Source organism: Peromyscus eremicus, unplaced genomic scaffold (genome assembly GCF_949786415.1).
Source record: "Peromyscus eremicus unplaced genomic scaffold, PerEre_H2_v1 PerEre#2#chr22_unloc_1, whole genome shotgun sequence".
NCBI classification, from domain to species: Eukaryota; Metazoa; Chordata; class Mammalia; order Rodentia; family Cricetidae; genus Peromyscus; species Peromyscus eremicus.
The window spans coordinates 3607081-3751259 of record NW_026734286.1 but is presented as its reverse complement, the minus strand read 5'-3'; the positions used below and the strand labels follow the sequence as shown (position 1 = coordinate 3751259).

The 144179-nt window shown below is 41.8% G+C and overlaps 3 protein-coding genes and 2 pseudogenes across 4 annotated transcripts; 1 reads left to right on the top strand and 4 right to left on the bottom strand.

Annotated features, from left to right (window-relative positions):
* Nucleotides 1–58949: 58949 nt before the first annotated feature.
* LOC131900542 (zinc finger protein 136-like) lies at nt 58950–74055 on the bottom strand. The gene is made up of 4 exons (XM_059251815.1): nt 73650–74055; nt 62317–62443; nt 61880–61940; nt 58950–60779 (listed from the first exon to the last, which is right to left on the bottom strand). Exons 1-4 carry the CDS (start codon nt 73650–73652, stop codon nt 59120–59122), a joined length of 1851 nt encoding a protein of 616 aa, XP_059107798.1. The 5' UTR covers nt 73653–74055; the 3' UTR covers nt 58950–59119.
* A 14948-nt stretch (nt 74056–89003) lies between these two features.
* LOC131900425 (zinc finger protein 878-like) lies at nt 89004–108753 on the bottom strand. Its single transcript, XM_059251644.1, has 4 exons — nt 108562–108753; nt 92487–92613; nt 91838–91898; nt 89004–90603 (listed from the first exon to the last, which is right to left on the bottom strand). The coding sequence occupies exons 1-4, from the start codon at nt 108751–108753 to the stop codon at nt 89133–89135; spliced, it is 1851 nt and encodes a 616-aa protein (XP_059107627.1). The 3' UTR covers nt 89004–89132.
* LOC131900856 (U1 spliceosomal RNA) lies at nt 92029–92180 on the bottom strand (annotated as a pseudogene).
* A 3205-nt stretch (nt 108754–111958) lies between the features above and the next one.
* Nucleotides 111959–128357, bottom strand: LOC131900575 (zinc finger protein 124-like). 2 transcript variants are annotated; one of them, XM_059251854.1, is made up of 4 exons: nt 128211–128357; nt 115959–116085; nt 115718–115778; nt 111959–114889 (listed from the first exon to the last, which is right to left on the bottom strand). In XM_059251854.1, the coding sequence occupies exons 1-4, from the start codon at nt 128211–128213 to the stop codon at nt 113131–113133; spliced, it is 1950 nt and encodes a 649-aa protein (XP_059107837.1). In that variant the 5' UTR covers nt 128214–128357; the 3' UTR covers nt 111959–113130. The 2 variants fall into 2 exon arrangements, with proteins under 2 accessions (XP_059107837.1, XP_059107838.1); XM_059251855.1 differs by lacking the exon at nt 111959–114889 and having other exon boundaries at nt 115714–115778.
* A 2604-nt stretch (nt 128358–130961) lies between these two features.
* LOC131900424 (calcium-independent phospholipase A2-gamma-like) lies at nt 130962–134786 on the top strand (annotated as a pseudogene).
* The last annotated feature ends 9393 nt before the right edge of the window (nt 134787–144179 follow it).

Sequence of the window (144179 nt, the reverse complement as noted above, 5' to 3'; positions counted from 1 at the left end):
AGATGGCCCCATGGATGTGAGCTGTGGCAAAGGCGTAGCAACTGTCAGTGTAAATATTGATCTTTTCCCATGTCCCAGCTCTAGGGCCTTAGTTAGGGCTATCAGCTTTGTTTTCTGAGCCGATGTCCCCACTGGCATTGATGATGCCCAGATTACCTTGTCTGTTGTGGTAACAGCCACCCCAGCATACCCCATTCCATTCCTCACATAGCTGCTCCTATCAGAGAACCATGTTTCCTCAGCATCTGGTAGTGGGGTATCTCTGAGGTCCGGTCAGATGCAGTGAGCCTGAGCCAGTATTCCTGTGCATTCGTGGAATGGTGCCTCCAGATCTGGGTTGGGTAGCAAGGTAGCCAGATTTAAAGCCATTGGGACCTGGAAGGTTATTCTGGTCAGATTAAGCAACAAAGTCTGGTAGTGGGTCATATGGGCATTGCTTAGCCAGCAGTTGGGAGGCAGCTTGAGTACTCCTTCTAGGGCATGTGGAGAGGCTATTGTGAGGTTTTGTCCCAAAGTTAGCTTATCAGTGTCCTTAACCAGGAGGGCTACTGCTGCTATAATGTGTAGACATGGAGACCACCCTGCTGCTACAGGGTCCAGTTTCTTTGACAGGTAGCCAGCCACTGGTTGTTTCCAGGGTCCTAATGTCTGAGTAAGCACTCTTTTTGCTATCCCTTTGTGTTTGTCCACAGACAGATAAAATGGTTTGGTGACGTCTGGTAGCCCGAGTGCTGGGGCCTCCTTTATCCACCCCTCCCTACTTCTTCTCCCTCTAGAGCAAAGAAAGCCATATTCTGCAGATCCTTGAAGTATGAGGGCTGTCCAGGTATATCTGAATAGACAAACTTTGTTTCTAGTTACTTGTTTCAAGCTCAACCCTGAAAACATATGCAAGGGACTGAGTAAACTTATCCCTGTAATATTACATCAGTACTTACCCTGACTACAATTTAAAAAAACTTGATTATTTATGACTATTTACTATTTATGTTCTCTAACAGTCTACAATAAATAGCCTTAAAAACAATGATTCTGAATAGAAGTTCTTCTAGTATCAAATATGGGTTCAGTAAAGAAACCAAAACAAAATATCAATATAAAACATACATATGTATCAGTTTATCCAAGTAGCTTAAGCTTAACAAACTTAGCAAATACAAGGAGGCTAGACAACATTCTTAAGCCTGAATGTACCTTGGGCAAGGAGAATCATTCTCCAAGTCATTGGTTCTCAACTATCTCAATGCTATTTCATAACTTCAGTTTTGCCATTGTTGAATCTCAATGCAAACATCTGACATACAAGTAATCCTAGGCCACTCCTGTAAAAAGATTTTTTTTCAACTCCAAAGGGTGAAGACTCATAGAGTCAGAAGCTATTTCAAGCCCTTTGTCAAACTGCTTAGGTCATTGTCTTGCTGCATCACAAGAAACGAACATCCCAGTTTCTGGTTACCATTTGGAGCTTGTGGCTGTGACCCTAATTTTTAGCCTTTTATTTTAAGTCCAAATATAACAATATGGAGCATTTTACAAGCTGAAAATGTCCCATAGCCTTATAAACTTAAATATTTTAAAAATTGCTCTTAATAAGATTAAGATCTCTCAAATGTCTTCTGTAATATCAACAATAAAGTACCTTCTTTTACTTTAAGGGGGAGAAAACATGGCATCACCACAATCTATATAAAGTAAAACCAAGCTCCAAAGTGCAAACAATCCCAAAGTTTAATATCTGGGATTTATTTATAATTCTTTTGGTTCTTTTACTCAGAGGCTTGGATGATTTCTTTGACCCTACCCTTGGCAGCACATACATAGCCTGCCTGCTCCATTTTATTATGGCTGGTGCTTCTGGTGATCATCACCTGGCACTGGCATTTTCAAAACTGCTACAGTCCACCATTGTAACTGGACTCTCTTTGGAACTCTAGCCCTGCTATACATTTGCAAACCTCAGCTGTTACCTATGATCCTTTCATGTCTTTAGAACCATTATCATTTTATTACATGGGTAAATCTTAAATTACAAAATTTAGCTGCCAGAGCAAGGTATATTCCTGTGTATAAAAGCATTGAGGTGCAGCTTTAATATTTATCAAATACCTTATTTATTAAACATATGTTGCCATCTATTTAAATTCTCTAGAAGCTTGCTGTTGAACCCTTGGTAAAGACATAAGTACTTAGGTGTTAACCCGAGTAGATCTTTATAACCTTAGTAAAAGATGGCTGCCAACCACATGGCTGCCCATGAGGTCACCAGCCAAGATGGAGGAAGCCACGTGGTTACTGTTTAAAGCATGTTTTTTTCTCTAAACAATAATGACTTAAACAATAATTACTTGCACACATACACACAGTTGGATCCAAGTCACACACACATATGTACAGTTAAAGCTTGTTTATATTTACACATATAGTTAAATCCAAGTCACATACCTGTCCACATACACACATACATAAGCAGTTTGCAGAATCATTAGCTATTTTTAAAATGAAAACCAACCAGAAAAGCTTTTAAATTCAGTATTTGCAGGTATAAGAAACCACAACAAACATAGTTCACATCACATCCTCTTTGACTTTCTACAACCTTTCATGTACCCTAAGTCCTTTCTTTTGACCCCTCAGACATTTATTCCAGACAAATTCTGCTTTTTTTTAACATAGAAACTCTTACCAAAGTCTTTCTTGTGATTTCCCTCAGTAGTCTAGAATATATTGTAAAACTACAATATTTTAAACAAGAACAGAAAATACATGCATATATCACAACAAGAATAACTCTAAATTTGCATCAGCACTGTACCACAGACAAGAAACTGTTGGTTAGCCTTATAACATAGTCGTGGTAGCTTAGCAACCATAGGCAGTGACATTCCATTCCACTCTCAGGTTTTAGCCCCAGGGCAGGTCTTGGGAGCCCCACCGAACAGCATGGGAGAGGAAGAGGACGGGGAAGGCGTGCACCATGGGGAAAGAAGATCACTGTTAACCTCAGATTTTCAAGTTCATGAGAATGGTAGACCAGAAGGGACTCCCTGTCCCTAGCTGGGCCCACAGACCTGTAGGCCACTCCTCAGCTGTGACTCTGGAGGGGCAGTTAGTTCTCCACCAGCCCCTGCCCGGTTCAGGCACACTTTGAGCTCCTGGTGTGTGTGTGTGGGGGGGCTACTGGCTCCCTCCAGCTCTGGTCTGGGCCCCATGGTGCTCACTGCCCACCTAGCCCACTCAGCAGCACCCAAGGGTCCCTGCAGTAGCCCCTGGGCTGTACAGCCGTTGCCCACTGGACTCCTTGCAGCATCTTTCCCTGCCCACTGCCCACGCTCTGGTCAAAAAGTAAGGCATTCATCTTTGCAGTACAGCTAGGACAGATGTTAATAATCTATTTTTTTCTAGCAACCTGCCTTCTCTGCTCCCTCAAGAAACAGATCCTGAGGTATCCAGGATGACAATTAACTGGATGCTCCTCCACTCACACCTCCTGATGAATGTGAGCCCACCAACTCCTGACCCTCACTTCCCCACATCACCCCATGCTCACAGGAAGTAGCCACACTTGTACTGGTACCTCATACCCAAAGAGTCTGGATTGTTCTGGTGAAGCTCCACCTCAGCCCCTGGCACCCTGGCATCCATATACCCAAAGAGTCTGGAATGTTCTGGTGGAAGACCCACCTCAACTCTCCTCTCCCATCTCTTTCCCCAAACCCACCCCTCAAAGCCTGCCAAACATAGCTCCTCCCCCAGAGAGGCTCAAGACCCACAGGGTATTTAAGCTGCATCCCACAAAACAGACACATGGTTTTCCAGTCTCTCATCCCTGTCTCTTCTCTGGGGGGCCAGAGAATCACCCAGGAATGCTTTACCCATTAAACGGGCTTTTTCTAATTCGGTCTGATTTGGTTTGATTTGGATTGCTGTGTCAGCAGAGAGGCTTATCAGGGTGCAAAAAAACCTTTCATCCACTACCCAGATTTTTTTAGATTTATTTATTTTTGTTTTATGTGTAAGGGTGTTTTGCCTACATATCTGTTTACCATGCATGAGCAGTCCTACAGTGGCCAGAAGAGGGCATCAAATCATTTGGACCTGGAGTTACAGATGGTTGTTAGCTGCACTGTGGGCGCTAGGAACTGAACCCAGGTCCTCTGCAAATATAACAAGTGCTCTTAACAGCTAAGACATCACTCCAGCCCAAGTGTGCCTTTTTTTAATAAAAAATTTTACTATTCTGGATATAACTCAGTGGTTCAACCTTTGTGATGGCCATTTATATTGTCTTTGGTTCTATCCTAGAAATACACACACACACACACACACACACACACACACACACACACACACTATTGAATACCCAGGGTCCTGGGGATTTTGCTACATCTGGCATGGGATATTTGAGGGAAAAAAAAATCTACATACACTATGCTCTTATGTCTGTTAACTTTATTCTTCTAGGACAACATTCTATCAATACAGCTATTGCTCTGTCAGGCATTCAGGGCAGGGATAACTCTAGATGCACCAAGCTCCTTATCCATGTACTTTATTTCTCTGGGATGAAATCCTGTCTACATAGCTTCAGTTCCATCTGATTCCCTCTCATAATCCTGCTAACGACTAAGCTCTTATGCTTCCAGCCTCATTTTTATCCTCCGTTTCTTCATTCTTTATCTCTACCACTCTCTACTCCTGGCTCAAGAGTTCTGCCTTACCATCTACATTACCTCTGTGTTCTTCTCTTCTCCCTGGTCATGCCATTCTGTCTGCTCTACAGAAAATGCTTATCTGTCCTTCCCCTGGCCATGTGTTTCTCTGCTTCCTTGAGAATGTTGCTCTACCTTCCACCTTGATATGTAAAAACCTCTTTTGTTCTCAGTCAGTTGCTTTGGAGAGCCACTAGGCCTCAAGGCAGGGGGATGGTCTGAGCTTCATTAGCACAAGAAACAAAGGACACATTGTCTCATGGGAGAATTGGGTACACTATCTTTTTTTTTTTTTTTTTTTTTTTTTTGGTTTTTCGAGACAGGGTTTCTCTGTGTAGCTTTGCGCCTTTCCTGGAACTCACTTGGTAGCCCAGGCTGGCCTCGAACTCACAGAGATCCGCCTGGCTCTGCCTCCCGAGTGCTGGGATTAAAGGTGTGCACCACCACCGCCCAGCTGGGTACACTATCTTTAATGTCAGAGTTGACACCCACAGGAACTACTGCTAAAGTTTATGTGCTCAGATCATGAGTACCTGAGAGCCCCAGACTCACAGTCCGTGGAATGGAGATAACAATAACACTTGCCTGTCAGCTTGAGTGATGGAATCAGAGAGCAGTACAGTATGAGGAGCATTGGATAAACGGTGGGCATCTGCAGCCATGCCTACCTTTACATGGGTCATGGGGATTCAAACTCAAGTCCTCATGCCTACAGAATAAGCTCTCTTACCCACTGAGCCGTTTGCCCAGCCCCCAGTAATGGTTTTATGGCACTTTCATACATGTGTCATGATGCTTTGTCCTCACTCACTCCCCTCCCCTGAGCTCTTCAGGTTGTTTCTCCCGCTTTAGCTCCCCAGTGCAGGGAGGACAGGTGTGTGCCATCTTGTGAAACTCTTGGGCCTATTTGCCCCACCTCTGGATACTCCTGAGACTTGACTTTCACAGTTTCCCCTCTCAGCAGATTGTGAGATAGCCAATCACATCAGATTGTGAAATGGAGCTCCTCCTAATGGAGTGAGACACACTTGACATCTGCTTTAGAGTAAAAAATGAAATGAACTTTTTATTCATTCAAGGTCCTGCACACCTTGGAGCCTGGGTCTAGCCAGGTGAATTCACACTGTCCTCCTCTCTACCACCCTCTTAAATCCCAGAACTGTTCCCAAATTCCAGACTGGGTTCAAGATGCACATCCTATACAACAGCCCAGCCAACTGTCTCTGTCTGACTTCATTCTACCTAGGCATATCAAATCGTCTGACACAACCTAAATCTCATGTCTTGTGTTTCATCCCAGCCTCTGTATCCACAAGACATGGAACTAACAAAAGAAGTCAACATGCCCAGTATTATCACCAGCACCAAATCCACAAGTCCATTGTAGCTAGAGTTTTCCTGCCTGGCCCACAGTCAGGACAAATCTCTGTCACCCGCCAGTCCCACAGCTGCTCAGACCCAACCAAGTAAACACAGAGACTTATATTGGTTACAAACTGTATGGCCATGGCAGGCATCTTGCTAACTGTTCTTATATCTTAAATTAACCCATTTCTATAAATCTATACCTTGCCATGTGGCTTGTGGCTTACCGGCATCTTCACATGCTGCTTGTCATGGTGGCAGCTAGCAGTGTATCTCACCGCCTTCCTGTTCTCTCAATTCTCCTCTCTGTTAGTCCCACCTATACTTCCTGCCTGGCCTCTGGCCAATCAGTGTTTTATTTACTGACCAATCAGAGCACACATTTGAGATACAGACCATCCCACAGCACTTCCCTTTTTCTTTCTTTCTTTTTTTTTTTTTTAAAGGAAGGTTTTAACTTTAACACATCTCCAAAGCCAGCTTGGTATATTTGGGAATTTGGGCAGAGCTTCTCTTACTACTTCCTGCTGGAGGGGGGCACTGTATCTTATGGGGACACAAAGAAAATTTTAGGATTATGGAATAGTCCGTGAGGGTGTATCGTCTGAGCCAGTTGCCTTGAAATGGTTCTGGATGTTGGATCATCTGGGCCATGGTGTCATCGGAGACCTTTCAGGTGGTCTTGGCTGGTCAAACCTAATGTTTTGACCTCCACATGGCCACCACCACCCTTGCCCATGCTTGCGCTCTGATCTAAATCAGGATGCATCTTTTTTACAAAAAGAAATCACTTTGCTGAGTTGCTTTGCTTGTGTGTTTTTTGTGTGGCACCGAGAATATTCTTTTCCAATATGTTTCTGACATACAGGTTCAAAACCCTCAGACACCACACTCCACAGCTCCGTCGGCACATAAACTCCAACCTAAGTCTGGAATCCCTGCCATGACCCTAGCAGTTACTGTCCAGGCTGTGGAGACACAGTGTGGCCAGCACCCAGCTGCCCTCGAAGAACCTGAGGTGCACTCAGCAAATGACAGGACAGTGGTTCTAATCCAGCTCCAAGCAACAAGACCATTGTCTCTGCTTCCAGCAGATCTCCTTCCAAAACACAGCCACATGCCCTGTTTCTAGTCACTGAATGTCCAGATGTCCTTTGGTGACTCTGCAGTCGGAGGAGTAGGGGTGAGGTATCAAGTGGGAAAAGACACGGATCCAAAGACACCATGTGCTATGTGCCCTCCTTTTCCCAAAGCCTGGATTCCTCACTGGACATTCCACCAAACCTTATCCCTTATTGGTCAATAATCCAAGGACCCTCCTCCTAAAGGCTGAGTGGCTAGAGATGCACCCCTACCAGACTTCCCTGCTAACCCAGCTTTGTTAGAGCTCTTCTAGAGTCACACTGACCCTACCTAGAGGAAAAGTTCACAAGCAAAAGTGGTCCTGGCTTTCCAGACCTGACACTTGCTCAGGGGGCAATTTCTGCTTCTTCTTCTGCCAGGAAGTGTCACAGGTGTGCTCAGGGAATTCCAGACTCCTGTCCATGGAGACAGCATGTGACATCAGAGAGGAAGGACCACCTAGGACAGGTGAGGCCACACTGGAACAGAAGGGAGGGCTGGTTGATGCTGGAGAATAGAGAACTTCCTGGGAGAGAGAGAAACCAGGTGCAGCAGCCAGGAAGCCCAAAGGTACAAAGAGAGCAGGCAACCAAAATGGTTGAATTATATAGGGAAGGGCAGCCCAACCCCCTGGGCTGGAATGTTCAGGGTAGGGGCAGGGTATGCCAGCTTGGAGGGCCCTGTAACAGGTAGGGACTGAGGGATGCAGGGAGAACCTGCTGGCCAGGTCCATTTGATAAATAAGCTCTTCAGCCACTTGTCCCAGGTTTGAAACCTAACAGTAGGAATTAGGGAGAGATGGATTCTATATAAATGACCCACAAAAGGTCGTATATCCAGGACTGGGGATGTGGCTCAGTGGTTAAGAGCACTGGCTGCTGTTTCAGAGGACCCTGGTTCAATTTCCAGCACCCACATGAAAATCATAGATTGTGGTATACATTAGGCTTAGGAAACAAACTTCTGTAAAGTACGGAGACAATAACAATGAATAATACTGCTCTTTAACAACAATGTGGCTTCTGTTTTGGTTTCACAATGTCTCCTTAAATAAGCAGTCTCTTTTCTTGTACAGCTCATTGAAAAGGGCCTTGAACATCTGGAAAGTCAATGGCTATCCTCTAGACTCAAGTCCATGCCTGTAACACTGATAGCTTCACTCTTCAGGAACTTGAAATGAGGCAGATGCCCAAGGCTTTCTTATACATAATTTTTCAATCTCTCCATTTTCAACCAATAAAATACAAACACACAAACAAACAAATACAGTTACTCCAAGCATGGAGATAGTGGAACTTGTAGACAAAAATTAAAACAAAAATGCTCACACTTTAATGATTAGATACTGACTACTTGGCTCAATGACATGTGGGGTCATATGTGTTATAGTTTAGCAGTGGCAGAAAGGAACACCATACAACAAACTCATGTAGGAGGTTTATTAGAGAGGAGGGGAGAGAAGCGGGCACAGAGTCCTGCCTCTGGGAGAAGTGGTGGAGAGAAAGGAAGGAGAAACGGGCAGAGCTTGCTTCTAAAGGGGGTGTATGTAGCAGCCATCACTGCTGACATATTCTGTCAGGACCCTAAGCAGGCCAGGGTAATGCCTGAATGCTAACATTCCTCTTTTTTGTTTATTATAAAAAGATAAGGAGTTAGAACGGGGTAGCAGGGGAGATGGGAATGAGGACACGGAGTTCTCGAGACTGCTTCCTGTTGAACTAGGGGTGTCGGTCATTTTGGGAGTTGGGGTCTGATATTTGACAGATTTTACAAGAGGCAGTAATAGTTCTTAAGAAATGCAAGTCCTCAGGGGTGGGCTGCAGGTGGGCCTTGACAAAGTGAGACAGAGCTTGGCTCTTGGGATGAAAGAGCTGGTGTAGATAGGACAGAATTTGTCAAGTGTCAGGGGGTGACAGTGGGGATGTAGGTTGTAGTGCAAGGATTCCCTGTGGTGGGTAAGGTGAGTCTGGACCTAGGAAGGCTGCAGCTCCAGCTGCCTCATCAGCTTGGTTATTTCCCTTAGAGATGATGGAGTTGTCAGTCTGGTGAGACCGGCAATGAATAATCCCTGTAGCTGTGGGGAAATGAGAGGCTTTTAGCATGGCCATAATTTGACCTGAGTTAGTTATGGATCCCCTTTCTGTTGTAAGTAGTCCACGCCCCTTCCAGATGCAGCATGGGACAGTAGGATATAAAAAGTATATTTAGAGTTTGTGTAAATGTTGAGGGATTGTCCTTTGCCAATTGGAAGGCACGGGTGAGAGCTGTTAGTTCAGCCTGTGGGTTAGTGGTGTGGGAAGGGAGGGCCTGTGCCTCAATCACCTCAGTGTTGTACCTAGAGTCTCCCAAAGGCCACCAAGAGACCAAATCAATGCAAAAGCAAGGAGTCTTTGTATTGTTGTGAGTTAACTCAGGACTCTCTGTCCATCTGACACAGTCAGAGAGACCCTGAGCAGCAAGGGAGCAGGGTATTTATAGGGAGTAAAGCATGGGGGTGAAGTAAGGGGGGCTTGGGGTCTACAGACTACATAGGAGCAGACTCAGGATTGATGCACCTCCCATCCGGAGGTGCTGTCCTTGGTTAGTTTGCAGCTGCAAGAAACTATTATCTCTTCAGCAGTTGTTGTGGCTACTACATTTTTTCTTTATCATGACCCTGATAGTTATAACTTTTAATTGGCTTCTTTTACTGTATGAGGACATCTGGTGGGGTTTTCCTGTAACTAGAGCTAAGCCCAAGGTTGGGGACCCAAGGGCACATTGTGCTGTGCCAGGGGCCTACATTCTGTTGGGTATTGTCCACAGTCTGTCATGGCTGCAGAATAGTCAAGGCAGGGGTCTGGGCAGGGGCCTGGGTTCCTCACTCAGTATCTGACACTATGGCATAGCCTGCTTTTTGGGTCTCCTCGTGTGCAAAGGAGGTGCCGTCTGTGTGGGTATAGATGGCCTGAGGCAATGTGCCATGCTGTATGTGTGAAAGGTGAGATGGTAATTCCTCTAGGGTTTCAGTGCAAGAATGAGATAGAGAGCAGTCAGTGCTTGGTCGAGGAAGAAGATTTGAGAGATTGAGGGATGGGCAAGATTGGAAAGTAAGTGTGGCATCTTCTACCAGTGCCACCTAGAAGGAGGTAGAGTTTGTAAGCCTTTATAAGTTAAGAGATGGGTCAGGTTGTAGAGGAGAAAATGATGGTGGGTGACCCAAAGGTTAGTTTTTTTGATTCACAAAAGAGGAGTTCAGCAGCTGCTAAACTACGTATGCAGGGTGCCCACCCAAGGGTGGTAAGGCCTAGTTTTTTTTGACAGGTATGCTGTGGGTACAAAGGAAGGTCCCATGTGGTGGCCTAGGACCCCAAGGGCACATTCCTCTTTTTCTGTTACATAGAGAGAAAGGAGAAGGGACAGGCTAGGTCTGGGAGATGAAGTGCTGGGGCCTGAAGGAGGGCCTTCTGGAGCTTCTGAAAGGTCTTAGTAATGGTGGTAAGGAGGGGTTCATGTGAGGGGCCAAGGGCCACCTCATATAATAGGGGCAGCAAGGAGGGAAAAGGAGGAGATCAAGGGACATAAGAAGCCAGCTATTCCTAGAAATGATAGACTCCCCTCTTTAGTAGAGGGGACTGTGAGAGATTGGATTAGGTGTTTTATATCCAAAGTAATGGCTTTGTGGCATGGGGTAATAGTTAGTCCCAAGTAGGTAACCTGAGGAGTGAACAGTTGGATCTTGGAAGATGAGACTCTATAGCCCTGGCTGGACAAAAAATTCCGAAGAATAGAGGTGTTAGTTTGACTAATTTGTAGGGGTGGACTGCAGAGAAGGTCATCAATATACTGTATGAGTTTAGATTTGAGGAGAGACTAGGAGAGTAGATCAGAAGCCAGGGCCTGGCCAAACAGGTGTGGACTGTCCTGGAACCCCTGGGGTAGGACAGTCCAAGTGAGCTGGATGGAGAGGTAGGTGTCAGGGTCAGTCCAGGTGAAAACAAAGATGTTTTGAGCTTGAGTGCTAAGAAGGATAGAAAAGAATGTAGCTGGAGTTTTCTCCAGTCCCGCTCAGGCCCGAGGTCAGGACAAATCTCTCTCACCTGCCAGTCCTGCAGCTGCTTGGATCCAAGTAAACACACAGAGACTTATATTACTTATAAACTGTATGGCTGTGGCAGGCTTCTTGTTATCTAGTTCTTATATCTTAAATTAACCCATTTCTATTAATCTATAAGTTGCCATGTGGCTTGTGGCTTACCAGTACTTTTACATCCCACTTCCTCTGTGCCTGACTGGTGACTCCTGACTCAGCCTTCCTGTTCCCAGAATCTCCTCTCTCTTTGTCCCGTCTATACTTCCTGCCTGGCTACTGGCCAATCAGCACTTTATTAACCAATCAGAGCAACACACTCAGAGCATACAGAAAGACATCCCCAGCAAAAGAAAGCATCCTTGAGATCCAGAACTGAGAAATGGGAGGTCTCTGAGGGGATAGTGGAAAGGAGTGTGCAAGGGTTAGACAACACGGAGTAGAGTGGGATCACTGCAGAGTTAATGAGCCAGAGGTCATGAACCAGGTGGTAGGTCCCATTGGGCTTCTTAACTGCTGTTAAAAGGAAAAGATGTGGGATGAAGTAGGTTTTTTTTTTTTTTGCATTGGAGGTCAGAGATGATAGGTTTAAGTCCCCTGAGGCTCTGGAGTGAGAGTGGGTACTGGGCTTGGGGTAATACACCATGTATGGTCCTGTAATTAGATGATGTAATGGATGATGACGGGGGAATGGTGTCTGGCACAGAGGGATTTTGGGTGTCCTAGACTTGGATGTCCACCTGGGAGGCTGGCAGAGGAAGTGATGTGTTGGCTAAGAGTAGGAGGAGAGGGGCTGCTGGTGAGTCTGAGGTCAGGTGAATGGGGGGGAGTAAAAGAAATAGAGGTTCCCACTTTGGCTAAAAGGTCCCTCCCAGTAAGGGCACAGGACATGTTGGCACCATTAGGAAGGAATAAGTGAGAGGAATACCCCTGAAAATGCAATTGAGTGGGAGGGGGTCTGGTGAGGTAGGTACGGCTGTCCCCTTACCCTGAATAGGGGAACAAGAAGGAGAGGTGGGTCCCCAAAACTCTGTCAGGACTGAGTAAGTGGCCCCAGAACCCAGGAGGAATGAGATGGACTGCTCTGATACTGTGATGACAGCCTGGGGCTCCCCATCAGAGATGGCAATGGTTGGGTCAAGGAACCCCAGGTCACTTCAGTCGTCCATGCTCAAAGCCTAAAACGCTGACTGGAGGGTGCTCTGCATCTGATGTCCCCATGCCACAAGGAGCATGGGGGCAGTCAAAGAGCTCAATGTCCCTCCTGGTGGCACCTTGGACATGGCCAGGTAGCCTGTAGGGATTAGGGCAGGCCTGGACCCAATAACCCTTCTGATCACATTTGAAGCAGGGATCCAGTGGTCCATGAGCAACAGGGGGCAAGTGTTGGAATTCCTGGCCACTCCCCCAGCTACATGACCACACATGCACAGTTCAGTAGCCAAGTAAGGAGCCTTATGTCTTATGTAATCCATGTGTTGCGTGATCATGTAATTTGCATGCAGCATGATCACACAATCTATGTGCACGCGTGGCATAGCTCCATAAGTTGATATGCGCATGTGCAGGGGAATTCATAAGAATCGGGTCACAGACTCCTCCCCTCCCTCTCTTCTCCTCCCCCTCTCCCTGCACATGTCTTCCACAGGCCTGGCCACACTCTCTTCTGTCCCTCCCTTCTCCTAATAAAGCTCTGATACTGGGTTGTCACGCCTTGTGGCCTTTCTCACATGGTAACAGCGCCACTTAACGAATAACACAGCGCTGCCACATTAAAACCAACAGCAAGGGGGCCCAGGCAATTGCTGAAGCTGGTCGGACGGCCTTGGCCAATATTTGGTATTTCTGTTTACAGGTTTTTTGTCTCTCCCATGGACACCTTAAAGGCTGGAGCTAAGACTTCTGCCTATGGAGTTAGAGGCCCTCTCTCCAGATGCTTAAGCTTGGCCCTAATGTTGGGGAAGCTCTGGCAAAAGAAAGGTCATAAGGAGTTGTCTGCCCTCTGGGTTTTTGAGGGTTTAGATTAGTATACTGTAAGAGGGCCTTTGTGAGGCATTCTAGGGACTGAAATGGGTTTTCCTGTTTGTCCTGGATGATTTTGTAGAGTTTTTCATAGTTAACCAGTTTAAGGGCAGCCTTACAGAGACCAGTCAGGAGGTAGGTTGTAAACTGATCCCTAGCTAGAATGCTTCCTGGGGTATTATAGTCCCATCAGGGGTCCTGGTTGGGGACCTCAGCCCCAGCCGGGTGTGCTGTGTTAGTCTGTGTATTTCATCTGCAAACTGCCCTGTGTACCCTCATACAGGAGCAGGGGCTGGGGGGTTCTGAACCCAGAGAAACAAGGAGTTACCTGATACCAGGGCTTGCTGGTGGGGCTGAGAGGTGAGAAACCACTGTTGAGAGAAATGGCCACTTGTCAGAAAGGGCCAGGGCTGATTGTTGGCAAAGGGGATCAACCATGACATTGAAGGCTGTGGTTGGGGGTTCCCCACCTCCAAGTACACCAGAGGGGTGCCAGATGCTCAATGGTCACTCTCACAGGCCCAGGGAAGCATTTAAGCTGACCAGGAGAAGGTGAGTTCACCAACTGTGCTAGTGTTCGATGGAGGGGCCCAGCAATCAGCTAACTGGAAAGGTGAGGCTGTCACAGGTGGACCAGGTTCCAGGGTCCTGGTGTGCCTCAGACTGCCAGTGGGCATGAAGAACCACCAGGAAAGCCTGCTGAATCACATGGCACCAATGTTGCAGTTTAGCAGCAGCAGGAAGCAATACCATACAACCAAAGTCACGGTGGAGGTTTACTGAAGGAGAGGAGAGAGAAGGGGCACAGAGAGGCCTGCCTCTGGGAGAGTAGTGTAGAGAAGGGAAAAAGAAATGGGCGGAGCTTGCTTTAAAAGGGGGTGTAGCACATGCACACAGGGACTACATAGCGACATAGCAGCCATTGCTGATGACATATTCTATCAGGACCCTGAGCTGGCCATGTAGATGCCTGAGTAGGAGCAAGCGCATGTGCACAGGGAGTGCTCTTAGTGGCTGCAGCTGAGGACCCTGGGGGCAGGCCAGCAAAATGCCTGAATGCTAACAATATGCAAACATTTACAACATACCTTCCAAATGGCACATGGCCCCTGATCTCCATGTTACTCTCAAGAGAGACGGTAAATGTTTTGAAATCTAGCTTCTGCCCTCAAATACAGAACCAACAGGAACGGTCCATGAGATAAAACTAAATAACTTCAACAGCTGAGAAAGACATTTACTAACTCTCAGCAATTCAATAGGGTCCCTTTGAAGGCCTCTAGTAGGCCTGAGCATGGCAAACATGGCTCTGGCAGGCCTTGCCCTTCTCTCCCATTCACTCTCCCTTGCTAAACTGTTAGATTAAATCCTAAAGCTGGCTGCCAAGGTCTACTAACTTATTTGGCCACTTCCTCCACCTGAGGCTGACCACCAAGGTCCAGCAACTAAAAGCCCCCTTTGGCTGCCCTAATTAACATGCCCAATTAAAATTAAACACCTCATCCTAACACTGGGTTTTCTTTGTTCCCTTTGTAAACTGACATTTGCCTATGGGCCACATCTGTCTCCTTTCTATCCAGAGGCAGTCCTTCGTTCCTTCAAGACAAATATCCCTCCCCCACTCCCTTGTCCCCTTCTCCTTCATCCTCTGTCTCCTGTCTTTGTCTCTTTATTCCCCTCCCTTTGTCCCTCTGGGGCAAATAAATCTCCTTTGTGCTGAGAACTTGGTCTTGGTGTATCCTGTGCCAATTCTGGTCCTTTGACCCTTCTCAGGGAGTCACTGTGACTGCACCACAGTGTATCTAATAAATTTAATACCTTTGTCTTTTCAGTAAAATTCATTTTCAGCCTGTGTGTCACCAGCTTGTCAGCATTGTTCCACCACTGGTGATCTCATAAATCACCAGCATTCCAAAAATGAATTGAGAGGAAAGAAACTCACTCAGATAAATAAGCTGCCAAAGTGCAAGGTGTCCTGGTTCACTTCTTTGTTGCTATGATAAAATGTTGATCAAAAGCAACTCGAGGAAAGGATTTATGTCAGCTTATAGGTTATAGTCTTTCATCTGGAGAAACTGAGGCAGGAGCTCATGACAGAGGCCTGGAGGCATAAACTGAAGCAGAGACCATGGAGGAATGCTGCTTACTCTATTTTTCTCCAGCTTCACATTCAGCTGCTTTTCTTCAGGTTTAGCTGTCTGCCTGGGGTTGGGGGGGGGGGCAGGGCAGGTACCACTCTCAGTGGGCTGGGCCCTCTCACATAAATCATTAATCAAGAAAGTGCCCCAACAGAATTGTCTGTAGTCAATCTGATGGTGGCATTTCATCAACTGAGGTTCCCTTGTCTCGGATAACTCTAGTTTGTGTTGAGTTGACAAAATAAATACAGAAACAAACAACACACCAAAACTAATCAGCATACAGGATCACAATGAAAATCCACACTCATGAGGTCACATACACTCCTGAGCTCAAGGGCCAAACTGAAATGGAGCTCCCATATGGACCACCATTGAATAGTCAAGGGTACATTGGCTAGAACTCAGGGAACCTGTAATTCCCTGCTGCCCCCAACCCCAGAGGTGAAAATTCCTTTCCAACCTTCATATTTACTAAAGGGACATTCTCATCTGAGTCTTTCTCTAAGCCTGACTTTCACCATGTAGATAAGTTACAGGTTTGAGAGAATGCCCCCCACCATAGGTTCAGATAGTTGAACATTTGATACCCAGTTGGTGGTGCTGTTTGGGGGAAGTTTAGGTGATGCAGCCTTGTTAGAAGCCACTGGAGGTAGCTTTGAGAGTTTAAAGACTCAAGCATCTTCTATTTTTCTCTCTGCCTTCAAGCTTTCATGTGAACATATTAGCTTCATACTCTGGCCTCCATGGCTGCCACTTGCTACCATATCTCCCCACCATGACAGACTCTTATCACTCTGGCACTGTAAGCCAAACTAAACTCCTTCCATAAATCACTTTTGATCATGGTGTTTTATCACAGCAACAGAAAACTAACTAATATACAGGTTAACCCCCAAACTCTGTGCATACCAGCACAGGCCAGAGCTGTATGTAGCTGGAGTCACTACCCCACCAGCTAAGGTTTTTCTTTCTTTTAGTCAAGCCTCTGTGTGAGTTTGGGATTTTTTTTTTCTGTTGCCGCCTCTCTGCAACAAACTCCACAGGTATGTGGGCTCAATACCTTCACCACCAGCCAGCTCTGCTTTTAGGTAGTTCCTGTCACACATGTTTCTTCCCCATAATGCTTTGTGTGCACTTTTCACACTGCAGGTTCCCTCTCCAAATGGGTTGTGGATTTTCCTGGACCCCCTCCTTGGGCTGCTGCCACACTAGGTAGCTGCCTTGACACCCACTCAAGTTTCTACTGTTCTACACAGGAGCAGTCAGCCTCACCGTCATCTGAATCTTTATGGTTGGCAGATTTGGTGAGATAATTGGGATTTCTTAAAGGGGGGATTAGTTTAAAAAAAAGACACAGAGAACATTTTCCCCCACATTAAAGAAATGGGAAATGGGGGCTGGAGAGATGGCTCAAAGGTTAAGAGCACTGACTGCTCTCCCAGAGGTCCTGAGTTCAATTCCCAGCAACCACATGGTGGCTCATAACCATCTGTAATGAGATCTGGTGCCCTTATCTGGCCTGCAGTCATACATGCTGTATACATAATAAATAAATAAATCTTTTTTAAAAATGGGAAATATTATTACAATGGAGGGAATTAGGTCTCTGTATAATAGATAATACATTGGATGGTTTGAAAATGGAACAATTAAATGAGAGGATAATTAATGTTGATGGGATAGATGTAATGCCAATTATAAATATTATTTATTTATCATTTTTATTTTATCATTAAAAAGGTTGGTTAATATGAGTGCCAAGATAAAAGTTTTAGAAAAACTTGTTAAAACAGATCATAGAGATAATCAGACCCAGACAGAAGAATTTAAAGGAGAACCAATCTCAGTACTTCATTATAAGGTTACAGAGAAACAGCCTAAGGCTTTCAAATAGCCAACCTTAATCTATCCAGTAACCTTACAAGAACTACCCAGTGATAGATATCCTCAAAGCTATATAAGAGCTGACTAGACTTCTGTGCAAATGTTAGATTTGAGGAGATTCAAAGAAACAATAGTCTCATATGGTATACACTCATCTTTCATGAGTCTTATCCCTCAAGACTGGTAAGATTTAGTTGCAGCAATCTTAGAGGCTGGTTCCCAATTACAATGGAGGACCTGGTGGAAGGATGAGGCTAGGACCATTGAGCAATGAAGTAGAGCTAGAGGTATAGAAATTTCCCACAATCAACTTCTTGGAGAAGGTGATTATGCTGATATAAAAAGACAATCTTTATATGATTATCATATCCTAGCTTTATGCTGCATGGCAGCCTTGAATGCTTGGGACAGAATGAAGAAGTAGGAAAGAAAATCAAGTCATTTATAAAAGTTATACAGGATCCAAAAGAAACCTTCACTGATTTTTTTTTTTACAAAGATTGACTTTAGCAGTAAATAAAAGGATACCAAATTCAGAAGCTAGACAAATAATAATTGAATCTCTGGTGTTAGAAAATGCTAATGCATGATGCAAAAGGGTAATTAGGCCACTAAAGGCAAGATCGACACCCTTAGAGGAATGGATCTCAGATACAATCAATATTGAATGTCATAACCATGATGGTGCTTAGATAGGAGAGGTGATTTACAGAGATTTGGAGAAAAATGGAAACGTCAGGTGTTTCAATTGCAGTAAACAAGGTCACCTAAAAAGAGATTATAAACAGGGAATTCCTAGAAACAATGTTTTTTCTAAGAATAATATAAACAGAATGCCCCTCCGGTCTGGAGTATGCAAAAGGACTAATGGGTGTAGATCAACAAGGGTCAGTCACAGTAATGTTTTGCCATCAGGAAACACCTTGAGGTGCCTCTCAAAGACTCCTATGTCAAATTCAGTTCAGTAGTTTCCTGTTATTGTGGAGGAAACTCCTTCCCAGAGCAATTAAAGAACTTAATGCCTATTATAAAAAAATACTATTCTGGATGATAAAACAATTTTAGAAGATAAAACACAAATTTGAGGAGAAACCATAAAGCAAATATTTTGGCAAACTTCTATAAATGATCCAAGACCAAAGTTAAAAATACCAAGAGGGGCTGGAGAGATGGCTCAGAGGTTAAGAGTACTGGCTGCTCTTCCAGAGGTCCTGAGTTCAATTCCCAGCACCCACATGGTGGCTCACAACCATCTGTAATGAGATCTGGCGCCCTTTTCTGTGTACATAATAAAAAATTTTAAAAAAATACGAAGAAATGACATTTGTAGATGTAACCAACTGTCTTACTAAATAAGAAACACAGAGCCGATTCAGAGAAGAAAGCCAAGAGGTAAGAACTAAGAGCCTTACCCTTCCTGCTTCAGCCAAGAGAGCTCTCCGAAAGGGACCTACTTCCTGTGTCTATGTCTTTATATAGTCTTTCAGTTCTGCCTTCTCATTGATTGTAAACCCAAACACATGACTGCCTCATCACTGCCTGTCTGTAGAGACTTCCAGGTCTTCTATGGTTGGTATTGAGATTAAAGGCGTGTGTCTCCAATGCTGGCTGTATCCTTGAACACACAGAGATCTACCTAGCTCTGTCTACCAAGTGCTGGGATTAAAGGCTTACACAGCCACAGCCCAGCTCTTGCTATGGCTCTAATAGCTCTGACCCCTGGGCAACTTTATTTATTAACATACAATTAAAATCACATTTCAGTACAAATAAAATACCACCATAGACATTGTTATTGAAGGTCTTGCAGACACAGGTGTGGATGTAACAATAATTGCACCAAAATCTTGGCATCCAAATCGGTCTCTTCAAGAGGGAAATGTTCAGCTTTTAGGGATTGGAATGTTATCTCAGGTAAAACAGAGCATGAGATGGGTCAAATGTATAGGGCCAAAAGGACAGAGAGGAAAATTAAAACCATATGTGGCTAATATAGCAATGAATTTATGGGGATGTGATTTGTTATAGCAATGGAATACTCAGATTAACATTTCTCCAATCTCAGAATCAAACCATAAATTAACATATGTTTCTGGGAAAAGTATTAGAATGTATTATAAAAAATAATCACTGATCATTCAGGTTATACAAAAACAAGGCACAACAGCTGCTGATCTTTCAAAGGCACCAGTGGCCCTACCTTTAAAATGGTTAATGGACAAACCTGTATGAGTTGAGCAATGGCCTTTAACAACAGAGAAATTGCAGGCCTTAGAACAGCCGGTACAAGAGCAACTAAATGCTCAGCATATTGAAGAATCAACCAGCCCTTGGAATTCTCTTGCGTTTATTATTAAAAAGAAATCTGGAAACTGGAGAATGGTAACTTGTTCAAATCTTAGATGATCTTTTAATAAAAAACTCAGAGCAAGATATTGGGGTGAAAGCTGAAAGATCAGAAAAGTAGAGCAAGCCAACCACAAGTTCTTACCACTAGGAAATCCTTAGTCTCCAGAGAGTGAGTTCCTGTTTCCTTATGCCTTATATACCTTTCTGTGTCCTGTCATTTTACTTCTGGGGATTAAAGGTATGTGTCACCATTGCCTGGTTCTGTTTCTCTCATGAAGCCCAGTATGGCCTTGAACTCACAGAGATCCAGACAGATCTCTGCCTCCTGAGTGATAGGATTAAAGGTGTCTGCCACCACTGCCTGACCTCTATGTCTAGTTTAGTGGCTGGCTCTGTCTTGTGATCCCCAGGTAAACTTTATATCACCACAGTAACTGATCTCAGAGCTGCTAATAAGGTGATCCAGCTAATAGGCTCTCTACATCCTGCAATTCCTTTGCCTTCTTAAACAATTTAAAAGATTGTTTCTTCACTATATCTTTACAAGAAAAAGTCAGAGAAAAATTTGCTTTCATGGTGCCTACTTATAATTCCCAGCCTGTTAAGAGATATCAGTGGCAGGTTTAATAGCCCCACCCTGTGCCAATATTTTGTACAACAGCCATTGGAAATGATATGTAAGCAATTTTCTGAATCTATAGTTTACCATTATATGGATGATATTTTACTAGCTGATTCAAATGTAGATACTTTAGAAAGAATGTTTGAAAAAGTAAGGAAAATTTTGCCTTGTTGGGGATTACAAATTGCTCCTGAAAAAATACAAAGAGGAGATTCTGTTAATTACTTAGGCTATAAAATAGGTTTAAAAAATATCCAACCCCAAAAAGGTACAAATTAGGAGAGATCAGTTGTGAACTCTTAATGACTTTCAAAGATTGCTGGAAGAAATTGCCCATCTGCGGCCCATGATTGGAATAAAAAATCAAGAACTGAGTAATTTGTTTCAAACCTGAAAGGTGACAAGGACTTCAATAGTCCAAGACAATTATCAGTTGAAGGTGAGAGAGAATTGGAAAAGAAATTACAGGATGCACATGTGGATCATTTGGATCCAGAGATTGATTGCTTTCTGATTATTTTACCCTGTACAAATTCTCCTACAGGGATTATAATGCAGGGGTAAGGTATTGTCTTAGAATGGATTATTTTTTCACATAAACAGAGTAAAAAATTTAAAACTTATGTGGAAAAAGTCTCTGAGTTGATTCTAAAAGGAAAATTGGGACTTTTGTCAATTAGTAGGAATAGACCCAGCAAAAATTATGGTACCTTTTTTACTAATGCTGGAATTGTCTCATTACAGGCAGAAAACAAATATTGGCAAAAAACTTGCAGTAATTTTTTGGGAGAGATTAACAGCAAATATCCCAAAAGCAAGAGAATTTAATTTATAAAAGGAACTGACTGGATTCTTCCTCATATTGTATGGGAAACACCAATTTCTAGAGCCCCTACATCTTATCCTGATGCAAACAAATCAGAAAAGGCAGGTTATGAATCAGGAAATTCAATAAAGTGGCAAAGCCCTTATGATTCTGTCAAAAAGTCAGAATTATATGCTATTCTCATGGTATTATCAGATTTTCCAGAAACTCTTAATATAGTTACTGATTCTCAATATGCAGAGTTATTTTACATATTGAAACTGCTGAATTTATACAAAATGATACAGAATTGACTTTATTATTTATTCAGTTACAAGAAATAATTAGGAATAGGAGTCATCTCATATATATAATATACATCAGATCCCATATGGGTCTGCCAGGCCCTCTAGCACAAGGTAATGATGAAATTGATCAACTATTGATAGGAAATGTGCTAGAGGCCTCAGAGTTTCATAAAAAACATCATGTCAATAGCAACGGTTTGAAAAAAGATTTTTCAATTACTTGGCAACAAGCCAAGGAAATTATAAGGAAATGTCCTACGTGTTCTTCATACAACCAAACTCCACTACCTGCAGGAAGTAACCCAAAAGGTACTCAAAGGAATGAAATTTGGCAGATGGATGTGTTTCATTTTTCAGAATTTGGAAAATTAAAACATGTACACCATAACATAGATACATATTCAGGATTTCAATGGGCAACTGCTTTAAGTTCTGAAAAGGCTGATTCTGTAATCACACATTTGATAGAAGTTTTGGCCATCATAGGTATACCTGTACAAATTAAGACTGATAATGCCCCATTTCTAGTAAAATGAAACAGTTTTTTTGCTTATTATAATAAAAAGTATATTGCAGGTATACCACACAGTCCTACAGGGCAAGCAGTTATAGAAAGATCAAACAGAACTCTAAAGGATACACTAAATAAACAGAAAGTAGTAATAAAGACCACAAAAATAGATTACATAATACTTTAATAGCTTTGAATTTTGTAAATGCTAATGAGAAAGAAATGACAGCTGTGGAGAGACATTGGATAATAGAAAAAACTATGGAATTAAATCAACATGTATACTTTAAAGATGTGTTGACCTTAGAGTGGAAACCAGGATATGTGTTACACTGGGGAAGAGGTTTTGCTTTTGTTTCCTCAGGAGAAGAAAAGCTATGGATATCATCAAAATTGATAAAGGTTCAATTTAAACAAGAGTGACCTCTTAATTAGAAGAGATGGCATTTTATCAACCAGCATGACCATTCAATTTAAACTAATTTATATGACTAACAAGTGCTTTTCATTTGATCACATATAACTTGCCATAAGGGAACCTCCCCAAAATTATGGTTGGGGAAGGGTTTTTTGTCTTTTCAGGAGAATAAAGGCATCCAGTTAAGAAATCTGAAGACCACTGGACAAATGAGACATCTGAAGGAAAAGGACAAATCATCCAGAAAAAATGTCCCAAGAAAAAGAATAAATTGGCCTATTGGTATATCACATTTCCAACAAGATAAAATTTCATAAATCTTCCCAAATGTTTGTTTCTGTTGTTCTCTACAGACACATAATGCAAATGGTCTTTTTGTAGTCCCAGTTCAATGGAAAATTAAAACTGGCTTTGGAGTGGGAATATGGCTCTCTCCTTCTCTAAACCCAAGCATGCTTGTTAAAGTAAAATCTAAAATCTCTGTCTCATGTCAGAGGAGCCACCTGATATGGGATAGAAGAAAAATTAAAATTAGGGACTATTCTATTGCTACTAATCTCATGATCCTTTGGTTTTATTTTGACTCTTTAAAACTTTTCTTAAAGTATGAATATTATTTCAAAACTTACCATATATATATATATACATATATATATATATATATATATATATATGGATATAGATGATAGGGTAAAAGGGTAAATTAATGAATCTACTTTTAAACCAAAAAGCAACTACTCATTTTAAATATTTTACATTGATATGGATCTTTGTATATTGATACAAATTTGAGATTATTTTTGTTAGAAAATACTGTACATACATTTCTACTCTTGTTCAAAATATTGTATCTATATAACTCATTTAACAATGTAGTGCAAATTTCTAGTCCTTGAAAGTTATTATCCACTAATTAGAATATAAAAATTGCATGTTAGTAGTTAGTCATTACAATCAAACCTGTAGTCATATTAGATATGTTTTCAAGGTCAAACAAATATATTTTAGGTAGACAGGTCATCTTCAAACACTTCAGAGATCTATAGAATATGGCATTTAAGATGTTTTAATAACACAGGTTCTTTTTTTTTTAATGTCAGTGAGACATTGGTCTTGGCAGCACCAATCTACTTCAGAGAAGATGATGGGCATTGGAGAAACTCCATGTGGAGTTTATTTTCTTTGTGGCAAAAGTTAGCCATTGGGCAATTGTCCAAATTGGACAAGCAGGACAAAAGAGAGTGACTGCTGAACTTTTCCAAGACAAAGTAGGACAGCCCTTCAGAATATTCTGCTTCACAGAAAAGTCTGTCAGATATGCTAGGCCTGTAGGCTGAAGATAGATGCCCAAACATTGGAAAGGAACCTTGGGTGACTGTCCAGGCAGCTAGCTGTTTCTGTCATTTCTTACATTTTTCGGAAGTTGCTTGCTTTCACTTCCTTCTTACTCAAGTTATTTCCTTCTCAGGTTTCTGATGGAGTTGAAGACTTTATAGTTATAGTTTTCCTTGTTACTAGATTCATAAAAGAAACTCACTAAAGAGGTATAAAGTGTACAGGGTTGAGAGACATTAAAAGATAGTTTTGGTAATGCAAGTTAGAATAGAAAGTGAATTAGGTACAACATTTTAGACTCACCAAGATAGGATAGACAATGGAATATTTTCTCTGAATTTGTCAAATGTTTATGGACTAGACATTGCTGATGTACTTATTGCCTGTATATATTATATATAGTTATTGTACTTATTGTTTATAATTTTTCTTATATTAATTATAACCTTTTTTAATTTTAGACAAAAAGGGGAAAATGTGGTGATATTTTGTGCTCTAACAATAAAGCTTGCCTGAAGATCAGAGGGTAGAGCTAGCCATTGGTTAACCATAGAGTTCTGGAGGTCTGTACAGACAGGAGACAGGAAGTGATACGGCTGGGTGGAGAGAGGAAGTAATAAAGCAGGGTAGAGACAGGAGCTTGGCCCTTTATTGATCTGAGGAGTCATAGAGGTAAGAGGTGACTGTGGCAGCTTCTTTACTTCTCTGATCCTTCAGAATTTACACCAATATCTGACTTCAGGTTTTTGTTATTAAGACCACTTAGAATTCACGCTACAGAACATTATCAAAATACATTTTATGACATTCTTAAAGCATTAAGTTAAAAATTAACAGCATAAAAATCAACATAAAATTGTAGGTGTTACAGCTCTGACGGGAAGGATATCCTGGCACGGGAAGCCAGGTGATACCTAAAGCTCTGTTCTGGTGGGGATGGTTTCCCCACAGGAATGTAGCAGTTCTGCTCCTCTCTGAGAGGGTCATTGCAGCTCTGCTCTGCTCTGCTAAGGGAGTTTCCCCACAGAAATGTAGCAGTTCTGCTCCTGCTCCTTCAAAAGTTGTTACTTCTCTGCCTCACCACTCCAGCGAAAGATCGTCACCCAAGAGATTTATTGGGAGAAAGGAATCCAGGAGAGTGGCTGCCTCAGATAGCGTGGGGAAATGCAGCGAACTGGGCAGGATACACGGCTTATATGGAGTTTCTTGAGAAGGGGATGGAACTTTTCAGGGTGGAGCTTTCCAGGGTAGAGATCGGTGGGATTTCAAGAAATTGGGCTTTTTACTCTGTAGGATAGGTGCAGGGTCCAGCAGTTAGAGCAGAAAGTATTCTGTGGGTGGAGCCTGGCAGTTAGGGATCCTTGGGGGAGAGGCCCGGGCACTCAAGAGGTTTGAGGGGCTCACACCAATGCCATAATGATGACGGAATTTGTGATGGAGAGGCAGGAAAGATGGCGCAGCCCAGTGATACAAGTATGGCAGAACTGGAGAATTGACAGCTGCAACTGGTATGAGAAGGAGAAGCCTGCAATTGATAGATGAGCAGAGATCAGCTGCCTTTGCCTCCCGAGTGCTGGGATTAAACGTGTGGCTTCTCACCGGTGTGAACTCTTTCATGTTTTTTTAGAATAGTGGGAAGAGTGAAAGTGTTCTCACATTGTTTACAAAATGGAATTTCTTCTGACTGTGACATTCCTGGTGCCCTTGAAAGAAATGAAATGAAAACTTTCTCACATTGCTTATATCCATGGCATTTTTTTTCTCTAACGAAAGTCCTTTCATGATGTTGACCATATCTGAAATACAAAAGTATCTCATCACAGTGATTATTTTAGAAGAATTCTCTCCAGTATGAGTCCCTTTATGCTTCAGGAAGGACATAGGGGAACTGGAAATATTCTTAAATTCTTTATGCTTATATGGTTTCTTTCCATATTCCTAATCTTCATATGGTCTGTATCCTGGGAGAGCTTTGAGAGCACACTTAGAGATATGTAGCCAATGCCTATTTTTCCATACACTCCATTTTCACTGATGGATACTTCTGGGTAGATTTACAACATGCTTTGAGATGCAGTTGGAAATTTTTGCACACTGATGACTTTCTTTACATCCACATGATTTCTCTTCCAATTGGCTGCTAGAAAAATGAAAAAAAAAAGCATTACTAAGATTTTGGTTATTAATGATTTGTTACATAATAAGTGATAACATGACCTGTAAATTTTTAACATATTCAAACTATATGTTCTGCAAAATGGTTTGAGCATAGCTAAACAAAAAGTATAGTATTCATATGCAGTTGCATTATATTATCTTCATGTCTGGCAAACATTGAATATCTATATCACATTCAAATATACAGCATTGTGCACATTCTGTCTTTTTTTTTCTTTCAAGACAGTGTTTCTCTGTGTAACAGTTCTGGCTGTCCTTCAACCCAATTTGTTGACCAGGCTGGCCTCTAACTCACAGAGATCCACCTGCCTCTGCCTCCTGAGTGCTGGGATTAAAGGCATGCACCACCACCACCCAGCCTATTGTGCACATTCTTGATGTACAATATTACTGACAAAAATTATGATGGATTTTGGGAATACTTGATATCCATTAGGTATGTTGGTAATTGGCCCAGTCTAAAAATATATATATTGCTTTTATTTTGTACATGTCTTATACCCAAAGTTTGCAGATAAATTAACATAGCATTTTCAATAATATCATGCATAGAATGAAGTTTGTGTGTATGGACCATAAGAAAGGATCACTATGGCATCATGACGTTCTAGTTGCTTCCAATATTAGAACACTTAGGATGTTTTGATTGCTGAGTCTTAATAAGCATACAGTTTTAGAGAAAATTACTCAGGATTAAATCACTTTGGAGCTATATATAGTTGTCTTTTACTTTTTCTGAAGTATCTTATCATACTAAGATTTTAGAGGACCAATAATGTCTCTTAGGGGTATGAATTACCTAGTTTTCACCAGGGATGTTGGTATTTATTTTCAGTGTTTTCATGTTCTCATTTGTTTTTTAAAAGACAGACCCAGAGAAATCATTAGGAATGACGATATTACAAAATATTATCATAGGAAAAATACTAGATTCTAGCTAAATTCACTGTACAAAGTGATTCACTCGACTTATTTACCCAAATGCTTCTTTACCGTATTTCAGTCCATGTAGCAGCACCGATGAACCAGAAGCACTTGTTCTTTAGTTAAGGCAACAATAATCTGTTTACTATGGAGACCGGGTTCCTCAAGGTTTCCCACAGAAGATCTTGATAAACCTCCTTTTGGTTTGGGTCCAACATAGTCCACTCCCCCAGGTGAAGTTCACAGCCATGTCCTTAAAGGCCACTGACTCCTGTATAAGCAAATATATGTTAACATAAGAGTGAGCCTCATAGTATAGGAGATCCAGACTTAATTCCTAAGATGTTGACATGGTATTATGTTCTACACATGTTCAAGCCATGTCTTGATCATCATGCTTGTGGTGGTTTGAACAGGAATGGCCCCTGTAGACTCATGCATTTGAATGCTGTGTCATTAGAGAGTGGTGCTACTCAAGAGGGAAAGGGAGCTGTGACCTTGTTGGAGTAGGAGTGGCCTTGTTGGAGGAAGTGTGTCACTGAGGGTAGGTTTTGGGGTTTCGGAAGCCCAAGCCAGGCCCAGTGGCTCTCTCTTGCTGTTTCCTGAGGATCTGGATGTAAAGCTCTCATCTACTTCTCCAGCACCATTTCTGACTACAAGCCACCATACTTCCTGCCATGGTGACAATGGACTAAACCTCTGAACTATAGGCAAGTCCCAATTAAATGCTTTCGTTTCTAAGAGTTGCCATGGTCATGATGTCTCTTCACAGCAATAGAACCCTGACTAAGACAATGATTGTATTGTTTATACATCTGAAGAGCCTCTCACACAGCAATTCCAACAGTTCATTGGAGTTCTAGGGCAAAGCAACAGCAGAATAGGCTCATCCTTTGTGCTGGTAGGTTACACTAGTTTCTCTTTGTATCCTGGGTCTGTTTACCAGCTTCCACGACAAAATTGTGGCTACCAAATGCCTATAAGAGAATAACAACAACAGTAGCAACAACAAAAACCCAGCTATTGTGAGACTGCACCGTCTTGGAAAGTCCAGAGAAAAACATTTCTACCTCATCTGGTGTGAACGTTAGCTTTTACTGTCAACATAACTTAAGATTTCCTGGGAAGAGAGCTTCAATGAGGAGATGTCCACATTGGGTTGATTTGTAAGCATGTCAGTGAGGGATCACCTTAAGTAAGTCAGTGTGAGAAGAGGCAGCCTACTGCGGGCAGCACCATTCTTTAGGTGAACAGCGATGTACTGAATTATACAGGAGTAGAGCAATCAGGCTGAGCACAAGCAAACAGGCAAGTGAACATTATGCACTCTTTTCCCTCTGCTCTTGAGTGTGAAAGTGGTGTGACTAGCTGTCTGCACTTCCTGCCTTCAATACCCCACCGAACCAAAGCTTCACCGTGTGTGTCTGTGGTCTGTCCTTTCTTATTTCCCTTTCCATCCCTAGTCAGGATTCTGAGACCCAAGGTGTGCAGGACATGGGGAATAGCAGATCTAAACAAAAGGGTTTTTGTTTGTTTGTTTGTTTGTTTGGTTAGTTGGTTGGTTTTTAGATTTTTGAGACATGGTTTCTCTGTGTAGCCCTGACTGTCCTGGAACTCACTCTGTAGACCAGGCTGACCTCCAACTCAGAGATCCACCTGCCTCTGCCTCCAGAATGCTGGGATTAAAGGCCACCATCTCCTGGCTAAATTTTGTTTTAAGTGATTAAAAATGTCTCTGTCAGGACTGGAAGGATGGCTCAGCAGTTAAGAGCACTGGCTGCTCTTCCAGAGGATGTGGGTTCAATTCTCAGCTCAGCTCACAACTGTCTGTAACTCCAGTCCAGAGGATCTGACACCTTCACACCAATGCACATAAAATAAATTTAAATAAATTATTTTAAAAAATCTCTATGTATGGCTATGTGTGTGCATGCATACTCTACATATGCTTATATTTTGTATTGTTTACATAGTACCAGATTGGCTTATAGGATGAGTGAGTGTTCACACGAATTAAAACTGTCAAATTGGTCCAAATTCCTTCTATTTCATAATATAAGTAGAGTTTAAAAATAAAAAGTACTGACTGGCTGCCTCAACAGCTTGGATATAATTGGATATCCTTGATAAGACCATTACCTGTTTAATCTTCTTTTACCTTTATCCTTGTCTCAATTCTGATTCTGTAAGACAGGCAAGAAAATTCCGTATTGTGCTGGGCGGCGGTGGCACACGCCTGTGATCCCAACACTGGGGAGGCAGAGGCAGATGGATCTTTATAGCGGACGGACCTTTAGGGTCAAACCAGGTTTATTAACAGGTGAAATCAATAAAGCACGCTCATGACACAGAACAAAACTGAGAGGCTGCTGCTGCTTCAGCTGCTGCTGTCCTGCCGGTCCGCCCAAGGGAGATGGATCCAAACTGCAAGCCACACCTCCACGGCTCGCTGCCTGCTCCAACCCGCCCAAGACAGAGAGGGACTCTCTTAAAGGTCTTAAGAGGTCACATATCTTCAGAGAAGACCATACCCATTGGGGCAAAACAAACAAACAAAAAAAAAAAAGAAACAAAACCAAAACAAAACAAAAACCAAAAAACGCTCCATTCAATTGGTCATTGGACCGGACCGGATGGCAGAATTCCCACAACAGATCTTTTTGTTAAAGCCAGCCTGGGTCTACAGAGTGAGTCCCAGGCTAGCTAGGACTACACAGTAAAATTCTGTCTCAGAATCTCAGAATTTCCTCAGGACGAGGAGGAGGGGGAGGGGGAGAAAGAGGAGGAGTGGAAGGAGAAGGAGGAGCAGGAGGAGGAGGAGGAGGAGGAGGAGGAGGAGGAGGAGGAGGAGGAAGAAGAAGAAGAAGAAGAAGAAGAAGAAGAAGAAGAAGAAGAAGAAGAAGAAGAAGAAGAAGAAGAAGAAGAAGAAAGTGAAAACAAAAAGTTGCTTAGCTCTCAGGCCCTCATGTGAGAGTGGTCCAGTGAGGCTCTGACTAAAATTGAAAATTCAAGACAGCTAATATTTGGAAGGATGGTTGTCTCTGTGTTTTCCCAGAGGACAAACTCCAGACAGAGATGCCAGAGTATTAATTCTGCCTTTTTGTTGCCTTACAGGTCAAAATAAAAAGTTGAACTTTTAAAACAAAACTGGTTTTGAAATGCTTGTTATGAAAGGACTTGAATCTTATGATAGTTTATGTCATGTGACATAAACTAGAGTCACCTGGGAAGAGGAACCTCAACTGAGAAAATGCCTCCATCAGACTGATCCATGGGCATGTTTGCAGGAGGATTCTTTTTCTTTTTTGATTAATGATTAATGTATGGAGGGCCCTAGTAACATCAGTTTCAGGGGGTTGGATTCCTTCTGGTCTCTGATGCATAGAAGTCATCTTACAATAAGGACAGCTTACGATACTGTCCCACTACAGATGTGGCTCTAGAACATTGTACTAGTTACTTTCATGATGCTATGATAAAGCAGCCTGATAAAAGCAAGCTAGGAAAGAACAGCACTTACTTTGGCTCACAGTTCCAGAAGACTAGAGTCCGTATTGGCAGGGAGGTCATAGTAGAAAGAACAGGAAACAGAAATGACATTCAGTCACACACAGGAGTTAATCCACTTGCCATTTTTCTGAATCGGACAATGTAACTTTTTCCCCTCTTCTACCTTTTTTTTTTTTTTTTGATACTGACTAAAGCCTGTGAATGCTTTTGCCTGATGCTCTGGGCCTTCTCATTCGTTCTCTGAAGCTTAATACTCCCCTAGCCATGCTGATGCTTACCAACCCCCATTGTAAAAGGCTTTTTCCTTTCTCGTATCCACCTTCCTGTTCCAGCAGCTGCCAAGATTTACATCTCGCCTGTTGTGTTAGTTTACTTTTCTTTTGCTGTGATAAAACACCACAACCGAGATTTCTGTGGGCTGATGGTTCTGCAGGTTCTTGGTGGGGAAGCATGGCAGCAAGTGGCAGAAGTGACAGCAGGAAAAGAAGCTCGGAACTCACATCTTGAACCACAGCACAAAACAGAGAGAGCAAACTGGACATGGCATGAGGCCTTAAACTGTCAAAGCCCACTGCCAGTGACATACTTTCTCCAACAAGATCCTGTCTCATAAATGTCCCCCAAACAACACTGCCAACTGGGATGTGAGCCTATAAGGGACATTCTCATTCCAACCACCACACCTGTTCTGTTAGTTTTCTCTTAAATTGGAATAGAGTTGTCTTTGCACCCTTTTCTAAATTCTTTATTAATGAAACTAAGGAGAGAGAGAGAGAGAGAGAGAGAGAGCCAGTCAGTGTCTCAGCTTCTCCAATAGCATAGCTCTAGGGAACCTTGTGGATCAAACATTTGGGCTTTCTCTTATGGCAACACACCTTTCACATACAGTCATGGCCCACCTCTACCAAGATTTTGCATTTTAATACAATGTCTAAATCCAGATGTTGTGGCCCACACCTTTAATCCTAGCATTCGGAGAAATAGAAGCAAATAGAGTTCCAGGCCAACCAGGGCTACATAGTGAGACTCTGTCTTGAAAAGAAGTGAAATGTCTAATCACAGTCTGAGGGCAATAACAATGATGATAGAGGCCGATCCCACTCACCCGTGGATGTGGATGTCCATGTTCACTTAGTTTAGCAATACTGGAAATTTAGGCAATTGTTGCTAGTTCTAAGAATCACTGGGGGTAAAGCACAGGCCAATAATATTTAGAAAGCTTCCCTCGAATCTGTGAAACTCATAACAAAAGCAGGTGCCACCACTATGACAGAAGGACAGGCTGACTGCTCTGGGGTTACTCCGTGCTGTAGAAAATACCAGCTTTGTTGTTGTGCCACGCCTAGAAGTAATGGCTCCTTTGATTAAGCAATGAACTTAACCTGATTTACTTCATTTTAGCAGAAATGTGCCAAGAAAGATGAACCTTGTATCTTGCTTACACAAGTAAACAGCCACCCTCTGTCAGCAAACCAGAAGATACAAACTTGACAACTATTTATACCAATAAATAGTATCTGAAAATATTTAAGGTCATATCATAAACTCCAGCCAGCCAGGTGAGCTTATCAACCACACAAAGTGCAATCCCTTTATCTGTGACTATAAAAGAAGGACCACCCCAAGGCCAAAGTGTGGCAGGCACTGAGTGATCTGGTCAACTGTCAAGAGCCAGGAAACTTACCACAGGGAAGTCCCATAGAACTTCTGCTGTCTGGGACACTCGAGTCCCCTTCAGATTAACAGCCTGCTCTCCTCATACACATCGTCCACTTCTGCACCTCTTCTCTGCTCCAGTCTCAGCCCTTGCCTCCGACTTAAAGACAAGATCTCTCATCTCTGCCACTTGTTTAACTCTTTCTTAGCCACTCTGTGACCGGCACGATTGCATATAATTGTGTGAAACATTAATGTGTGATCTGCCGGTAAATATTAGCGACGAGATTGTTACAAAATCATCTCTGATTGCCACCTGCTGGCTAGCAAGCAAAATATGGCAACGAAACAGACAAACTTGAGAACTTATTTATCATTCTGTCTACCGGTCTCACATAAAAAATTCAGGACCCGGGATCGCCACACCTCTGGCGCATGAACCCCAAACTGAGTGCAAATCTCCTCGCCCCCTCCGCCACCACCACCCAGACTGTAGAGATGCGGCCACGGGCGCCCAGCTGCTCAGAGAGGCCGCAGCACTGAGCGCTCAGCGAGGCACAGGACAGTGGCTCTGCCTGCTGGCCCAGCTCCACCCAGGGGGACCGGGACCCAGCGGAGCCGGACTGCTGCTTCGCACAGGTTATGTCCTCACAGCGGTTAAGGCTTGCAGCAGCCTGGTTCCCAAATCCAGAACGCCCAGCAGCTGTCACCATTTTCAGTCACTAGGTGTCCTCGGATCCTCCTATAACTCTAGCGGTCGGTGGCCATGACACAGACATGGAGGGGGGAAAGCTGGCATCTCCCTTCGCCGTGCACAGACATTTAACATGGAGAGTACAAAAGGTGGCACCAAAAATGTGTTTTGCAGTATTTCCCTTCTAAGACCAAATCTTCTGGTTGGACAGTTTATGCAGTACGAAACAATCCTCCTCCCATCGTGCAGCAATCCACGAGATTCTATGCACAAAAGTCCCAGACCACCAGAGGGAAAAGCATGCGCTCACAGAACTTTGTCCTGGCTTCCAAGCAGCGGGCGATTTCTGCTTCTTGTTAAAGTGACAGGGCCACAATGTTGAGGGCACCACTTATTCTATATTATTATAACACATTATTATTTCATTCTGTAGGAAGGAATCTACAGCACACATGGCTAATGATTTGTTTCATAGTTTTTGCCCCTAACAAAATGCCCCAACCTATGTTCACCAGACAAACAACCCAGTAGTCTCTAAGATGGCCACCACAGTAAGTCTCCACATTATAATAAATGTAAACAGAGAGTAAGACAGAAAATCATTAGATTCTTCCTCTCACCAAAGTAAGAACTCCATGTACCAAGCAGGAGTGAAGTAAGAGAGAAAGAGAAAATTTAGAGGAAATTGGAAAGGAGCCCCTCAGAGGTGTCGTGGCTAAAACCTCTCACCAGGGCGTTAAGAATTCCAGCACAGGACCCCGGTGGCTTAGTGAGTAAGCCACCAAGCCTGCCAGACAACCTGAGTTCATTCTCTGCGACCTACACTGTGGGAGGAGAGAACTGATTCCTGAAAGTTGTCCTCTGACCTTCACGAGAGTGCTCTGACAAGTGTGCTTGCATCCATGTACACATACACATAAATATACGTACAATAAAATATAAGAAGAAAAGAATTCCAGTACACAACATTTGTTGTGAAGATTGTCTATATTAAGACAATATTTTGTGTCAGAACAGTTTTTTAAAGATGTATTTATTTTATGTTTTTGTAACTGATGTTTTCCTGTGTCCCAGCCTGCTGGTAGTGGGGACAAATCTCTCCCACTTGCGTCCCCCAAGTAAACACACAGAGACTTATATTACTTATAAACTGTATGGCCATGGCAGGCTTCTTGCTATCTGTTCTTATATCTTAAATTAAACCATTTCTATTAATCTATACCTTGCCACGTGGCTCGTGGCTTACTGGTATCTTACATCATGCTTCTCATTGTGGTGGCTCACAGCATCTCCTGACTCAGCCTTCTTCCACCCAGCCTTCTCCTCTCTCTTGTCCCACCTACACTATCCTTCCTGCCTGGCTACTGGCCAATCAGCATTTTATTTATCAATCAATCATAGCAACATATATTCACAGCATACAGGACATCCACAGCACTTCCCCTTTTCTGTTTTTTCAAAAAGGAAGATTTTAACTTTAACATAGTAAAAATACATATAACAAAATAATTATCAAGCAAGAATTGCAGTTACAATATCTATTTTTAATATCTAGTCTATTTGTATTTGGCAAAATTAAAGAAGATATTCTATCTATCCTACATTTGTGAGTCTAAGGTTTAATATCTAACTTATCTTTTGTCATAACTAAGGAAATTATAACTATCTAGTCTTCAACTACATCAAATACCTCAGAAGGATATAATATTACCTGATAAATGGGAGAAGGACACAAGCAACTTTCAGGAGTCTTGCAAGAGTAGACAGAGACAGCTGGCAGCCTGGACAGTCATCCAAAGTTCCTCTGTAAAGTTGGGGCATCTGTCTTCAGCCCACAGGCCTAGAGTCTCTCAGTCAGTTCTCTCTGTGTCCTGTAGAATGTCTGGCAATTTCCTCTGCGAAGCAGGAACCTGAAGGACCATTTTGCCAAGCAAAGTTCAGTGGTCACCTTCCTATGAGTCCTGCATGTCCAATCAATCAAGCAGTCCAGGTAAGAACAGTTTCTTACCCAAATGGCTATTTTTGCCAAGAAGAAGATGAACTCCAAATAGAGTGTCTTTGATGCCCATCATCCTCTCTGAAGTAAATCAGTCCTGCCAGGAGCAGACATGTCTCACTGTCCAGAAATCTAAATTTTTTTTTAATTTTTATTTTGCAATACAATTCAGTTCTACATATCAGCCACGGATTCCCTTGTTTCCCTTGTTCTCCCCCCTCCCGCCCCCCTCACCTTCCCCCCAGCCCGCCCCCCATTCCCATCTTCTCCAGGGCAAAGCCTTCCCCGCAGGAAAGTCTAAATTTTTAAAATATTTTAAATGCCATATTCTGTAGGTCTTTGAAATATTTGAAGATTACCTACCTAACTGAATTATATCTATGTATACCTAGAAAACTTAACATGACTATAGATTTGACTGTCATACAAGACTAATTACTAATCTGTATTTCTTAATTATCCATTACAATCTAAATGAGTTACATAAACATAATACCTTAAATAATTGTATCAATAAACTAAAATCTATACCAATGTAAAACATTTTAAACAAGTTGCTCTTTAAAAGTAGGTTCAATAATCTACCCTTTCATCCTATCATATCTAAACTATCCCCTTTTCTTCTTTAGAAAGATATTGCATTTATAATCAACCTGCTTTAAATAAAAATATTGGTTTTTCTCTGTCCCACATCAGAGGGCTCTCCTGATATGGGACACAAGAATCTCTCAATCTTTTTTTTTTTTTTTTAATATGCTTGGGTTTAGAGAAGGAGTGAGCTAATTCCATCTCCAAAGCCAGCTTGGTATATTTGAGAATTTGGGTGTAGCTTTTCATACTACTTCCTGCTGGATGAGAGCGCTGTATTCTTATGGGGACATAAAGAAAATTTTAGGATTATGGGATAGTCCGTGAGGCTGTATTGTCTGAGCCAGTTGCCTTGAAACCGTTCTGGATGTTGGATCATCTGGGCCATGGTGTCATTGGAGACCTTTCAGGAGGTCTTGGCTGGTCAAACCTGATATATCTTAATCTGGAGCAAATCCATAGCCTTTTGCTTTCTGTGAAACAAAAGCAGAGCCTCCTTTCCAAAGCAACAAAGATGTTTGTGACCCTTTATAGGGGCAGAAATGGTTGTTGACTGCCTAAGGAGACAGGCTGTCCCAATAGATATATCAAGTGTAAAGACAGCTGTGATAGTTTGAATGTAATCCTCCCCATAATCTCATAGGGAGTGGCACTATTAGGAAGTATGGCTTTGTTGGAGTGGGTATGGGCTTGTTGGAGGAAGAGTGTCACCATGGGAGTGGACTTTGAGGTTTCCTATGCTCAGGATACTGCCCAGTGTCTCAGTTGGCCTCCAGATGTCTGCAAGATGTAAAACTCTCAGCTACTACTCCAGCACCACAACTTCCTGCATGCCACTATTCTCCCCATCATGATGATAATGGACTGAACCTCTGAAACTGTAAGCGGCCACCCCAATTAAATGTTTTCTTTACAAGAGTTTCCATGGTCATGGTGTCTCTTCACAGCAATAAAAACCCTAACTACTGGCTACACAGTATCTGAAAAGATTAGATTACATGGATCCACTGTATCTGAGAGCAGGACCATTTTCCAATCTTCTTTGCCATTTGATCCTTCAGACTATCAGGTGACTTCACAGGTCATGAGTATTTCTGTGGACACTTAAGTTGTTTCTTTCCCATGATAGTTCTCAGGAGTTAAAATTAATTTGGGCTGGTGAGATCACTCAGCCTGCCTACTGACAAGCCTTACAATCTGTGTTTGATATCCAGAAACTACCTGCTGGTAAGAGAACAAACTCTTACAAGTTGTCCTCTGACCTCCTTGGGGTGTGCCTTCTCTTTCAGGACAGATGTCAAGCTTATTTGCTTTCATCAGTCAAACAGTGGTGCAACACCATGAAGTTGGGATATTTGTTTCCTGTCAGCTCAGACTAGAGTAAGGAAGGCTCTGGCAGGAGATGGAATCTACATCATCTACAAGTCACAAAGTGATTGATTCTGACAGGTGTTCTAAATACCAAAGAGAAGCCTGCAAATCCAATGCAGCCTCAAGGTAGAACAACTCTTGGTGGTGGTCCTCAGCTCTTAGATGCCACCTTAGAAAGAATGACAAGACTCCATCTCAGACTTATTTCCTCCCCTTTAGGTAAGATTTCACTACTAGAGAAAACAGTGAGAATGGCCCCCATAGGCTCATATATTTAAATGCTTGATCTTTAGCTGGTGAACTGTTTTGGGGAAGGAATAGATGTGGCCTTTGTTGGAAGTATGTCACTGGGGGTAGACTTTGAGGTTTCAAAAGCCCACATCAGGGCCAGTCTCTCTCTGTCTCCTGGATGTTGATTCAATGTGTAAACTCTCAGCTACTGCTCCAGTACCATGCTTGCCTGCCTGCCACTATATTTCCACCATGATGGCTATGGATACACCCTCTGAAACTATAAGGAAGCTCCCAATTAAATGCTTTCTTTTGTAAGTTGTCTTGATCATGGTTTCTCTTCACAGCAATAGAAAGAAGAAAAAACACAGTTTTGGGTGAATTTTCCTGGGAAGAGATGCACAAATAAATGTCTACTTAACCTACATAGGGAACCAATAACAGACCAAAATAATGATTCCAACAAAGACTAGGTGAATCAAAAGTAGATAGCTGCATTGCTAAAGGTATCAGAACAAGCAAAATCTTTCTCACAATGCTTGCATTTTAGGGTTTTCTCCACTGTGTATGCTTTCATGGAAGTGAAGTGAGTTGTAATGAGTGAAAGCTTTCCCACATTTTTTGCATACATAAGGTTTCTCTCTAGTGTTAATTATTTCATGTTTTTGTAAGGGAATAAGAATAAGCAAAGGTTTCCATACTGCTTACACATATAGGGATTCTCACCAGTGAATCACCAGACTTCTCCCATGTGTTTTTAGGAAACTGGAACAAGTGAAGCCTTTCCCACATTGCTTACATATATAAGGTTTCTCTCCAGTGTGTATTCATTCATGCACTTCAAGATAAGTAGAAGTAGTGAAGGTTTTCCCACAATGTTTACATTTGTAGGGTTTTTCTTTACTGTGTATACTTTCATGAACATGATATAAACTATAATCAGTGAAAATTTTTCAACACTTTGTGCACAAATAGGGTCTCTCTCCCATGTGAATTCTTTCATGTCTTATAGGAGAAAAGGAATGATTAAAGGTTTCCCACACTGCTTACACACATAAGGCTTCTCACCAGTGTGAATTCTTCCATATGTTTTTAGGGAACTAGAAAAAGTGAAGCTTTTCCCATATTACTTACAAACATAAGAGTGAATTGCTTCATGTTTTTGTAATTGCTATGAAAACAAGAAAGCTTTCCCACATTGCTTTCACATGTAAGATTTTTCTCTAGTGTGAGTTTATGTAATTGAAGGGGGAGTATACGTAATGAAGGTTTTCCCACAATGCTTTCACATGAAGAGTTTTTCTCCACAGTGGACCCTTTCATGTACAAGATATGAAGTATAAAAAGTGAAAATATTTCCGCACTGTTTACATACATAAGGTTTCTCTCCAGTTTGAATTCTTTCATGTCTTTGTAGATTACAGGAACAAGTGAAGGCTTTCCCACATTGCTTACATACATACATGGGATTTCTTGGCATGGTAATGTCACTTATACTTTTGAAAAGACCTGAAAGAACTGAAAACTTCCCCATATTGCTTACATATTTCTTCAGTGGAAGTACTTTCATAATTTTCACCACATCTGAAGTCTTCTTCACAGTGCTTATTTTTTTTTTTTTTTTTTTTTTTTTTTTTTGGTTTTTCAAGACAGGGTTTCTCTGTGCAGCTTTGCGCCTTTCCTGGAACTCACTTGGTAGCCCAGGCTGGCCTTGAACTCACAGAGATCCGCCTGGCTCTGCCTCCCAAGTGCTGGGATTAAAGGTGTGCGCCACCACAAATATAAGAGTGCTTATTTTTAAACAGTTTATTTCCATATTCCTGATGTTCATATGATCTGTGCCCTGTATTAGGTTTAAGGTGTACACTTAGAGATAAATGGCCAATAACCACTTTTGCACACTCATTGCTTTCATATCTATGTACTCATGGGTAAGAATTCTAATTTACAGGGTAGGAGAGATAGCTCAGTAATTAAGAGCACTGGTTGCTCTTCCAGAGGATTAGGGTTCAATTTCTAGCACCCACAGGACAGCTCATAACTGTCTGCAACTCCATTTCCAGGGGATCCAAAACTCTCACAAAAACATACATGCAGGCAAAATGCCAATGCATGTTAAAGTAAAAATAAATAAATTTTAAAAAAGAAAATACGAGCCAGGTAGTAATGGTGCATGCCTTTAATTCAGCACTTGGGAGGCAGAGGCAGGCTGATCTCTGAGATCTATGGCAGCCTAGTATACAGAGTGAGTTCCAGGACATTCAAGGCTACACAGAGAAACTCTGTCTCAAAAAAAAAAAAGTTCTCAGTAAAGAAGTTGAAGATTTTTGCATGCTGATAACCTTTTCTGCATCCATAGAATTTGTCCACCAGTTGACTGCTGCAAGAAAGCAAAGGTGCATTATATTTTCCTTGTTAATGATTTACTATTAGAAATGTTGGTTCCATTAGCTTTGAGAAATTTTAAACATGTCTTCACTGAATGGTCTGCAACTTGATTTGAGGACAGCTACAATAAAAAACAGTGGTGTTTATGAGTGGTTGTGTTATATTACTTCCATGTCAGGCAAAAATGTCTATGTCACACTTACTACAAATTTAATATCCAATAGTATGCATAATTTAATACACACTAATGGCCAAAATCATGCCGCATTTCAATTTTTTATGTCCAAAATGAGATATTTTAACAATTGGTCCCTGTCTAAAAAAAATCTTATTTTTTCATATACCTTATAACTATTTTAATTTTAATACTGTATTGAATAAAGTAGGTATATGTGAAGCATGATGAAGTATCATTTTTAGCATCATGTTTCAGTTGTTTTCCTGTATGGGAATATTTGGACTGTTTTTCTGCTGATGGTAAAAATGTTTGTGGTTTTGCTAAAAATTCCCTGAGCTTAACTGAGTTTGAAGCTGGATGTACATGTATCTTTTATTTCTTGGTAACATGTCTGATCACAATGTAGCTCTTAAAGAACATGGATGTCTCCCAAGGCACAAGTTATCTTAGTTTTATCCATGGATTCTGGTACTTATCTTCAATGTTTTGGTGTTTCCCTGTTTTCTAAAATACAGATCCAGAGAATCCATTATGAATTATTATGTTATAGTGGATTAGCATGTATGACAGTCCCATCTCACATATTCACTAATGTTTCTTAAGCATTTTTTCAATTCTTGCAGCAGCAATGATAAAACAGAAATACTTTTTCTTTAATTGACTAACAAAAGGAATGATTACATACTTACCTACAGAGGCCAGTTTCCTCAAGGTTTCCTGCATCATCTCTTTATAGAGGTCCTTCTGGGATGGAATCAGGATAGCCCACTCCTCTAGGGTGAAGTTCCCAGTGACATTCTCAAAGGTCACTGACTACTATGAGTCAATGAGCCCATAGGAAGTATGACCCTCATAGCACTGAAAATCAAGGCTTAATTCATTAAAGGTTGAAATAATACTGTATTCCCCATGTGTTTAACTCTTGTCTCGTTTATACACAGCTGCTTAGGTTTTAGCTGATTCTAGATGTAGTTAAGTTGGTAACCAAGACTGGTCATGACAATTGTTAGAGTTATTACCAACAAAATCAAGAGATATAGGAGACAAGCCTCCATGCATACCTGTAAAGGATTATCTATATCAAGGTTAGTCTTTGGGATCATCTCTGAAGGATTGTGTTGATTATATTAATTGATGTGGAATAAACAATTAATTGTAGGCAAGACAATTCCCTGAACAAGAACCCTGGACTGTATAAAATGAAGAAAATGAACTGAAAATTAGCATTTTTCATTGCTCTCTGCTTCCTGACTGTGGACATCATTTGACAGCAGCTTCAAGTTCCTTGATTTTTGTAACATGAGCCATTGCTCTGGCTCTTGATCTGTGATCAAGAGCAAACCCTTTCTCCTTTAAGTTTTAATTGACAGGGTGTTTACCACAGCAACAGAAAACCAGCAAGACAAGTGGTAAATTTATTTTACTGAACAAAGTAGCTGCAATAAACATCAATCAATATTTTCAGTAAGAAAGTGATAACTTGTCTAATATAAAGACTAAACATTAATCCAGGCCAGTGAGATGGTTCAGTGGGTAAAGAAATCTGCTGCCAAAGTTTTGGTACCTGAGTTTGATCCTCAGGACCCACCAGGTAAAAGGAGAAAACAAACTCCCACAAGTTGTCTTCTGATCTACATAAACTCATAATTAATCAATTATAATGTAATGTAAATTTTAAAAATTACAATATCTAAAAACTCCTTTAACCAAGACACTAAACAATTGACACAGAATGAAAAAATTTCAAAAGGGCAATCAATCTTCAACTGAACATCTTGAAACAGAAAAGTGAAACAATAAGGAAGAGATGGTGTGTCAGTCAGAAATCATAGTATCTAAACACATGAGACAAGGATACACTGGTCTGTAGCTGGAAATATGCATTATATTTCTATCCATGGACAACATTCAAATTACAGCCTCAAAATAGAAAAAATACTCAAATGTTCTCAGGTAAAGTGAAACACAAAAGTTAAACCCACATCCTCAAGACAAAGGCCAGCGAATTGTGGGTCCCGTGTATGCCTCTATATATAGGTGAGCTTGTGGTAAGACTTTTATGAGACAAAGAGAAAAAATTATGTAAAAGAATCTAAAAATAAACAAAATAAAAACCACTGCCACCAACAACAAAAGAACCCTCTAAACCAAAATTGAAAAAAGAATAAGTGACAATAAAGTCTGAGATGTGTAGCAGATAAAACTTTACAGTCTATACATGGACAGAAAAATCTTAGTTTTTTTTTGTTCTTACGTAAGTGTAATTTTATTTTGACTATTTTATGTTTATGGGTATTTTTTGCCTGCATGTATATCTGTATACCACGTGTGTGAAGTGTCTGTGGAGGCCGTGAGGTATCAAATCCTCTGGAACTGGAGTTACAGATGAATGTTATAAGCCATGTGGGTGCTGGAAATCAATCCCAGGTCCTTTCCAAAAAAAAAAAAAAAAGTAGTAAGTGCTCTGGCATATTAAGTTCCAAAGCAGCCACAGCTATATTGTGAGACCCTGTCTTAAAATAATAATAATTAGCCTAAAACAGTTACATTAGTCCACATTCCTTCTAGTTCATAATGTAACTAGAATATAAAGTGGGACCTCATGATCCTGATAATCACGGCAGATTAAGTTTGGCTCCTGGCCCCATATGCCAATAAAAAGAACAAAAAAGACAGACGGAGGAACAACAATTGCAGAAATAAATGTAGCTCTGCCAAGGGCAGTACATAGAGTGGTCTGACAGGCCCAGAGCTGACTTTTGATAAACTGATGACAAAAAAGGGCCATCAAGTTAAAACAACGTATTAAAACTTACAGATGTAAGTTATGTAAAAATCTGAAAGGAGTTTTTAGAAGAAGTGAAGGGAGTCAGTGAGATGATGTCTCTTGTAAAGTTGTTCTCCATACAATCTTGAAAAACTGAGTTACATTCCCAGAGCCCATGTACTTGTGGAATGTCAGAACAATTCCACACACATGGCACATGTATGCTTACATTCACAAACATACACATTATACACACCAATAATAAATACATACATACATACATACATACATACATACTTAAATTATTAATGGAGGGCAAAACCAGAAAGCTTGAATAGGTCACAGAGGGTCTAAGTAAATTACCAAAAAGTTCTTTTTTAAAAAAATACTTTATTTATTTTTTTATGTGCACATTTATCTGTGTGAGGGTGTTGGATCCCCTGGAACTGGAGTTGCAGACAGTTGTGAGCTTCCACGTGGGTGCCGGGAATTGAATGCAGGTCCTTTGGAAGAGCAGCCAGTGCTCTTCACCACCAAGCCATCTCTCCAGCCCTACCAAACAGTTTTATAGGAGATAAAATATTTAAATTCAAGGCCAGCCTAGTCTACAGAATGAGTTTCAGGACAACCAGGGCTACACAGGGAAACTCTGTCTTGAAAAAACAAAACAAGCAAAAAAATTTAAAAAGTCAGATATTGACAGATGTTTATTTTATCAGCCCATCTGATACAAACTTTGGGAAAAAGTAGCAGAATAGCTGGGCCTGGTGACACAGGCCTTTAATCCTAACACTTGGGAAGCAGGGAGTATTGTTACTTTTCTGTTGCTGTGATAAAGCACCAGGATGCACAGCAACTTATAGAAGAGTTTGTTTTGGCTTATGGTTCCAGAGGGGGTGGAGGTAATGGAGACAGAAGGTAGTGGAGGCATGGTATATCAGGTAGCTAGAGAAGGAAGCCAAGAGATCACATCGCAACTACACACAGGAAGCGGAGAGTGTGCTGAGAGTGAGGCAAAGGTATAAATTCAAAACCCACCTCCAGTGAGTATTCCCTTCAGCAAAGCTCTGCCTCCTAACATGCTGGAGACTAAGTGTTCAAATACATAAGCCTATGGGGGACATTTGTCATTCAAACCTCAACACACAAGCAAATAGATCTCTTCCAATTTAGGACAACTTTGTAGCTGGAATTTTCTTTGGGCTGTCAACCAGCTCCCAAATAAAGTCACTGTGACTTAGTATTAATTATAAATGCTTGGCCTTAGCTTAGGCTTGTCCCACTAGCTCTTTTAACTTAATTTAACTTGTTTCTATTCAGCTATGTTTTGCCTTGGGGCTTTTTACCTTTCATTCTGTATGTTCTACTTTCCTGCTTCCTCCATGTCTGGCTGGCTGACCCCTGGCATCTCTTTTCTTTCCCTTCCCTCCCCACCCCCCAGCCTAAATTCCTCCTCCTACTTACTCTCCTTGCCTGGAAGTCCCACCTATATGTCCTCCCTTGCTATTGGCCATTCAGCTTTTTATTAGACCAATCAGGTACCTTAGGCAGGCAAGGTAAAACAGCAACACATCTTTACATAATTAAACAAACGCAACACATCTTTACATAGTTAAACAAATACTTTTCAATATAAACAAATGTAACACATCTTTACATAGTTAAACAAATACTTTTCAATATAAACAAATGTAACACATCTTTACATAGTTAAACAAGTACAACACATCTTTGCTCTTAACTGCTGAGCCATCTCTCTATCCTTGCCTTATGCTTTTTTTTTTTTTTAAATCAAGAGTTAAGTTTGCATTGTTGAAACACTTTAACTGGAATGGTGTCTCTCTATTAAAATTTTTTAAATTTTAAATTTTAATTTAAAAATTTCTGAAATTAATTCTAATCCTTTCTCTCTCCAAACCCTCCCATGTCTCCTCTCCCCTTTCAAATTCATGGCCTCCTTTTCTTTATATTGTTATATACATATGTAAATTAATAAATATATAAAAACAACCTTGAGTCCATTTAGTATTGCTTGTACTTATGTTTTCATGGCTGACCACTTGGTAATAGATAACCAATTAGGTGGCTCATCCCTGGTGAAGAATGGTCCTCCCTCTTTCAGCAGTCATTAATGGTCTACAGCTCTAAACCAAGTGTGGGGCCAGTGGGAGTTCAACCTTCCAACCTTGGCCTGTCAACTAGTGTTGTCATTGTTCAGATCTTGTTGAGGCCACCACACTGTTGAGATTTCATGGGTGCAGCTTCCCTGTTATATATAGAAGACACTATCTTGCAGCAGATGTTCTGGTCCTCTGGCTCTTACAATCTTTCTGTCCCCCTGAGCTTTGGGTGTAGGTTTTTTGTAACAGGCACATCAACAGGGATTGGGCACCCCACTGTTTGCTGTTCTCTGCATTTTGACCAGATGTAGATTTCTGTAATGGTCTTCATCTACTGCAAAAAGAACTTACTTGATGAATGAAGGAAGCTACACTCACCTGTGATTGTAAGAATAAGTTCTAAGAATGTAGCTAGAGATTGTACCTGCTTGAGAAAATTACAGTAGTAGTTTCTTCTCTAGATTACATGGCTTTTCCAGCCCCAGGCAGTTGGGCAGGTTTTCAGTACCCTCCCACTGAGAAGGACTTAAGGCAAATTAGACAGTTGTTTGTTACTGCCAGGATGTAAGTGCCATTATTGCAGCATTGGGGATATAATGTCATGCTGCTCATTGTGGTTTTTCAGCACCCAGCTGGTTAGAACTGCTGATTGCTTTTCTTGCTTGGCAGCTCTTAGAGCACCTCTAGAAAGGAGGCTTGTGGTTCAGTTCTAACTTGATTCATCCAAGTCCTGTGTCCTGGATAGTTTTATGTCAACTTGACACAAGCTAAACTCATCTGAGAGCAAGGAACCTCAATTGAGAAAATGCTTCCATGAGATCGGGCTGCAAGCAAGCCTGTAGGGGTTTTTTAAATTAGTGATTGATGGGGGAGGACCCAGATCATTGTTGGTGGTGCTATCCCAGGACTGAAGGTCCTGGGTTCTATAAGAAAGAAGGCTGAGCAAGCCATGAGGAGCAAGCCAGTAACCAGCACCCTCCATGGCCTCTGCATCAGCTTCTGCCTCCAGGTTCGTGCTCTGTTTTGAGTTCCTGTCCTGACTTCCTTCAGCGATGAATAGCAATATGAAAATGTAAGCCAAATAAATCCTTTCGTCCCCAAGTTACTTTTAGTCATGGTGTTTCATTACAGCATGACTAAGACACCCTATGTCCAAAGTGCATGATGTCTTCAGCCATAGGATCTTCCCTTCAAGTCTGGGAGGCAACCATGCCAATATATAGGTCTCTAAACCAACAGCTAACGGGAGGTTTCCCATGCCTGGCACTGGGGTTTTCATAAGATAGTCTATGGCTCTTGGAGGCAGCATTGCCATCCCAAGTGGCAGGCAAATCTTCACTAAAAAGTAATATATATATATATATATATATATATATATATATATATATGCAAATATACTTTATATATGCAATTTTAGGTAAACATAAAATCATTTTATAGCTTTTTCAAACATCCTTAGTATTATTTATCCTTTCTCCCTTTGTATTCTCTCCATCCTCTAAATTTGTGTGTGTGTGTGTGTGTGTGTGTGTGTGTGTGTGTGTATGTGTTTTGTTGTTGTTGATTTGTTTGTTTTCTGAGACAGGGTTTCTCTGTGTAACAGCCCAGGCTGTCCTGGAACTTGCTTTGTAGACCAGGATGGCCTCGAAATCACAGAGATCTGCCTTCTTCTGCTTTTCAAGTGCTGGGATTAAAGATGTGCACCACCACTGTCCAGCTGGGATTAAGGATGTGCACCCCCACTGTCCGGCTGGGATTAAGGATGTGCACCCCCACTGTCCGGCTGGGATTAAGGATGTGCACCACCACTGTCCAGCTGGGATTAAGAATGTGCAGCCCCACTGTCCGGCTGAGATTAAGGATGTGCACCCCCACTGTCCGGCTGGGATTAAGGATGTGCACCCCCACTGTCCGGCTGGGATTAAGGATGTGCACCCCCACTGTCTGGCTGGGACTAAGGATGTGCACCCCCACTGTCCGGCTGGGATTAAGGATGTGCAACCCCACTGTCCGGCTGGGATTAAGGATGTGCACCACCATTGTCCGGCATCCCCTAAGACACATGCACGTCTTGAAGGCACTCTCAGCACTATTGACTCAGTCTTTTCTTCCTTCTTCCTTTTCCTTGTCTTTTTGAATGTTCTGTTCCCCTATGTTGTCTTTAAGCCCTGTCCTTCCCTTGAACAGGTGACTAAGCATTCAAGCATATAAATAAGCCTACGGGGGCCATTCTTATTCAAACCACCAGTTTCTTTCTCTCCCTCATTCTACTTTTAAAAACAAAACTGCCTCCTCTCCTCTCCATTATCCTATTTCGCTATTTACTTTCCCTCCATTACCGTTTCTCTGTCTAGACAACACTAGTCACTAATCTCACTTTGTTTTTTTCCCTTTCCACTCATACCCAACGGAACTAATATAATAGTGCACAAAGAATTCTCAATACTCCTTTATTTCCTAAAATTATTGACATCCAAGTGGTGATAGTTTTATATTCCACACAAGACCCCAGATACTGATTAGTTTTTGCAGACAATACTCCCCCTGTGGTGGGAACATGGGCATTTAGCGTGGGGGGCCCAAACACCACAGGGCAGAGGTAACCAACACCATAACACTACCATAACCCAGTCTCTTCTAAACATTGACAACAGTTTCACTGGAAGAATGACGTAATTTAAGAGAATAAAATTCAACAAATGATTTAACCCAACATAAACAAGCTTCAATGAAAACTACAGCAAAAACAAAAAAACCAAGACAATCTGACTACTATGAAAACTACTAATCCCACGGTAATGGCCTTCAATGTGAGTGAATTAGTTGAGAATGAAATCAAAAGAGTAACTGTAAATATGGGAAAGAAAAAGTGGACACAGATTCCTGAATGAATTCAGCAGAACAAAAACATTAATTAACAAGTCAGCAGAGGAAGTGGAGTTCAGTAGAAAGAAACATTGAAGAAGAATCAAACTAAACACTGGAAATGAAAAATTCACCAACAGTACTGTTCAAGGGAAGGACAGCATAGCAGGGCTTGAAGACAAGGTAGGGGAACAGAACATTCAAAAAGCGACAGAAATCACTTACAAGAACCCACCACCAGAAAGGGTTTGGAGATAACTCAGAGGGTGAAGTACTTACTGCACGGACTTGGCAACTTGAGTTCCCTCCCTAGGATCTATATAAATGTGATAGGAGAAAGCTTATTACACAAAGTTGTTCTCTGACCTCCATATGTGTGCTGCATGATGTGTATGGTATGCACGCACGCGCGCGCGCGCGCGCACACACACACACACACACACACACACACACACAGGCATGCACACACACTGGAATAAATGAGTGGATGGATGAATGGAAAAAATTCTAACACTGTAAAAAGACCAAATCTATGCATCGTGGGCATGCAAGTATATTGTGTGAAAGGCAAAGAAAATATTTTCAATAATATCATACCAGAAAACTTCTGAAGTCTGAGGAAAGAGGCCAATCCAGGGATAAATGGTGTGCAATTAGCACACTAAACAGAAAGGATGAGATAAGAACATCCACATGCCATATTATAGTACAAATATGTGTGTGTGTGTGTGGGGGGGTGTTGTACACATATGCTGTTTGTACTGTAATATATACATACATACATACACACACACACACACACACACACACACACACACACACACACAGAACAAAGAAAGTATACTGAAAGTTGCAAGAGAAAACATACAGGCAGAAGGAACATCTCATTAAGTTCAGGAATGCTTGAAAAGAAAAGAGCTGATGGACCAAAGAATAGACTGCAGTTCCTACAAATAACATGCCTCGGCAGGGAACTGAACAAGGCTGCATCAGCAGGAGAGCATATGAGCATTGAATCGAGGTTGAGCTGTCTGCCCACCTCCCCAAACAAAACCCAACAACATGCACATGTTAAGAGGGAACTGGATTACGACACGGAAAACAACATGAAAGTACTATCCTCTTAAGTAGCCTATTGCTTGGCAGACAGTGGAAAAATGAAAGGGTGCTGGTTTGCCTTTTGTTTTGTTTTTTGAGACAGGGTTTCTCTGTGTAACAGAGTCGTGCTTGTCCTGGAACTAGCTCTGTAGACCAGGCTGGCCTCAAACTCACAGAGCTCCTCCTGTCTCTGCCCCAAGTGCTGGGATTAAAGGCGTGTGCCACCATGCTGGGCTGGTTTGCTATTTCTTTTCTTTCTTTTTTTTTTTTAAAGATTTATTTATTTATTATGTATACAGTGTTCTGTCTGCACATATCCCTGCAGGCCAGAAGAGGGCACCAGATCTCATTACAGATGGTTGTGAGCCACCATGTGGTTGCTGGGAATTGAACTCAGGACCTCTGGAAGAACAGCCAGTGCTCTTAACCGCTGAGCCATCTCTCCAGCCCCTGCTATTTCTTAATACCTTGCAGGATGCAAAGGATAGAGAATACAGTTTGGATAAATGCAGGGAGCCCTTCCTCAGATCCCAAACCTTGGAATTCACAGGAAGACTCACAGAATAAGGGATTGAGGTAGAAGCAACGAATGAAAAACATCTTTAATACACAAAAAGGGAGCCAGGCATAGTGACACACACCTTTAATCCCAGCACTCAGGAAGCAGAGGCAAGCAGATCACTGAGTTCAAGGCCAGCCTGGTCTACAAAGCAAGTTCCAGGACAGCCAGGGCTGTTAGAGAAACCCTGTCTCAAGAAAACAAAACAAAACAAAACAAAAAAAAAAAAAAAAAAGGAAAAATCATGATGATAGGGGTCTTTTTTAAAAAAAGGTTTCATTTATATATGTTTATCTATATGCTACATACATGTAGATGCTCTTCAAGGCTAGAAGAGGGTGCCAGATCCACTGACCCTGAAGTTATGGCAGTTGTGAACTGATATTGGTGCTGGGAATCACACCCTTGTTCCTCCAGACAAGCAATAAACATTTGTAAAGGCTGAGCTGAGCCATTTCTCCAGTCTTGAAGGTCTTACTGTGTGGTCCAATTTTGGGAAACTTTGATACTCAGAGAATGCCCTGTATCTAAATGGTTTGAATTCAGGAGAACTTTACAAATGAATGAGCTCCTCACATTCTGGGACAAATAGGATCAGATTAAGTCAATCTGGAGTGGAGAAATTAAGAAATATAACTACCCATGCTCCCCTGAGACAAAGACTTCCTAATCAGTAGGGACAAAGGGACATAAGCCTCTATGGACTGGTTCATATAAACCATTAGCATGACAAAATTTTCTTTTATGTTTATTTAGTGTGCATGCACATATACATCTACCATAGTTGAGCACGGACACCACAGGACAACTTTAGATGGCCTGATCTTTCTGTGCACCATTCGGGTCAGAGATCAAACTCAGGTCATCAGGCTTGACGGCAGGGGCTTTTATGTATTAGTTTTCCCACATGGTACCACCTTGAGAAGGGACCTATAAACTATGGATGAGTTGGCCTGAGTATTACTGTGACAGCTTATAAATCCAAGGCTGCAGCCAGTGATTACTAACCCCTCTGAAGCTGCTGCCCTGGCACAGAGTTTGTGACTGGGACTAAAACCTGAGCCCACATCCTGGGGATAGTCAGATTCCCATCTTCTCCTTCCTCATTTGCTTTAATAGTAACAGTGCTTTTGAAAAGGCACAGAGGCCAGCTGAGTGGTGGTGGCACACACTTTTAATCCCAGCACTCAGGATGCAGAGGCAGTTCAAGGTCAGCCAGGGCTGTTTACACAGAGAAACTCCGTCTGGTGGGGTGGTTGGGTGAGGGGGGAGGCACAGAGCCTGGCAGGCAGAACGCTCTGTTTCCTGTTTGCCTCCTCTGTGGCCTATGTCGGTACTCAGTTTACTTTTTCCACTCACTGAAACACTGGGGCAATACCTTGACGCTTGGACATTTCTTCTTGTTAGGTGTTAAAACTGATGTAGGCAAGGCTCAACAAGATGAAAACGGCAAGTCAGAAAGTATGCTGGAGTCTGGGCTCTGACAGCGGCTTTGAACATGAAAAGGGAAAGCTCTAAATGAAGATGCTCCTAGGCTGAACTGACTTGAAAACCATTTAAATGACATTTGTGTGAATGGAGATGGGTGAAAGGACAACCTGCAGGAGGTGGGTTTTTTCTTCCACAACGTGTCTCCCAGAAGTCAAACTCAGGTCTTCAGGCAAGTGTCTTTATGCTTTGCCATCACACAGGCCTAACACCTAACTTTTGATGGGGTAGGCCTCAGCTGCCATGTGACAGCTTTAAAAGACAGACCGGCAAGAGGGTCCTGCTTGGACTCCCATTTTTCCTCCTTGGAAGATTCCACTAGAGAACACAATATGGCAGTTCCAGGGCAGACATGAACAAATGGCCACTTACTACAGTGTCACACCAAAGTAATGATCCCACCAAAAACCAACTTGGAGAACAATGATTTTATTGAGATTTACTTACAGGAGTATTAATGAGGGGTTACTTACAGGTGTATGGGTGACTCAAAGTCAGTTGCACCATCAAAAAGTACACCGAGAAAGGGTGGCCACTCAAAAAATTCAACCCTATAGCTGCTCCCTACACAACTTTCAGGCAGTCATAATATTTACAAAGTTTTAATTAAGTACTTCATTGTTTATTATCTTATATTTTATTCATATGAATGTTAGAGTTGAAAAGGGAGACATTATACTACACAGTAAATAAAATCCAGAAAATGATTTGATAGTTTGAAAACTTATATCACAATAAACTGTAAAATCAAGAATAGTTTCAAGACATTTATGAAATATCAAAATTATGTCAAAAGGTAGAGTCCCATAGACATCCTCCCCAATATTATAGGCTATTGCTATTGTCCTTGGTTACCACACATAACTTGAGGGCAAGGCCCCATTACTGCAGATACCACATACTGAGTCATAGAACATGAAGAAATCAAGCTTCTACTGACCTAGAGGCTTCACCCTACTGCTGGCTTCTACCATGGTGCTGGAAGGTGCTGTGCCTACTACCAGGGGAGAAGATGACACAGCAAGCTTACCCAGCTGAGACCCTCTGATCGACAGTGATGATCAGTCCAGGACCATGGGTATGGCATGAATGTTGTGAGAATAACCAACAACTTTTTGACCAGATTTAAGGCCTACTCCACACACTCCACAAGATGGTACTCATGCTCAGCACCATTAAGGTGGAGAACTTTCTATTATTCTGTTAAAAAGACATGGTGCTAAAATCAACTCCTTTGGGTATCTTAACACCCATAAATTTCTCTTTCAACCTTCATCACAAAACTTTTTTTGTTTTGTTATTATTTATTTATTTATGCAGTAGATGGCAATTAACAGACTCACAACTGGTCAGCATGCAGAGAATAAGAGATTCTGGAGGGCTCAGCCCTAAATGAGACATCTTATCTATATCAAATCCCTTCTCTCAGGGGACCAGGGATCATTATGGAAGAGGGAGCAGAAAGACTGTAAAAGCCAGAGCCAGTGGATATTGTAGTCAAACAGTGTGTTCTGGACACAACAGGACAGTTGCGCATTCATGCCACAATAAAGATAGCTTTGCACCCATGTATACACTGGCAGCATTTAACTCTATCAGTTAAAAAATAGAGAGCAAATAGAGAGGGAAAAGAAGAATTAGAAGGAAAGAAACGGGGGTGGGTGGACTTGATGAAAATGCATTATGTACATGTATAAAATTCTCAATCAATAGCCAAATGAACAGATGAAGAAAAAAATAAATCAAGGAAATGTGAACAATGTAAAAGAGCAACAAACTGCCGAGCAGAGGCGCATGCCTTTAATCCAGGTACTTGGGAGGCGGAGGCAGGCAGATCTCTGTGAGTTCGAGGCCAGCCTGGGCTACAGAGTGAGTTCCAGGAAAGGTGCCAGAGCTACACAGAGAAACCCTGTCTCAAAAAAAACAAAATAAAATAAAAATAAAAAAAGAGCAACAAAACTAAGTTAGAAATGAATTTTGTCTCCCAAAGGAAAGCACAGGACTTGATGAATTCACTACTGAATTCAAGCTTCCTAAACTATTTCACTAAATATAAAGGGAAGAAACACTAATTTATTCTTGGGAGGTAGTAGTACCCTGATAGCAAAACCATGAAGGACTCAACAATGAAGAAAATTACAAAAAAAATTCCTTGATGAAAACAGACCCTCCTCCCCAAAAAAACCCTCAAAAGTATACTTTCAAACAAACTCAACATATTAAAAATACCACCAACTATGATCAGGTTGATTTCATTCTTTGCATATAAGCATGTTTCCCCAGATAGCAATCAGTAAATGTGACAGAGAACACAGATGTTCAAGGACTGAAATCTCTCTATCACTGTAATACATGGAGAAGTGGACTTTGTCCAAAGTTCTATGTCCCTTGATGATAAAGTCTGGAAAAACCTAGAAAAAGGAACACACCTCACTGTGACAAATTATAAATGACAAAACTAGAGCCAATATTATACCAAACAGGAAAACTAAAATAATCAGGAATAACACAAAGGAGTCCACTTCTCTACACTGCTATATACATCTCCTGAATTCTCAGCTGGCAAAATAAGAGAAAAGAAAGGAAAGGATCCAAGAATGGGGATGCAGTTCAGTGGTCCAGTACTTGTCTAATACACACAGCCCCTCAGTTCAATCTTGAGCACAAGGAAAGAAAGAGATGTGAAATGAAGAAGTCAAATCTCTACAGACAGTATGATCGTCTTTAAAAAAAAAAACCAAAACATTATTATATGTGTATGGCTGTTTTGCTTGCATGTATGTCTGTGTATCATGCACATGTCTGGTGCCCAGAGACCAGAAAAGGGAGCTAGATTCCATGGAACTGGAGTTAGAGTTGTGAGCTGCCATGTAGGTGCTGGGAACCAGGCCTCAGGCTTCTAGAAGAAGAGCCAGTGCTCTTAACTACTGAGTCATCTCTAGCCCCTATGGTCATATTCTTCAAGACCCAAACTGCCACACCAAAAGACTCTACATCTGATTTACTACTTCAATAAAGTAGTACAATAAAGTCAGTATAGAAAAAATCAGTAGCTATTTATATGACAATGAAAATGGTGATCAAAAAACCAAGGGGAAAAAAATCATCTTCCAAAAGCCTAGGAAATAAGTTACAATACAAAAAGTCAAATTCACCTATGAATAAACTTAGTCAAGCCGGTGAAAGGAGTACATAATGACAATTTAAAACACTGAGGAGTTGAAGGTTCTGGGGAACATTCCTATGCTCACAAATCAGCACCATTATAATATGAAAAAGTGTAAAGTATTCTTCAGACTCAATACAACCCCCCATTAAACCTCCAATGCCACTATTTATAGAAATAGAAAACACATTCCTATAATTATAAGAAAATCAAAATACCCAAATAGTCAAAGCAACACTGAGCAAAAAGACCAATGCTAGCTAGAGTTAACACAACATTCAACTTAAATGAAACAGTGAAACTTAAAAGCAGACACGTAGAGCAATGGAAGAGTACAGTCCCAGAACAACCACGTAGTTACAACCTTCTGATTTCAGCAAAGGCACCCAAACCATGTACAGTATAATAAATGGCCTCTTCAACAAGGAAAACAACACCATATGTACAAGAATATCCCTAAATCCCTCCAGCATTCTGTACAAAAGCCAACTCAAACTGAACCAAAGACCTTAACATAAGGCCTAAAAAACTTGAAATTCATAGAGGAAAATTTAAAGAATACATGAAGCTAGGGGCACAGACAACGGCATTCTGAATCTAATAATTTACAGGAAGAATAGCAAATAGGGAATGGGCATTAGAGGCTCTTGATTACAATGTTAACACCCAGGAACCAGAGGCAGGAAAGGCTGCTGTAAATTAGGTGCTAACCTGGTGTATGCAGCAAACTCCAGGCCAGTCAGGCCTCCACAGCAAGAAGCAATGTTAAAGACAAACAAACGAAAATCCCCAAAGACAAATGGGATTGAATCATTGCAAGAAGTTAAAGAGCTTTTACACAGAAAAAGGAAACAACTGTCAGAGAAAGCTACAGAATGGGGGGAAATATCTTTGGACACTCGTTTATCTTTCAAGGGTTTAACATAGAGAAAACACACACACACACACACACACACACACACACACACACACATTATATTGCAAACCAACAAGTAACTGAATCAATACACAGGGAAACAATCAGTACAAATGTACAATTTGCCAATAAATCATGAAAATTCTCAATACAATTAAGTTCACCCCAGTGTGATTAGCTATCAAGGAACCAAATTAAAACACAAGCTGGTGAGAATGTAGGGCTGTTCCTGGAAATGTATGTTAGTATGGTCACTCTGGAAAATAGTAGTGTTTCATCAAAAACCCAAATTATGATCTTTTGATCTTGCTGTACTATTGTTTAGTATATAGCAAAAGGAAACTAAGTTAGATTATACTATGCATACTTGTATACAGGTTCATATACTACTACTCATAGTACTCAATTACAGAATCAGCTTATGTGCCCATCAATAGATAAACTAAAATTTTTTAAATGTGGCATACATAAAGTTTAGACTATACTAGGTCTAAGAACTTAACAGGAAACTTGGCAGGAAAATGAATGGAACTAGAAATCACTATATAAATGACTCTCAGCCCCAAATGGTGCTGCTATATACAGAATAGAATGTAGACTTTAACAAACAAGAGAGATGACACCATAATGGAGTCTGTTAGGGAGAACAGGACTACTGGGGAGAAGGACGGTAACAAGAAACAGTGATTATGGTTAAAGTACATAAAAACTTGGGTCACAATGTCATTACAAAACCTATAATTATGCCAACATAAACACTAGCAATTTTAAAACATTAAAAAAATTAAATGTAAAGAAAAAGAAACCCTCCTAAATGTTCACCTTTAGGAAGATATAAATGGGTCCAAAAAATGTTGGCGTAGACTAGTCTAAGGTTTGGTGATCACTAGGTTGAATGTAAAGTGCTTTTCTTGTATTTTTCACTTTACTATGGGCTTACAATAATGTAACCTTATGGAAACTCTAGGAACTTGTGGATAACTGCATTCATCATTAACATTATTAAACATTAGTGTTTATATAGGAACTAAGAAATGCATAAAGGAGCCAAACACTAGTTCACCTCACACAGCAAGGCCACTGAAGGACATGTCACAAGCCTCCACCAATGAGAAATGCTCCTTAATGACTATGACAGAAAGGTATTCTCCAAGGACATCTGCAAGCTGAAAAATCATAAAACATTCTGGATATGGAAGTGCCTCATACTCACTGATGAACTGACTAGCACATCTCATGAATTATATCTCCTTTTACTCCAGTACTGCAGTCTTCTGGGTAACTGCTGTTTTGATTACAAGAGCAGAATTACATTTGCCCCTCAGTGCATCCAACATGAGGGACACTTAACTAAGAATCAATCCTTGTAAGACCCCCTAAATTAAAACATCAGTCCTGTCAGAAACTCTATGGAGAATGCTTTTACAGATGAGCCACTCACTTGTCATGTACGGAGAGAGTGAGTAGAATTTATTGAACATATTTTTGGCAAGAAGGCAGTAATATCAGTATATCCTTTAGTGTAATGACTAGAGAAATCACAATGAGAAGAAATATACATGAAAAGCAAAATTTATACAGTGAAACGCCATAATCACACATATATGATAATAGTTCTCGACATAAAACAAAACTAAGCCCAAGTTGACAACAGCCTGGCCTACACAGAAAGTTCCAGGATAGCTAAGGCTATGTAGCATGACATCATCTCAAAAACAAAACAAAACAAAACAAAAAAACAAAAACAAAGCCCAAGTTTCTTCCAATCACTCAGCTCCTGGCATCAACAGACCTTGGCTACTCGCAACATTGGTCAGAGAAGCTTCTTTTTACAGTGGACAGATGTCAACGGAGAGATCCATAACTGGCCAAAGGACAAGAACAGACTGAATGTCCACCTTTAAATGAGAGAGCTATATTGATCCCTACCACCACCAAGGCTCAGGGAAAGCCAAAGAAGAAGCAACAAGAATGCAAGAACTGAAGGGTGAGGAGGACTGCTATGAAATGCTGGGGTTTTGGCATGGTTACTAGAATCATAGCAACTGTGACTGCATGCACAAGACCTATACAATGAAGCAAGCCAAAATCCCAGTATAGATGGGGTAGATTATCTCCAGGCCCCACCCCTTACTAAGAAGCTACTGGCAGTGAATAGCTGTTGGGGTGTGGAGAATCATTTGTGAAAATGTAACTACTGGTCACCCATCCTCCAGTGGATGGCCCCATACCCATGCATGTATGAGCAATACTAACTAGACCTAATGGGTAATTTAAAGACATAAAGTTAAGAGGCAGATATGAGGGAGACTACAGGGAGAGCTGGAAGGAGAAATAATGGGTACATATGATCATCTTTTATTGTATACATGAAATTCTCAAAAGTAAAAAATAAGCCAACTTGGCAAAGTAATCTGACCTATGATTACAATATACTTACACCTACTGTCTGAATAGGAAAAATAAAACAAAACTAAACATACCCTAATGTTTGCTATTCTAAAAGGATTTTGAAAATACTTCAAAGTTCAAAGAACATGTACTCAAGGATTGTGAGAACACATCAGAGAAAAACATAAACACAAGGGACAAAATCAATTTAAAAGTTTAGGCCTGAGGAGGTGGCTGAGTGGTAAGACCACATGCTGTGCAATCATGAGTGTATCAGCACACTCAGCACTATGGGGAGTAAGGAGACAAGAAATGCTGGGTTTTCTTGGCTGGCTGTCCAGTTCCAGATCAGTGAGACCTGTCTTGGGGGAATAACATAGCAACAGAGTAGTAAGACATCCAATATATTACTTTGCTCACATTGTGAACACCACTAATTCATAAACCATACCATCAACACATAAGCAATGCTCCAACATACACACTTGTGCATGCACAAGTGTTTTTTTTTCATGAAAAATGAGAATATACACAAAATCAGCCAAATGAAACCAACAGGATTATTCCAATATTCACAAAGTCATATTTTTAACCACCCATTAAACATGATTGAAAACAAGACATTTATGCAGGGGCTTGAGGGATGGCTCAGCAGTTAAGAGTACTTACTGCTCTACCATGAAGATTAGGATTTAGATCCCATCACACACATCATGCATGTCACAGATACCTGTAACGCCAGCTCCAAAGGATACAACACCATCTTCTGGCCTCCACTGGCACATTCCTACTCTCTATCTCTTTCTCTCTCACACTCACACACAAATACTAAAAAGCCTTTTAAAGATATTTATGTGGACTGGCATATTTCAAATATCAATTCACCAATGATTCCAACATAATTTACAATGAAAGAAGCACCTACCTTATCTGATACAAAGATATCACTCATTAAACTAATACAAGATTGCTTTAAGAAACCTCACAAAATAATTGAATAAAATACACTTTCTATTAATGTAATTTTTTTATATGTAGGTCTTAACTGGTCTCCAGTTCATGGGTTTAAGCTGCCATTCCACATTAACACAACGCTCTGCTTAATGCTTACTTTGTAGAGTAAAATTTAAAAATGAGTCAAGAGATGAACTTTTAAATAGTAGCTAATGATAATGAATGTGGAGGCAGACATCTTTCATTAAACATTCAAGAGCTAGAACCTGGGAGATTTCCAGTTCCAGGGAAACCTGGGATACACAGCAAAAGCTTTTGGGCAGGGAGCGGGGACAAAAAAATTTAAACTTTATTTTTATGTGTACATGTGAACCTATGTCACGTGTGTGTGGGAAGAATTGGATCTCCTGAAACTGGAGTCACATGCAGTTGTGAGCCCTGTGATCTGTTGCTGAAAACCAAATGCAGGTCCTTTTAAAGAGCAGCAAATGCTTTTAAAGGCTAAGCCATTCCTATCAGTCCCTGAAATTTTCCAATAAATACAAAATACTATACGGATAACATTCTCTTCAGAGTGTGCATTTCCTGGAGCATGCTACAAGAAAAAAATATGTCCAGTCCTTCATAATACTGACATTTATCAGATCAAATATGAAAAGATTTCAAAGACTTTTCCTATTTGCTACTGCTCTAGACTTTCAATGTTTTTCAACAGCAAAGGTTTTCATCTGTTGTTTCCATGTGTGCCAAATGAAAACTTGAACATCTCTTTCAAGTAAATCAGCACTTCATATCAGGTTCTTCCCTTATTTGTTAATTGAACCAAGTGGTGTTCATATCAGTTTTCCATTGATAGGAATTCTCCCCATGTACATTCTCATGAGTGCTATCAGGATGATAATGAAGAGTTCACAAATCCTATTGTTAAGGTTTCTCTACAGTAGGTTCTCTCATGTCTGTGAGAGGATGTGATGATAACTGAAGACTATCCAAGATTGCCTATATATGAAGGGTTTCTCTCCATAGTGACTCCTTCCATGTGTTCAGGGGTAATGAAGAAGTGAAGGGGTTTTTTTTACAACACCACATATACAAGTAAAAGTTTTTCTAGAGTGAGCTTTCTCATGTCTCCTCCATGATCTGGGACTGCAGAAGGCTTCACCACATCACTTGCAGTCATAGGCTTGTTTCTCTTTCATGTACTTCAAGGAACTTTAAACACAAAAAACATTTGCACATTGATTTTTAAAAAAAAAAAAAATGTTTCTTTCCATTGTGGCGCTTCATGTTTGTTTCAATGAAACAATGCAAAAGGTTCTTCCACTTTGCTAGCACAAATCCAGGTTTTCCCCCCAAGTGTGATTTTGCTTATGTCTTTGAAAGCTACCAAGCCAAAAAAATTTTTTTTCTCTAATTCATTATTAAAAAATACTGGAATCCATGGTAGTGTGAAGTAATTCATGTCTATGTAAATGGTTCAGAGTGAAGAAGGGTTTCCCACAGTATTTACAATTATAGGGTTCATCATCAATGTGTATTTTTTCATGCACCTGAAGATGACTGTAATACGTGAAAGCTTCCCCACACTGTTTGCACACATGGGGCTTCCCATCACCGTGAGTTTTTTCATGTCTTTGAAGGGAGTAAGACCAAAGGAAAGTTTTCCCACACTGCTTACACTCATAGGGCTTCTCGCCAGTGTGAATTCTTTCATGGGTTTTCAGTGACCTGGAAGAAGTGAAGCTTTTCCCACACTGCTTACAAATATAGGAAACGGGGACACTGTGAAGTGCTTTATGTTTTTGAAACTGACTCCAAAGCACGAAGGCATTCCCACATTGCTCACATACATAAGGTTTTTCATCAATGTGTGTTTGTTCATGTTCTAGAAGTTCAGTAGAAGTAACAAAGGCAACCCCACACTGCTTGCATACATAGGGTTTCTCCTCAGTGTGAATTTTTACATGTCTTTGAAGAGAAGCAGAACGAGGAAAAGTTTTCCCACAATGATTACACACATAGGGCTTCTCGCCAGTATGGGTTATTTTATGTCTTAAAAGCGAGTTCAATCGAGTAAAGCTATACCCACACTGGTCACACACATAAGGCCTCTCCCCAGTGTGAATTCTTTCATGTGTTCTCAGGGAACCAGAACAAGTAAAGCTTTTCCCACATAGCTTACAAGCATAGGGTTTCACACCACTGTGAATTATTTCATGTTTTCGTAATTGAATCCAACGCATGAAGGTGTTTCCACACTGCTTACATTCATAAGGTGTTTCTCCAGTGTGAATTCTTTCATGTATTCGAAAGGAACGATAAGTAATGAAGGCTTTGCCACATGGTTTACATACATAAGGTTTCTCTCCTGTGTGAATTCTTGTATGAATTTGAAGAGAACTATAATGACGTAAGGTTTTCCCACAGTAATTGCACACAAAGAGGTCCCTAACAGAGTGAGTTCTTTTATGTGTTTTAAGGGAACGAGAATGAGCAAAGGTTTTCCCACACTGCACGCACACATAGGGCTTCTCCCCAGTGTGAATTCTTTCATGTGTTTGTAAGTAAGTGGGAAAAGCAAAAGCTTTCCCACACTGCTTACATATATAGGATTTCTTTGCCCGATGGCGTCGCTCATGCCTTCGATAGTACCTTGAAGAACTGAAAGCTTTCCCACATTGCTTACATTCAAAGGGCTTTTCTTCAGTCAAAGTCTTTTGAAGATTTTGACCAAATCTATAGTCTTCATCACAATTCTCATTTTTATACAGTCTCTCTAGAGTGTAAGTACTTTCATAGTTCTCAAACGATGGGAGAGAACTGGAGGTGGCCCCAAACTCCATACTGTTGTACAATTCCTTTCCATACTCCTGATCTTCATATGACTCATGCTCTGTGTCGGGTTTAAGGAGCACACTTAGAGACAAATGGCCAATGACTACTCTTGCACATCCACTGTTTTCACATATATGTACTCCTGGAAAGGGGTTCTGGTTTACAATGCTCTGAGTAGTGAAGTCAAAGATTTCTGCACACTGATGATCATCTTTGAAGTCATAGAGTCCCTCCACCACTTGACCACTGTAAGAAAGCAAATGTGCATCACTGGTACTTTATTAACTAGTTGTCAGTAGAAACGTTGGTTCTATGCTGTCAGAACTTTTAAAGGCATTTGCCTGAACGCTCTCAGAGACTCTGGGGACAACTGTAACAAAAACAGTGGTATTCACAGGTGGTTGTGTTATACCATCTACATGTCTAGCAAACATGTCTTATTAATTAAATGCACTAAAATACGTATTTCAATTCTTGATGCCATCTTGGCACCTGAAGAGGCCTGCTAGGAACAGGACTTCTAAAAAGCAAGTATGTCTGGAAGGCTGTTGGTGCAAGACTATTTTTGCTGGCTATAAGTGAGATCTCCAGAACTAAAGAAAGCACATGGCTCTTCTTAAAATTGAAGGAGTTCATGACCAAGATGAAACCAAATTCTACTTAGGCAGTGATGTGTTTATGTGCGTAAAGCAAAAAACAACACAGTGACCCCTGGAAGGAAGAAAAACCAACAGCAATAATTTGGGGAAGGTAATTCACCTCCAAGAAACAGTGGCATGCTTCATGCCAAATTGTCAAGAAAACTTGCTGCAAAGGCCACTGTACATAGAATCCAAGTGAGACTGTACCCTTCATAGAGCTAAACTAATGAAAAATCAATAAAAATGGATTTGTAAAACAAAAACAATATATTTAATTCTCAATACTTGTACAATTTTGATGCACCATACAAATGACCACAATCATTTTTATGAACTACTTCAAAGTCCACAACGAAATTTTGATATTTAGTCCAAGCCTAAAAATATATCTGCTTTTTGTATCATATATACCTTATATGTAAGGTTTGTGGATAAATTAATATTTAAATTTTAATAACACTGTATGGAGAAAAGTTGGTATGTATCAAATATGATAAAAATCACTTCAGGGATCATGATGTTCCAGTTATTTCCAGTACTGACATCTTTATAATGTTTTCAGAATGTTGATATTTAATGTTTCAGTTTTGAAGAAAATTTCCTGAGAGTAACTGAGTTTGAAACTGGATATACATGTGTCTTTTGCTACTTTGGAAAATGTGCAACCACACAACTCTTGGGGCTGTCTCCTGAGGTCCATATTACCTTAGTTTTCTCCAGGAATTTCGGTATATATTTTCAATGATATGGTGCTCTAAACTGTTTCCTAAAACACAAACCAAGTGAAATCATTATAAATTATGACATCATAGTAAATGTTAATAAATTCTAGCAAAATTCACAGTAAAAAGTGATCCTTTTCACAGGGGCTAGAGAGATGGCTCAGTGGTTAAGAGTACTGACTTCTCCAGAGGCTGCTGGTTCAAGTCTCAGCACCCACATGGCAGGTCACAACTGTCTGTAACTCCATTTCCAGCGAACCCAACACCCATGGTAAAACACCAAGGCACATGAAATAAAAATTAAAATTAAAAAAGTGATCCATTTCACATATTCATCTAAATGTTTCTTTACCATACTTAAACTTATGCAGAAGCACTTTTTCTTTGATTGACTAATTAAAGGAATGATGACATACTCACCTATAGAGGCCAGGTTCCTCAAGGTTTCCTGCATCACATCTTTGTAGAGGTTCTTCTGGGATGGATTCAGCATAGCCCACTCCTCTAGGGAGAAGTTTACAGCCACATCCTCAAAGGTTACTGACTCCTGAAAGAGCCCATATACATTTCCACAAGGAGTGAGTCTCACAGTACTGGAAAGCTAATCTTAACTCATAAGAAGTTGGTAAGATTCAATGTTCTATGTGCGTTTAGATTGGAGCTATCTGGTAAGGCAACAACAGGATAGGTCCATCCTTGTTTAGCTAGATTGTGCTAACCTCTCTTTGTACTTTGGTTCAACATTTACAATGAATTCTGATTGTCTAAGGTCCCAAACGCAGTCAATACCAGCTGTCCCAGGACTGCATTCTTAGTAATGCAGAAGACAATTCTACTTCTCTGGTGTCTGCAACTGCTATTCAGAGGGATTCCTCCCCCACCCCAACGGTAAAGAAAGAAGTAGCTTTCTCCACAGTTGATATCAATCACACGCCACTTTTACAGTATCTATTTTCTCTCAGAATTCTTGTAATGTTTGTAAGTGCTCATCAGACACAGGTTAGAACCCAATATATTCAGAGACCCAGTGTGACAAGGCACCTCAAGATCTTCCTGCAATGCCTTCCCGGCCATGATGCTCTGTCTCTTGAACTGTAAACCAAACCAGCCTGTCCTCCCCCAAGGTTTCTTCTTAGGGGAGCTGGAGAGATGGCTAAGGGAGCAGGAGCACTCACTGCTCTTGTGAGGACCAGTATGCTGGCTAGTTTTAGACTCATTTTGGAAGTAATCTCAATTGAAAACTGGCCCCCAGTGTTGGGCACAGTGGTCCACACCTCTACTCCCAGTACTTGGGAGAGGCAGGCAGATCTCTGTGAGTTTTGAGGCCAGCCTAGTCTACACAGTGAGTTCCAGGACAGCCAGGGCTATGTAGTGAGACTGTCTCAAAAAAGGGGGAAAAAAAGCCACCATCAGATTAGTCCGTGGACAAATCTGCAATATATTTTCTTGATTGATGATTGATGTGGAAGGGCCCAGCTCCCTGTGGATAGTGCCGCCCCTGGGCAGTTGGTCCTGGCACAGCAAGCCATGGGGAGCAAGATAGTTAGCAACATTCCTCCATGGCCTCTGCATCAACTCCCGCTTCCAGGTTCCTGTCTTTTTTGCGTTCCTGCCCTAACTTCCCTCAGTAATGGGCTATGATGTGGAACTGTGATTTGAAATAAACACTTTCCTCCCTAGGTTGCTTTTGATTATAGTATTTTACCTCAGCAACAGAAACTCTACTCACATCACGCGATTCACAACCACTTGTAACTCCAGTTCCAGAAGATCTAATGCCTCCTTCTGGCTTCCCTTGGGGAGGGGAGATGCATGCGTGTACACACACACACACACAAAGTAACAAAATAATCTTTAAAAACAAAACATTGTCACAGCATCTAAACACAAAACTTAAGACAGGGCTGATTATGGGCAATTCATTGTACTAATAAATTAACATTACCATTTTTATTGGAGAATGTCAGTAGACAATGAAACAAGAAGAATGCCACATGTTTTGGAAGCAGCTCTAACTAGCCACCATGTCACCTGTCACAGACATTTACAAAATTCTGTACATTCTATAACAAACTTTTAAGAAGTGTGATGGTTAAGGTTGTCACCTTATAGAATTTATAATCATGTAGGACACAAGCCCCTGGTACATCTGTGATTATCTAGATTACATTACTTGATGTGGGAACAAACATCTTAAGTGTTGGTGGTAGCATTTCCTGAGCAGGGGGATCCTGAACTGTATAAAATGAAGAAAGGAGCTAAGCATCAGTATCATTCATCAGCTTCTGCTTCCTGTTTGTGGGTCATGTGGGCAGCTAAGCCAACCTCCTGATACCCTGACCTCCCTGCCATGTAACTCAGCCAATCCTTCTTCCAGTCACTTTCACCAGGGTATTTTATCCCAGCCACCAGGAAAGAGAAAACTGGTACCCTATACTGGGGCTGTTTATGTGATAAACATGACCATCTTAGGCACTGTTTGTAACAGGAACACGGAAAAATTTGGTATTTGGGTTAGAAAAGCCCTTGAATGCCAAAAACAGGGCTTAATGGGCCACGCCTGTGAACGTTTGAAAAACAATGCTGAGAACAGCCGTAATTGATAAAAACATCGGAGTCACTAGAGGGAAACCTATCAGGGCACATGGAAACAAGAAGCAAGACGGCCTGAGGGCAAAACCAGAGGCTCCAACCTGAGGTGGCTGTAGACCTGGGCACTGGCATCCACACGGTACTAGTTTTGAAGGAATGAAGGATGTCAGACAGGGAGGGCATACAGAACAGCTGAGGTCAGGCACCTTATAGGAGAGTCAAGAGTTCCTGCAAAGTGGGCCTCAGAAGTCAATGTGTAGAGCTCTGAAGGTGAAGTCTATTGGAGACCACAGGATACTAGAGATACCAGGACCTTAACAACAGCTATCTGCCAAGGACAGCTATAGACACAGAGTCCAGTCCAAGACACAGACTATATGTGATGCAGGCAGCAGCTCTGGGGTGGTGGTGCTGCCTACCCTTTGGAATGTAGACAATTTCATCAAATTTAGATGTCAGGCACAGAGATGTAGGATTTGATGTTTGCCTTGCTGGATTTGTATCTTACTTTGGTCCACCATAGCTTACCCTAATTCTTCCATTTTATAACAGGAATGTTTGCTCTGGGCCATTATATATTTGGAATTATGCAGGGCTGGAGAGATGGCTCAGCAGTTCAGAGCACTGGCTACTTTTCCAGAGGACCTGGGTTCAATTCCTAGCACCCACATGGTAGTTCACAACTGTCTTTAACTCCAGTTCCAGGGGATATGACACCTTCACACAGACATACATGCAGACAAAACATCACCGCACATAAAATAAAAATAAATAAATGTATATATTGGATGTATGTAACTTGCTTTTCATTTTATAGGACCTCACAGTTAAGATACTTTGGAATCTCAAATTGTTTAAACATGTTTAATGACTATGGGGAGTTTTTGGTGTTGGGATAAATGTATACTACATTATAACGTGGTCATCAGTCTATGGAGATAAGGGGCAGAAGGTTATGGCTTAAAACTGAGAAGTCTGGGTGTCAAGCTGACAAGGGCTGGAACTGTGATGGTCAGTATTATCAACTTGACAGACTCCAGAGTCATCCAAGAGACATGCCTCCATGTGCACCCATGGGAGGTATCTAGACTGAGGTTAGCCTTTGAGAATGTCTCTGAGAGATTATGTTGACTGCATTAATTGGTGTAGGCATATCCACCTTGATTGTGGGTAGGATCATTCCCTAGGTAGAGGACTCTAGACTGTATAAAATGAAGACAGTGACCTGAGAATCAGCATTTATTCATCATTTTGTTTCCTGACTGGATGGCATGAGCATCTACTTCACCTGCTTGTTTCCCTGACTTCCCCACCAAGGCAGACTGTACTCTAATCTGTGGACCAGATCCTTCTCCCTTAGCCTGCCTGTCAGATTTTTATTTAATCATACCAATAGAAAAAATAACTAATGAATATAGTAAGTCTATTTTATCAAAGTAGTTGAAATCAATGTCCAACAGTTATTTATTATTTAAGTAAGAATATAAAATTTGCCTAACATATACAAAAGACTGATACAATAACCACGGCAGTAAGCTATTAACGCAGACAGACAAATACACTGAATGAAAGAAATCAGTCTTTACTCAGCAATCTTGAAACAGAAGAACTGATTATTGAGAAGAGATGGTGTACCAGAATCACATCTTGTGTACAAAAAAATCACATCTATATACATAAGGCAAAGATAAACTGGTACCAGCATGGGAACATGCAGTATATTCCCCTCTTCTCCATGGACAATAACCAAATATTCAGTCTTCAAAGTCACAGTCAGCCTGACTAAAATAATGGACAAAAATAATCACAGCAGGCTGGAGAGATGCCTCAGAGGTTAAGAGCACTAGCTGCTCTTCCAGAGGTCCTGAGTTCAATTCCCAGCAACAGCACGGTGGCCCACAACCATACATGGTTGTACATAATGAGATCTGGTGCCCTCTTCTGGTGTGCAGGGGAATTTAAGGTTATTCTTGGTTCAATATGCCATAAATAAGCCTGAAGCAAGACTTTTGGGACGGACACACACACACACATACACACACACACACACCAACACCAAAAACAAATCAAAACAACAACACAGTAGGCCTGCAAAATGGGTGGGTCAGTGGGTAAAGGTGCCTTTGACAAGTCTGACAACCTGAGTGTGACTCCCAGAACCCACAGACTGCACGAAGAGAATTGAAGCTCTCTTCTGACTTCCGCACACATCACAGCATATAACATACACAACACTCAGTTTTTTAAAAAGTAAACTAAAAACATGAGAAAACAACAAAAACCCAAGTGACAAAGTCTGTCTAAGCCCAGCAAGGGACAAAGCCTTCTACATAAGAAGAAAATCTTCATTTGTTCCGTTATATCATAAATGTGAATTGAGTGGTAACTCCTGTTTAATAGGTCACTTTATTTGTTTTGTCCTTGTCTTTATGATACTGAAAAACAAGAAAAAGAATCCAGCAGGGAGAAGAGAAATGGATATGAATGTTAAACATATGTCAAACAGATATAAGTGAGGATGTACATTTTTCCTTCTTGTTTTAAGTTACATTTATTTAGTTTTATTTATATGTCTGGCAGGGGGCAGAGGGAGAGAGAAGGTGGGGAGAGGGACCTCCAGTACCATGGTACACCTGTGGAGTTGAAAGGACAACTTCCAGGAGTTGGTTCTCTCTTTCTTTTTTTTTTTTTTTTTTTTTTTTTTGGTTTTTCGAGACAGGGTTTCTCTGTGTAGCTTTGCGCCTTTCCTGGAACTCACTTGGTAGCCCAGGCTGGCCTGGAACTCACAGAGATCCACCTGGCTCTGCCTCCCGAGTGCTGGGATTAAAGGCGTGCGCCACCACCGCCCGGCTGGTTCTCTCTTTCAACCATTAGGTCTCAGGTATCTAATTAAGGTGGTCAAGCTTGGTGACAAATACCCTTACCCACCAAGTCAACTCACAGAATCTAAGGATGTATTTTAGTAAAAAGTATAATAGAATGTAAAGGCTTTTAGTGAGAAGGGATTTTAAATTGTGAATTTTTATTGGGTTGAGATACATATCATATATATATATATATATATATATATATATGATATATATGGTGAGAAAGACGGGAAATTATTGAGGCTTAAGAGAGAAAGTATGGGGAAGAAACTAGGCCATTGATTCAAGGTCTGGCTTGCCATTCCTGCTTGTGGGGTTCAGGAAAGACCAAAAATGACAAAGCCAAAATTGCTTATAGGAACATTATGTTTTCTTTATGACATCTTATCAAAGAGAACTGGGCTAAAGAGGGTCAGAACTGATAATGCCTCCTCATTGCCAATTTAAACAAACCTCATAAATCTACTTTACAATTTTGTTTACAAAAAGAAATTCTTTATACTTTTAACCCTGTTGTAAAATATACTATGAGGAATATTTAAGAAACTGGGGGGTGGGCGTGGAGAGATGGCTCAGAGGTTAAGAACACTGGTTGCTCTTCCAGAGGACCTGGGATTGATTCCCACCACTCCTACAGTGGCTAACAACTCCAGTTCTAGGGGATCCAATGCCCTTTTCTAAACTCTGGATACTGCACACATGTGGTACAGATATATGCCAGAAATGCACCCATACATATAACATTAAATTTAATTTTAAAAGAGAGTGTAAATCTTCATAGTACTTGGAAATATAACTTGAAAGCTACCAAGATCTCATATATACTCATTGTAAGGGTACTTACCCAAAACTCTCCCTTGAAAAGCCCATGCCTAGTCTTAACCCCTGGACATCTCTCTAATAATCTGTGCTAATATCTGTTTTAAAATGTCTCTTGGTATATCTCCAATTTGCCTTTATATTGCTTTGCTCCAAAGTAGGCCTAATAGGTTTCAGTTTAATTGCCTTTTCTGAAGATACAGCCACAAGAACTAGTAATCTCCAGCAGATACCTAAGCTTACTCCATGTAAGTTTAAAAAGAATTATGTCTTACAAAAAGTAAAAATAGCTTAGCTTCCATTTTTCAGATAAATTCTAACATATAATTGCATCATTAGCATATGATCACTTGCATGCATGTTCTCTCTCCTCTATGATACAAACAAAACTAGAAGTTTTTTTTCTAAGTTTCTTGCAACGGCCAGTGTAGGAATATAGAAACAAAAATGTCATTTGAAACCCAATGTGTTACTGCCTGCTTAGAGATCAGGAGAGAGTCCATGTTTTCAAGACTTACGTTTTACAACACAGGTTATCACTATTGCTCTTGGTTACCCACCAGAACTTGATGGTAAGACCCTTATTGCTGAAGACACTTCATACTTGAGCCACAAGAAATGGAGAAATCAAGTTGGTACTCATATGGAATCTTCATCTCTGTTGGCTAGCTTTCACAACGCCAAAGGTGATGTGTAGGTTGCTGGGGAAAAAAAATCTTACCAGCCATGAACTCTCCAAGCTATAATATAATGACTTGCCTGGCAAGACATGCCCACTGATGCAAGGGTGGCATCAATGTAATGGGTGACAACCAACTGTTTTCTGATTGAATTTACAGCCTGCTCCACATGATAGAACCCCACAGCTGTCTAGGTCACAGGCCTCAGGGGAGAACATATGCTATTATTCTGCTAAATAGACACAGTATCAAACTGCCTTCCAAACACTTACGGTTATAGCAATAGATTAGTGCAGCTTTCAACGCTCATCAAAGAAGCTCGCTTCTTCTTGAAGTTAATACAGAGACCCACAATTAATCAAAATGCAGGGATAAGTGACTGTGGAAAGCTTAGCTCTAAATGCATCCTGTTCCCCACGAGGCTCAAGAATCATTATGGAAGAGGGGGAAGGAAACACTATAGGAATCAGAAGTCAGGGAGGACTACTGGGAATCATGCTTTCTAGATATAACAGGGCTGTTGTATGTATGAACTCAGAGCAGCTGTGGTTGCTTGCATAAGAACAGCACAAGATCAAACTAGTCAAACTTTCAGAATAAATGGGGAGGGGCCAACAGAGAAGCTACTGACAGTTAACTGCTGTTGGAGGACAGAGAATCTGTTTTCTTAAGAGATGTTGTTCCTGCTAGGATGACCCCACACCCACAAACATACTGGAAACACTAATTAAATTCACTGGATTAAAGAGGGCGTAAAGTTGGTAGGCAGGTATAGTGCAGTAGATCTGGGAAGAGACTGTAAGGGGGAATCATGGGATGGATATAATCCATACACTGAATACATGTGAGGCATTTTCAAAGACTAAACAAATATACATTTTTAAAAGTTCTTAAATTTTCTATGTTGCTTCCATTTAAAGTTGTATCTATAAAAGTACAGATTTTGGAAGCACCATTTAATAATGACAAAAAGGAATGTGCTTAAGAATTGGCTATGCCATTAAGAGTCAGTCCTTCATGTTCTTCCAGAGGACTCTAGTCTGGTTCCCACTCACAACCACCTGTAACTTCAGTTCCAGAGAATCTGACATCCTCTTCTAGCCATCTTGAACATTGAATCATGCTTAGTAGACATTCATACACATACACACACACACACACACACACACACACACACACACACATACACACACAAGAATCTGACACCCTCTTCTAGCCATCTTGAGCATCTAGTCATGCTTAGTAGACATTCATACACACACACACCAAAAAAAAAAAGAGAAAAAAATTAAATGAACGATTAGCTTATGACTGACAAATGATAAGTCTAAATACATACTGTAACATTTTATATATTTATATATATATTTAAATCTATGTATGGCTATATAAGTATAAATCCTGTCTACCCGTGCTTACATTTTTATATTGTATGTATGACAACAAATTGGCTCATAAGAAATAAGTGCTCACATAAATTAAGACAGAGGCTGGAGAGATGGTTCAGTGGTTAAGAGCACTGGCTGCTCTTCTCGAGGACCCAGGTTCAATTCCCAGCTCCCACATGGCAGCTCATAACTGTGTGTAACTCCTGTTCCAGGGCATCTGATAACCTCACACAGACATACAGGCTGGCAAAACACCAATGCACATAAACTACAAATAAATAAATCGTAACAAAAGAAATTAGGACCATTAGTCCAAATATTTCCTAGTTCATAATGTAACTAAAGAATTTAAAACTCAGCATCCTGACTCTTGTAATCATGACAGATTAAGTTTGGCCAGCAGTCCCAATATGCCAATTACAGACAGAGGACCGAGAGTGAAAGAACAGCTCTAAGTCAGTCTGGCTCTTTCTGGGAGAACAAATCAAAGGGTCTGATAATTCCGGATCTGGCTTTGGGCATCTGGCACATACTTCCATTTTTAAAAATTGTAATAATTTAAAAAAGAGAAAGGCTTAAGACAAAACACAAGTTGTACACAGAAACAGTCCTGGCCAGGGTGATTACCTGTCTGGTCTATTTTCTAGCTGATCATTTTCTTAGTTCTTGCTGGGAATGTTCCCATGAGGTTCTCTGGAGCAGACAGAAGGGCAACAGCAGGACCTCAGCTCTAAAGAGAGGAATGTGGACCTGCCTGGAAGACGTGATCTTACAGCTTTCTGGAGATGGAATTGGTTTCAAAGCAGGATCCAGGCTGCAGACTCTCAGATTACCAGGCAAGAGAGGCAGAGGAGCCTGTGGGCCAGTGAAGGGGGGTGGAGAGCAGGATGTGTGGCCACTAGTACCCATTTTGATGTAAGCTCATTTCTCCAGGTGAGAAATCCCAGCAAGCTTGTTCAACGTCTAAGTAAGGTGGATATCAGTATCTGTAAAAGGGGAAGGCTGCTGGAGATGTTACTTCCTAAGCAATAGCTGGATCCTAACATTACATTCCTTTTGCAGCCACTCAAATTGGCAAGATGAGTGGGTGGGCAGGCCTGGGTCCAAGCCCATTGGCATTCATTGGCAGCAGTCTTCCCTCTGGCCCAAGTGACTAATGAATGTATAGTCTAGGTGGGTGCTGAAGCTGATGAATAGTCTAGACAAAGCAGCCAGCATGTATAAGGAAAAGAATTGAGGGGCTGGAGAGATGGCTCAGAGGTTAAGGGCACTGACTGCTCTTCCAGAGGTCCTGAGTTCAATTCCCAGCAACCACATGGTGGCTCACAACCATCTGTAATGAGATCTGGCATCCTCTTCTGGCCTGCAGGCAGAACGCTGTATACATAATAAATAAATAATTCTTAAAAAAAAAAAAAAAGAATTGAGGGCTCTAATAAGAACCGATTGTGCCACCTTATATCACCACACCAAACTCTAGAGCCTTCTGTTAACTTCTGTATCTACTTGCTTTCTCCCGTCCTCCCTAAGAGTTAGAAAACCCCTGTTCAGGGTAAACATGGAGAACTTCGTAGATCTAACACGGTTTTCTCCTAATGCAAAACTCTGTTCACATACAGTAAGGCCTATCTCTAGCAGGACTCTGCCTTTTAAAATAACGTGTAGATACTGGAAAAGTAGCTCAGCAGGTAAAGGTACTTGCTGCATGAGCCTGGTGACATGAACTCAATCCTGGAAACCCACGTAAAAGAGAGAATGCATTTTATGAAGTTGTTCTCTGACCTCCAAAATGCAAGTTGTAGCATGCAGGATATCACACACATACACACACATACCACACCATGTATTATTACTGAGTATACAAAAATAATTCATAAATAAAATTTTAAAACAAAAAGCAATGTCTAGAAACATCAGAGGATCTGAGGACACTGGCAATTATGACAGAGCCCAACTCCAGTCTTCCATGGATGTGGATCCTCCTTTCCAACAAGTTTGGGAATATCAGAAGAAGGTAGAAATTCAGGGCTTACTGCTAGTGCTAAGATTCACTGACTTATGGACACAAGTCATGGAATTTAGAGGAAGCTTTCCTGGAATCTGTGAGACTCACAGGAAAAGCAGGTGCCACTGAGGAGAGACAGGGAAGAAGCCAGGGCAGACTGCTCAGTGATACTCTATACCATAGGGATATCTGCTTTCCAACAGTGTCAAGCCTAGAAGGACTCCATTTTATTAAGCAACAACCTTGACCAGAGTTACTCCAAGTTGAAGTATAAGAGCCCCCACCACCACCAAAAAAAGAAAGGCAATATGGCTTGTTTACACAAGTATCTGCCAGAACACCAGGAGAGACAAATTGACAACATCAATGATGACACCTGAAATTATACCAAATCATATTAGACACACCACACAAATCAGCTTGTCAGCCATATCGCATGTAACCCCCTCAATTGGGACCATAGACTAGAAGGACCACCCCAAGACAAAGGATGGCAGGCAACTGTCAGGAGCCTTACCCACAGGGAAGAACTCCTGAGTCAGTCCTTGGACTCCAGCTCCAGTGCGGTTTCTTCTGCCCAGGACACCCAGCCAACTTAAATTGACTTACTCATGCACACTGCATATACATTTGACATCTGTGCCTGCACTACTAGGACATCATTTTTGGTTCCCTACAGATGGTTCTTTGCATCCTGTCTCAGCTCTATGCCTCCTACTTCAGAACGGACTCCAAACTCAACCACTTTAGCTCTTACCCATTCTGTGACCTGCACGTTTGTCTATCTTTATGTGAAATGTTCCTGTTATCCGCCAGTTAATGTTAGTACTTAGATTGTTATATAAGAACCTGTGATTGCCAATGGCTGGCTAGCAAGCAAAACCGGGCATACTTGGCTAATTGTTAACAACGAAACAGACATAATTTGGGAAATGGTTTATTATCCGAAAAATTCTGGCAGTGGAAACACACCAGCTTGTCCCTCTGTTTCTGACAACACGCTCAGGACCCAAGGTCACCACACCCTGCACCCCCCTTCCCCCCCAAACACACACACACTCACACACACACACACACACACACACACACACACACACACGAACCCCGGAGTCCCGAGTCTCACCACGACACTGCCGCCACCGCCCAGGCTGCGGAGTCGCGAGGCTGCGGGTGCCCGGATGCCGACGGAGGCCATGGCCGCAGCACTGGGCGCTCAGCAAGGGACAGGACCGCGGCTGTGCCTGCTGACCCAGCTCCACCCAGCGGGACCCGGGCAGCGCGGCCCAGCGGAGCCCGATGAGTCACAGACGCAGACTCGGCTGCCCGGGGAGGCCGCGTCCCCACTGTCGCCTCCGCTGGCAACCGCCTCCTCCCAACACCCGGGGCGCCCGGCCGTACGCACCATTTTCGGTCACCGGGTGCCCTGGTGTTCTCCAGCGGCTCCTGTGATCAGTGGATGAGACACAAACACTGGGGGACAACCTGCGGGGCTCTCTCCAGAGAAGACACAAACGCCTAAAATGGCTGGACGGGAAGTGGCATCCCTGCTGCTGGACCCGCCCTCTCCCAACATTTGAAAGCCTCATTGGACGGCTTAGGCAGCCAAGCAACTTTTCTTATTGGCTAGTGAGTCACATGCCCGCCTCCTAATGCTTAAATGACAGAAAAAATATCCTCTAGCGTGTACTGTGGCGCCAAATCTCAAATCGGAGCACAACACAAGCTTTCCTGGAGTCTCATCGGACCGTGAGATCCCCAAACTCTTCTTCTAGCTTTACATATGAAAGGAGTGAAACTATATTTTACATGGAATTAAAAATAAGTAGGAGCCTATTCTTTGACAAGGCAAAGATGTCAGCTAAATTCTATTTGTATGCGTGAGAAATGGCATAGAAAAGAATAAGTCTGATGTGAGTTAGAAAAGAGTAAGTCTGATGTGGGTTATGCCTGTTTGGCTCAGCTTCTAATGTTCCCTTTCCTTTTGCTGTGGATGGTTGTCACCAAGGTCTCTGTGCCTGGCAATTTACACATTCTGTTTACCCTTTTGAAAGTTTCTCTTGAACCCACTCCACCACTATTGACATCACACAGTCATTTCTATAGCAAAACATTTTGGGAATGAAGGGACACTTTGACATGTTCAAAACATATCAGAGATGCTTCAGGAATTGCAAGGGTTGGGCAGGTCTCAACGGAGCTCCGTGACACTAAACATAAACCTGGAAAACTCCACAGATAACTTCAAGGGCAATCATTCCTGCTCTCAGGACCACCAGCCTGACTGAGGAGGTAGAACTAAGTTCACAAAGGAAGGGTAGACGTTAGAAAGGACGCCTTGAAGAGGGGAGAAGGTTGGATTTGAAAGGTTGCTCTGGGTGGTGAAGGCATTGTAGGAGGCCAGGGAAGAAGCAATGAGCAGACAAGAGATTCTTGCAGTGAGTCAACGTGCAGACTTGGAGCAAGGTCTGGAGAGCTGGCAGATAGAGGTATTTAAAGTCATCTTTTAGAAAGATGGGAGCAGAGAAAGGAAAGCTGAGAGACTCAAGGCTGCAACCAGCAAGCTGACTAGATGGCATCCACAGTTTTTAAGAATTTAATTAAAAAAAAAATTATGTTAGTCTGTGTGCCTGCCACATGTGTGCAGGTGCCCATAGAGGCCAGAAGGGGGCACTGGATCCCCGGAGATGGAGTTACAAGCTGCTGACCATGGGTGCCCATACAGAATTTGGGTACTTCGTAAAAACAGTCCTGCACGCTAAACCACCTCAGACAGAGACAGTTCTCCAGCTCCCTACATTTATACTTCAGACGCCCCACCCCCACCCCCACCCCGCATCCAGCTCTCTCTCCTTCGCATTGATAAAAGTCTTACTTAATATCTACTGCCAAATTAGCAGGCCAGCTGTGTCCTGTTCATCTGCTCTTTTCCCTTCTTTTTTTTCCCCCCCGTATTGTTTTCCTTTTCAGAGACTTGCCCCAAGAACACAGGCTGGCCTGGTTTTTAAAGTTTCTGGTCTCAGTCTCCTAATGGCTGGGACTGCTTCAGGTTATCTGATTATATTTCTTTACTTATCCCTCTACTTCTAAACAAAATGACCTCCTCGCCCCTCTCATGTCCCTACTGCCCCCTTGTATTTACTTTTTTCCTGTCTACTGTTTGTCATCAGCAAAGGAATAATCACCGCCTTTATTTATTTTTCTTTTCCTTTCTATTCATACCTAATGTAACTGATACACATGCAAAAAGAAGTCGTAATATTCTTCCACTTTCTAAAATGACTGATATTTGAGGGATGATAAATTTGTGGGTTTTTTTTTTTACTAGGTACTCATTTATTTTAATGTATTTTCATAGTGGGCCTATCCATGGATAGGAGTATTTTTGCAGACACTATTTCCCATTTAATCTGGTAGCCCAAACATTATAGAGCAGAGTTAAACAAAACTTTAATCCTGCTACAACCTGAAAATTGCAAACAGTTTCATTTGAAAAAAAGCAATGTGATTAAACACAGACAGACAGACACACACACACACACACACACACACACACACACAGCAAACCAATGATTTAACCCAAAATAAAAGAAGCTTTAATGCAAAACTATAGTAAACATGAAAAACCAAGGCAACACAATTCTACCAAAAGATACATAGTAATTCCAAATCAAGTGAATTAGATGAAATTTTAGACAAATAAAAATAATGATTTTACACACACACACACACACACACACACACACACATATAAAGAGGCTACAAATGCCTCACAAATTCCAACAGAGCATAAACACAAGTTAAGGACAGACAAAGGGGAAATTCTGTGGCCTTTGGGCTTCACTCACTGACAACTTATAAAGAAGTCTCTCCTCATTGGCACTGTGATTTCATTCAACAATTTTATAGCTTTTGGCCTGAACACCCCTTCCCCACTGAACCCCTAGAATTTCACTGAGATAAAAGGCCATTGAGTATTGGTTGGATTTATTTCTCATCCTCTGATATGCATATGTGTTACCAGTGAGTTCAAAGTGGCTGCTACCTCCTATTCACTTGGTCCAATAACATAATGTCACCAATGTGATATTTTGTGGAAGAGACAGACAATCAAGAACCTTTCTTTTGGGCGCTGGTGGTGCACACCTTTAATCCCGGCAATCAGGAGGCAGAGCCAGGCAGATCTCTGTGAGTTCGAGGCCAGCCTGGGCTACAGAGTGAGTTCCAGGAAAGGTTCCAAAGCTACATAGAGAAACCCTATCTCAAAAAAAAAAAAAAAAAAAAAAAAAAAAAGAACCTTTCTATCTAAGTTATGACACAGGGCTGGAGAGTTAATATATCCTGAGGTAAAGCTGTAAAGGTATACTGCTGGCCTTGTGAACTGAAAGCAAATTGCTTCTGGCAGATCTTTCGGACGAGTATGGGCGGGGGAACAAAATAGCTAGATCAATAGTTCCATACCATGTGCCAGGAGATGGGTTAATTTGCTCAAGTGAGAACACCATATCTGGTATGGTGGCTGCAATCAGAATCACTGCTTGACTGAGTTGTCATTCTCCACAATCTACCTGTCTTCTGCACTGGCCAGATAGGAGAGCTAAAGTGAGCTGTGATAGGAACCACCTCTGCATCTTCCAAGTCCTTGACGGTGGCACTAATTTCTGCAGTTCCTCCAGGGATGCAATACTGCTTTTGATTCCATGTTTTCCTTGGTGGAGGAAACTCTAAAGGCTTCCATTTAGCCTTTTCAAATATAAGAGCCCTCACTCCACAGGTCAGGGAACCACTGTGAGAATTCTGTCAACGCTCAGTATGTCTATCCCAATTATACATTCTGGGTCTGGGGAAATGACCACAGGATGAGTTTGGGGACTCAATGACTGGACCTACTGTGAGTCGGACTTCAGTCAAAACTCCATTAATAACCTGGCCTACATATGCCCCCCTTTAACTGGAGGGCCACAATGTTTTATGCGATCTCCTGGAATTAGCATTACTTCTAAACTGGTATCCAATAAACCCCTGAAAGTCTGATGGTTGCCTTTCCCCAATGTACAGTTACGCTTGTAAAAGGTCCCTCTGGGGAAGGACTGAAGAAAGGCTAATAGCAAAATTTTTAGGTATTTATCAAGGTCCTTCCTCAGGGGAACCTCTCCATGCCTTCATTAAAGTGGTTTTAGGTCTGCAAACTGGCTCAAGTCTGGAAAGTGATACATGGGTTGAGATTCCCTTTTGCCACATCCAATGTAACCTTTTGTTTGTTTGAGGGTTTTTTTTTTCCTTATACAGATCAAATAAAAACTCTGTAGGCTTCTTCTTATCTAGTTCTTTCCTAAAAACACTATGATTGGTTAGCTAGTACCAAAGGTCCATATGAGTAATGCTACCATAAAATTCACTTGTGCTGACCATTACAGGTTAGGGCACAGTGGTTCTCAGCCACTGTGGTTATGACGCCTTTGGGGGTCGAATAACCCTTCATATGGATCACATATCAGATATTCTGTATATCAGATATTGACATGATTCATAACAGTAGCAAAATTACAGTTATGAAGTAGCATTGAAAATTATGGTTGGGAGTCTCCACAGCATAAGGAACTGCATTAAGGGGTCAGAGCATTAGGAAGGTTGAGAACTATTGGGCTAGGTCATTACAGACATTGTTTTGTCTATGCTGCCCATCACAATAACTATGATCACCTTGCCTTTGGTGATTCACTGCTGCCACTTGGCCCCTGCTACCTCGGGGCCCTGTTAAACTCATTGCATTTAATTCATCTAATGGAACAGCAGCATCTAAACCCCTAAAGTCTGGCACATGGAAAAGGGTGACAAGAAAGCTCTTCAAGTGTGCTGTTGCCCCTCTCACCAGTGTGTGTGTGTGTGTGTGTGTGTGTGTGTGTGTGTGTGTGTGTGTAAGATTAGTGAAGGGCATGTCTTCTGGACCTTCCCATTGTGGAAGATTAAGTTTTACACAGTGTAGCCACTCTAGCATTTCAATTTCCCTGAGCCTTAAAGTCCCTTCATCAATACTAAGCCAATGGGTATCAGGCATCTCCAACTCCTTTTCAGTAGGCCATATTTTGACAAATGGTTCAGCCAACCATTCAAACATACTTTTTGAACTAAGTAAGCTTTCATATTAAACTTAGAATTTCCACTCAGTGGGCCCATATCAATAAAAGTCTGATTCAGTTTTATGTTGCTTCCACCATTATCCCACACCCTAAAAATCCATTCCTGCACATATTCCCAGACTTCTGCTTAAATGAATCACCAAAATCATTAAGTGCTTTAATAGTATAGGACACCTCCTCAGGGACTACACTTTCTACTTTCCGTATAGGAGTATGCTTTGCCTTGAGTCTGATTATAGGTGGGCCCTGAGGGACATCTGTATTGTCTAGTCTGTCATTTCCTCGGCCAAAGGTGAAAAGGGCACTATTTTAAGGGGTAGAGGTGAGGTACAACTTCCTCAGGTGAGATAAACCCTTAGGGAATCTGAGGGTTCAAAGTTCTCAGCTTCAGTAGGGTTCTCCCACACATCCCCATCCCAAGTTATAGGATCCCATTCTTTACCAATTGTTAGTAACTGTTAGCCCTTACTATTGTTATAACAACTGACACCTTCCAAGGCTGGGGCTTGAAGTTTTGTTGTGATTCAGCCAACCTTATAATAAGGGCTTCTGTTTGATTTTCTGCAACTTGGGCACTGTGGTTGCTGGAGAGAAGACTCTCTTCCAGGGCACACTTAGAAGCCTTTAGACTGTTTGGGTGCATATGAAGCCAGTCACTTTTATCACTATGTTTACCCCTATCCTTTATCAACTTATCCAGAGATGCCAAGAGCAAGCAACCACAATCATCATTTCCCTTATTTCCCCAAACTGTCAAAAGTTTCATACACAGAGTCAACAAATCCATTGCCACCTACAGTTGGTGTGTCAGGATAATCAAATGCATTTATCTCCTTAAGTTGTAAAAATAGTTCACATGTGGGTTTTTAGTACAATCCAAGCTCTCAGGAGAGGCTTTAGTAACTGGAGAGGTTTTGGTAATGTGGGTGTTGGCAAATCGAAAAACCTGTTTCAGATATTTAAAAGATTCATCCTTATACTTCTGTTGTCCTAGAACCATTTCTGGTATCAAAATCTGTATTAGTGAGGGTTACTCTAGACTCTAGTGTGTAAAGGGGATTTATTAGAATGACTTACAGGCTGCAGTCAAGCTAATTCAACAATCGCTGTGTTCTGGCTGTGAACAAAAATTCCAAGAATCCCGTAGTTGTTCAGTCCACAGGGCTGATGTCTCAGCTGGTCTTCAGTATATGATGAAATCGTGAAGAAGTAGGCTCTAATGCCAGTGAAGGGATGGACTTGTAGCAAGGCAAGAGCAAGCAGGCAGAGAGCAAAAGCTTCCTTCTTCCATGTCCTTATATAGACGTCCAGCAGAAGGCGGGCTTAGATTAGAGGTGTGTCTTCTTACCTCAAAGATCTGGATTAGAAGTGGATCTTCCTACTTCAAATTAAGCCTATATATATATCCCTCACAGGTGTGTCCTCCATTTTTAGGTTTTAGTTAATTCCAGATGCAGTCAAGTTGACAACCAAGAATAGCCATCACAGGTGGTATTTGTTGCCCAGTTCACTTGGCCACATGGGTTGTGTTCATAAGAGACCCAATGAAGAGGTTGGCTGAGTTAGGTCTTGGGGCTGAAGTTCCTAGTGTGACATGATTATTATAAGGTACGAAATAGATGAATCATTTGAGCAAACTGTTCCTAAAATACTAAAGCAAGCAAAGGAGGGGCATCGGGAGGACAGCAAAGCAGACAATGAGGAGTCTCCTGGTTATTCAAAATCAAATATGGGAAGACTTGTGTTGAGATGGAGAGCCTAGGGGAAAATATTAGTAATAAGGAAAATGAGGTGCTATTCACTTCTGAAAATATTTAAGGCCTGAGTAGTAGTTCACAGAATGACAAACAAGGGAATGAGTGACTTAAGACAGGTGTGGTGATTTGAATAGGAATGGCTCCCCACAGATTCACAGGTTTAAATGCTTGGCTCATAGGGAGTGGCACGATTAGGAGGTGTGGCCTTGTTGGAGTAGGTGTGGCCTTGTTGGAGGAAGTGTGTCACTGTGGGAGGGAGCTTTGAGGTCTCAGATGCTGAAGCGAGGTCTAGTGTGGCTCAGTCTTTTCCCACTGCCCAAAGATCAAGAGATAGACCTCTCAGGGGCTGTAGAGATGTCTCAGGGGTTAAGAGCACCACCAAAGGACCCAGGTTCAATTCCCAGCACCCACATGTCAGCCCACAACTGTCTGTAGCTCCATTTCCAGGGGTCCCAATGCCCATATCAAAACACCAATGTACATAAAATAAAAATAAATTTTAAAAAAGATGTAGAATTCTTAGTTTCTTCTCCAGCACCATGTATGTCTGCACACTGCCATATCCTATCATGATGATAACAGACTAAACATCTGAAACTGTAAGCCAGCCCCAATTAAATGTTTTCCTTTTTGAGAGTTGCTTTGTCTCTTCACAGCAATAGAAACCCAGCTAAGACAACAGGGGAGGTCTTTATTTGGGAAAAGTCTAAAGAGGGACTCTATAACAATCAGAACTCTTCTATCTGTTAACAGTGGGGTGGTTATAGGGCTGAAAAGTAATAATGAGGAAGGTTGTTAAAAGTCTCCTTTTCAGGCCTGCTGTTGCCCATTGGAAGAGGTAGCCAATGAGTAGTCAGTTAAAAAATGTTAAGCATCGGTATCGAACTTCTGCCCTCCGGGGTTCTCCCATTGTGCTGTAAGCCTGTATTTAAGACCTCCTCCCTCCTTCAATAAATGACATTCTGCATTAAATAAAAAAATGTTAAGTGATGGATCTAATCCTGTTTGGCCATTATCTGGGGTCCATGGAGCAGGGACAGCAATAATCTAGAGAAATAAAGTACTTTAGTACTGGAAATCAGATTACTGTAGTTACAGAATTGTTCCAGTTCAATCAAAATTGAGTTTCTTTCCAAAATGGCATGGCCCTGGCTAACATCTTGGGCCCATTACTTGCTAAGAAACACAAACTGGCCCCACCAAGACCATTGGTGATAGGGTCATGTCCAGGTACCTCTTTGCCTCTACAGCATCTAAAGATGATGAGCTAAATGGCTCAAGGAAAAATGACTGTGGTTTATAGAGCAGTGGATTAGGAACTGTCTCTTTCCATGCTGCTCTACTCAGTATTGCTTTCTCAAGATTTTATTTGTAATTAGGTGTATGTGTTTGTGTGTCTGTGCGGATATGCACATTTGGTCAGTGCCCATAGGTGGCAGATTCCCTGGGACTGCAATTGTGAGTTGCAGGATGTGGGTGCTGGGAATTCACGTCTTTTGCAAGAGCAGTGCTTCTAACTAAGAGCCATCTCTCTATCCCCCAAGCATAGCTTTCTTGAGTAAACATTTAATACAAATGATGGGTTCTTTAAAGGCAAGCATTTCTTTTCAGTATTCCCTTAGGCATCCAATACCAACTGATACTTGAGATGGATAAAGGTGAGCCAAGGTACCCTCTGTAGTGGGTTTTTTTTCTTTAACATAATACTAACACTTTTCTGTCTTATAGATTTTTTGTTTTGTTTTGTTTTTCCAGACAGGGTTTCTCTGTGTAACAGCTCTGGCTGTCCTGGAACTCTTTATAGACCAGGCTGGCCTTGAACTCACAGAGATCCTCCTGCTTCTGCTTCCCAAGTGCTGGGATTAAAGGCATGTGCCACTACTGCCAGGCCTATATCTTACAGATTTTAAACCATCTTGCAGAAAAGTAAAATGAGCACCTAAAAGTTTACAATAAGGGACTGGAGAGATGGCTCAGCCTGCTCTTCCAGAAGACCTGGGTTCAGTTCCCAGCACCCACACGAGCAACTCAGGACTCTCTTGTAATCCAGTTCCAGGGAGACCAAACACCCTCTCACAGACGTATATACAGGCAAAACACCAATGCACATGAAATCAAAATAATTTTTAAAAGATATAGAAAATGCAGTGAATTACTCATTTCCAAACTCATGTGTGTTCATCTGTTTCTATACTGATAACAGTAAAGAATTAGTTCTAGTTCTTGGAAACTAAAGCATAACAACTTTTTTAAAAGTTTAAAATAAAGTGATATGTGCCAGGCTTTCTTTTGGGGGGCCACCAATCAGCTCCCAAATCATGACACAGAGACTACTATTAGTTTTGAATGCTCAGCCTAGCTTAGGCTTATTTCTGGCTAGCTTTTTGAATTTAAATTAACCTATTTCTCTTTATCTACCTTTTGCCTCAGGACTTTTTACCTTTCATTCTTTCTGTATATATTAATTTCGTGCCGTCTGCATGTTTGGCTGGCGGCTGCCTGGCTTCTGTCCCGGGCATGTCCATCTCTTTCTCCCCATTCTCTTCTTTCTCCTTCTTCTCTCGTTCCTCCCTCAAGCCTAGATTTCTCCTCCTATTTCTTCCCTCTCTCTTCCAGCCCTGCCTATCCCATCTCTGCCTAGCTATTGGCCATTCAGCTCTTTATTAAACCAATCAGGTGCCTTAGGCAGGCAAGGTGAAACAAATGTAACACATCTTTACATAGTTAAATATTCCACAACAGGGATCTGGAAAGCAGGGGTGGGGGTGAGGGTGGGAGTTGAGGTGGAGGTGGGAGTGGTGTGTGGGTAACTGTAGGGGGCACTGTCCAAAAGCCATAAAATTGTTGAGTGAAAGTCACAGGCCAGTGATGAGAGACTTCTTTAGAAGTTGTCAGCTAGCGAGGCCAGAATATGCAGTTATTGTCAATGGTGCTGTTTGCACTCCCAAAATTCTATGATCAAGACCCTGTTGCTAACGACAACACACTCAGATGTAGCACACAGGAAGCTGAGCTGAGAAGGAGCTGGAAATCTGCCTCCTTGCTGACAGGCTCACACAGTGCAGAAAGGTGCCATGTGCTCTATGGGAAAGAATTGTCGGCAACAGTGCTCCTCAGTATCCCCCGTGTGTGCTATAACACCAACATGCCAGGCAAGCTGTCCCCACCAAAACAGCGGTGGCATGGTTGTTACCAATAGAACAAACTGCATTTAAATCTCCATCTGTAGGAAAGAACTCACGGTACTGTAGTTGTGGCAAGAGCCTGTGGTGATAGGTTCCAGTGAGGAAGCAATGGCTACCATTTTGTAAAAATGTGAAATGCCTGTCAAAATGCTGACCACAAATTGGTGTTTATATTAAAAAAATATATACCAATTTTCTACCTCTTTCATGCAGGGAAACTTCTTTGCAATGAGAAGTTACTACAGAGATTCATTAGTGGTCAAGCTCTTGAGAAGCGACTGTTGTGGCCTAGTATCCTGGTTATCAGCTGTACCCTGATTATCAGCCTACATGAAGGAAAATAATCAGACATCTGTGTCCCCACCTCCAACATTACACTCCAATCAGTGACATCACATGAGGAGGAGCAGAAGTGCAGGAGCACAGCTGGGTGTCATGGCACACACCTTTAATTCCAGCACTCGGAAGGCAGAGGCAGGTGGATCTCTGTGAGTTTCGGGCCAGCCTGGTCTACACAGTGAGTTCCAGGACAGCCAGGGCTACCTAGAGAGACCCTGTCTTGAAAAAACAAACAAGCGCTGAGCACGTAAGAGGCCTGGAGCCTCCTGTGGCTGTTTCCTGCAAACTGAAATCTCTTTCCCTGGGCAGGGGAAGGAGACTCTTGAGACTCATTCTCATGAAACTTAACAAGGCCCAGGAAGGTCAGAAAGTTACAGAGTGCACAAGAAGCCATTGCTAGGGAAAGAAGGTTCTGGCTCTGAGAAGCCTGCAGGTTGTGTGAGGACAGCAGGATGCAGCACTCCGGAACCCTCCTCTCTGCTGGGGTGGGCTTTGCCATGATGCAGATGAATTTGCATCCCCCAATGCTCCTGTAAATCTCCACAGGAAGCTCATGGGTTCACCGAGGTAGGCTTGGCTGGGGTTGAGTTGGTTTCCTCTCTATGCCCTATCTGGTTTGAATGGAAGTTTGTAATGTCTTCCCAGGAAGCAACCACACAATTATTGACATTAGCACCTGTCTCCTACCACGGAGCACCTCGTGACCCCCAAGCGGGGTCACCAACCTCTCCTCATTCTGCTGTGTTAACCACCCCCTCCTCCCTCCTCCAAAGCTACTAGAGCAGTGGTTCCCAACCTTCCTAATGCTGTGACCCTTTAATACAGTTCCTCATGTTGTGCTGACCCCCCCAACCATAAAACTATTTTCGTTGCTACTTCATAACTGTAATTTTGTTACTGTTATGAATCATAATGTAAATATCTGATATGTGGGATATCTGATATGCGACCCTGTGAAAAGGTCATTTGACCCCCAAAAGGGGTCAGGACCCACAAGCTGAGCTGCTGCACTAAAGCCTCTTTTGGTTACTAAACCTCCACAAACCCAGTGTGGATCAGAGGCTTGAACAGTGTTCGCTGGACACATAGGAGTTCTGCCGGCATCTGAAATGAGGGTTGCCTTGGCAGACTGGAACTCAAGCCTCTGGAGTCAGAACTACATACAAGTAGTGTCATGTTTCCGTGGAATTGTGAGATAACAGCTTGTCGGCAAAAGTGGAATACTAGTGTTAGGTGTGAAAACAGAACAGACACTGGGTGACAGAAAAACAATGTGTGTGAAACGTTCACTTTTGGTCTCCTATGTTTAATACATGTGGTGCTTTGAAAAGAATGGCCCCCATAGCCTCACGAATTTGAATGCTTAGTCACCAGGGAGTGGCACCATTTGAAAGGATTCGAAGAATGAAGCGGCATGGCCTTGTTTGAGGAAGCGTGTCACTAAGAGTGGGCTTTGAGTTTTCAAAACCCCATGCCAAGCCCAGAGTCTCTCTCTCTGCCTACAGATCAGAATATCCAAACTCTCACCATGTCTGCCTGCATGCTGCATGCTCCCTGCTGTGTTGAAAATGGAGTAACCTCTGAAAGCCTGTAATTAAATGCTTTCTTTTAGGCCGGGCAGTGGTGGCACATGCCTTTAATCCCAGCACTCAGGAGGCAGAGCCAGGTGGATCTCTGTGAGTTCAAGGCCAGCCTTAAATATTACTTTAACTGTGTAAAGGTGCCACTTTTGTTTATGTTACATTTATTTAATTATGTAAAGATGGGTTGCATTTGTTTCACCTTGCCTGCCTAAAGCACCTGATTTGTTTAATAAAGAGCTGAATGGCCAATAGCTAGGCAGGAGGAAGGATAGATGGAGCTGGAAGACAGAGAGAATAAAAAGGAGGAGAAAGCTAGGCTTGAGAGAAGAAGCAAGAATGAGAGGAAGAAGGAAAGAAGGGAGATGCCCAGGGCCAGAAGCCAGGAAGATACCAGACAGACAGACAGACAGACAGAGCGAAGCAGTGAAAGTAAGCTATACAGAAGTAAGAAAGTTAATAAGGTAGATGAAGAGAAAAAGGTTAAACTTCAGTTAAAAGAAATGTGCCTAAGATAGGGCAAGCGTTCAAAACTAGTAATAAGTCTCTGTGTCATGATTTGGGAGCTGGTTGGTGGCCCAAAAGAAAAAGCCTAGTACGTGGATACTCATCACCTTCAACCTTATCCAGTATCCTCAAGCCAAAGTTTGTCCTCCACATTGTGCTTCCTTCCAGCAATGAGCAAAGCTTTGGCAATCAGGAGTCTACCTCCACGTCCCATTGATAAAAACAACCCATTGGGCTGGTTGTGGTGGCGCACGCCTTTAATCCCAGCATTCAGGAAGCAGAGACAGGTGGATCTCTGTGAGATGGAGGAATCCTTCATGTGCCATACAACACAAACTTAATAAACTTGTAAACATGACCTGATCTATAATTAAAATATATGTATCTTGCTTAGTAGTTAAAAAAAAAAAAGGTTTTCAGAGCAATTTTAAAATAGTTCAACCTTAAAAGGACACTATATCTCTAGAGAAATAGAATTGAGTCAGCTTTAAAGTACTGACAAAAGCAGACTTACCGGAGAGCTGAAAACTTGGTCATTCCTAGGTCCTTAAGGCTGGAACCTCAGCGCTCAGGGGCGATGGGTGGGTGAGTGAGTGGAGGGTCAGTGGGTGAGTGGGTGGGTGGAGGGTCAGTGGGTGAGTGAGTGGAGGGTCAGTGGGTGAGTGAGTGGGTGGAGGGTCAGTGGGTGGGTGAGTGAGTGGAGGGTCAGTGGGTGGGTGAGTGGAGGGTCAGTGGGTGAGTGAGTGGAGGGTCAGTGGGTGGGTGAGTGAGTGGGTGGAGGGTCAGTGGGTGGGTGAGTGAGTGGGTGGAGGGTCAGTGGGTGAGTGAGTGGGTGGGTGGGTGAGTGGGTGGGTCAGAGGGTGAGTGAGTGGGTGGAGGGTCAGTGTGTGGGTGGGTGAGTGGGTGGAGGGTCAGTGTGTGGGTGGACAGGCTTCAGCAGTCCCACTCAGTCCCACAGCAGTCTGACTCAAGGAGCCTAGAAGTTTCCTGAAGCACTGTGTTTCCCTAGCCACACTAGTTTGGAAACACTAGGTCTGATATCGATGAAGTAAACATCAATGGCAGCAGCGCACATGAATGAGGTAGCAAGAGCAATAGTCAAGTGAGCAGAAGGTGAGATGCTCTTCCTTCTGCCACGCGCTTTTTATCTGGACCCCCAAGTGCAGCCTACAAGTGGCGTGGGTCTTCCCACATCAATCAAGAAAATCAGAACAGTTCTTCCAGTGAGGGTCCACCCGCAGGCGTTTCTAATTGGTGGCAAGTTGGCATTAAAACCAACCATCACAGACATGCAAGAAAGTAATGTTAGAAAATAAACAGAAAAGAGAGAAAAATAAACATATGCAAAACAGAAACAATACAAAATCAATAGAAATATGGTTTAAAGGGTTTAGTCAATGGCCCAGTGGGTAAAAGTACTTTGCAAGCTGAGGACCTGAGTTTGAATCCTTAACACTCATGTAAAGCTGGGAATGGTGTCAACCATGGCTTCAATCATGACCATACACCCAGCACTATGGGGAGTGGAGAGAGGTGAACTGCTGGATTTTGTGGGCTGCCAGATTAATTCAGTAGTTCAGTAAGAGACACTTTCTCAAGAGAATAAGTCAGAGAGTGATAAAGCAGGTCACCCATTGAGATTACTACTCTGGCTTCAGTAGGAACATGGAACCATGTGCACACATGTGCACACACACAAGCATATATACATACAGCACATGGTCTTACATTTCAAAATGTTTTTTGCTCATGAAAAAGAATAAAAGTACAGACAAAGTGGCCAGAACTAGGCAAATGAAAGTGGTGCAAATATTCCAATATTCTCAAAAAGTCATTTTTAATTAATCACAATTGTTTGAAAAAAAAGCATTTATGCATATTGGTATGTTACAAGTAAATGTCAGTCCACCACATGAATCTACACAATTTATAATGCAAGTAGAAACATGTACCCAATTTAATGCAAAAGGACATCACCCATTAAACTATAGATTGCTGCTTTAAGAAACCTTACAAAACGATTTCATGATAGTATACTTTCTACAGCTGTTTTATTTTTCAAATGTGGGTCTTACTGGTCTCCATTCCATGGGTATAAGCTGTCATCTCATCTCACGTACTCGGCTTATGCTTATTTTGTAAAGCAAACTTTGGAAATAGAAGTCTAGAATTAGCTCCTGGGTTGGAGAGATGGCTCGGTGGTTAAGAGCACTCACTGTGCTTACAAAGGACTTGTGTTCAGTTCCCAGCACCTACACGACTGCTCACAACCATCTGTAACTCCAGTGCCAGAGGTTCCAAGGCCCTCTTCATGGTGGTGCAGGCACTGCACACATGTGGCACACATTCATACACGCAGGCAAAACACTCATACATGTGAAATAATATAAATAAGTCTAAATTTTAAAAAAATCTGTATTTAAGGTTATTCTATGGTAGGATCTTTCATGTCTGTGAAAGGAACAGTAGTAATGGAAGGCTTTCCAATATTGCCTACATACAAAGGGTTTCTCTCCAGTGTGACTTTTTAAAAAATTGTTATGTATATGGCTAATTTGCCTGCATGAGTAATTTGTCTGTGTACCATGAGCATACAGAGGCCACTGAGACATTAGATCCCTTGGAACTGGAATTAGACACAATTGTAGGCTTCCATGTGGGTGCTGGGAATTGAACCTAGGTCCTCTAGAAGACCAGCCAGCATTCTTAACTGCTTAGCCATCTCTCTAGTCCCCTCTAGTTGACTTATTTGGAGGAAGCAGGAAAGAAGTGAAGAGTTTCTACATTGCAAACATGCACAGGGTTTTCTGCAGTATAATCTGTGGCATGTCTTTTCCACGATCTGGGACTACAAAGATTTAAACATCACCTGCATTCCTAGGGCTTTTCTCTAGTGTGACTTCATTCATGACTTGAAGAAAACTTTTAGTACAAAAACCATTTCAAAATGTTTTTTGCTCATGAAAAAGAATAAAAGTACAGACAAAGTGGCCAGAACTAGGCAAATGAAAGTGGTGCAAATATTCCAATATTCTCAAAAAGTCATTTTTAATTAATCACAATTGTTTGAAAAAAAAAGCATTTATGCATATTGGTATGTTACAAGTAAATGTCATTTTTTTTAATGTTATTTTTTTTTAATGTTCCCCTTCATTGTGGCTGTTTCAAGTTTGTTTTGTTTTTGTTTTTTTTTTTTTTTAAGAAATCAGTAGGAAAAAAAAGAAATCAGTACGATAGAAGACTTTCACACATTGGTAGACTTATCTTCAGAGTGAGGTTGCTTATGTGAAAGCAACCCAGCCATTTAAAATGTGTAAACATTATGCCAGTGAGAATAAGCAAAGGCTTTCCCATATTGTTTACATGCACAAGGTTTCTACTCAGTGTTGAGTTCTTTCATGCTTTTTAAGGTGGCTAAGAGACCTAAAGCCTTTCCCACATTTCTTACATTCATGGGGTTTCTCTCCACTGTGCATCAGTGCATGATACTGAAGAGAACTTAAATGAGTGAATGTTTTACCGCACTGCTTACATACACAAGGTTTCTCTCCGGTGTGGATCATTTTATGTTTCCGCAAAGCACTGTCAGAACTCAAAACTTTCTCACACTGTGAGCACACGTACGGGTTATCTCCACTGTGTATCTTTTCATGACTTCGAAAGGTTGTAGAAGAGATAAATCCCTTCCCACACTGTTTGCACTCATAGGGTTTGACGCCACTGTGGGTTACTTCATGTCTTCTTAACTGATTCAAAGACAAGAAGGCTTTTGCGCACTGCTTACACACATAGGGCTTCTCACCAGTGTGAATTCTTTCATGTATTTGTAGGGAACCGAGACGAGTGAAAGCTTTTCCACACTGCTTACAAACATAGGGATTCACACCACTGTGAGTTACTTTATGTTTATGAAATTGAGTCCAAAGCATGAAGGCATTCCCACACTCCTTACATACATAAGGTTTTTCCCCAGTGTGAGTTCGTTCATGTACTTGAAGATAAGTAGAAGTAATGAATCCTTTCCCACATTGCTTACATACATAGGGTTTCTCTCCAGTGTGGATTCTTGTGTGTCTTTGAAGGGAAGCAGAACGAGAAAAGCTTTTCCCACACTGATTACATGCATAGGGCTTCTCGCCAGTGTGGATTATTTTATGCCTTAAAAGAGAATTCAAACGAGTAAAGGTTTTCCCACATAGTTGACACTTATGGGAACTTGTGCCGGTGTGAATTTTTTCATGTCTCAGAAGAGAACTGGAATACGCAAAGGTTTTCCCGCACTGCTTACATGTGTAGGGCTTCTCTCCAGTGTGGATCCTTTCATGTACTTGAAGGGAACTGGGGAAAGGGAAGGCTTTCCCACACTGCTTACATGCAAAGGATTTCTTTGCATGGTAATGATGTTCGTGCCCCTTCAAGGACCTGAGGGAAGTAAAAGTTTTCCCACACTGCTTACATTCATGGTGTTTTTCTTCAGCAGCAGTCCTTTCATGATTTTGACCAAGGCTTAAGTCTTCATTAGACTGCTTATTTTTATTAGATTTCTCAGCAGGGTCAGTACTTTCATGCTTCTGAGAAGATGGGGGAGAGTTGGAGGTGTTCTCAGATTCCTTATTATTATCCAACTCCTTTTCACGTTCCTGAACTTCATTTGATTTCTGCCCTAGCCTAGGTTTTAGCTGGACACTTAGAGCTAAATGGCCAATGACTACATTTACAAATCCATTTCTTTTACATATGTGTACTCCTGGATAAAATTTATGGTTCACAGTGCCTTCTGCAGAGAAGCTGAAGATTTCTGCACACTTATGACCTTCTTTACAGTCGTGTAGTTTCTCTACCAGTTGACATCTGTAAGAAATGAAAGTGTGATTATTAATGATTTACCAGTAGAATACTGGTTCTATGTACGGTAAGAATCTTGAACATATTTTGACTGAATGCTATGCAGCATGATTTGAGGGTAGCTATAATAAAAAGCAATAGTACAATAAACGAATGAGAAGTTATAGTGTTTCCATGCTTGACAAACATTAAATGTATATTTCACATTTAAATACACATTTCAGTACTCGATATTGTGCACAATTTGATACACAATACTGATAATGAAAATAATGTTGCATTTTGAACTACTTGAATGTTGTGGTAGTTTAAATGAAAATGGTTCCCACTGGCTCACTGGGAGTGGTACCATTATGTGGTATGGCCTTGTTGGAGTAGATGTGGCAATGTTGGAGGAAGTGTGTCACTGGGGATGGGTTTTGAGGTTTCAGATGCTCAATCCAGGCCCAGTGTGTCACTCTCTCTTTCTGCTGCTTGTGAATCCAGATGTAGAACTCTCAGCTACTTCTCCAGCACCTTGTCTGCCTGAATGCCACCATGCTTCCCACCATGATGATAATGGACTAAACCTCTGAACCCGTAAGCCAGAACCAATTAAATGTTTTCCTTTATAAGAGTTGCCAATGTCATGGTATCTCTTCACAACAATAGAAATCCTAACTAAGACAAATGTCTATATTGAGTTATCTTTTTGTTTCATTTATTTATTTATTTATTTATTTATTTATTTATTTATTTATTTATTTATTTTATTTATTAAGATAGGATTTCACTTTGAAGTGCTGGCTGGCCTGAAACTCACTGAGTAGACCAGGCTGGTCTCTAAATCAGAGATCCATCTGCCTCTGCCTCCCAAGTGCTGGGATTAAAGGTGTGGCCCTACACCTGCCTATATGTGTTACCTCAATAATTAATTAGTCTAAAAGAGTAATCTTATTTTTGTTTCATATGCACCTGATACCCAAGATTGTAGATAAACTGATATTTCATTTTCTATAATGTATATGCTGTAAAATTTGTATATATAAAGTATGATAAAGTATCACAACTGGCATCATAATACTCCAGTTGTTTCCAATGCTTGAATATCTGGGATGTTCTTACTGATGATGTGGAACATACCGGCAGTTTTGGAGACAATTTCCTGAGATCAACTCAGATTGAAGCTTGATATATTTGTATCTTTTACCTTTTTGTAAAATGTCCCATGGCACCATAAACTTTGAGGAAACTGGATTACCTTAGTTTTCTCTCAGAATTTTGGTATTCATTTTCAATCTTTTGGTGTTTCCTTATGTTTCCTAAAATACAGATCAAGACGAATCATTTGGATCATGATAGTACAGTAAAAACATTAGTAGATTCCAACTAAATTCATGGTATAAAGTGACCCCATCTCACATATTTACCCTCTTCTTTCCCCCCTTTTTTCAGGACACAGTCTCACACTACCACAAATTATACAGTCAAGTTTTCTGCATTTGGGGAAAGCACAGGAGCAGCACATAACAAGTGGAATGGATGAGTCTCACTTTGGGAAGACCACCTTCCTGATTGTGGTGTCTCCACTGTCAGGGAAGTATATCCAAATGTTTCTTTGCCATATTTCAGTACATGCAGCAACAATGATGAACTAGAAGCACTTTTTTTTTAAAAAGATTTATTTATTTATTTATTATGTATACAACATTCTGCCTCCATGTATGCCTGCAGGCCAGGAGAGGGCACCAGATCTCATTATAGATGGCTATGAGCCATCATGTGGTTGCTGGGAATTGAACTCAGGACCTCTGGAAGAACAGCCAGTGTTCTTAACCTCTGAGCCATCTCTCCAGCCCTAGAAGCACTTTTGTTTGATTGACTTATTATGAGAATGATTATGTCTTTACCTATTGACACCATGTTTCTCAATATTTCCTTCATCACATCTTTGTAGAGGTCCTTTTGAGATAGATCCAGCATAATCCACTCCTCCATGGTGAAGTGCACAGCCACATCCTCAAAGGTCACTGACTCCTAAAAGAGCACATGTATATTTCCACAAGGATAAACCTCACAGTACCAGCTACCCAGACTTCATGAGAAGTTATTGTGACACTGTGTTCCATATATGTTCAAATTGTCTTAGTGTCTTGGTCACCACACTCTTTTTTTTTTTTTTTCTTTCGAGACAGGGTTTCTCTTTGTAGTTTTGGTGCCCGTCCTGGATCTCACTCTGTAGACCAGGCTGGCCTTGAACTCACAGAGATCTGTCTGCCTCTGCCTCCCGAGTGCTGGGATTAAAGCATGCACCACCACTGCCCAGCTGGTCACCACACTCTTATTGTTCATACATACCAAGATTCTCTAATACAGTAATTCTGGCAGTAGATTGGAACAGCTGGGTAAAGTAACAGCAGAACAGGACCATCTTTGCCCTCATACGCTGTGCTAATTTCTCTTTGTCCTCTGGGTCACTGTGACAACTTTTATAACAAATTCTAATTATCTAATGTCCCAAAGAAAATTCAAGGCTAGCCTGGTCTACAAAGTGAGTTCCAGGACAGACTCCCAAGCTACACAGAAAAATCCTGTCTTGAAAAGCCAAAAAAAAAAAAAAAGCCTTGTAAAATCACTTTTGCTGGGTGACCTTTAATCCCAGACCTCGGAGGCAGAGCCAGGCGGATCTCTATGAGTTCAAGGCCAGCCTGGTCTACAGAGCGAGATTCAGGACAGGCACCAAAACTACACAGAGAAACCCTGTCTCAAAAAACAAAAACAAAAACAAACAAACAAAAAAGACAGAAAGAAAGGAAGAAAGAAAAAGAAAAAAAAGAAAATCCAGTATTAGCTATACCAAGACTACATATTCTTACAAATGCTGAAGGAAAACATTTCATTTCTCTTGGTATCTGGGACCTGTGATTAAAAGTGATTCCTCCTTATATAACTATAAAAAAAAAAAAAAGATGTAGCTTTCCCAAACAGTTGATGCCAAGCATATGTGACTTTTATATCATTGTTTTCTCTCAGAATCCATACTACATTTCCATGGTATTACTAGAGAGAAACAATTTGGTTAGACTCTATATTTTCTGAATGTTGAATCTTTATGGTGTTTTGAATAAGATTGGTCCCCATAGGCTCGTATATTTGAATGCTTAGTCATTAGGGACTGACTGAGAAGGGTTAGAACGATTAGGAGGTGGGGCCTTCTTAGAGTAAACATGGCCTTGTTGGAAGTAGTGTGTCACTGGGGTGGGCTTTGAGGTTTCAAAAGCCCCTGCCAAGCCCAGTTTCTCTCCTCTCCTCTCCTCTCCTCTCCTCTCCTCTCCTCTCCTCTCCTCTCCTCTCCTCTCCTCTCCTCTCCTCTCCTCTCCTCTCCTCTCTTCTCCTCTCCTCTCCTCTCTCTCCATCCCTCCGCCCCTCCCTCCTTCTCCCTCCCCCTCTCCTTCCTCCATGCCTTTGGGCCTGCCAATCAGGTTGTAGCACTCAATTACTGCTTCAGCTCCCTACCATCTGGCGAATACCATTGGATTCCCAGAGGTCAGCCTGGTTCCTGGCCATGGATCTCTGCATCTACCTCCATCAGTCACTGGACAAAAGCTCTATGATGTACATCTGAAACTGTAAGCAAACTCCCAACTAAATGTTTTCTTTTAAGGGATGGCCAGACTGCAACCCACGGCTCCAGAGAGGCTAGCTAACAAGGAAAGACCCTAGGAGGGACACATGGATGACCCAGAAAAGAAGTGGATGAGATCTACATGAGCGGACTGGGTGTTGGGGGGGGGGGGGGTGGCCGAGGGCGAGGTATAGGGGATGAGAACATAGGGAAATGGGAGGGTCAACCTGGAACAGGGACAGAGTGGGAGGGCAGGGAGGGAGATACCATGATAGATGAGGACATCATGGGAATAGGAAGAGGCAGGGTGCTCTGGAGGCTCTCAGGAATCCACAAGGATGACCCCACCTTGGTCTGCTGACAGTGGTCCAGAGGGCGCCTGGACTGGTCTACTCTGGTGACCAGTCTAGTGAATAACCTAGCTGTCATCATAGAGCTTTTGTCCAGTGACTGATGGAGGTAGATGCAGAGATCCATGGCCAGGAACCAGGCTGACCTCTGGGAATCCAATCAATGAGAGAGAAGAGGGATTCTGCAGGTGGGGGATGTTGAGATCATGATGGGAAGATGTGCAGAGATGACCGGCCACACTAGAGGAAGCCCATGCACTGTAGACTAGTGGCTGTGGAACCCCCATGGGACTGGACATGGCTCAAACTGTTTGGGGGCACCCAGGCAGGGGGATCGGGATCCATCCCTGGTGCATGGGCAGGCTTTTGGGAATCCAGTTCCTGTGGTGTGACGTCTTGCACAGCCTTGGTGCAGTGGGAAGGAGCTTGGACCTGCCTAGGCTCAGTGTGCCGGGCTCTGCTGACTCCCCATGGGAGGCCTTGATTTGGGAGATGTGGGGATGTGGGGTGGCTTGGGAGAAAGGGCTGGGAGGTAGGAGGAGGGAGGAGGTGGGATCTGTGGGTGGTATGTAGAGTGAGTAGAAAATTTCTTAATGAAGAAAAAAAATGTTTTCTTTTATAAGAGTTGCCATGGTCATGGTGTCTCTTCACAGAAATAGAACAGTGACTAAGACAAGTGGATAGTATTGAATCACTCTTCTCACAACTTGTTAGAGACTTGAATATATCCTCTGTGATTCACTATAAACAACATTTAGAAGTGTGTACCTGTTTTCTCTTAGAGTATTCTTAAATAATAATTTGATAAGACTTGTGATGTAAGGCCAGAGAGATGGCTCAGCAGTTAAGATTACTGGCTGCTCTTCCAGGGGACCTGGATTTGATTTCTAGCACTCAGAGGCAGCTCACAACTGTGCAACTTCAATTCCAGGGAATCAAACCCTCTCTTCTGGTCTCTGCAGGCACCAGGCTCACACATGCATTACATGGATGTACACTCAGGCAAAACAACCATATACATAAAATAAAACAAAATAACCATTTTTACTTTTTTTTTTTTTTTTTTTTTTGGTTTTTCGAGGCAGGGTTTCTCTGTGTAGCTTTGCGCCTTTCCTGGGACTCACTTGGTAGCCCAGGCTGGCCTCGAACTCACAGAGATCCGCCTGGCTCTGCCTCCCGAGTGCTGGGATTAGAGGCGTGCGCCACCACCGCCCAGCTACTTTTTTTTTTTTAAGACCTGATGGTGCATATTGATTTTCAACTTGACAGAATCTAAAAATCACCTAGTAGACAAGACTCTTGCTACGTATGTCCAGGATTATCTTCTACATTTTAGGAAGAAGGACTTACCCTGTCTGTGGGATGCACCATTCACTAGGCTGTGGGAAAATGAATTCAGAGGACAGAGGTAACTAAGCACTGGAATTCACTGCCTTCTGCTTTCTGACTGCAGATTCAATGGGAGCAGCTGCCCCCAGCTCCTGTTGTCAAGCTTCCCCCAATATGATAGATTGCAACCTTGAACTAAATCCAGAATAAACCGCTGCTCTCTTAAATTCCCTTCTCGGGAGTTTTGTCACAATACAATACAAGAACTTATACAGGACTGATTAAGGGTAATTCATTTTCTAATAAATTAGTATTATCATTTTTATTTGGGAATGCAATGAACAATGAAAAAATAAACAGCTCTTACTACCATGTGTCCCCTCATAGACACGCATGAAATTCTGTAACTACTAAAATTGTGATGGTATCAGGCAATGGTGGTACACACCTTTTATCCTAGCACTTGGGAGGAAGAGGTTGGTGGATCTCTGAGTTCGAGGTCAGCCTGGTCTGTCGAGTAAGTTCCAGGACAGCCAGGGCAATACACAGGAAAACTCTGTCTTGACAAACAAAAACAAAACAAATAAACACATAAAAAAAGAAGTGTGATGGAGGATTGAAAAAAAAAAAAAAGAAGTGTGGTTAGTGCTAATTGCCACAACCTAGTCTAGAATAATCTAGGAGACAAAACTCTGGGCATACCTAAGAGTAGTCGTCTATATTAAAGTTAGCCTTTGAGGAGATCTGTGAAAGGTTATTTTGATTAACTGATGTGAGAACAACTACCTTAGTTTTGGGCAGAGCTGCTCCCCAGGGAGGGACTCATGAACTGTGTGCATCCCTGATATGCACTAGCATTAATTCAGCATCCTCTGCTTCTCGGTTGTAGATGATGTGACCGGGTGCTTCTTGACTGCCCCACTAGGATGGACTGTACTTTTGACCTGGGACCCAGAGAAAAAAAACTCTTTTCTTAACTTGCTTTTTTGAGGGCGTTTTACCACAGTAACAAGAAAATGAACTAAGACAAAAACTGGTACTGAGAACTGTGGCTGTTGCTGTTCTAAACTGGACTCTGTGGTTCTTTGGCCTTTAAAACTGGCTTGGGGAGGTGTGGTGGTTTGAATGTGAGTGGCCCCTATAGGCTCATATATTTGAATGTTTGGTCCCTACTTGGGGGAACTATTTGGGAAGGATTAGAAGGTGTGGCCTTGTATGAGGGGGTGTATCACTCAGAGTGGGCTTTGAGGTTTCAAAAGCCCATGCCATTTCAGTTGGCGTCCTTCCCTGTGGTTGTTGTTACAACATGTAAGCTCTCAGCTACCGCTCCAACGCCATGCTTGCCTGCCTGCTGACATCTTTCCCATCTTGATGGTCATGGACTCACTCTCTGAAACTCTTCTGTAAGTTTCCTTGGTCATGATGTCTCTTCACAGAAATGAAAATAAACTTGAGTGTTTCTGTCCTATTTTGGTAACAATGTGTTGTGCATAGACATAAATATATTAAACAGATATTTGTGTTGTCTTTCCTCTATGACTTTATCATGTAATGTAACATCAAGATCATGTCAGTGGTTATCATATTTAAGTTTTAAGACACTAAAAGAATGTCCTTCAAGAGATATTGTTACCTATTCTAAAATATATAATTGTATTTGTGGTTGTATATGGGGTACTTATATCATATTAGTTGTAATTATGGCTTGGCTATTGTTTTTATTATTTTATCTATTTATTTATAGTTTTTTGAGACAGGATTTCTTTGTGTGGTCTTGGCTGTCCTGGAACTTGTTCTGTAGACCAGGTTGTCCTCTAACTCAGAGATCCACCTGCCTCTGCCTCCTAAGTGCTAGGATTAAAGGTGTGCACCACTACTGCCTGCCTACTTTTATTAATGTATTCAGTCATAAGGGGATGATTGTGATTAAAGTTGATAAGGGGTGGACTTACGATGACTAATCTTGGTTGTGAACTTGACTACATCCAGAATTAAATAAAACCCAAATGGTGAAAGACTTTCCTTGGTTGTATTATTTGAGGTGGAAGACCCACCTTAAATCCGAGCCACGCCTTCTGGCATCAGTCCCCATAACGGACATGGAAGAGGAAAGCATTTGCTTTTTACCTGCTTACCCGACTTCCACTGGAAGCTCATCTGTCCTGTTCCTAAGGTACTCCTTCACTGGTGTTAGAGCCTATACCACTGGGATTCTAATGTAGACCAAAAACTGGCAGCTCTCTAGGACATCCCTGGGACTCCAGCTCCAGATTAGGACAGCTGACATCCAGTCTCATGGACTGAACAATTGTTGGATCCGTGGCCTTTGCATCAGGAAACAGCCACAGTTGGACTACCTGGAGCACAGTCTATAATTGTGTGTGTGTGTGTGTGTGTGTGTGTGTGTGTGTGTGTGTGTGTATATGTCTATGTCTGTGTCCGTGTCTGTGTGTGTGTCTGTGTCTGTGTGTGTCCATTCTATAAGTTCTGTTCTTTAGAGAACCTTGACTTATACAGGGGGAATAGAGAAGTGTTTTGAACTTTCAATTAGAAAATCCCCTGAATGATTCAAAGAGAGTTCAGTTAAGGGGCCATGCTTGTGAGAACTTTTGAGACATGAAGTCTGAGAAAGGAGCTGTAATTGAGGTCAGCACCACTGAAGCAAGTCCTCCGGTGCTGTGCTAGGACAGTAGGAAATGTGTCTGAGTACAAAACTGCACCTGACCAAGGCTCTGGCTGCAAGCTTCAGAGGCTCCACCCTCTGCAGCAAAACTTGGCCGTGCCATCCATATAGTGCTGACTTCAAAGAAGTGAAAGACACAAAATTAAGGGGGGGGGGGTCACATGGCACCAATGCCCAAGCGATGTATGGCAGAACTAGGATATCTTCAAAGAGGCCTAAGTAGTCATTCTGTGAAGCTTAGAAGAGAAATGCTAAAAGGATGCCAGTGTGAAGATAAGGTAAAGGCTTTTAGGCGGGGAAGGGTGGGAGATTAGGAACTAGTTTATCCAGCGGTAAGAGATGTTTTTTAATGTAAAAAAGGAAAAGAGTGAGATAGGACAAAAAGACAAGAAGGATTTGAGGGACACTGTATAGTGAGCAGCAAACAGAAAACAGGCCTGAACCCCAGCTCAGCTTTAGTTGTCCTGCAGGAAACTTCAGCAACCACTGAGAAGGCCAAGAGTGCTTATGAGACACAGTATGTTTCTTAAGGGATCGAGCCGGGTGGTGGTGGCTGAAGTCTTTAATCCCAGCATGCAGGAGGCAGAGGCAGGCAGATCTCTGCGGGTTCGAGGCCAGCCCAGTCTACAGAGTGACAGGACAGCCAGGGCTACACAGAGAAACCTTGTCTTGAAAAAACAAAACAAACAAGCAAAAAAAGACATCTTGTCAAAAAGAATAATACATGTGCACAGACACACATGCATCAAAACATCTATACACATAAAATAATAAAATAGTTTTTGAAAAAATTCAAATTAGTAGTCTAGCTTAGGACCCACAAATTATAGGTCTACATAAATGAAGCAAAATGTTTCTATTTAAATCCATCTTTATGTATGGCTATATGAATATAAACATTGTCTACACGTGCTTGCATTTTTTATATTGTATGTGCAAAAACATAATGGCTCATAAGATGAATAAGTTAAATTAGTCCAAATATTTCCTAGTTCATAATGTAGCTAGAATTTTAAATCTCAGCACGCTGATTCTGGAAATCATGACAGACTCCATACGTCAACGTGGCTCTGCCTGGGAGAACAGATAAAGGGGTCTGGTGATGTTAATCTGGTTTCTGGGAGATGACATGAGTTTCTATTAAAAGGAAGAAGTTCAGAGCAAAGAGGTATGCACCAATATGTTTGGTCTCTTTTCTGTGGTCACTACCTCAGTTCTTAGTCTGAAAGGTGGTCAAAGATTCTTATTGGTGGGGCTGGAGTGATATCAGGCTTGGCAGTGGGAGCTCTGGCTGCTCTTCCAGAGGACTGGGGTTTGGTTTCCAGCACCCACATGGCAGATCTCAATTGTCTGTAACTCCACTTCCGAGGGACTCCATTGTCCTTTGGCTTCCAAGCGCACCAGGCATACATATGGTGCACATACATACATGCAGGCAAGAAACCAATACACATAAAATAAAAATAAATCTTAAAACAAGATTCTTATTGTTTCCTATGAATTAACTGGTCCTCAGGCAAGGCCTCATGTGGAAATGGTTCATGCTCTGCAGCTCTAAAATCTAAGACAGCTAGTGTTAAGACAAAGGCTGTCTCCATGCTTTTAACTTTCAAAGAAAAGCAATGGATACCAAACTAGAGATGCTGGAGTTTTCTAACTACTGTTTTGTTGCCTTACAGGCCAAACTTAAAAGTAGTCCTTTTAAAACAAAAACAAACTTTCTAACTGCCTGTTATAAGAGGACTTAAATCTTTTTTTGTTTTTTGTTTTTGTTTTTGTTTTTTGTTTTTGAGAAAGGGTTTCTCTGTGTAGCCCCGGCTGTCCTGGAACTTGCTATTAGACCAGGTTGGCCTCAAATTCACAGAGATCCACTTGCTTCTGCCTCCCAAGTGCTGGGGTTAAAGGCGTGTGCCACCATTGCCTAGTGGATAACTTAAATCTTTATCATGTTGGTTAATTAAAGTTGGTTGAAAAAAATAAATGAATAAATAATTAATCATGTATCCTAAGGATGACAAACATGTTTTAGAGGCATATAACGTAGAGCTTCTAGGATTTTCATTAAAATATGAAGTTGTGAGGCCTGGACAATGGCTCAGCATTTGAGAACACAGGTCTTACAGAGAACCTGAGTTGATTTCCTAGCCCTGACATCAGGTGGCTCACAACGGTCACCGCTCTAGAGGCGGTGGCACCTGGGAGAACGGAGCCCATGTATGAGGAGGACTAAAGTCTCATGCAATAGCCAGCTTTATTCATAGCACTGGACAATTTTTACTCTGAGGGTTAAGAGGAGTCACGTGAGTAAAGTGTACAGTCACGTGAGTAAAGTGTACAGTCACAAGGACAAGTGGCATGTGGCAGACCAGCCCCACATGGCAAAAATGTGTTTTTCCATAGAGGCATATAAACGAATAACAGTAGCTGTTGTAATGAATAATTTGAAGTAAACTCATTCCTATCCGCTGTACCTGAGAAGGGCACAAAAACACATTTGAAGAACAGTTTTGAAGAAACCGAGGCCACAAGACTTGTTTTCTTGGAGTTTTCTCACAAACACTCAGAGATCTCTTCACATGACTTCATTCTAGAACAGTATTCCGACAACAACCACCTGTAACTTCAGCTCCAGGGGTCCTAATGCCCTCTTCTGGAATCCATGGGCACCTGCATTTACAAGTGCTCACTTACACTAATAATTTAAAATAAAATACATCTTTAAAAATAAGTTATATTTCTAAGAAAAATGTTCTCTAAATTCTGAAAGACAAAAAGAAATCACCAAGTTTTTAAAAAGGTCTTTAAAGATGATATAATTTGGGGAAAAAAAAATGTTAAAGCAAAAAGGGACTGCTGCTGGCCAGTGATGGCGCTCGCCTTTAATCCCAGCACTCAGGAAGCAGAGGCAGGCAAATCTCTGTGAGTTTGAGGCCAGCCTGGTCTACAGAGCGAGATCCAGGGCTACTCAGAGAAACCCTGTCTTAAAAAACAAAACTAACTAACTAACTAACTAACTAACTAACTAAATAAATAAATAAATAAATAAATAAATACAGTAAAAAAAAAATTGCAGGGAGTGTTTATCCATACAAGAACAAACCTGATTGATATCCTTAGCTCTGGGAAATAATATATTTATCTGGACAGATAAATACCGGCTACTCAGAGAAACCCAGAATAAGGCTTTCCAAATTCCCACATTTAGCCTTAACAGTTAGCAGCTGAACTGGACAACACACAAAATGCTTACTTAGGCAGACTTTCCTGAAGTGTGTCTCCTTTCTCTAGGCATGTCATTATGGACTCACTGCTAGCCTGAGCCAGCTCATGTCAGTCCTTGACAGTAATCCACAAGACAGGATAACCTCAGAGAAACTGTTCTAATCTACAAGCTAACTGTGGCACCCCCTAGCACATCAGACTCTATGTTTTCTTTGCTCTTGTTTAAGAACAGTTCTCTTTAGCCTAACCGTAGGGAAGCTTGCGGACCCAGCACTTAGGGCTTTCCCTGTCACAATACCTCATTCACATACTGTCATGGCTTACTTCTATCAGGACTTTCCATTTTAAAACAATATTTAGAAACAAACCAAATAACAATTACGATAGAGGCCAACCCCATTGACCCCATGCATGTGGATCTTCCTTTCCATGATCCTGACAGCGTCAAGAGGACTTGGGATTCACCATCAGTCCTAAGAATCCTTGGCCTAAGGGCACAGGTCAGGGAACTTAGAGGAAGGTTTGCCTTGAATCTTTGTTCTGATTAGCTTTAACTGCCAGCCTGACACAGTCAGCAGTTATCCCACAAGAGAGTCTCAATTGAGAAGTTATCTGAATCAAATTAGTATGTGGGCCTGTCTGTGGAGGATTGTCTGGACAGTTCCAGCACCCTACGGTGCAGCTTACAGTGAAAGGCACCTCCCCTGGGCTGGTGGTCCTGGGAGTATAAGAAAGCTAGTTAAGCATGAGTTTATGAATCAGCCAGCACGTAGTGTTCCTCCACGATTTCTGCTTCAAGTTCTTGCCTGAGTCTCTCCTCTGAATTCTTTCAGGGGATGGACTGTGACCTAGAAGTATTAGTCAAATCCACCCTTTCCTCCCTGATGCTGCTTTCGGAGTATTTAATACAGCAACAGAAGGAGACCAGAACTACACGAAAGTCTCCTTGGGAACACAGATATGCCACTAAGATGGATGAGACATGGGATGATAAAAAAGAGGATGACTGCTCGTGGCTAATTTATGCTGTATGGAATATCAGCTTTTGGGTTGTGCCAAGCCTAGAATGGTTCCATTTTATTAAGCAACAATTTTGACCTGATTGACTCGAATTTTAAGCATAAGACCCTAGAAAGGGCAAACAGCCACTATCTGCCAGCATACCAGGAGACACAAACTCACTACATCAATAAACAGCCCCTGAAATCATACCAAATTTTGTCAAAAACACCAGACGCACATGCTTGTCAACTGCACTATAAGCAACCCCTTCACCTGAGCTATAGAAAGAGCACCCCAAGACCAGAGTGTATGTAGCATGACAATGATTACAGGGTCAGCTGTCAAGAGCCGGGAAATAGCCACAGGCAAGGACCCCTGCTTTTGTCCTGGGTTTCAGCGCAATTTTCTCCTGTACGGTTGATTGATGAGACTTACTGGGTCCCAAACAGACATTTCTTTGTCCCTGCACTAGCTCAAAGCCTGGACTTCAGGAAAGCTTTCTCGGCTCCCAAGCCTTTCTAACACTTAGCCATTCCACAACCTGCACATTGGTTTATTTTTGTGTGAAATGTTAATGTATGATTTAATATTAGTGATTAAGATTGGAATAAAAGAGCTGTGATTGCCCACCGTCTGAGAGTAAGCAAAATCAGGCTTACTTGGAAAACCGCAGGCAAGAAAAAAACATTTATTGACTATTTAATAAATCGTGACAGTGTAAAAAGACACAACACGTCCCTGTATGTTTGTGACATAACACACACAAGGACTCGGGGGTCACCACACCCCTTTTCTCCTCTGGTGTAGGATCTCCCAATCTGTGTACCTGGTCTCCACCAGCCTCCGCGGACACGACACGCCCACTCTGCGGAGACTCGGCACAGTCTGCATCTGATGCATCCGCTGCACTGAGCACTCAGCAGGGACTTGACAGCCGCTCTGGCTGCTGGCCCAGCTCCACCCAGAAGGATCCCCGCTCCGAGGCTCATCAGAGCCAGTCTAGACTCATCCTCAGACTAGAGCTGCACCACACTCCCACACCCAGCTGAACGAACCATTTCCAGCGACATGGTGTCCTGGTATCCTCTTGGGGTTCCTGCTGTCAGTGGAGGGGAGACCGAAAGGGATGGGAGAAACCTGGAGAGTCTCTCCACAGTCGGAGGAACCCAGATCCCAAATATGGCAGGGACAAAAAGGGATGTCTCAGTGATACATTGCGGCCATCTTCCTAATGCCTGGATTTTTCATTGGACATGCATCCCAAAACAACTTGCCTGGTTGGCCATCAAGCCACAAACCCGCCTCTTAAAGCTTAAGTGATGGGAGGAGCACACCCACGTGGCAGAGTAAGATACAAATGAGGAATTCTAGGCAGGAGCCTGCCCAAACAACCCAGCTTACTCCTCTGCATCCACACTGGCTCCACTAGGGGAAAAGGGCGTAAGCAGAGCCTGTCCCGGCTTTCCTGACGAGGCACTTCCTCAGCGGGCAACTCTTGCTTCCTCCCCTTCCAATGGGGTTACAGACGTGCTCAGGGAATTCCAGACTCAGTGTCTATGGCAACAGCCCACCACATCACAGAAAACAAAAGGCAGACTAGGTTTCATTGGGATAAAAGAGAGACTGATATATCACACTTCAGGAATTTGGAATGAAGCAGATTTCTCTACCTACCCATATTCAGTCAGTAACATAGAAAACATATATACAAAGGAACACAATTATTGAAAGCATAGAGAAAGTGAAATTTATAGACAGTAAGAGGCAAACATACTTGCGAAAGTTCCCACACTTTAACAATGGCCAAGCTTAATCTGACCCAATGACTTTTGCTGTCTTCTACAAGCACAATATTACCTAACTCCAAATGGCCAGTCTCAAGAGACAACAGGTGCTACACAATTCTGCCCGCCCCCTCAGATATATGCAAGGATCAGATTCAAAAGGGACACCGAGTCAGATTGCTCTTGGTGGCTGTCACTAAACTGGAGGTCACAGTCCCTACCTGAAGCCCGGTTCAGCCACCCAACCTTGTGCAGACATTTAAAACATGCGAATTAATAGTAAACAGCAGAAAAAGGAGAATTATGCAATATGGCCATGTTGGGAAGAAGACCAAAAACATCCAGGGACCCCCATCAGTCCATCTTGGGATTACTACAGTGAGATGGAAGTTTAAATAGAGGGCCAGGACACATTAAGCAGTCCAGGATGAGGTGTGATCCCACCCATCACTGAACTATATGAACTATATGATGAACTATAATGTTATCATATCTAGGGAGATGACGATCTCTTTCTTAGAGGAGAGAAGTATTTTTGGAGAGAAAAGCTCCACCTCTGGTTGGCCCAGGCTTTTCTTCTCCCAACACGAGATTCCTGAAGAAATTCCAATTTCTTGGGTTTTTTGTTGTTGTTATTGTTTGTTTGGTTGGTTTTTTGAGAGCAGGCTGGCTGAGAATAAAGGCATGCGGCACCACCGCCTGGTTGGGGCTCATTGTTTTAATACTGTTAAAACTAAAGCATCTTTTTAGAAAATATTCATTTCTGCCAGGTTAGTGACAGGAACACAAGATTTAATGTCAAACAGAATGGTGGGACCCGAAAGAAAATAACTTGGGACTACTCAGAAAGAGCAAAGATACCTATTTTAAGACTTTGGGGAAAGAAGAGGTTGCACTTGGAGAAAGAAGTCTCCTTAATGCATGACTTAGAGGATGTGAGGGAAGTAAGGGACATATCATTCAAAGGAATGTATATCCTTGTTGGTTTAGGATCTGGTTGCCTGAGGAGTTGTAGGAGTGTTGGGTTTCAGCTAGAGGCTAATCAGATCACTTTTCCTGCAGTATTCCAGATACTGACAGGCTCCCTACCAAGAATATGTCTGTGACTCTAACTGGTTCTCTGGTACCCAGGTATGAGGAAGGAAGTGCTAAGTCTTAGAGACGAAGTAACTCCATTTTGGATAACCCGCTTCTCAGAGCTGATTCTGAGGTACCTGGTGCTGCCACAGGGAGAGTTCAACAGCTAGGCTGGGTTTGTAGTCAAACTCCCAGGTGTCCGGATTAGACAATGACAGGCCATGGAACTTAGAGACAGACCACACCATGCTCTCTCTGGCACTAAATCTTGTGGTCTCAAGGAACAATCACTTTTCCAGTGTCCTCTATCCTATCAAAACCTTACAGTGAGAATTACAGAATCGCATCAGGCTACTTATCAGTTTCCCTCAACTCCCTCGAGGGACTGAGAATCACAGAATCACAGTTGGGTGCTTGTCAAACAAGCCTCAGTAGCAATGAGAATTACAGCATCAGCATTGAGGGCAGAGAGAGGCAGCTGCAGAGGAGTGGGACCTCAGAGAGATCTGGTCATATCTAACAATATGGACTAACAATGGTTTGTGAGATGACCAAATTCCCACTCCATTGCTATAAAAGACTTCGCTGGGGTTGGGGATTTAGCTCAGTGGTAGAGCACTTGCCTAGCAAGTGCAAGCACAAGTCTCTGGGTTCAGTCTTCAGCTGTGGGTGGGGGAAGAGACAAAAATAACAAAAAGGGGCTGGAGAAACGGCTCAGCAGTTAAGAGCACTGGCTGTGCTTCCAGAGGACCTGAGTTCAATTCCCAGCACCCACATGGCAGCTCACAACGGTCTGTAAGTCCAGTTCCAGGGGATCTGACACCCTCACACAGACATGCACGCAGACAAAACACCAATGCACATAAAGTAAAATAATTAATTAAAAGATTTCTAGCCAGCACTTGAGAGGCAGAGACAGGCAGATTTCCAAGTTCGAGGCCAGCCTGGTCTACAGATCGAGTTCCAGGACAACCAGGGATGTTACACAGAGAAACTCTGTCTCGAAAAACAAAAAAACAAATGACAAAAAAAGACTTCCACCCCCAAAAAAGCAAAGGAGATAAGAGATCATTTATCCTGGAGCCAAGTATGAGTGACCATGACCTGAAAATAGACTCATGTTACCCCAGCAGTATGTTCCAATGTGGTAACAGTATCGTGATGTTTTATAGTTACAAAGTCAAGAGACTTGAAATATATTGGTGGAGACATTGGATAGGTAGATTACAGAAAATGGGGACATTTCTAATACATGTCTCAAACTACCTGACCACATGCTTAGTTTTGCGGTTGGTAGAAGCAAGTAGTGCGCTAAATTAATATCCTTAAAAAGATTTTACCTGCCGGGAGGTGGTGGCGCACGCCTTTAATCCCAGCACTCGGGAGGCAGAGCCAGGCGGATCTCTGTGAGTTCGAGGCCAGCCTGGGCTACCAAGTGAGTTCCAGGAAAAGGTGCAAAGCTACACAGAGAAACCCTGTCTCGAAAAACAACAACAACAACAACAACAAAAAGATTTTACCTGATAACCACAAGAATATTAGGCCCAACCCGGAAGTGGGCAAAAAATGGCTAGTAAGAGGGTTACAGACCGTCTAAGAGAAATTATAATTAAGCTTTGGACCTGCAACATTCTAACCTCTCCAGTCACTGAAGCTGTAATCACCTTTCTAGAACATTCAAATTCCAGTGTGGCTTCTTCCCTTCTTTTGAACTGAAAAAAATAAAGTATTTTTGAGGCAGGGTCTCACTATACAGCCCTTGCTGGCCTGAACTTGCTACGTAGAGTAGACTGGCCTCTAATTCAGAGATCCATTTACCTGTGCCTCCACAATGCTGGGATTAAAGGCATTCACCACCAGGCCTAGAAAATTACATATGTATATAGTGTATGAGTGTTTCGGTATGTGGGTATGTGCACACGTGTGTAGGATTGTACAGAGGCCCAAAGGGGGTATCACATCCCCTGGAGCTGGGGTTACAGTTGTTTGTGAGCAACCTGATGTGGGTGCTGGGATCGGAACTTTGGTCCTCTGCAGGAGCAGAAAGTGTTCTTAACCAATGAGTCTTTTTTCCAGCCCAAAGATGAAGTGGGTGGTTCCTTCCTTCCTTCTCTCCTTCCCCTCTCCCTTCCTTCCTTCTTTTCCTTTCTTCTTTTCCTTTCTCTTATTCTCTTTCCTTTTTCTCCTCCTCCTTTTTCTTGCGGTTAGGGGGTGCATTCCTTCACAAATGCAATGAAATCAGGGAGGCTGCTGTGGCTGCAGCATTGCACACTTCAAACATTTTCTACTTTTGTCTTTTTTTTTGTAAGTTCATCTGTAGCCTGCGTGTTACTGGCCTGTCAGCACTGTCTACCTTTGGCAGAATTATAAGGCACCTACATTAAAAAATGAATCAAGAGGAAACAAAGGAAACATTTGAACACACTCAGATAAGCAGGCTGTTGAAATTCAAGATCACATTCTCAAGTTCAAGAGCCAGACTTAACACTAAAACTGAGCCCGGGAGCAGATCACTGGAAAGTGGTCAAGGACACATAAGAAAGTAATGCGGGGCAGGGTGGGGGTAGGGGGCAGAGAAGCATGCGATTCTCTGCTATGTGGAACCCCAGACTTGAAACTGTGACTCCCCAAACCTTCAAATTTGCCAAAGGGACATTACTCTGTAGGTCACCTTAAGGTTTTCACCTAAATGGTCACTCACAGAAACCTTTTACCCAAGGAACTACCTATCCCAAAAGAGTTTTATTTTAAGTCTGATCTTCACAGATTTTTCTTCATGCATACAGAAAGACCCCAGCGACTCTGCATGATAAAAAATACTATCCACAAAACGCCACCTCTAAGCCAGTTACCGCCTCAGGGGGGCCAGAAGCTCCGCCTGTCTCTGGCCTCCCGCTTCGTTTTCCTCCTCACGCTCTGCAGCTCCTCACAATCAGCACTTCTTGGGGAGCAATTCTGACCAGCTGGAAGTCGAGTGCTGAGCAACATACCAAAGGACACTTCATGGCCACCCCACTGAAGGGTCACAATGTGCCCCCACTGTAGAGTGAGAGGCCTCACTCCTCGGCCCACTCGCTTATCAACAGGCTTCACACCAACATCCATACGGTCATGAGACAAGGATGTTGACTCAAAATCCCTTAAATGCTGGGATGCTCCTCCATTCTACTTCTGTGTTCACGTATGAAATAGAGAAAGCTCTAAGACACTTCATTTGGATTTTAAAATGGGGCAGAAGCCTATTCTTTGGCAATGCAAAGATTGCAGCTGTTTCTAGGTAAGCACGCCAGCATGGCAAAGGACAGAACTCTCTGTTCTGCTCAGCTTCTAGTTTTCCTTTTCCCCAGCTGGTGGTTGTCAGGTCTCCACCTGGGGATTTACATACTCTGCTTACCCTTTTGAAAGCATCTCTTGAATCCACCCCCACCACCATAGTCACTTGGGTTTCAGATAGAGCTTGCTCTGTAGTGGATGATGTCCTTGAACCTCTGTCTTAATCCTCTTACCTGCACTCCTGGTTTCTCAATCATTTCTACAGTCACTCTTAAGGATCCAGATAGTGTCACTAGGAAGCACCAGGGATGGCGGGTCTCCAGGTAGCTCTGGGACCCTGAACTCCATGTAGCAGTTCCAGGATGAGGCTTCCTGACAAACAGCAGGTCCTGCCTGGAAGGTGTAGCAGAGAGGGGTGTGTAGATATGGGAGCCACCGGTGTAAGAAACCTACTCTGTCTGTGTAACAGAATTCTTTTTTTTTTTTTAAAGATTTATTTATTTATTACGTATACAGTACTCTGCCTACATGTATGCTTGCAGGCCAGAAGAGGGCACCAGATCTCATTACGGATGGTTGCTGGAAATTGAACTCAGGACCCCTGAAAGAACAGCCAGTGCTCTTAACCACTGAGCCATCTCTCCAGCACCCATAACAGAATTCTTGAAGCAAGGAGATCAGGTTTAAAGGCAGTCTGGGAGATGAAGGCATTGTTCAAGGCCAGTGCAGAAGCAGGAGACAGGCAAGAGCCTCGTGAAGCAAGCCAGATGAGAGGAGAGGGGAGCCTGCTGGGGTGGGGCAGGACAGCCACCAGGCCATTAGATCCTGAAGTCCCTTTTCTATCAATAGTGGATGACGTAAGGAGTTTGGGGCCAGAAATAAACAGATGAGTACCCATCTTCTGGCACACCTCTGGTACCTCCTCATCCATATCACCTCTGGTGATAGTGAATCTTCTTTAGTTAGTCTGAGTGCATACAGACTCACCATGGAAACATAGCTCTCTTTGTCTATGAAGGGTGTTTTCAGGGAGACCCATCCTGAATATAAGTGGCACCATTTCAAGGTCTGGGATTCAGGACTGAATGAAGGGGTGGAGGGTGGGGTCATGAGATGAGCACCAATCTGACTATAGAGGCAATATGGTCAGCTAGTTGTCTTGTTTCTAGTCACACAGCTAAGGCTCCTCTCACTGTGCTTTCCCTTCCATGAGGGACTACATGCCTTCTTAAATCTTGATGGAAAACACAGGCTTCCTTCCTTCCTTAAATTGTTTTCAATTCTTATTTTGTTTTTTGTTTTAGTTTTTCAAGACAGGGTTTTTCTGCATGGCACTGGCTGTCCTGGAACTCACTCTATAGACCAAATGGCCTTGAACTTCACAAACCAACAGCTTGTATGTTTTAGCATATACAGATTAGAGATTTTAGCAAGAGAGAGACATGAAACTATAAGTCTATTTGGAGCCAGGTATGGTGGCACACACCTTTGATCCCAGCACTTGGAAGGCAGAGGCAGGCAGATCTCTGAGTTCAAGGCCAGCCTGGTCTATAGAGTGGGTTCCAAGACAGCGAGAGCTACACAAAGAAACCCTATCTCAAAAAAAAAAAAAAAAAAAAAAAAAAAAGATTCTATTTTGGAGGCAATGAGAACCACTGGGCAGAGGGAAGAGGGAAAGAGATTAAAAAAAAAATGAGTGAAAAGAATCAAAGTACATAGTATACATGTATCAAAGTATCATAACAAAACCCATTACTTTGCATAATAATACATACCTTTTTTAATTTAAAAGAAGAAACAATGTGCAGAAATTACTTCCCCCAATCTGGACCTAAATAAGAGTCCTGAAAATGACTAGTCTAAGGTTTAATATTCACTAGGTTGAGTATAATTTTTTGCTACATTTACCCCTTCCTATGGGTTTATCAGAACATAGCCAAATGGGTAATTAAAAACATCTGTATTTGTGAAGAGCAGTAAACACTATATCGGAGGAAATACTGTAGTGCTGCTACAGTAACTCAGAAAAGTAAAAACTGGCCCAGAACACTGGTGTTCAAAGCAAAGCCAAATCTGCTGCTGTGAAGGCATGTGTCCCATGCTTACACCACTGGACACTGCTCCTTTATAACCATGACAAAAGGAAAGGACACTCTGTAAGGTTGCCTGTAAAACTGACAGAGTATAAAACATTCTGAATCGTGAAAATGAGGCAAGCACCCTCTCTTCACCAGTGAGTAGTAATTTCCATGAATTAAAATTTTCTTAATGTAATTATTTGAGGCCTTCCAAGTAATAACTCCTATGATTACCAAATATAGAATTCTACTCACATCTCAGTACATCCAACAAAGAGGCACCTAACTATATCTAAGCAACCCCATAAATCCCTTTAAGTTAAACACCAATCCTGCCAGAATGTCCATGGAATGTTCTTACTGATGAGACATACTGGCTTACTGTGCACAAACAGATTTAGTACAATTTATTACATGGTACCAACAGTCTTTGGCAACAGGCCACTAATGCCAACATCTCTCTTAGTATAGTGACTGGAGAGGAAATTACAATAAAAATCAATGGTACAACAATACAAACATCAAAATAACATTTACATGAGAAAAAAATCATTAGTTATATATGTACAATAAAAGTGGCTGGTGACATGAAAAACTAGGAAAGCTTGTAAATGTGATGTGATCTATGATTATAGAGTGACGTTTATACCTACCTTCTAAGTAGACTAAGAATTAACACTTGTTAATCTACAAGTGGTTTGAAAATAATTTAAAGGACGAGGAGATAAGAAATGTTAGGAAAAAAAACATCAGGTAGAGAAGAGAGAAAGTTAACAAACAAAAATATAGAATATAAAAGTGAGCTCTGTTCATGGAAGAGAATGATGACAGTCTACAAAAAAATGGTAAGAGCTTGCCATATGAATTAAGACGAAAAAATCTCAATATTCACAAAAAGTCATTTTTTCCATGATACAATAATCTCAAGGGCTTGAAAACAAGACCTTTTTTTTTTTTTTTTGAGCCTTCTGGCATTACAAATAACTATAAACTCATCAGTGAATGTACAGAAATTAAAATAAAAGGAAAAAACTACCTGATTTAATGCAAAAAGATTTCACACATTAAACTTGTATGCAGTATTGCTCTAAGAAACCTTACTAAATTAATGTAATGATAGTGTACCTTTTTCTTCTTCTTTTCTCTTTCTTTTTTCCTTTTTGGTTTCCATCTCCTGTACTTAAGCAATCCTTCACTTCACATACTCAGTTTAAAGATAATTTTCTAGGGGCTGGAGAAATGGCTCAGTGGTTAAGCGTGTGTAATAGTCTTGCAGAGGACAGGATTCAGTTCCAAGCACCCACATGAGGCAGCTCACAGCTGCCTATAATTCTAGCCCCAGAGGATCTGATCTCCTTCTGGTCTCTGCAGGCACTACATGAATGTGCACAAATTCACACACAGACAACATGCATATACATATAGTTTTAAAAAGAGGTTTTTTTTTTAGAGCAAAAATGTGAAGCATGGAGTCCAAAAAGGTTCTTTTAGGAATGAACTACCAATGCTGGATGTGGAAGCAGACATCTTTCACTCAAACATTCTAGAGGTTGAAACAGGAAGATAATTGGGTCAAGGCCAGACTGGATTACACGGCAAGACTATTTCTGAAAAACAGAAACAAATCGCTAATAGATTCCAATAAGTACAATATATTTACAAAGTTTTCTTCAGATATTGGATTTTCTAAAACAAACAAAAGTTTGTATTCAGTCCTTCACATTATTGACATTTATGGAAATTAATATATGAAAATTTTTCAAAGGACTGTCCCAGTGTTTGCTACTATTGAGTTCCTTGTGTTTTGACAAGGAAAGATTTTATTGGGGAAGCATTTGCACATGTGTTCATATTTGGACATCTCTTCTAGTTAAATATACAAACATGTTTTCTTTTCTTTCTTTTTTTTTTTTTTGAAACAGTCTTACTATGTAGCCCTGAGTGACTAGGAAATCAATATATAGAACAGATTGGCCTTGAACTCTGACATTCCCTGCCTCTGCCTCTCAAATTTTGGGATTAAAGGTATGCCACACTATGCCTGCCCAAACATGTTCTTTCTTAATCCATGAATAGGACCAAAAGGTGTTCCACATGTTTAACTTTATAGTTCTCTGAATGCAGTCTTATGTTATGAAGACTTTTCAAGTTCTGAATTCAAGGTTACTGTCTGGTGAGTTCTTCTATGTCTGTGGAAAGAACTATAATAACTGAAGGCTTTCCCACATTCTGTACATACAAAGGGTTTCTCTCCAGTGTGACTTCTTTCATGTGACTTCACATAACGAAAAGAACGGAAGGGTTTTCCACATTGCGAACATATAAAGGGCTTCTCTCCAGTGTGGATTCTTTCATGTATTTTGAGGTAACTAGGAGAACGAAAGGCTTTTCCACATTGAACACATGCGTAAGGCTTCACTGTAGTGTGAGCTTTCTCATGCCTTCTCCATGATATGCGGCTACAGAAGGCTTTCCCACATTGCTTGCATAAATAGGGTTTTTCTCCAGTGTGAGTCTGTTTATGACTGTGAAAGGTACTGAACCAACTGAAGGCTTTCCCACATTGCTTACAAACATAGGGATTCATGCCACTGTGAATTACTTCATGTCTTCTCAAATGATACAAAGAAAAGAAGGCTTTTCCACATTGCTTACATACATATGGTTTTTCTCCAGTGTGAGTTCGTTCATGTATTTGAACCTGACGAGAAGACCTGAAGGCTTTCCCACATTGTTTACATAGATAGGGCTTCTCTCCAGTATGAATCAATTCATGGTATTGAAGGGAACCGAGAAAAGTAAAAGCTTTCCCACATTCCTTGCACACATAAGGTTTTTCTCCAGTGTGAGTTCGTTTATGAATTTGAACTTGTTTAGGAGATCTAAAGGTTTTTCCACACTGCTTACATACATAGGGTTTCTCTCCACTATGCATCAATTCATGGTATTTAACTGAACTGTGACTAGTAAAGGCTTTACCACATTGCTTACATACACATTCTCCAGAATGAATTATTTTATGTGTTCGAAAAGCACTTTCACAACTGAAAACTTTCTCACATTGCAAACACACGAAGAGCTGCTCTCCTGTGTGAGTCCGTTCATGTTTTCGAAAGGCACCTGAAGAAGCAAAAGCCTTACCACATTTCGTACATTTATAGGGTTTCTCTCCACTGTGCATCATTTCATGGAATCGGAGTGAACTACGATCAGTGAAGGCTTTCCCACACTGCTTACACACATAGGGCTTTTCTCCAGTATGAATTCTTTCATGAGTTAGAAGAGAACTCGAACGGGCAAAGGTTTTCCCACACTGTTTACACATATAGGGCTTCTCACCTGTGTGAATTCTTTCATGTATTTGTAGTGAACTAGGAAAAGGGAATGCTTTCCCACACTGCTTACAAACATAAGATTTTTCTCGGCTGTGATATTCTTCATGCCTTCTAAAAGAACTGGAAGAAGTAAATACTTTTCCACATTGTTTACATTCGTAGTGTTTTTCTCCCGTAGAAGTCTTTTCATCATTTTGACCTGATGTGAGACAGCTAATGTCTTTATTACAGTGACTAGTTTTAGGTTTCTCCTTGGTGTGAATTCTTTTATGCTTCTGGAAGGTTGTGGTAGAACTGGAGATGTTCCCAAATTCCCTATGTTTATTCAGCTCCTTTCCATATTCCTGAGTGTCATATGGTTTGTGCCCTGGGTCAGGATGAGGAAGGACATTTAGAGATAAGTGGCCAATAACCACTTCTCCATATACATGGTTTTCATATGTGGGAACTCCTGGACATGATTTCTGGTTCAGGACACACTCTGGAGTCCAGTTAAAGATTTCTGCAGACTGATGACCTTCTGTATATTCACAGAGTCTTTCCAACAACTGGTTACTACAAAAAATAAAAAGTGTATTACTAAAAACATGTTTATTAATAATTTGTCACAAGAAGTGTTAATTATATCCCCTGTAATAATTTTCAAAAATGTTTGAATTGAATGCTCTGCAATATGGTTTAAGGACATTTACAATAAAAACAGAGGTAGTCGTGTGTAGTTGTGCTACACTATCTTCATTACAGGCAAATGCTGAATGTCTATATTACCTTTAAATACATTTTCAATACTTAATACTGTATACATTTTTGATGTACTAGTGACTAAAATAATGTTGGATTCTGACATATTTGTATATCTATTATGATATTCATCCTATTCTAAAATTTTTTTTATTTCATTATACAATGCATACCCAAATCCTGGAGATAAATCAATATAACATTTTAAATAATATAAAGATAGTATATATGAATATGATAAAGTATTACTTGTGGTATCATGATGCTCCGGTTGTTACTAATACTAGGATGTTCTGATTGCTGAAGTTAATGTGTAAGCAGCTTTGGAGAAGATTTGTTGAAATTAAAACTGTTTGGAACAAGATTTATTTGTAGCCGGTCGGTGGTGGCGCACGCCTTTAATCCCAGCACTCGGAGGCAGAGCCAGGCGAATCTCTGTGAGTTCGAGGCCAGCCTGGGCTACCAAGTGAGTTCCAGGAAAGGCGCAAAGCTACACAGAGAAACCCTGTCTCGAAAAACAAAAACAAAAACAAAAACAAAAACAAAAACAAAAAAAAGATTTATTTGTATCTATCACTGCTTTGTAAAGTGTGCCAACCCACCAAGAGCCCTGAGGAACACTGCTGTCTCCTTACGAATTACCTTAGTTTTCTCCAGAGATTTTCATACTCATTTTCTATGTTTTGGTGTTCCCATTTGTTTCCTAGAATACAAACCAAGAAAAATGGATTACTTCTACAGGGGAAAAAAAAAGATTCTAGCTAAATTCACAAATTCACAGTATAAAGTGATTCCACCAATAATCTAATTCATACAGCAGTATTGATGAGCAAAAAACACTTGTTCTTTCATTGACTAAGTAAGAAAATAATGTCATCTTCACCTATATAGGCCAGGTTCCTCAAGTTTTCCTGCATCACATCTTTGTAGAGATCCTTTTGAGATGAATCCAGCATAACCCACTCCTCCAGGGTGAAGTTCACAGCCACATCCTCAAAGGTCACTGACTCCTAAAAATACACACATATATTTCCAAGAGAAAGGGTGAGTCTTATAGTCTTATAGACTTATAGACTTAATTCATCAGAACTTGATATGATGCTATGTTCCACATGTATTCAAGTCACATCCTTATTCCATACATATAATTTCATATACATGCTGATTTTTCATACAGCAATTCTAACAGCAGATTGGAGATATCTGGTAAAGCAAAATCAGAATGAGACTACCCCTTGTGCTGAAAATTTCTACAACATAGATCCCCCTACATTTTTATAGCAACTTTTGCATTACTTAATACCCAACAAGAGAGTCAACAATGACTGTCATGAGACTACATAATCTTATGCAGGCTGGAAAAAGAAACCTTCTGCCTCTCCTGTGGTATGGAAACTACTACTGGGAAGAATTCCTCTTCACTCTAACTCTAAAGAATGGCTTTTCCAGAGAACTGATGCCAACCACATGCTACTTTTGTTTTCTAATTTATTTTATGTATACAGTGTTCTGTCTGCATGGCTGCCTGTACACCAGAAGAGGGAATCAGATCTCATTATAGATGGTTATGAGCTGCCATGTGGTTGCTGGGAACTGAACTCAAGAACTTCTGGAAGAGCAGTCAATGCTCTTAACCTCTGAGCCATCTCTCCAGCCCCCCGTTGTTTAAATGTAGACTTCTTTGCATCTCATTTTGTTGTCTTAGGACTGTGACCATAAGATTTTGAGGCTAGACAGAAGTTTAGCAGGGAAAAGTTGCAGTATTTTTGTGTGGTCATTAGAAATTAGTGATTGGAAAACACATTCTTTGCATGAAGAGTCTTAAAAGAAGCTGGCTTAGTGGATACAATTTAATCTCTTGTCACAACTTGTTAGGAACCTTAGTACATCTTCAGTGAATGCACTGAAAAATGTTTGGGAGCATGTACCTGGCTTCTTATAGATCACTCTTAATTTAAAAAACTAGAAGTTGGGCATGGTGGTGCACACCTTTAATTCCAGCACTTGGAAGACAGAGGTGGGTTCAAGGCCAGTGTGGTCTACATAGTGAGTTCCAGGACAGCCAAAGCTACATAGTGAGATCCTGTCTCAAAACAAACAAACAGAAAATAAATAAATAAAATAAAAATTGAATGGAACTCATTAAAGATAATCCGCAGTACTAGTAAACAAACACAGAACTAGAGGCAATACTAATAAAGCCTTACTTGCTTGCAGAGGCAATATGTTTTTCTAAAGATAATCTTGTCAAAGACAATAAATACATTGTGCTTACTTAGTGCAAAAATGATAAAAATTATGTATAATTTTCAGTTTTTAGTACTTCCTTCTTGTTCCCAAATCTAGACAGTACCTTTCATAAATTCACCTTACAGCTTTATTTATAAAAGAATTTTTTTAAAAAACTTTTAACATTGTTGTAAACTACATTTGTTTAGGAATATGAAAATGGTCTGGGCTGGGGGAGTGCGGATGGCTCAGTGGCCAAGAGCACTTGTTGCTCTTGCAGAGGGTCGAACACCCACATCAGACAGCTCAGAACTACCAGTAACTCCTGTTCCAGGGGATCTCTCTGGCCTCCATGGATATCTGTACCCACATCATGCACATCCGGACAAGCAAACACACATAAGGACACACAAATAAGAAATATAATTTAAGAAGTGGTGGGCCATGGCAATCATGAACTCTCAGAAGAGGAACATATTTGTATCTACTTGTATACACATTGGTAAGCCCACCAAACCCAAATGGTTATTTCTGAATTCAGAGTTACACAGATGGCCTCAATTAAACTCTGTGGGACAGTAACAAATAAAAAACAATGCCTATGAAAAAGATTTGCAAGAAGAAATAGGGATGGCAGGAAGAAAAGGAATAAGAGACAGTGTGGGGAAGAATAACCAGAATACATCATTTAGGTATGTGAAATTGTCAAAGATAAAATGTATTAATAAAGTGGAGGTACAGGTTTCTTAACATGTAACTTCAAAGCACCAAAATTCTACAAATACCCATTGTAAAGGCAATTGATTGACATTCTCCTTTGAGATGCTTGTATCTACAGTTGGCCATGTCTTATTCTTTCTTTGGAGTCTCTCTTTCTAATAATCCATGTGTCCTATTTTTAAAATGTCTCTTAATAAATTTCCAACTGGGTGTTATGGTGCATGCATTTAACCCCAGCACTTGGGAGGCAGAGGCAGGAAGATCTTGGTGAATTCAAGGCCAGCCTGGTCTACACAGCAAGTCCTAGAACAATCAGGGTTACATAGAGAGACCCCATCACAAAAACAAACAAACAAACAAATAAATAAATAAATAAATAAGTCTCCAACTCTGATTCACCCTGGTTCATTCTTGTTTTTCTTTGGTAAAAAATATTTCATGTATGGGCTGGAGAGATGCACTTGCCACAGAAGTCTGTTAACCCAAGTTTAATCTCCAGAATCCATATTAGAAAAACAAAACAAAACAAACAAACACACAAAAAACCCTGACTCCCCAAAATTGTACTCTGACCTTTTAAATTTGCGTGCGTGCGTGTGTGTGTGTGTGTGTGTGTGTGTGTGTGTGTGTGTGTGTGGTGTAGTGTATGTATGTATGTGAACATGCATATGTCGATGCACTTGCCCCATGCATGCATGTATAGAGATCAGAAGCTGTCTTAGATTGCTTTCCTCTATTACTTTCTACATTTTTAATATGGGGTTTCTCCCTAAACCTAGCACTAGCTCCATCTAGAGTTGTAAGCCACCAAGCATCCAAGATCTCTCCACCACTTCCTACCTTATTTACCCTTCTACCATCCTCCACACCAACCCCACCAGCACTGGGGCTAGCTAGACATGTGCCTGAGTTTCTGGTGATCCGAACTCAGGTCCTATGTATGCAAACACTTTATCCGCTGAGCCATCTACCCAGCATAAAGGCTGTTTTATTAGCGGGGGAAATGCCTTTTAAAATCTGTAAAAATAAGATTTTAAAAAAAGGAACCATGAAGTCTACCAAAAAAAAAAAAAGTCTTATTAAAAGTTATAGATACAGGAGGCTGGGTGGCTCAGTGGTTCAGAGCACTTTCTACTCTTCCAGAAGACTGGGTTCAGTTCCCAGCACCTACGTGACAGCTCACAATCACCTGTAACTCCAGTTCCAGGGGATCCAGCACCTTCTTCTGGCCTCCACAGGCACTAGGCACACATATGGTGAACAGACATACGTGTAGGCAAAGCACCCATACATATAAAATAAACACAAATAACTTTTTTTAAGTTACAGGTATGATACATATTTTGGTAAAAGTTAAAGAAAAATGGGATGTACAATTATTTAAGTAACCCCCTACTCCCATTTTTTTACATGCAGACTTCTTTGCATCTCATTTTGTTGCCTTATGACTATGACCATAAGATTTTGAGGCCAGACAGAAGTCTGGCTGGGAAGATTTCATTCGTTTGTGAAAACCTTGTATCAGCAGTTGACCGGCTCCTTGGTTATCAGCTCTGACAGGCCCCAGCATGACCTTCAAATAGTGGGAAAAGCTGTAAGAAGGTACTAACTATAGCAAAACTCCTCCTGTCCTGCTCGTTGCTCCTCTAGCTGTTATCAACAACTCAAACACTCTAATAAGCAGACTTTCCATCTCAAATACCTTCAGCCATCATATCTATAGGTTCCTTATATATGGATGTGACCAGAGATGCTGAGAGAAAAAACTTGCACGTCTGCCCATATGAGAGAGAGTGCCAGAGAGCCAGAGAGGGTGAGAGACAGCAAGGGCAAGATAGAGACAGACAGATAGATAGACAGACAGACAGGCAGGGAGAGGCTATGAAGGGGAGAAAGGGGGAAATGATTTAAAATTGGAAAGGAGTTTAGCTGGTATCCACACCCACATCTCCAATGTAAAGGACTGTGGCAAAATGGAAATAAAAAGAAATGAGAGAAAATTCAAAAGCTTAAACATGTCACCAAGGGCTTGAGTTCCCAAGATGATTTGTAAGAGGGAGTGAAGAGATGGCTCAGTGATTGAGAGCACTGCTGCTCTTTCAGAGCATTCGAGTTCAGTTCCCAGCACCCATGTCAGGCAGCTCACAACCGCCTGGACTCCAGCTCTGAGGGACCTAACACCCCTCTCTGGCCTCCTCAGGCACCTGCACACATGTGTGCATGTGCGTGCAGGCGTGCATATACACACACACACAAATAAAATAAACCTTTTTTTAAAAAAAGATCTATAAGAGTAAAACTTTAGCCGAATGATGGTAGGTCATGACTTTAATCCCAGCACTTGGAGGCAGAGGCAGACAGATCTCTGCTGTGGATATCGCTCTGTATAAATAAACACTGATTGGCCAATAGCCAAACAGGAAGTATAGGCAGGACTAACAGAGAGGAGAATTGAGGAAACAGGAAGGAAAGAGATTGATTGCCTGGAGCCACTGCCAGGACAAGGGAGACATAAGGTACCGATAAGCCACAAGCCATGTGGCAAAGTATAGATTAATAAAAAATGGGCTAGACATAAGAGTAAGAGCTAGACAATGATAGGCCTGAGCTAATGGCCAAGCAGTTTAAATAATGTAAGGGTCTGTGTGTTTATTTTATAAGTGGGCTCAGGGACTCGCGAGACTTGGCGGGAGCTGGAGAGAAATTCTCCAGCTACAGATCTCTGTGAGTTAGAGGCCAACCTGGTCTACAAATCCAGTTCCAGGACAGCCAGAGCTGTTACAAGTAAAACTTTAAAGATAGTTGACATACATATGATTAGGTTCACTATAATTAAAGTTTACTTCCTAATTCCATAGGGTCAGAATGATAGCTGTTTATCGCCTCGGCCAGTCTGTTCCACACACTAAGAAAAACCACAAAAGAATACAGCAAAGTACTTGCACGCTTCAACTTCACTTTAAAATTACACTTTTAAGCCGGGCAGTGGTGGCGCACGCCTTTAATCCCAGCACTCGGGAGGCAGAGCCAGGCGGATCTCTGTGAGTTCGAGGCCAGCCTGGGCTACCAAGTGAGTCCCAGGAAAGGCGCAAAGCTACACAGAGAAACCCTGTCTTGAAAAACCAAAAAACCAAAAAAAAAAAAAAAAAAAAAAATTACACTTTTAGCCGAACAGTGGCGGTGCACACCTTTGCTCCCAGCATCTGGGAGGCAGAGGCAGGTGGATCTCTGTGAGTCCCAGGCCAGCCTGGTCTACAGAGATATTTCTAGGACAGCTAGGGCTACCCAAAGAAATCCTGTCTCCAAAAAACAAACGTTTACTTTTAGGGTTCTCAACAATAGATAAAATAAAGCCCCAAAGCTCAGTGATTACAGACACAAGAACAGAAAGAAACAGTATTTCTTCCACCCACTTGGTGAGACCAGCAGTTAAGCCATTTCATGAGTCTACTTTGGGGAGAGGCACCCTAACTAATTACATTAAGTCACAGATCAAAGCCCAAGGGTATCTGATGTCATACAGAAGAACAGAAGAACAGTCCTAAGACTGATACTCATGAAAAAAAGAAAAGAAAAAGGGTTTAAAACAAAGATGGAGAGGTGTTTCCATTAAGATCGGCCTGGAGTGGTGGCACACACTTTTAATTCCAGAACTCTGAAGGCAGAGGCAGGAGGATTTCTGTGAATTAACGGTCAGCCTGGTCTACACACAGGGAGTTCCAGAACTGCCAGGACTACAAAAAGAGACTCTGCCTTGGGAGGAGGGAAAAAAGGAAAGGAAGGAAGGAAGGAAGGAAAGAAGAAAAGAAGGAGGAAAAGAAGGAAGATCCAATATTAAGTTTAGTTCCCAGTACCTATGTCTGGCCTATAACTCCAGTTTCAGGAGATCTGATACCTCTGGCCTCTCCAGGCACCCGTATTCATGTGTACACACTCATACACATGATTCAAACTAAAAATAAAACCTTTAAAATAAAATCATTTAACAGGGTCAATACCCACTCAAGGTTTGACATGTCAACCTTCCTCAAATGCCAGGATCAAGGGCGTGAAATACATGTTGATCTGTGCTGACACCTTCAGTCAGGGTGGGTTGAAGCCTTTCCCGGTCTGACTATAAAGACAACAGAAGTAATAAGGCATTTGTGAGAGAGATTATCCCTCCTAATGGCATGCAGAAAAGAATCCAGATAACAGTGAAGCTAAATGTGCTGGTTAGCAAATTTTGACACATTTGGGAAGTGTTAATCATACTGTTGGAGAGTAAGACGCTGCCACTGTTGAAAGCCAAATTTGAAGCAAGCTTTAATTAAGCCACGTAGGTGGGCTCTGGCCAGGTCCATACCCAGATTCCTGGAAAATGGCCCAGAATCAAGTTTTGCAAAGGCTGAAGATTCATTGTATTTCCCATCAGGCCCAATTATGGGCAAGCATACATCATGACGTATTTCCTGCTTACATACCTCCTGCCCACATGTGATTGAGCACATCTGGTGCAGATGGGTCAAACAAACTTGTTTAGGGGAATGAAAACATTAGGCTTGATACCTCCCATAAACAATAGCCTCCAGAATTTTAGGAACTGTCTGTCCTCCGGCAAGGGGCTTGCTGATCAGAAGCGTTTTTGTTTCTTGGATCTCCAAGGCATAGTAATTAAAGCATAAAATGTAGCCGGGTGATGGTGGTGCACGCCTTTAATCCCAGCACTCAAGAGGCAGAGCCAGGCGGATCTCTGTGAGTTCGAGGCCAGCCTGGTCTACAGAGTGAGATCCAGGACAGGCACCAAAACTACACAGAGAAATCCTGTCTAGAAAACAAAAACAAACACAAGCAAACAAACAAAAATGTAAAATGTAACTTTGGCTCTCACAGAAGGGAAATCTTAATTGAGAAAATGCCTCAACAAAATTTGCCTATAGGCTAGTCTTAGGACATTTTCTTCATTAGCGGTTGCCATGTTAGGGTCCAGGTCACTGTGGGCAATGCCACCCTGGGTAGGTGGTCCTTGGTGGTATAACAGGCTGAGCAAGCCATGAACAAGCCAGTAAGCAGCACTCTGTGGCCTCCATTTCAGGTCTTGCCTTCAGGTTCATGCTTCCACGGAGCTTGGAGGGTTCAAGTCTTAGACAATGTGTAAAGGATGAACACACATTATTAAATATAGAGGCTGTACCGTGCCAAGAGAGAGATCTTCATTAGGATCTAGTCCTGCACACTGTCCTGCTAAGAGTAATAGTAGTTCCCCCAAAGTGTGTTTAGTTTGAGCCTCACTACTATACTTAAACTGATGGTACTATCATAGAACAGGAATTAAAAGTTAAAAATCTGGGTATGGGCTAGTGAGATGCTTCACTGAGTAAACAACTGAGCACTCGAGTTAGTTCCTGGGAAACTATGTGAGGAGAGAATGGACTCCAGAGAGCTTTCCTCTAACTTACATATACATGCCATTGCTGTGGGATGTTCTGTATGGCAAATGTGTTGCTGATTAGTCAATAAATAAAACACTGATTGGCCATTGGCTAGGCAGGAAGTATAGGTGGGACAAGGAGGAGAATAAAGCTGGGAAGTAGAAGGCTGAGTCAGAGAGACACTGCCAGCCACCACGATGACAAACAGCATGTGAAGATGCCAGTAAGCCACGAGCCATGTGGCAAGATATAGATTAATGGAAATGGATTAATTTAAGCTGTAAGAACAGTTAGCAAGAAGCCTGCCACGGCCACACAGTTTGTAACCAATATAAGTCTCTGTGTTTACTTGGTCGGGTCTGAGCGGCTGTAGGACTGGCAGGTGAGAGAGATTTGTCCCATTGTGGGCCAGGCAGGAAAACTCCAGCTACATGCCATGACAAACAGACCCCCTCCCCATGCACAAGAAATAATGAACTGTTTTAGAAATTATGATTGCTCTGTATGGCAGAGTTTATTTATTTATTTTGAGTCAGGGTCTTACTTTGTAGCTCTGGCTGGTCTGAAACTCACTCTGTAGATCAGGCTGGCCTGGAACTCACAGCGAACAACCTGCCTCTGCTTCCCGAGTACTGGGGTTCAATGCCCAACTTGGGCAGACTTTAAATTTATCTAAAGCTTAATCACATGTTAGAGAGTCTTTTATAAGTAATATATGCTTAAAAGCAGACTCTGATAGATTATTTGTTACTGAGACATACCATGCTCGTGAAGAATTTAAAGAATCTTCTAACTCAATAGACAATACTTGATTGATTAAACCAAAAGTTAAAGCAGTCTTTAGACTCTATTAGACTCTTAACATATTAAATAACTCTAATATATTAATCAGTTAACTGACTCTACTATACTAATAATTAAATCACTAGGCTCTAATATAAGGAGAGTTTTTTCACTGTTGACTTATCCTTTCCTTCTTGGCTGCTGTTGTATACGGCATGCTCTGATGTGCTCAGCTTTCTGCCAAAGAATCCCTTATTGCTAAGAAGATGAGCGAACAGCTGACTTGATTCACAGCAGCAGGAAACTATCTTCCATATGAAACAGCTGTTAAGGATAGAAGGCTTATTTCTAACAGGGGGGCAGTATGGGGACACGCTATAGAGTGTTAGAAGAGCACACCTATACTTCATTTTGCAAAAAGGAATCTGCGCACGCACACTACACACTGCTAATCGTTTCTGTATTGAGTTAGATGTAATCCAGAGGGTGACACATGAGGAATTCAAGACTGGGTGGCCTTGATGTAAGAGACAACCTCATACACAGAGAGAGGAGGGGATATGGAAAACAGCACCAACACCATAAATCTGAGACAACACTGACCTCCTTGCCCAGAAGGGCAAGAGTAAACTATGAAATCATCCACTGCCTTTCTTTCCCTGCTCTATATAACCTGCTGGGTAAGACAGATCTTTGGGATGTCAATCTGCTGTCTTCTCAGATTGCTGGCTCTCTGAATAAGACACAGTTTTCGGATTCAGTTCCTAGCTCTGTTCACTGGATCTTGAAAGTGATGCATAGCATGGACCAGTTTTCCAGTTCACCTTATCTTCCACCATACGCACAGGAGATTAAGGCAAAGAATCCACAACTCACAAACACACAAGTTTCAACCTTATACTAGTGTTGTGTATAGGGCAATATTACTTCACTCCAAATTCAAAGCAGGTAATACTCTGATTAGTGATAAACACATGAAAAACTAAAAGGAGTGTGTACACACACACACACACACACACACACACACACACACACACAGGAGATGAGGATACACAGCAGACCCAGCACATTCACTCACCCGAATGTGACTCCTCTGATCTGCATATGCACATGAGTTTTAGTGTGAAACAAACGGCTTGCTGCAACCTTTCTCTTGGCTTCTTCAGGCCTTATCATTGTAGCCTCTCAGCTACAAACCACGTAAATTGCTATCACCTACTTAATCACAAAAGAAAATTTTAGAATATTTAAATAACCCAATATTTCATTTAAAAAAATTCTACCAAGAGGGAAGCATCCAGGCAAAGCAACCTGCTTTGCTAACAATTACACAAAGAAACCTTCAATCAAAAAGTTAAATACTGGGGCTGGCGGGATGGTTCAGTGGTCAAGAGTCCTGGCTGTTCTTGCAGAGAACCTAGATTCAATTCCCAATACCTCCATGGCAACTCCACCCTAAAGGGATCCGAAGCCCTCTTCTGGACTCCACAGGCAGCAGCCACACACGCAGTGCACAGACATACCATACAGGCAGGCAAAACACCCATACACATTAATAGAGAAAAAGTTAAATACTAAGCTTATTAAATACATGCTCATCTGCCAACAGAAATTCAGAAACTGCCTGAAAGGGGCTTATGAGAAACAAAGACACTCTGACTGCACAGGAACCTCCAAGAGTTCTTGAAGCACTGTGCCAAAATACAGGACAAAGAGCACATACTCTGTCACACGGGACACACATATGAACCACAAATACTTAAGCCCTTTTCTACATTATATTCTGAATAGAACAGCACTGTGGGTACAAAACTGAACACATGAAAAGGTTGAATTTCACCCAAATATTGCAATCCTGGTTAAGGGCTATATTCACATAATTCTACATATTACTATTACCATCAATATTACTTCTATTATGACCATTACTGCATGACTGATTGTGCTCATGATCTAGGAAACTACATTACTAGAAACACCCTCAAGTTTTAACCCAAATAAGGCCTTCAAAATTCCCACTTTTTTCCTCAGCACTGAATTCCTGAATTTATCAGTAGAAACATCTGGGTAGATTTTCCTTAAATGTATCTCCTTGCTGTAGGCCTGTGATCATTGACCTACCCCAGCCTGGGCCAGCACATACCAGTTCCTGATTCTAACCCTAAAGACATGATGACCTCAGAGAAAAACTATTCTCTAGTAGCCAACTGTGGAACTCTCCATTTCACCAGGCTCTCCTACCTTCCATTTGCTCCTGCTTGTCCTTATTCACCACTGTTTTTTACTCCCTACAAGAGACACTCCTCTTTAGCCCAACCATCAGGAAGCTTGTGAACCTACCACGTAGGGCTTCATCCTATTGCAATACTCCATTCACACACAGTCACGGCCTAACTCGATGAAGATTCTTTATGTTAAAACAATGTTTAGCGGGGCTGGAGAGATGGCTCAGAGGTTAAGAGCACTGGCTGCTCTCCCCAGGACCTGCGTTCAATTCCCAGCAACCACATGGTGGCTCACAACCATCTACAATGAGATCTGGTGCCCTCTTCTGGCCTGCAGGCATACATGCAGGTAGAACACTATACATAATACATAAATAAAAATCTTAAAAACAAAACAATGTTTAGAAACAACCCCAGGCCAATAACATTATGACAGGGATCAATTCGAGCCACCTGTGCACATGGATCTGTGAATTTTCTAGTGAGTCTGGCAACGTCAGAAGGACTTGGAAAGTTGGGCATTTGTTGAGAGTTGTGAAAATCCTTAGACCAAGGAGAGAGGTCATGGGATTTAAAGGAAGCTGAGACTCATAGGAAAAGCAGATGCCAATGAAACGAAAGAGACAGGGTATAGAAAACAGGGTGGGGCTGCTGAGTTACTGCGAACTGTGGGGATTATCAGCTTTCTGGCTGTGCCAAGCCTACAGTGACTATTTTGTTAATTGACAGCTCTGCACCGGTTTATTCTGAGTATCAATGTCAACAAAACACATAAGGCACAAATTGATAATTTATCTCAATAATGACACCTGAAAATAAATCATTTTTAAAAAAAGCCCACTAAAACTATTTCATCAACGTAATCGGATATAAACCCTGCCTGAGACTATCCAAAGTGTAACTGGCTTACTGAATGACCACAAAAATGTCAAGGGACAGGAAACATATCACAGGGAAGGACCCCTGCCTCAGCACCAGGACTCCAGATCCAGTGCAGTTTCTCCTGCCACGGACCTCAGCTCACTTCCGACAGCCCATCTAACAGCCTGCGCTCGGGACCTGCATTGGACATCTCTGAATCCTCCTCGCTAAGTCTTAATCAGTTCACTGCCTCCAACTTGAGGAGAACCTCTCATTGTCTTCAGTCTCTTTAACCATTTCCTAGACGTTCAGTAACCTGCACATTTGTATATCATTGTGAGAAATGTTCATGTGTAACCTGCCTGCCTGTTGACATTAGTGGTTAAGACTGAGATAAAAGAATCGCGGTTGCCAATGCCCAGCTCGCAAGAAGAGTCGTGTACTCGTCAAATCGTAACCAAAAACAAACAAACAAACCGACAAAGGCTGTGAAATGACTGGTTACTAAGTAAATTGGGATACTGTGGAGATACAATGGTATCCTACTTTTCTGACAACGTGCACAGAACCCAGGATCACCACACCCCGCGGCTGTTCCCCTCCCCCAACACCCCCTTCCCCGCCCAGAAGCCCAAAACCAAGTATTCCCACGACTCTCCGCCTACACCGCCCAGACTGCAAAGACGCGGACGCCCAGGTAACCCGAGACGCTGCGGCACTGGGCGCTCAGCAAGGGACAGGACCGCGACTGTGCCAGCTGACCCAGCTCCACCCAGCGGGACCCGGGCAGCGCTGCCCAGCGGAGCCGGATGAGACTCAGCTCCAGACTCCGCTGCCTTAGGAGGCCGCGTCCCCACTGTCGCCTCCGCTTGCAGCAGCCTCCTCCTCACGCCCTGCGGCACGCACCATTTTCAGAGACCGGGAGTTCTGATGTCCTCCTGAGACTCCTGCAGTCAGACAAGAGGATGCAGATACCGAGGGAAGAAATCTGGGGGCCTCAGCCAAAGACACAGGACGACAATATGGCGGGGACACACAATGGCACCCCAAATGTTGTGCAGCCTCCGTCACCGAAGACCAAAACTCCTCATTGGACAGTTCACACAGCCACCAAATGTTCTCCCTGATAGGCCAACAATCCGTGCGCCCGCCTCCTGGATCCTGAGTGGCAGGGGAAGCATCTCCTTCCTCGCAGGTTAAAGTCATTGAGAGTCCCCGCAGAAGATTTCACAGCTGGCCCTGCTGACTACTCTGGAGAGCACCTGGCCCTACCTGGGAAAAAAGTGCATTTAAAGCGCAGATTAACCTGGCTTTGCAGATACTTATTCGGGGGGAAGTCCTGCTACTTTTTCCTTAAAGTGGGTTGCCAGTGACCTTAAAGAATCTCACATTGTCTCTGGCGACCACTCATGTCCTCAGAGAAGACTGCCTAAGGCAGTTCAGAAATCTCTGGCATAGCCCGGAGGGCCTAATATTATCACGTCTCAGAAGTGGGGAATGAAGCAAATATTCAAGTCTTTCTTACAAATAATTTCTCAATCTGCTTTCAAACAATATATACGAACAAAGGAATGAGGTTACTCAAGACACAGAGAAAGTGAAATTTGTAGAGACAAAATTCCAAAAAGAAAATGAAAAATTCCTCCACTTTAACAACGGGTTCCTCAGTGCTTGCAGCCTGACCCAATAACTCGTGATATATTAGTCCAAAAAGCTAGAGCAGCGGTTCTCAACCTCTTTGGGAGGAGGGAGTCATATATTAAATATCCTGCACATCAGCTATTTCCATTCCAACTTCTAACAGTAGCAAAATTACAGTTATGAAATCGCAACGAAAATAATTTTTTGCCTGGGGTCACCACAGCATGAGGAACTGTATTAAAGGGTCGCAGCCTTAGGAAGGTTGAAAGTCACTGAGCTAGAGCCTCATTTCCAATGATCTGTGGCAACTGGCTCAAATGGGCAGTCTCCAGAGAGATGGGTGGGCATGAAAACCTTACTACTTATAAGATATTAGGAAGCCATTCTTGGGGGGTGCTGGAGAGATGGTTCAGCAGTTTAGAGTACTGACTGTTCTTCCAGAGGATCTGGGTTCAATTCCTGGCATCCACATGGCAGCTAACCACTGTCTGTAACTCCAAGATCTGACACCCTCACACAGACATACATGTAGGCAAAACACCAATGCACATAAAATAAAAATAAATAAATTTTTAAAAAGAAGTCATTCTGGCCCCTCATGTATGGATGCCCACAAGTTACCCATAAGATGAGATGAAATAATCTCCCCCTTAACTTGTTATAAAAGATCCCCACCATCTCTCATTTAATATGACTTGTACTTATCAAATTGGCTGTGGATGTCATAGAATGTATTTAATAAACTTTCTACTTTTACTTTTTGGTAAATTTATTTACAGCCCACGTTTTGATGTCACTACAGAAGATATTCTGATGGCCCCAGATGGATAATTATTAAAGGACTGGGGCTGGGGAGATGGCTCAGTAAAGAGCATTTGATAGTCTTCTGGAGTACTCAGGTTTGATTTCCAGAACCATGTGGTGGTTCACAGTTGTCCAGTTCCAGGAGATCTGATGCCTGATGCCCTGTTCTGGTCTTCAAGGGCACCAAGCATGCAATTGGTGCACAGACATACATGCAGGCAACCCCCCCCCCCATTGTCTTAGTTAGGGTTTCTATTGCTGTGAAGAGACACCATGACCACGGCAACTCTTATAAAAGAAAATGTTTAATTGGGGTGGTTCGCTTATAGTTCAGAGGTTTAGTCATGGTGGGAAGCAAGGCAGCATGCAGGCAGACATGGTGCTGGAGAAGGAGCTGAGATTCTTACATCTTGACTCACAGGAGACAGGAAGTGGTCTGAGACACAGGGCATGGCTTAAGCATTTATGAGACCCCCTTACAGCACACCTCCATGGTGACATACTTCCTCCAACAAGGCCCTTCCTACTTCAACAAAGCCACATCTCATAATAGTGCCACTCCCTTTGGAGGCCATTTTCTTTCAAACTACCACACCCACACCAAAAAATAAAAATTAAAATTAAATAAATAAATAAAAATAAAAGTAACCAACCTCCCCCTCAAACGTATACCTCTTCCAACAGCCCCAACACACACACACACACACACACACACACACACACACACACACACACACAATCAATGGTGGAGTCCAATGTGTGTGGGCCAACTGTTCCCACATATGGGGCCTGCTCTGGAGTGTGATTGATATTCCCAGTGTCACTCCATTAAAGAAATACGATTTTTCCCTCTCCCAGCAACTATTAATTGCAAATAGCTTCTTTGCACAGGGTGATACTTTGTGGCGACTTCATCTTCTCTGTACTAGGATTTTTGTGTGGCTTGATTGAGCTCATGCAGGTTTTTTTGCAAGCTGTCACAGTCTTTCTGAGTTCCTATGTGCATCAGCCCCGCTGTGTCTGGAAAAAACTGTTTCTTTGAAGTCACTGACCACCTCTGGCTTTTACAGTCACTCCACTGCCTCTTCTGTATAGATCTCTATCTTAATTACTTTTCTTTTCCTGTTCGATTCTTCAGCTGAGACAGTAAGAAAGATGATTTATTGTACATGAGTTACACTTGGCCACAAGTGAGAACAGAACTAGTTCGGAATGCCCCAGGCCCAGGGCAGAGGGCTAACAGGAACTGTGTAGTGGGTAGCTGTTCTAGCTTTGACCTGGAAGTACTATCCCCAGTGAGGCTTCCGGTAGCTGTCATGCCTACCTATGACTTGCCCCTGAGGAGGGGCCAAGAGGTGAGCCCTTAAGACCCGAGTTCCAGATGTGCTCTTGGTTCCTGGTGTTCCTGGAGGCTGGATGGTAGACTGAGCAGAGTTCTCCAGAGAACCCAGCTGGACTGCACCTTACCTCTTCCAGATCCTGTAACCAACCCCTTTACTAGCTGTAAGTTACCCCACAAAATAAATTTCTTTAATAAATCCCCCAATATCTGGTGCTCAGGTGTAGCAAACTCCAAACGCCTGGATTTATTGTATGTACTAGTAAACTAATTTATTAAAATATCAGCCTTAGCAGAGGAATCCACATCCTCACGATCGACGGTGGAGGAACAAGAGGTGTGGTTGCTCTTCAGACTCTGCGGAAGTTGGTTGAACTTACTCAGAAGCCATCAGCTCTTTGATTACATCTGCACTAATGATTGAAACAGCGAGAGACCCAAAATGTCCTAAGGTAGCTGCTGTAAGTACCATAGTAAACAGAGGACTAACACCCAAAGCCTTTGTGTTCAGAAACTACGGTCATTTTCCTGGCGTCAACTCTCACTGTTTAGGAGGCTGTCAGTATAAAATGTGGCAAGCCATTAGAGCCTCCTCAGGTGCTCCAGGCTACTTTGCAGAATATGCACTGGGGAATGATCTTCATCAAGATGGAGGTTTGCTTCTGAATAACCCTTCAGCTCTGGCCATGCATGAGTGCAAATGTATCTGGCCCGATGTACCATTAGAGTGTATAGTATCCCTGGGCACAGGACGGTATGAGAGTGATGTAAGAAATACCTCAACATACACAAGCCTGAAGACCAAGCTCTCTAAAGTTATCAGCAGTGCTACAGATACAGAGGAATATATATATTCCATATAATGCTGGATGGTCTGTTACCTCTTGATACATATTTTAGATTCAATCTTGTCATGTGTGAAAACATACCCCTAGATGAAAGTCGAAATGAAAAGCTGGACCAGCTGCAGCTGGAAGGGATGAAGTATATAGAAAGAAATGAACAAAAGATGAAAAAAGTTGCAAAAATATTTAGTCAAGAGAAAACAACTCTTCAAAAGATCAATGATTGGATAAAATTAAAAAACTGACATGTTCGAAGGCCTTCCGTTCTTTTCAAAATTGTGGGAAGGGTATATATATGTATTCTCATAAGTGAAGCCCATCAGAAGACCCACCAAATTTAGTAAGGAACTGTGTGCTTCAACATGAGTTTTCTGTGGGATACTGAATGAATTCTGGGAAATCCTGAAACAGATGATGCTTTGAACAGGTCGCACCTCACAGAAGATATGTTTGGTTACAGAAGTCATGTGGTAATTAAGTACTTAAGATGTTCATAACCTTTAGGCATTTTATTACTGTGCTAGTTGGTTTTAGTATCTATTGGTCTTAAATTGTTTGATGTTTGAAAATTTATTAATATATGTGCCAAACAAGAAATGGGAAGTCTTGTACTTTGTGCTTTGCTTTTAGTCATCTAAATCATGTGAAATTTGTGTGACCATTGATTTTCTTTGTGTCAAAAGCTGATTTCTCTTGACATTTACACTACTCAGCATTTCACTAGGTGCACCTACAATCCATGTGTACCTTTCACTGTAATATCCTTTAAAGAGATGTGTAAATGGGATTTTCTGTGTTAAAGTACCTGTATGTTTGAAATAGGAAAGAACTGGATGCAGTTTTCTATTTAAAAAAAATCAGTAAATTTCTAGTGAACTAACTTTCCCATTGAGATTTCAAGATAATGTTCACTTTTCTAGAACGAATGCTATCTTATCATTCACTGGTACAGAATCAATTGTTTGATTTTACTGAGAAAATATTCTTATCATTAACAAAAATAAACTATTGAACTGATCAGCTGTGCAAGGCTAAAAAAAAAGAAAAAAAATATCAGCCTTAGATAAATTACAGTTATGGATTCTTGTATGTTGATACAAATGTAAACTATTTTTATATTCTTATTCCAGATAATTTGTATTTGATACAAATACAGAACCATATTTGTTGTAATGTACACATATTTCTACTCTTATTTGAGATGTTTTGTGTATTAATACAAATATAAACTTACATTTGTCATACTGTATGTATGTTCTACCTCTGATTAGGATATTTTGTATATTGATACATATTTAGGATTATTGTCATATTGCATATTGTACTATACATTCCTACCTGTGCTTTAGCTGGTTTGTGTATTGTCACAATTTTTGAGGTCATTGTCCTTTTACTGTGCATATGCTTACAGACTGTTTATCCTTATGTGAAGCCTTAGTCCTTAGGTTATCTAGGTAGATAAGACTTACAGATTTATAGTCACCGATGCTTGTCATCTCTATAGTTATGGTAGTTAGGTTCTCCAGACTTACAAAAACATATGTCAGATGAATAGGTGATCTTCAAACACTTCATAGACCTGGGGAATATAGCATTTAAATGTTTTGATAACTTGGAATTCTGTTGACGTGAGACACAATTGCTCCTGGCAGCACCAATCTGACCCTGAGAGAATGTTGGGCTTCTGAGACATTTCCGTTTGGAAGTTTGTCTTCACCTTGGCACAAAATTGCCTACTGGGCAAAGAACTGCCCTTGCCTCGACTGCTGACGGTAAAATGGTCTGACAGATACTCTAGGCCTGTAGCCAATTTGAATGCACCAGTGATGCTGAGAAACTTTAGGTGACTGTCCAGGCTGTCAGCTGTCTCTGTCTACTCTCGAAAGACTCCCAAAAGTTGCTTGCATCCTTCTCCCGTTTCTCAGGTATTATTATATTCCTTCTCAGGTCTTTGATGGGATTGAAGACTAACAGTTATCGTTACAACCTACTTGTATCTTAGCTAGAACATAATAAGTTCTAAATTAGATTTAGGTTCTTTAGGGTAGGACACCTTTTGGAATGATCTTTGTAATGTGCCATTAACCTATACTCCAGACTTCTCTGGATTTTAGTATGTGTCTCTTGTTTGATATTGTTCGTGTTGGTTGTAGTTCCATCTTATCTAGATCATTATCCCTTATTCCTCCTGGACAATATTTGATAATCATTCCTATTGTATATAGTTTTGTATTAGGTTAGAACTTTCTTATTTAGACAAAAGGGGGAGATGTAGTGGGTAGCTGTTCCAGCTTTGACCTGGAAGTACTACCCCCATTGAGGCTTCTGGTAACTGACCCAGAGGCAGGGCCGAGAGGGGAGCCCTTAAGACCTGAGATCCAGATGTGTCAGTTCTCTTAGTTCTTGGTGATCCTGGATGCTGGATGGTAGAACAAGTGGAGTTCTCCAGAGAACCCAGCTGGACTGCACCTCACCTCCTCTGGATCCTGTAACCAATCCCTTTACTAGCTGTAAGTTACCCCCAAAATAAACCTCCTTTTTAACTACTTGGCGTTGCCTTAATAAATCCCCCAATAGAACTGTTTTAGTTGTAAGGCGCACAGTCTCTTAGGTGGTCTCTGAGAGTAGGTGCTGATGTTCCAGATCCACTGAGACTTATTGCCAACAGTAACACACAGTCCAACAACTTGTACCAGCATCCCAGCCTTCAGCACCTCTTAGTTTTGTTCCTTCAGCACACACTAATCTACTTGGACCTGTTTCATCTTTCTTGTCTTGTGCTTCAGGCTGCACATTCGCTTCTTCCTCCACTTTGTTCTCGTGGCTCAGGAGTTTCAAGAAAGATGGAGCTAAGGCAGAGAATTACTGGGAATGGACAAGTCTTTTGACACTCAAAGCCTGACTCCAGTGTCACACCTCATCCAACAAGGTCACACCTCCTAATCCTCCCTAAGCAGTTCCCATGAGCTGGAGACCAAGTATTCAAACATATGGGGTATTCTTATTCAAACCACCATAATCTTTAGGAGCGGGTATGACAAAAACATCCCATTTAGGGCTGAGGGGTCCAAGTCTCACATTTTCTGCACACTGTCTAGTTGTGGGTCTCTATGTTAATTACCATCTTCACTGATGAGGGTTGAGCTATGGGTATAGCTGATCTATGGGTATAACAATATGTCTTAGGCTATATTTATTTATCAGAATAATAGTAGTGGTTTTCCACTACTTCATACAGCCTATGACCTATCTAGTATCAGGTTCTTGGCCTTATTTATGGTGTTAGGTAAGATTTCCATCTCTTGAAGCTTGACTTAAATCCAACCAAAAAATGGTTGGTTACTCCTATAATATTCACACTACTATTGTACCAGTAGACATGCCTTGTAAGCAGGTCGCTATTGTGGCTCAAAGGGTGCAGAGCTGGGTGAGACGGATGATTACTTTCTTCCTTAACAGCATATATAGCATCTTATAGCACTGTGAACACTAGTAGCCAGTGGGGATGAAGCTTCAGGTTGAGTAACAGTTTTATTTTTTCATGTCCCTTCACATAGTATGTGATGTCTTCAGCAATAAGGTCTTAGCAGGAGGATAAGCAGTAGCACTGGCAATAGCCTGCAGTATTTAGGGTTCTGTTTACTGCTCTAAAGGCAGTGGAATCTGGTGCAATGGAGCCTAAAAAACGAGTCAGACTAAAGCCTCATACAATAGCTGTGGGGCCTTTACCCACCAACCCCAGAGCTCCCCAGAGTTTTCTTGAGTTCGAGCAGCAGGAAATATTAGATAGAAGGATTTATTGTGGAGATAAACAGAAAATAAAGGATAGCCTCGAGAGGGCCTGGAACCTATTCCAATGGGCCCGACTGTCTCTGCCCCAGGGTTTTTATAGAGACGCCAAGGGGTGGAGCAAAAGACCTCCTCCCCCAGCACAGCCAAGTGCAGACCATCCAAGACACCTGCACTCAGGCCCGTGGTCTAATCATCCTCTATGCGGACCTGCTGGGTAAAGCCACGAGGAACCCGAGAACGGGCTCCCACAAATAGCCAACTTTATTCAGAGCATCAGACAGTTTATACACTGAAGGTTAAGAGCAGTCATGTGAGCAAAGTTCTCATGTATATGAGCTCTAGCTGTATATAATCACAAGGACAAGCTGCACATGGCAAAAACATATTTTTCCATAGAGTCATACAAACAAATAAAGGTAGCCAATTGCAATGAATAATCTGAAGTAAACTTCATTCCTATCTGCTACACCTGGGAGGGACACAAAAACACATTCCAATAACAACTTCGGAGTTTTGAAGAAACTGAGGTCACAAGACTCTTGTTTTTTAAGAATTTTCTCACAAGCACTCAGAATTTACTTCATCCTTGGATGATGTGTGTGTGGGTCCCCTTTGGCCAATGGCTCAAAATGATGTAACTCATTCTTGGTACTGGGGTAGACTATGATGTCAAGTTGGGATATTGTCTTTTATGTGCTAACTCCATTAAGTGCCTCTTATATATGTATATATTTTAGGAAGCATATATAGTATTAGTTTCAGTGTGGCTCTTCAAAAGGTTTTCAGTGTTGGCTTTCCCTCCCGTATTCCATCCATTTCTCGGCCTTCCTCATCCTATTTAATCCTCTTACTCTAATCTCCTTCTTATCCCTTTATAACATTATTTGAAAACTCTCCCCTCCTGGGACCCCTTACTAGCTACAGATTATAAATTAAAGGAACAGTTCTCAAACATGAAACAGGAGAACATAACTCCTTGTTTTTAAAAATGAATTTATTTATTATTACTTCATGTGCGTGGTGTTTTGCCTGCATGTATGTCTGTGTGAGGATGCCAGATCCCCTGGAACTGTAGTTACAGACAGGTGTGAGCTGCTGTGTGGGTGTTGGGGATTGAACCCCAGTCCTCTGGAAGAACAGCCAGTGCTCTTCACCACTGAGCTGTCTTTCCAGGGCCCAGGAAACTGTAATTCTATAACTTGGGCAAACTTCCTGTCTCTTAATTTGGCAAGTCTCCTTAAATCTTTATTTTATTTAAAAAAAATTTATTATTATTTTTGTGTGACTGTGTATGATACACGTGTGCATGCTATGGCATGTGTGTGGAGGTCAGATGCCGGCTCTCTCCTTCCACCGTCATGTGAGCGGCAGAGAAGAAACTCAAGTCATCGTGCTGCGTGCGAAAGCTTTACCCTCTGAGCTTCCCACCAGACCCTTTGGTGCCTTTTTTTTTTAAAAAAAAAAAAAAAAGGTTTATTTATTCTTTTTAAATAGAGTTTACTTAGAAAGTCCAGAGATAGAAAGTTTTTTTTTTAATTTTTATTTTATGTGCATTTGTGTTCTGTCTGTGTTTGAGAATCAGATCCATTGGAACTGTAGCTTCAGATAGTTGTGAACTGTTGCGTGGGTCCACTGGAAGAGCAGTCGGTGAACTTAACGGCTGAACCACCTCTACAGAAACGAGTTCTGTAGACCAGGCTGGCCTCGAGATCCGCCTGCTTCTGCCTCCCCAGTGCTGGGATTAAAGGCGTGAGCCACCACCGCCCGCTTTTTGTTATTTTTTTTAAATCCTGTGTGTGTGCGTGTAGGTTTGTGCATGTAAGGCCAGAGGCATCCGATGCCATGGAGCTGGAGCTACAGGTGACTGTGAGCTGTCCAATGAGGGTGTTGGAAGCTAAACTCAGAACTTTTGCAAGAGCAGCAGTCACTTTTAACCCCAGTCGTCTCTTTAGCCCTCCCCCTCCTCACCTCATATTTGTCGTCCCCCCCCCCCCCCACACACACACATACACACGGGGTTTTGTTTTGTTTTGTTTTTTTCCGTGTAGCCCTGGCTGTATTGTGCGCCCTCTGTAGACCAGGCCGCCTCTGCCTCCTAAGTGCTGGGATTAAAGGCGCGCACCAACCACTACACCCAACCTCACCTGGTTTTTTATTTGTTTGTTCGTTTTAACTTCTATTTTTGGCTCTCCTTTTCAATGACCGAACTCACCAAACCTTATGGGTAGGAGATGAGCAAACAATAGATTGTAGGCTATCTGCCACCAAAAAAAAAAAAAAAAAAAAAAAAAATGTCATGACATAATACATGGAGATACATCTGCACAGAGAAACATTAGGTTCCATTACAGGAAAACAAAAACAAAAACAAAAAAACTCATACAACAAACTCCCTGCTGACAGCACAGAGCATGTTCAGGCACCTCCTGATCTCTCCTGGTTCCTTTGATTCCTGAAACATCAGTAAAATTCGCCAAACTATCCAAGTTGTGGAAGCCTTCCATTTCCCTCCATGACCCTCCTGAAACAATAAAAAATAAATAAATAAATAAATAAATAAATAAATAAATAAATAAATAAATAAATAAATAAAACCTACAGGATTTAAATGCAGTTATTAGAACAAAAAGAGATGCTGTCTCTGTCTCCATTCTCTGGCAGCGAGGACGAAGCAGATGGGATCAACAGCCGACAGCCGCTGCCCGGGTAAACAGGACGAGACAATAGGATTAAAATTCACCATGCCAACGGCTTGGGTAAAAGCGAGTCCCAAGTCTTCTGCCTCTCCTTGGTGGGGACTGGACAATCAAATGTGCGGCTTGACTCACACAGCGAGGAGGAGCCAGTCCATCGTCATGGTGGATGCTTAGAACTTGCCTGTGGTTTCCTGCGCCTGCCTCGGCGGCGTGGGGCTCCCATCATAGTCTTTTGGACCAGACTGTCTGCTTGTGTGACCAGTGCTTGCTCAAGCCTGCCACGTGCAGGCGCCTGTGGTCCCTTTGCGCCCCCCACGTCAGACAAGTGCCTCTGTGTCCCTGAGCAGGACCGGCAATTGGGGTGGGGGTGGGGCGGCGGCTTGTGGCCAGCATTAGCAGGAGGCGCCTCCCCTTTCCAGTGGTTACTAGACTCATTATGGTAAGTAGGAGCCTGGGCCACTAGTCCTTGGTACGCCAACTAAAGAGACAAGTAATAGTGAAAAGCGGCAAAAGATTTTTTTCCAATGAGACTATGGCCGGAGAATAAGGACTGGAGACTGAAACACCAATATTAATACAAAAAAGAATCCAGTTGGCAGAGAAAAGAGTGAAATCTCTTTCTCCACCTAGGCACCATACAAAACAACGGAGAATGCACAGGCCAGTTTGCAGAAAAAGAATGTGTCCCACCTAGGACCCATCAAAGCCTAGGCTCATCAGAGGAGAGTCTCAACTGAGGAATTGTCTAGATCAAATTTGCCTGTGGTGGGTAGATAGACTTGGGATCTTGATTATTAATTTACAGAGGAGGAGCCAGTCCACCGTCGTGGTCTGTATAAATCTCAGCACTCCCCGGACAGTGGTGGCTCACTGCCTTTAATCCCAGCACTCAGGAGGCAGAGGCAGGCAGATCTTTGTGAGTTCGAGGCCAGCCTGGTCTACAGAGCCAGATCCAGGAAAGGCGCAAAGCTACACAGAGAAACCCTGTCTCGAAAAAACAAAACAAACAAACAAACAAAAAAAAAAATCGCAGCACTCAGGAGGATCTTTGTGAGTTCCAGGTCAGCCTGGTTTACAGAGTGAGTTCCAGGACAACCAGGGCTACACAGAGAAACCCTGTCTTGAAGAAGCAAACAAACAAACAAACAAACAAAACAAAACAAAAAGGAAAGAAAGCTAGCTAAGCCGGTGGGGTGGAGACATAGGGGCCAATTATTAAATATTGAAATAAAGCTCAATTATTAGATATTGAAATTCAAGGCAACAACTCTTTGAGTCACAAAAAAAAAAGACTGTATAATCCCAGCTTAAGATGCAAAATCTGTCTTTTAGTAGCTATCAGCTATAAACAACTGGATCTGAAACTTGAAATATAATACCACTCACACGAAGGAGCCAGAAGTAGAGAAGGCCAAGGATCAAGAAGAAAGATAGCACATAATGCTAAAGGCCACAGATTAGGGGCTGGAGAGAGATCTCAGTGGTAGGGAACATTTGCTGCTCTTCCAGAGGACCCGAGTTCAGTTCCCAGCACCCAGGTTAGACAGCCACCCGTAACAGAAGTTCTTGGGTTCATCAGCTCCCAACAGCAGTGGTGTAAGAAGGAAGTGATTTAGGAATGTAAACATTTTTGTTTTGTTAATTTCCTTTTCAATTGTTCAGTTAGGAGATAGAAATATAGTTGATGTTTATGTATACAATCCATATTCAACTCCAAACAGGGGAAATACTAGACATAATAAATAAATGGTAAACGATCTGACAAAATACATTGTATAAAAATTCCATACTGAGTCTAGGTGTGTCTGCTATCTTACATACAGCCTCAAACATTGTTCTGTAGGCAGTTTTCTCCTTTTTTAAAAAATTTATTTTATGTGCATTATTGTTTTGCTGCGCATATGTCTCTGTAAGGGTGCTGGATTCACTGAAACTGGAGTTACAGGCAGTTGTGACCTGCCATGTGACTGCTGGGAATTGAACTCAGAACCTCTGAAAGAGCAGCCAGTGCTCTTAAGATACTGAGCCCTTTCTCCAGCCTGGCATTCTTCTCTTAGTAAGCCTGAAATCATTCACTGTTTGTAACGCAGTCTGTTTTTATACTTGACCGAGGAAGACTCTAGGAAGTCCAAGACGGCTTTTCCTGGTTGCTCTGAAAGAGAGAAGCTCTTGGGAGATGCCCCTCAGAGAGAGCAGCACCACTCTGAATAATTTTTATCTGTTTCCTCTAGCCAGTGTACACCGTATGAAAAGGAAAAAGTGAAGAGACTACATAAATCTTTAACGCACAGAGTACCTGATGGGAATCACTAACTAGGAAACCACAGACTTCCCGAGTGGGAAGGGCACTTCACATTTGCTTAAGCCTTTGTTCATCACAGTTTGTTGGCACCTTTGTTTTCTTAAAAGATTAATGGTTGGCAAAATGTTAGGCTGGGACAGCTAGGGGAAAAGACAAGCATGAAGCAGGCTGGAAAGACCCACACTCCCCATTACTACAGCCCCTCCCGCATTGTGAAGCCCCCATTACCTAAATGGGATCAAAACTGAGTTCTTCATGGCTCCAGTCTCCCTCCTGAATGACCACCAGGCACTCGAACAAGAATCTTATGTGAAAAAAAACAAAACAAAACAAAACAAAAAACAACCAGCTCTTACCTGACACATCACCTGTCCCTTTGCCCAGGGGTGTAAGGACATTAATCTTGGGTCTCACAATCGACTTCTCTGGGCCAGTGCACTGGGACCTGTGAACCTCGCAGCACCAGTAAACCTGAGCTGCCAATTCAATCTGATCTAGTCACTTCACGTTGCACAGGAGCCCCTCAAAAACTTTAATCTCTATAAAATGTCTTAGAAAGAAATGTAGAGGGTTAAGAGGATAACTTGCCCTATAAGCTTAGGTAACAACTCACACTTAAAAAAGAAACAAACAAACAAAAAAGTCAGGGAAGTCAGAGAGATGACTCAACAGTTAAGAGCACTTTTTACGCTTGCAGAGGACCCAGGTTTGGTTTCTAACACCCAGGTGGAGGCTCACAACAATCTATAACTCCAGTTCCAGGGTGTCCAACACTCTCTTCTGACCTCGGTGGCGCCAGGCATGCACAAAGTGCTCATACATACATGCAGGCAAAACACTCATACACAACCAGGTGGTGGTGGTGGCGGCGGCGGCGGCGGCGGCGGCGGCGGCGGTGGCGTACGCCTTTGATCCCAGCACTTGGGAGGCAGAGGCAGGCGGATCTCTGTGAATTCAAGGCCAGCCTGGGCTACAGAGTGAGTTCCAGGAAAGGCACAAATCTATACAGAGAAACCCTGTCTCGAAAAACCAAAAAAACAAAAAACAAAAAACAAAAAAACACCTACACACAAAAAAACAATCAAACAAACAAAAAAATAGAAACAAAAAAAACACTCATACATATAAGATAAAATAAATAAATCTAAAAATAATAACAAAACCCCCTGACATTCATGCAAGTCCATAGCCAGAGCACTTGTGGGTGTAGAGATAGGAGGATCTCTGAGGCTTTCGGGCTTGCCAGCCTAGTTGAAAAAAAAAAAATGTGAGTTCCAAGTTCAAGGAGAAACTTTGTAAAAAATAAAATATAGGACTGGAGATATGGCTCAGTGGTTAAGAGCGCTGACTGCTCTTCCAGAGGTCCTGAATTCAGTTCTCAGCAACCCATGGTGGGTCACAACCACCTGCGATGAGATCTGGTGCCCTCTTCTGGTATGCAGGCATACATGCAGACAGACCACTGTATACATAATATATAAAAAAAGAAACAAAGCAAAAAAGTATGGAGCAGCAGTATACCTGATACCCTCCTCTGCCCTCGATAGTGCTCTTGTATCCAGAGAGAGAGAGAGAGAGAGAGAGAGAGAGAGAGAGAGAGAGAGAGAGAGAGAGAGAGAGAGAGAGAGAGAGAGAGGAGGTCTAAGGCCAGCGGTTTCACACGGAGACCATTTAGAGCCTGTGAAGAGTCTGCAAGGTGACAGCTCTGTTGGCGCTTCCTGGACAGCTGCCCTCCCATGCATGTGACCTCCAGCTGCTTGGAACAACCACAGGAGTGTTGAGAGACCAGAAAAGCTACACAGCACTGGGAAGAATGAGAGCAGCACGCAGGTGTACTTAGAGATGCTGTAGTTTCTGTGGTTGTGGCTCTGCTTGCCATTGGGGATGTTTGCTGGACAGTTTTTATTTGGTACCTGTCCTAGTTAGGGTTACTCTTGCTGTGATGAAACACCATGACCAAAAGTAAGTTGGGGAGCAAAAGGTTTATTTGGCTTACACCTCCACGTTGCTGTTCATCATCAAAGGAAGTCAGGATAGGAACTCAAGCAGGGCTTGAACTTGGAGGCGAAAGCTGATGCAGAGGCCATGGAGGGGTGCTGCTTACTGACTTGCTCAGCCTGCTTTCTTGAGCAGCCCAGGGCTGGACCCTCCCCCATCAGTCACTAATTAAGAAAATCCCTTACAGCTGGAATTACGGAGGTATTTTTCTCAGTTGCAGTTCTCTCCTTTCAGATGACTCTACCTTGTAGTAGAATATTTTAAGGTATGTTACTTTTGTTTATGCTGCATTTGTTTACCTCTATGAAGCTGTGTTACTGTGCCTGTGTAAAACACCTGATGATCTAATAAAGAACTGGCCAATAGCAAGGCAGGAGAAAGGATAGGTGGGGTTGGCAGGCAAAGAGAATAAATAGAGTGAGAAAACTGGAAAGGGAGATCGAGAAGTAGCCAGACAAGGAGGAGGATTCCAGCTACATAGCAAGCCACGAAGTAAGAATAAGATTTACAGAAGTTAGAGAATGGGAAAGATAGATGGGATAATTTAAGATAAGGAAGCTAAGGCCAGGTGTTCATAAATAATAAGCCTCTGTGTGTGATTTATTTGGGAGCTGGGTGGCAGCCCCCCCCCAAAAAAAAAAAGAGTAAAAAGCAAATAACAATGTTATGGCGTTCCAACTTGGGCTCTTATTTCCATGCAGGGCTTAAGAAAGATGAATTAAAAAAAAAAAAAAAAAGAGTATACAGCTCCTTTAAGAGTTTCTGCCAGACAGTATCTGCCAGTCAGTAAGCCCTTGAGCAGCTAGTATGTTAAGTAGAAACAAAAAACTAAGTAAAAAACACCTGCCACAGTGCAAGCATCAGCATTCTAGAGATTTAGGAAGGTTGAATGCAGTTCCTAGTCAGACAAACCTTAGACTGGCAGAGTTTCAGGCTTGGCTTTCAGACCCAAGAAGTGGGCGGAGCCAGCTGAGAGCCACTCCCAGAGAATCGAGGTGTAGGTTAGCAGTTTAAAGGTTTGCAAATACAGTCAAAAACAGCTGAAGACACATAATAAAAGAGGTACAGATGGGAAAACCTCTAAGTTACAGTGTATTTAACAATGTGCATAGGCTGAAGAAAAGGAAAAGGGTATAGTCATAGAAAAGAAAAACGAATAGTTTATAAAATAAAGTCTTTAAAGAGAGTAAAAGAAAAAGCCACATAAGATGAGAAATACACAGGGAGTTTGGATTCTGTATGGTATTGTGTTGATTTTGAATTTTTTGATTGTTGGAAAGCAAAGGATAGCTGCAAAGAGACCTGGAATTGAAAGAGGGACTGTTGAAATAAATCAGCATATATACTTTAGGAATGTCTTAACTTTTAAGAAGTCAAAAAATATATTTATCAAATGGAAATCAAAAATGCTTTGGAGATTTGTTCACACAGGAGATGAGAGGCTGTGGATTCCTTCAG

Bases quoted from the DNA above. Each gene is read 5' to 3' on its own strand.
- LOC131900542 (XM_059251815.1), bottom strand. The intron at 61,941-62,316 runs GTGAGTATGTCA...TTTGTGTTTTAG, and splicing joins GAGGAACCTGGCCTCTATAG to GAAACAGTTTAGAGCACCAT. The intron at 60,780-61,879 runs GTAATATGGACC...GCTTTCTTACAG, and splicing joins AATTCCTGGAGAAAACTAAG to TGGTCAAGTGGTGGAGGGAC.
- LOC131900425 (XM_059251644.1), bottom strand. From the start codon at position 108,753: ATGGATGTTGGTGTGAAGCCTGTTGATAAGCGAGTGGGCCGAGGAGTG. The intron at 92,614-108,561 runs GTGAGGAGGAAA...GTGCTCTTTTAG, and splicing joins ATTGTGAGGAGCTGCAGAGC to GAGTCAGTGACCTTTGAGGA. The intron at 91,899-92,486 runs GTAAAGACATAA...TCTGTATTTTAG, and splicing joins GAGAAACATGGTGTCAATAG to GAAACATAAGGAAACACCAA.
- LOC131900575 (XM_059251854.1), bottom strand. The intron at 115,779-115,958 runs GTGAAGATGACA...TTTGTATTCTAG, and splicing joins GAGGAACCTGGCCTATATAG to GAAACAAATGGGAACACCAA. The intron at 114,890-115,717 runs GTAATTCGTAAG...TATTTTTTGTAG, and splicing joins AATCTCTGGAGAAAACTAAG to TAACCAGTTGTTGGAAAGAC.